This window comes from Callorhinus ursinus, unplaced genomic scaffold, assembly GCF_003265705.2.
Source record: "Callorhinus ursinus isolate GAN/ISIS: 27379988/994484 unplaced genomic scaffold, GSC_fseal_2.0 scaffold51, whole genome shotgun sequence".
NCBI classification, from domain to species: Eukaryota; Metazoa; Chordata; class Mammalia; order Carnivora; family Otariidae; genus Callorhinus; species Callorhinus ursinus.
In genome coordinates this window covers 8399910-8537998 of record NW_027397113.1, presented here as the reverse complement: position 1 = coordinate 8537998, position 138089 = coordinate 8399910, and the positions used below count along the sequence as shown (strand labels likewise).

At 54.6% G+C, this 138089-nt stretch overlaps 6 protein-coding genes across 20 annotated transcripts in view; 3 read left to right on the top strand and 3 right to left on the bottom strand.

Annotated features, from left to right (window-relative positions):
- The window catches only part of FEN1 (flap structure-specific endonuclease 1), a 74184-nt gene extending 69870 nt beyond the window's left edge, over positions 1–4314 (top strand). Inside the window, exons 3-4 of the transcript XR_012375497.1 lie at positions 3117–3232; positions 4300–4314. The gene's annotated coding sequence lies outside the window, so the exon portion shown is untranslated. The remainder of the gene's footprint in view (positions 1–3116; positions 3233–4299) is intronic.
- A 19102-nt stretch (positions 4315–23416) lies between these two features.
- FADS2 (fatty acid desaturase 2) lies at positions 23417–53984 on the top strand. Of its 2 annotated transcripts, none has more exons than XM_025878261.2 (12): positions 23417–23932; positions 31270–31380; positions 33065–33262; positions 33386–33487; positions 38352–38477; positions 45558–45618; positions 46009–46085; positions 50567–50664; positions 50838–50934; positions 51205–51284; positions 51738–51863; positions 52211–53984. In XM_025878261.2, the coding sequence occupies exons 1-12, from the start codon at positions 23726–23728 to the stop codon at positions 52260–52262; spliced, it is 1335 nt and encodes a 444-aa protein (XP_025734046.1). In that variant the 5' UTR covers positions 23417–23725; the 3' UTR covers positions 52263–53984. The 2 variants fall into 2 exon arrangements, with proteins under 2 accessions (XP_025734046.1, XP_025734045.1); XM_025878260.2 differs by lacking the exon at positions 23417–23932 and adding an exon at positions 24006–24247.
- A 4875-nt stretch (positions 53985–58859) lies between these two features.
- FADS3 (fatty acid desaturase 3) lies at positions 58860–72299 on the bottom strand. Its single transcript, XM_025878714.2, has 12 exons — positions 71916–72299; positions 64097–64207; positions 63428–63625; positions 62956–63057; positions 62704–62826; positions 62335–62395; positions 61681–61757; positions 61094–61191; positions 60613–60709; positions 60412–60491; positions 60079–60204; positions 58860–59202 (listed from the first exon to the last, which is right to left on the bottom strand). Exons 1-12 carry the CDS (start codon positions 72120–72122, stop codon positions 59151–59153), a joined length of 1332 nt encoding a protein of 443 aa, XP_025734499.1. The 5' UTR covers positions 72123–72299; the 3' UTR covers positions 58860–59150.
- A 4814-nt stretch (positions 72300–77113) lies between these two features.
- On the bottom strand, positions 77114–119998 carry RAB3IL1 (RAB3A interacting protein like 1). 11 transcript variants are annotated; one of them, XM_073883616.1, is made up of 12 exons: positions 119428–119998; positions 118578–118743; positions 86863–87100; positions 86340–86435; positions 86164–86259; positions 85670–85888; positions 84590–84736; positions 83973–84101; positions 83764–83876; positions 82148–82247; positions 79009–79075; positions 77114–78196 (listed from the first exon to the last, which is right to left on the bottom strand). In XM_073883616.1, the coding sequence occupies exons 2-12, from the start codon at positions 118730–118732 to the stop codon at positions 78114–78116; spliced, it is 1443 nt and encodes a 480-aa protein (XP_073739717.1). In that variant the 5' UTR covers positions 118733–118743; positions 119428–119998; the 3' UTR covers positions 77114–78113. The 11 variants fall into 11 exon arrangements, with proteins under 11 accessions (XP_073739717.1, XP_073739716.1, XP_073739718.1 ...); XM_073883615.1 differs by having other exon boundaries at positions 118578–118740; XM_073883617.1 differs by having other exon boundaries at positions 86164–86241; positions 118578–118740.
- An 87-nt stretch (positions 119999–120085) lies between these two features.
- BEST1 (bestrophin 1) lies at positions 120086–134047 on the top strand. Of its 4 annotated transcripts, none has more exons than XM_025878840.2 (11): positions 120086–120239; positions 124825–125012; positions 126235–126329; positions 126818–127051; positions 127664–127818; positions 128206–128283; positions 128831–128983; positions 129574–129654; positions 129952–130103; positions 132221–132841; positions 133809–134047. In XM_025878840.2, the coding sequence occupies exons 2-11, from the start codon at positions 124861–124863 to the stop codon at positions 133825–133827; spliced, it is 1740 nt and encodes a 579-aa protein (XP_025734625.1). In that variant the 5' UTR covers positions 120086–120239; positions 124825–124860; the 3' UTR covers positions 133828–134047. The 4 variants fall into 4 exon arrangements, with proteins under 4 accessions (XP_025734625.1, XP_073739714.1, XP_073739713.1 ...); XM_073883613.1 differs by lacking the exon at positions 120086–120239 and adding an exon at positions 123730–123800; XM_073883612.1 differs by lacking the exon at positions 120086–120239 and having other exon boundaries at positions 124959–125012; positions 126235–127051.
- Positions 134048–134283: 236 nt separating this feature from the next.
- FTH1 (ferritin heavy chain 1) lies at positions 134284–137382 on the bottom strand. The gene is made up of 5 exons (XM_025878741.1): positions 137071–137382; positions 136693–137007; positions 135143–135289; positions 134713–134838; positions 134284–134609 (listed from the first exon to the last, which is right to left on the bottom strand). The coding sequence occupies exons 1-5, from the start codon at positions 137380–137382 to the stop codon at positions 134445–134447; spliced, it is 1065 nt and encodes a 354-aa protein (XP_025734526.1). The 3' UTR covers positions 134284–134444.
- Positions 137383–138089: the final 707 nt, after the last annotated feature.

The following is a 138089-nucleotide window of genomic DNA, read 5'->3' as shown; positions in this document are numbered from 1 at the left end:
CCTTGGACCCTGTCTCTTACACTGTGTGGGGAAAAGAGCATAATGAACTCTCATGTTCATTGTTTTTATTCTCCCAGCACTCAGGAGGTGATGGGTGTCAGGTGCTCCTGTTGTCATTTTGCAGTTCTCAACTGCTTTCCTTTCCATCCTTCCCCCAGTCTTTTTATGACCTCGGTGCTTGGATTATAGACTGAGATTAGTTGTTATCAGAAAACACAGTCAAGAGTGTTCCCCTTTCTCCACAACCTCTCCAACATCTTTTGTTTCTTGCTTTGTCAATTTTTGCCATTCTAAGTGGTGTAAGGTGGTATCTCAATGTGGTTTTGATTTGAATTTCCCTGATGGCTAATGATGAGGAACATTGTTTCATGTGTCTGTTAGCCATTCGTATGCCTTCTTTGGAGAAGTGTCTGTTCATGTCTTCTGCCCTTTTTTTACTTGATTGTTTTTTGGGTGTTGAGTTTGAGAACTTCTTTTTTTTTTTTAATTTTATTATGTTATGTTAGTCACCATACAATACATCATTAGTTTTTGATGTGGTGATCCACGATCCATGGTTTTTGTATAACACCCAGTGCTCCATGCAGTATGTGCCCTCCTTAATACCCATCACCAGGCTAGCCCTTCCCCCCTCCCCTCTAAAACCCTGTTTGTTTCTCAGAGTCCATAGTCTCTCATCTCTCCCTCCAGTTCCCCCCCCATTTTTCCCTTCCTTCTCCTAATGTCCTCCATACTATTCCTCATGTTCCACAAATAAGTGAAGCTATATGATAATTGACTTTCTCTGCTTGACTTATTTCACTTAGCATAATCTCCTCCAGTCCCATCCATGTTGATGCAAAAGTTGGGTATTCATCCTTTCTGACGGCTGAGTAATATTCCATTGTATGTATGGACCACATCTTCTTTATCCATTCATCTGTTGAAGGGCATCTTGGCTCCTTCCCCAGTTTGGCTATTGCGGACATTGCTGCTATGAACACTGGGGAGCATATGGCCCTTCTTTTCACTACATCTGTGTCTTTGGGGTAAATACCCAGTAGTGCAATTGCTGGGTCCTAGGGTAGCTCTATTTTTAAATTTTTGAGGAAGCTCCACACTGTTTTCCAAAGTGGCTGTACCAACTTGCATTCCCACCAACAGTGCAAGAGGGTTCCCCTTTCTCCACAACCTCTCCAACATGTGTTGTTTCTTGCCTTGTCTATTTTTGCCATTCTAACTGGTGTAAGGTGGTATCTCAATGTGGTTTTGATTTGAATTTCCCTGATGGCTAATGATGATGAACATTTTTTCATGTGTCTGTTAGCCATTTGTATGTCTTCTTCAGAGAAGTGTCTTTTCATATCTTCTGCCCATGATTTTGATTTGATTGTTCTTTGGGTGTTGAGTTTGAAAAGTTCTTTATAGATCTTGGATACCAGCCCTTTATCTGTAGTGTCATTTGCAAATACCTTCTCCCATTCTCCCATTCTCCCATTCTACGGGCTGCCTCTTAGTTTTGTTGACTGTTTGCTTGACCCCTCCTACACTGTTGGTGGGAATGCAAGTTGGGGGATGGGTGAGTCCGGTGATGGGTATTAAGGAGGACACATACTGCCTGGAGCACTGGGTGTTATACGAAAACAATGAATCATGGAACACTACATCAAGAACTAATGATGTACTGTATGGTGAATAACATAAAAGAAAAAAGAAAAGACGATCAAATGTGTTGGAGGGAAAATGTGTCAGAGATTAGCATGTGGAGGAAGAGGGAAAGAAAAGTTCACCTTATTGTTTAGTGACAAAAAATGTCAAGCCTAGTAGTAGCCAGAAGTAGAGACAGTAAGATAATGAACCCTCTCGTAGGCCCATCCCCCACCTTCAACAGTTTTCACCCATAGCCAGCTTTGTTTCATCCCTCATATTTCTCTATTGTATTCTGAAGCAAAGTCCCAGACATCATAAAATGTCGTCATATATAAATATTTCATTACGTATCTCTCATAGATAAAAAATCAAGACCATTATCATGCACCTAAATAAATATTATCAGTAAGAGGTGGCAGTGTTTAAGTGGCTGGAACATAGAATAAGGTGGGTTTTCTTATTCTAATTTGCTTGCAAGACCTCAGACAAGACAGCTAACTTTCCCATACCTCAGTAGTTACTTACACATAGAAATAGGAGCATTTGCTTCAAATTAATAACATGGGTGTATTTATAGAAGGGCTTTCCTTGCTAAAAAAAAATTTTTAAGTAACTTTATACCCTAGGCTCTCAAAGTAACTTTATCTGGCATTTTCTTTATATAAATAAGGTAGGGAAAGATAAGCGTTATTTTTCAGTTAGAGAAACTGAGGGCTACATACTGTATGTTTGTGCTGATAGGAAATTCTATGAAAGATAAAACAGTGATAGAAAGCACATAGTTGTTGCCAAAGGCCAGAGGATAGGAGGGGAGGTTTGATGGCAAAAAGGCTAGGGAAACTTTTTGGGAAGATGTGGAAATGTTTCATAATATGATTATGGCAGTGGTTACATTACTATATATATTTGTCAAAACATAAAACTGTTCACTTAAAAATGGTGAACTTTATTGCACGTCAATTTTCCCTCAACAAAGCTGACACAGGAAATTGGCAAAAGGGGTTATCAAATGTGTTTAGTGTTTAGGGGGTATAGCTCAGGAGTAGAGCGTTTGACGGCAAATGTGTTTAGTGTTTACCCCCCAAGTCATATATTGAAACCTTAACCCCAATGCTACAGTATTTGTTATAAGGTCTTTGGGAGGTAATCAAGTCATGAGGGTGGGGACCTGAACTGATGGGATTTGTACCCTTCTATTTTTTTATTTTTATTTATTTTTTATTTTTTTATTTTTTAAAGATTTTATTTATTATTTGACAGAGAGAGATAGTGAGAGAGGGAACACAAGCAGGGGGAGTGGGAGAGGGAGAAGCAGGCTTCCCGCGGAGCAGGGAGCCCGACGCGGGGCTCGATCCCAGGAGCCTGGGATCATGACCTGAACCGAAGGCAGACGCTTAACCGACTGAGCCAGCCAGGTGTCCTGGGATTAGTGCCTTTATCAGAAGAGATGCCAGAGAGCTTGAACTACCCCCTCTCTCTGCACCCAGGAATTACCATGGAGGAGACAGCAAGAAGGAGGCCCCATGTGCAAGCCAGGAGGAAAGTCCTCACCAGAATCTCACCGTGCTGGCACCCTGAGCTCAGACTTCCAGTCTTCGGAACTGTGAGTAAATAAATTTCTGTTTAAGTTACGCAGTCTCTGGTATTTTGTTATGGCACCCTGAGCTAATATATTATGTATTCTGGAAGAAAATCTCAGTAGGAAAAACAAACAAAATTATCAGCAACCAAGAACATTCAACTGTAATTCCAGGCCAGGTCCTGTACAAAACAAGTTCCAAAGAGCAAGACAACTGGTGATCAAAGGGCCTGATGACCCACCCTGGCCTGCCACGGGGTAGTCCTGTAATCTTGGGCAAAACACTGTCACCTTGGCTTCTACCTTCACTCCTGCTCAAACCGGGAAGTTTGAACTATACAAGTTTCGTGAATATGTGCTACTATTATTTTAAAATGTAGAAGTAATTCATGTGCATTTAAAAACTTCAACCATCACAGAAATACATGGAGTAGAATGTGAACGTTCCCTGCGTCATTCTCTCTGCAGAGTTAACCACACTTACCCGGGGAGCATACATCCTCCCAGAGTTATTTTCTGCCACGGCCCTGCTCAAAGTTGCACCCCTTCATGCAGCCTTCCCACGTCCCAGGTCCCATATTGTCCTGCTAGTTTCCCTCTTGGCGCTTTATATGGGAAGACAGAAGCTAAAGGGACAGACAGGAGGCAAATGGAAGCAGTTGCTTCCGAGGGCTGGTCATGGAGGTGGCCGCTGAGAGCATCACGAGCTTCAGAGCAGAAAACCCCTGAAGAGCCATTTCTGGAACTGCCCAACCCAGCACCCCAGCTGACAAAGAAAGCAAGTATGGCTGGGATGCTTCCATTGGTGGGGAAAGAGCCAGAATGAACACTTTCAAGGACAAATTTTGAATGCATTTTATCATTTAATTGTTTTAATTGAGGTACACCATACATTCCATAAAACACGCATGTCTTAAGCATACAGTTTGAAGATTTTTACACACACACACACACACACACACACACACACACCCCTATGCAAGTACCACCCAGACAAGGACCATTTCTAAGACCTTGGAATTTCCCCAGGTTCCTTGGCGGGCAGTCCCCAATCCCAAGGTAACCACTACTCTGTCTGTTCATGTTGGCAGTTCTTGGATTCCATCTAAATGGACTCTCACATGCCTGCCTTCTTTTGATCATCATTGTGTCTCTGAAATTCCTCCAAGTGGCTGCACATAGCAGTGACTAATCTTCTGACTGTTGAGTAGTGTTCCACTGTGGGACTGTGTCACAATTTGTTGACACTTTCTACAATGGACCGACATTTGCTGTTTCCTGTTTGGGGCAATTATGAATAAAGCTGTCCTGCTTGCTCTTGTATGTGTTGTTTGTTTGTTTGTTTAGATTTTTTTGTTTGCGCTCATGCAGGTGCACACACAACAGAGAGAGAGAGAGAGAGCGCGCGCATGCACGCGCACACGAGTGGGGGGTGCAGGGGGTGAAGCAGACTCCCCGCTGAGCAGGGAGCCGGATGCAGGACTCGATCCCAGGACCCTGGGCCGAAGGCAGACGCTTAACAGACTGAGCCAGCCAGGTGCCCCTTGTAGGTGTTTTTTTGGTGGGCACACATGCTCGTTTCTCTGGTGGATCTCCCTAGACGTGGAATTGCTCCCCCGGGGTTTGTTCCTTAAGGAAATGTTCAGAAGGATTTGCGGGGACCTGCCCTGGCCGTGGATGCTGAGGCCTCAGAAGGAGCTGTAGGAAGACCGTGGAATGGGGAGACATGTGCCCAACAAGGTCATCCCCCTCTGGAAGGGGCAGCAGCCAGAGGCTGACCTAAAGAGCCCCAAGACGGCAGGGGGCTTATCTTGCCCCGCCGCCAGGAGCAAGGCTGAGTGGCCCATTCCAAGGCCAGCGCTTCTCTGACTTCCCGGGCTGTTTATCTGTTGTGCCTTGTGACTTGGCCCTGCGGCTTGGTGGGTGATTTGGGGGAGCGAGTTCACATCCTCGGGGCTGCAGGCAGGCTCGCTCAGTCACTTGGCTCGGGCCAGGGTCCGTTCCTGCCTCGAGAAGGACTTTGAGTTTTCAGGAATTAGCCCCGATCAGCAGGAAGCCCGGGGACAAATCAGCAGCCCCAGTCCCAGCGGGACCAGAGCTCCTGAGGCGTTCACCTTGTGGTACCACCAGGGCCAGCAAATCAGAGTCTGGAAGCGAAGGAGGCACTAATCTCCCGAGGAAGCGGATGGAACTAGCCTTCCACGCCCTGAACCTCCCAGCCGGCCGGGCTCGGTCAGGGCCACTCAGGGCCCCCAGGTGCAGGTGCAGCTCTTGTGGGCACTCTGTACAACCAGACACATGGTAGTGTCTTTGGAGCCTGCCTGGAAACGGATCTCAGAGACCATTCTACTTACTGTCATCGGTCTGAGAGCGCCCAGGGCAGCCTCCGGGCCTGCAGCACAGCCCCTGGGGTTCATACAATGGCAGCAGGAGGAAGGGGAGACAGCGTTGCCATCAGCCAGACCATGCAGCTTAAGCCCCAGCCCTACCAGCGACTGCCCTCTGGAACCACAGTTTGTTCAGGGCTATGATGGGCCTGTGTATGCCCGGAGTTAGTTTTGAGAATCACCTAATCATTGTTGTTCACCAGAAAGAGTAGATATGGCTCTATAAATATAAAATATGATATCAGTGATTGTTTGCGGTCAGAGTGAGGGAATACTCATTGATGTGGTGTCGGCCCGGGTCTCACTCCCAAGCCAGCCAGCCTTCTCTGCCTTCCAGGCCCTTTTCAAATGCTGCCACCGCCGAGAAGCCTTCCCTGATTGCCTCGGCAATTTGAATCACCCCTTTTCTGATCCCTTATAGTTTTTGTTTTGTGTTGTGTTTAAGGAAAAGACATGCGTCAGAGATTTATTTAACTCATTCATGAGGGAAGCAGCAGGACAGTCAAGATGACTCCCAGGAGAATTTGAAGAACAAGATTTTCATAGGCATTGTTAGAATATCTTTGGTGGGGTATTGGTATTGCCCTCCAGGGCAAAAGTCCTTAATCTCTGGAATGATCTTTTCTACCTGAGGGAAATCATTTGCACTCTGCCTGACCAGAGGTGACAAGTTAATACAGAACTTCATGGACCTAGAGCCTTCAATCAGTCCTCGACTGAAAGTCAGATACAGGCGAGGACTCCTAGATCAGGGGTCAGCAAATGACAGCCTGCGGGCCTCACCTGGCTCTCCACTTGTTTTTGTAAGTAAAGTTTTAACAGAACCCAGCCACGAACCCAGGTGCTTCTTCGGCACCAAATTGGCAGAGTTGAGCACTTTGTAGCTGTGACAGAAAAATTTTCAAATTTTTTTATTATGGTAAAATGCACATGATATAACATTCATTGTCGTAACCATTTTTAATTGTACAGTTCCATGGTATTAAATACAAATTGTTGTGTGTGACCATCAGCACCATCTGTCACCAGAACATTTTCATCTTCCCAAACGGAAACTCTGTCCCCATGAAACAGTGCCACCAACCCCCAGTCCCACCCTGCCCAGCCCCTGGCAGCCCCCTTCCTACTTTCTGTCTCTATGAACTTGACTATTCTAGTAGCCTCATATAAGTGGAACCACACAGTATTTATCTTTCTGTGACTAGTGCTTTTTTTTAAGATTTCTATTTATTTATTTGAGATAGAGAGGGAGAGAATGAGCGGAGGGAGGGGCAGAGGGGGAGGGAGAAGCAGGCTCCCTGCTGAGCAGGGAGCCCGATGCAGGACTTGATCCCAGGACCCCAAGATCATGACCTGAGCCGAATACAGAAGCCTAACCGGTTGAGTCACCCAGGTGACCCTGTGACGAGCTTATTTCACTTAGCATAATGTCCTCAAGGTTCGTCCACAATATAGAGTGGGTTAGGTTTTCCTCCCTTTGCAAGGCTGAGTAATATTCCATTGCGTGAACAGACTACATTGTGTTTATCTCTTCATCTGGCAGTGGGCACACACGTTGCTTCCATGTTTAGCCATCGTGAATAAGGCTGCTATGAACATGGCTATGAAGTATATATATATATCTCTGAGACCCTGCTTTTGGTTCTTTTGGATATTAACCCAGAAGTGGAATTGCTGGGTCATAAGGTATTCTATTTTTAGCTTTTTGAGAAACTGCTCTATGATCTTCCACAGGAGTGACACCGTTTTGCATTCCCACCACCAAGTGTTTCGGTTTCTCCAGCACTTGTGGTTTTCCGGTTTTGTTTTTGTTTTTTGTTTTTCTGATAGTAGTAGTCATCCTAACCTCCGAGGCGTTTGTGCCTACTACTCCCCTACCCCTGACACTCTGCCTCGTGAGTCACTTATGTCCTCAGGGCGAGAGGCCACATCCTCCGGGCAGAGACAATCATTTCTGTATCCCCTCCAGAGACCAGCACACTTGTCATCTGGAATGATCCCTGGGGTCCGGGAGCTTACACTCTACAGGAGGAAGTAAATTCCTCCTCAGAAAGCCGACCCCCGCGGCTCCGGGGCACTGTCTCCCTGCACCAGAATTGGCAGCATTTTACCTTCTCTACCAGCCTGTGGGGCCTGAGGAGCGCACTCCCCTCTTCCTCATCACCGCTGACAGCCCCGTGCTCCTGCTAGTTGTCTGCAGACAGGAGGAGGCGAAGTCGGGGGGATGAACACAAAAGAAGTACTGTGTCCAAGGGATGTTCAGGACATCCTGCTTCCCCTCCAGCTGCACGGTGTCCCAGGATGTAGCCTCACAGATCCCAGACCTAGTGCCCATGGCAACGGGATGACTTTTACTCCGCTCTCCCTGTGTCTCCTCTCCTGTTCTCTTGGATGAGGCCTTGGCCCTCCAGAAGCTCCTTCTCAGCCACACTCCTAGAGGCTCTAGGCGATGGTGGTGGCTGCATCCCGCGGCTCCTGCGGACACTTGGCCCTTGGAAAGGGGCCACGAAGCAGATCTGGGAGGTGAGGGGAAGAGACCTGCCAGTGGAGCTCCAAGGAGTGAGCTCATACCGGGATTAGTCCCCCCGCTCAAGAGGCTTTTGGACCCAGCATGGCCTCCTCCTCCCCTTGGGGGCAGGGGAGGCCAGGACCCACAGCTTGGATGACCATGCTGTGCCACCAGACATACAGGAAAACAGACAAAACGAAGCAGTCCGCCCCAGAAGGGTCCCAGGTTTTAGGAACAGGGGCGCAGAAGGGGCTGGGGCAATGTATCTCCAATGAAGTCACATTGGAGGGACTGGGTAAGTGGCAGTCAGGGCTGTGCCACAAGAGGGAGGCTGGGGCAGAATGGCAGACTTCAGCAGTCCCCCAAATCTGCCTGGGCCTCAGAACCACCTGGAGCCTTTTACTTGCCTTGTTAGGAGAGTAAATTTTCTTTCTGTAGAGTCCCAAATAAGAGATGGATAGTAACATCTAAAAAAAAAAGCCCCAACCCGATTGACAGGGTTAATCAGTCCACCTGAGGTCCTCCTGAGCGTGGAGCAGGCTGAGCATGGGCAGTACGGGCAGGAGCAATGGGTGAAAATGTGTTCAGGGAGGAGGACCCGGACTCTGGCAACTCAAGAGACCACCGCGTGTGTGATTCACGGGGGTGGGCAGCGAAAGACGTAAGACTCGACCACATGGGATGGAAGTCAACGCAGACATGAAGTCCCCACTGGTGATGGCCAAAGGTGGGGGCTGAGGAAAATATCGGGAGCCAGGTTCCAAGTCGTTGCGCAAGAAGAGGACAGAAGAGAAGCCTTTTGTTTGTTAGCTTGAACCATAGACTCCTATGCTCTTGAATCAGTGTCTCCAGGAGCAAGGTCCTTTCTTCCCAGGGTGGCCAGCCTGGCACGGGTCCGAGAATTGACCAGCCATTGGGATGGACAGAGAGCACTGACAGGAGTAAAGCGCTAAGCCATAGACCCAGAGCTACCAAGTAATACCTGTGTGATCTCAGGCTGCCGGGTTCCTGCTCCTCTTCATCTCCAGGTTTTTATTCGATCAAAATAAGAGACTGTAACACCTCCCCAACTACTCTGATGGAGGGATGAAATGAGATCATGTAGGTGGAGGTCTTTGTTGGCCCCACTTCACCTGGCAGCTGGACCCAGGGGCTAGAAACCCCTTGCCGGTGCTGATTATGAAGTCTCAGGAGGAGATCTGTGTGTAAATATGATTCATAGGGGGCATGATGGGGTGGGAGTGGGCTGGTGGCCCAAACCAGGTGGACTTGGCCAATGTCATCTCAGAGGGTGTGGGCATCTGGGACCAGAGTCCTGGCCAGGAACATGTCTACTCCCCTACCATGGTGGTTCTGCCTAGAAAAAGGCAGAAGTATGAATGCCCAGGCGTGGGCACACCGTTCCTTCAGGGTGCAGGTTGTTGACATATTTCCCAGTTCTATGAGCCTAGCGGATGGCCCAATGCTGACTTTTCCTGAAACACTGAGCTGCGGGATTCTTGAGGCAGTGAGGGTCTTGGGGACCTCATTGCTCAGATAGGACCCGGAGGTTCTCAGAAGGAAAGGCTTGCTTAAGGTCGCATGGGAAATTAATGTCAGAGCCTGGCTGCAAGAAACCACACTGAACTCAAGGCTGGCTGAGGATCAGCACAAGTTAGTGCATGGGGAGAGGTAAGCATTCCTCCCTGGAGGCCCCACAGCAAGGGGGATATGGGCCCAATATACCGAGGGTCTATACCCTCTCACCCAATGAAACCCTGATCTTTCATCTCTGATCCCTTTCACACCATAAGGTAAATGTAGGCAACATTCAGACACACAAAAGGTGGAGGTGGGTGGCACTCTTCCCTGACTGTCATTCTCTGTGCCCGGTAAGGGCGGGGAGGAAGGCCCAGCTGTCGAGTTCACTCCGAGGGATCTGAGCTAAGCCTGGGATATCTCAAGTCAAAGACCGTGTTTGCTTTAATGGCACCATTTTGGTGCCCTCTGCACTGGCTTCTGGGACCTCAGTGACCTTGGGAGAACCCCTTGCTTGCAGTTTTCAGTAGGAGCTGCAGGGAATGGTTCAGGTCTCTGCAGCAGCCCCCGGGGCCCTTCAGCAGAACCAAGCACCACTGGCCTTGTCAAGACCCTTGGTGGGCATGTTGGTGGCAGGAGCATTTCAGTTGGAGGCTAGAGGCAGCCCTGGCCACTGCCTGGCTGATGACTCAGAAAGAGTAGTTCTGGAAGCATCTGTGTGCAGAGGACTTTGACATCTTCTTTCCAAGGACAGCTTTGGTCATCCAGGAAACTCCCAGACCTGAAGATGTTAACTCCTCCTGCCTCTGCACCACCACCCTAGCATTAACGGAAAACACTCTTTGAAAGAGAGGGGGTTTTCCCTTTAGGGGGTCAGCAGGAAGCATCAGAGAACAGGCAACAGGAGAAAGATCTTGGAACCAGGGAGTCCGGACACCTGGGACCCAACCCTTGCCGGATGACCTTGAAATGAGTCAGTCTCGGGCTCATCTTGTAAAAGGAGAAGGAAGCCCACTGGCTTGGCTAACCCACAGGTGCTTGCAAAGTCAGTGGAAATGCATTACAAGGAGGAGCACTCTCCTCATGGCAGGGATACCCTCTGCCCTCATCTCTGGCTTGTTGCCAGTCATGGTCTACCCACCCCTGTCCTGGCACCTCTGCCAGCCTTCCTGGGCCTTAACGCCTGTTGACCCTCCATGTGGAGCACTGGACAACATTGTGAAAATAAGAAAGGGGTACAGGGGCTCTCAACTCTAATACGTCAAGCCTGAGCTCATGCTTTCTTCCCAATTCTGCTGCTTCTTGAGTCTTCTCCACCCGAGGAACAGAATCTCCCATCAAGGCAGCCACAGGAACCAGCAACCTGGACATCCATTCTAGTAGATTCTGAGACCATGGCTCACTTATCCCTCCACTGGGCCCGTCAGAAGTGAGCTAAGCAGAGAGTCACTGATTTTCAGAGCACCCCCCACACACACCAGGGGAAGGAACCCCAGCAACCGGGACTTCAGTGCTCCTCAGGAAAGGATGGAGCTCAGAGAGGAAGTGGGCAGAGCCTCCTTGTGCCCGACACTCTGCTAGGAGTTGAGTATACAACAGTGGGCAAATGGACCCCGGGCCCTCCCCTCAGGAAGATTCCAGTCTAGCGGGAAGAAAGACAATAAACCAGTCAACAAAGTGTGACAACGTGCTCTGAAGGAAAGAAAACTGAGCGCTAGAGAACAGTGTGGGAGGGAGTGGTAACAGAAAACATCTCTGAGCTATGTATGACCTTTGAACCAGATGAAGGCAGGGGAAGAGGAGGAACATTTTTTAGGCAAAGCCAGAAGTTTGGGCCAAGGCCATGACACAGGAAAAAACTTGACTTTTCCAAACCAGAAGGCAGTCACGGAATGAGGCTTTCAGGCTATTCTAAGTACCATGGGAAAGGTTTTTAAGCAAGGGGGTGCCAGGTTCCAATGAGTATTTTAAGATCGCTCTGGCTGAATGGGTCGGGAGAATCAGGAGCCTCTGTGCCTGGAGGGAGAGGAAGTTAGGAAATGGTGCTGTGCAGACTGTGGGGCAGGACACGGGGTGAGGAGGGAAAAGTTCCCCCATTTAGCTGACACGTCCAGAACGGCCCCAGGACTGCGTAACATTCCAGGAACTGGTATAGGAGCAGACACTTGACTCGTTAGAGCTAACCAGTTGGTACCATGCCTCCGAAGCTGGCAGCTTCTTGAGACAGTTGAGGAGAGACTTGTGGACAGATCAGGGCTTTGGAAGAGAGCAGCCCGATGCTGAAGAATGGCAGGTCCCTGTCTGCAGGGTGCTCAGGAGTTTGAGGTTTGTTGTTCTGAATAACACAACCTGGGGTATGAGTGGATTTCACCGTCTTATTGCATCTTTGCAATCTCAAACCCTTTCTTCATTATTGTACCCCTTAGGAACCAGTTTAGACATCACCCTTCCCCCAGTCATAACCCCTTTTAAAAGTTGAATCCCACAGATAGCTGATTACCTACTGTTTGTATATTTGTGTTTCTATATAGAAAGAGCAAGATTCAGCCCTCCCCCAAGAAGCAATTTTTGCCCCCTTGGGTGTGATCCTGCCCCACTGAGAATGCATGCTGGAAATCAGAGTCTCCCCCAGTTCTTACGGGACCCACAGAGGGTGTCTCATGTGACTTACCAATATGTCCCACCCCCTTTTTTTTTTTAGATTTTGTTTACTTATTTTAGAGAGAGAGTGAGTGAGCGAGCAAGGAGAGAACACATGAGCAGGGGCAGAGGGAGAGGGAGAAGTAGATTCTCCGCTGAGCAGGAAGCCCGACGGGGCGTTTGATCCCAGGACCCCAGGACCATGGCCTGAGCTGAAGGCAGACGCTTAACCAACTGAGCCACCCGGCATCCCATCAACATGTCCACTTTTGCTTCCTGGAGGAACGGGCTTTGCTGCCGCCGCCCCCGCTCACCAAAGGCTGCAGGAGAAACTCTGCGCTTGTCAAGGTCACCTTCCCAGACTCTTAGAGTAGCAGAAGCTTTGAGAGCTAAGCCCATGGGGTTCCCTGTGGACCTCACCATCGTCACAAACCCTTTCCCCAACTGCAGATCGGCAGATGCAGCTGAATCCAGCTTAGGCTCTGCTGGTCTTCCCCACACAGTGGAGAGTTTACAACATGCCCTTACTCACAAGTGTCACCGTATGGCCCTGACAGCACCCTGTTTTAGAAATGAGAAACCAGGAGCCGGAGAGGGTTGGGCTAGAAGCAAGGTCACAGAGTGAGTGGCTCCAAGGCCTCTTTACTTCGTTCTGCGTCCTTGATCCCCCGGGCGCCGCAGACCTCCTCAAATTGCCATCCCCATGTCAGCACCTGTGGGCAAATGCTTATCGGGCAGCGCTGAAGTCAGTACAGGAACTGAGAGCAAGCTTTTGGAAATGTTTATAGGAATCCCGTGGAGAAGTTTTATACCTACTAACTCTGATCATAAAGAAGTCCAGCCTTGGATGGTGTCTGATTGTTTTAGTGCTTTTTTTCCTAATGATTTTTTCTAATGATGCCGTGTGCCCATGGGCAAGCCTTTTCATTCTTTCATTCAGCATTTTGAGGCGTGGTGGTGGCTTTATCGTGTGTCGCCTTAGCCGAGCTGAACTACATTCCTCAGAATTCCCTCCTCTCTAGGGTCCTGGCCACGTTGGCATCGGCCACAGGAGAAATGTGTGCGAGATCTGGGAGGCGCAGGTTTGTTATACTCTGAAGGTGGTGCAGGGCAGGCCGGCCAGCACAGGAGCTCTCTGATCCAATCTTGCCGGATACTCTGGGACAGGCAACCGCCTAGGCATTGGAGACTGGAAAAATAAACAAATTCTCCTCCTTCCAGTTCTTGGATTCCCTGTCAGCAGGATGGGGGAGGAGGGGTAATTCAATGAGATAAGACACCCAACTGCCGAGGGCGCCTGGGTGGCTCAGTCTTTGGGCGTCTGCCTTTGGCTCAGGTCATGATCCCAGGGTCCTGGGATCGAGCCCTGCATCGGGCTCCCCGCTCCGCGGGAAGCCTGCTTCTCCCTCTCCTACTCCCCCTGCTTGTGTTCCCTCTCTTGCTGTGTCTCTCTCTGTCAAATAAATAAATAAAATCTTTAAAAATACATATATAAATAAATTTTTTTAAAAAGACTCCCAACTGCTCTGTCAAATGTCTGAGTGGACAAGCCCCCAGTCAAGGGCACATGGAGCCTCCTCCCATTGCTTTAGGGGTCCCTTCCCCTGGGATGGGCTCAGGGAGACCAGGAGCCCCCAGGAACTAGGTTTCGGTGACCTTGAGGTGTGTCTGCTCAGGGCTAAAAAGAGAGACCTTTGGGCTCAGTCCACCAGTTAGTCCAGACAAACAGCTCCATGTTAGTCTTCTTTCTTTCATCCTGAGGTCGAAGACCTTGCCGTGTGTGGGAGGCAGGAACAAGCAGCCTCTACCCTGTGTTTCTCAAACTATTGGTGGTGAAGGACCAGCTTCAAAAGAAAAAAAATTCCCATCCATCACAGATCGACACTTTAGTTAAAATATGATAAAAATGAGCCCTTGAGACACGAAGCTGGAAAGGGAGTGGTGGTCTTCTGGCCCAAAGGCAGGGCACCACGCTGACTTGCGCAGAGGACCTGGCCGCTTAGCTCCCTGAGGCGCGACACCCCGGCTGCGCGGCTCAGACTTCTTTCCCCGAAGCTCCCCCTTGGAGCTGGCACGAATGTGCCATGAGCCTGCGCCGTATGTGCCCCACGTCCCGGACTCAGCTCTGAGCCAGCGTCTGCCCCCGGGAGCCTACAGTTCTAAGATGTACACACGTACAGATGATGTTGGTCCTACTACATCTACGAGAAGCGTTTTGGGAGCCCAGAGCAGGGAACTTCTCACTTGGCCAGAGTGAAGGTGACTCAGAAACCGAATCCTGAAGCCCAGCGGGAGCTGCAGGCAGACAAGGGGAGGAAGGGCACTCGGGCCAGGCAAAGAGCGAAAGCCAGGAGGACTGAGAGAGGCCGAGGCTGCAGGGCAGGACGATTGGAGGAGAGCAAGGAGCCCAGGAGAGTGATGCGGGTGCCTGATCATGGGGGTCCCGACGTGCCATCTGTGGAACCCTGGCAGAGAGACACGGAGGGCTGAACTCGGACAGAATCTTCTGGAAGGAGAGGAAATAGGCGGCAGAGACCGTCAGAGCTGGGGCTCAGCTGACAGACGTGGGATCTCGTAGAGGGCAGGGGAGGGTGTAGGCTTGCATTGGAGGCTTAGGGCAGTAGCTGACCAGAGTGAGATAGCTCTCCCTGAGCCACATGCAGTGTCATAGCCTAGGGCAGGAGGTGAGCAGAGACTGGCAAATCCCTTTTGCTTCAGGTTTGGCTTCTTCTAGGTTTGCTCAAGTAGGCCCAGAGTGTTTGCTAGCCTACCAGGACCAGTCTAGACAGGGCTCCCAAATGACTCAGAAATCTGGCAGGCGGCTGGGCCCTGCTCGTACTGCCCAACTTCCTCCTCAACCCAGCTACCTTCAAACGAGGGAATGTGGGGCCCTTGAACTTGAAGCAACCGATTGCTCTTGGAGAAAGTAGAATGTAGGGATTATCTACTCAAAACCATGTTCTTTATAAGAAAGGAGAGGGCCAAGAGGAGCCAAGTGAGGGCAATGAACCTGGCTCTATTCTGCCCCCATTTGGGGTTCTTACTATAGCACCCCTATCATTTGGTTGTCCCCGGCCTGGCTTGACCTCCAGATAGAGGTGCCGAGGACCTTAAAAGGTGATGCCAGGGCAGGGTGTCATTTCCCTGGGGTCGTGACCCCACGTGAGGCATGCTGCTCTGTCAGCACAGGGACAGGTCATCCAAGGACTGACCAGCCTTTGTGTGGCAGAAGCCATCAGAGTTTTAGTGGATTTCATTGAGGGTGGAGCCAGGTGCCGAGACAACTCGTATTAGAAATAAGGACCTCTCAGATTTCCTCACTGCAGGGTGATTTTGGACAAGCCAGTCTCCGGGCCTTGGTTTCTCTGTCTCAAAGTGAGAACGGATCACTGCCAGACTCCCCTCCACCCCAAGTTATGGCATTCCTGCGACCCTGTCCCCTCCTGGCCCACGCCTTGAGCTGTGTACTCCAACGGGGTTCTGCCCGAGCACCCATGGCTGCACTCTCCGTGTGTCTCAGCTCTGCTCCTGGGGGACGCCCCCCCCCCCGCCTCCCCTTCCTGGCAATGCTCCCTCTGCTGCTCCCGAGCCTCTCAAAGTTGGTCATGCACAGGCTGAACTCTGAGGACACCTGTCCTGCCTGACAGTAAACGTGGGTGAAGAGCCACTGAAGCAGGGTGACCACATTTCAGTCCAGCTCCGCTCACTGCTGAAGGCCCCCTGGTATGAGAGCCCTGAGATAGAAACCAAAAGACAAACACTCCAGTCTTGGCTCCGCAAACAGCCATGGTGCCATCGCATGACTAGATTAGATGCTAAGTTGTCTCTGGCTCCAACGTTATAGATGTATGTAAATGTTATATCTATACATAGCCGTGCACCCGCATTATTTAACCTCTATCTATAACAATTTCCCCAAAGTGCTTTTCTATCCATTATATCAAGTGATTGTCGCGACAGCCTTTCGAGGTCAGCAGGGTGCGTGTGTATCTTCTTCACAAATTGGAAAATGGAGGATCAAAAGGGTTAAATGAGTTGCTTGAAGTAATGCTAGTTTGGAAAGAGTTCATACTTTGGAATTAGACCTGAAAGTCAAATCCCAGTTATACCAGTTACTTAACTTCACTGGGCTTTGATTTCCTCAATCATAAAAATGGGAATGGGAAGGTCACAGCCACTTGCCTGTGTGTGCCATCCTTTAAATCACCCGATGTTAGTGCACCGGCTGGCTGTAAGAGCCAGCTTTGCAGCAAGCCAAGGGCTGGGGACAGGGACTGGGGCTGGGGACTGGGGAGCCTGCTAAAGCCCCGCAAGTCCTCATGCCAAGAAGAGTGGCGCCTCCAACCCTGAGTCTCTGCAAGGTAAAGGGACAGAGCCCAGAGGCAGCAAAGGGTGAGGGCAGGAGGAACCTTCAGGGTCCAGGCTTGGACACTTCGGTGCTCCTGGACTCCACAAGGATCATGCTCAAATGCATGTACGTGTATGTGTACACAAATGCATGTACGATTTGTGGTGGTCAGTCAGGTCTTGCCATGTGTATTTGTCTTGGTTGTTGCTGATAAATAGATCATACATGAAAGGCACTGACTGTTGAGTCAGAAAACCTGAATTTCTAATCCTTGTTCGGCCACTAATCTGCTACGTGGCCTTGGTCAAGACCCTTGTCCTTTCTGGGCCTTAGCCATTTTGTTGGTATAATGAGGTCCTTCCAGCTCTAAAGACTATGACATGATGAAATGAGCAAACGCACTTGAACTTACGAACTTGAAAGCAGAACCTAAGGTCTCAAGTGCTGCTTTTCCTCCTGGTAGAGGACTATTCAGCCCTCGGACACTGCTTGCTTGCTCACTCTGAGCCTGGCAGGAGTGGGCCCTTAATAAATAGCTGTTGCATGAATGAATCAATGGTTTTAGGTTTTACTATTTACCGTTTGGACACTGCTCTCATCAAGCAGTGCAATTTGGTGCAAAGAGCAAGAGCCACAGAATCAGACAAATTCCATCTCTGTTTAGAAGCTGTGGGACCTTGGCCAAGTTACTTAAGCTTTTTGAGCCTTCTTGTCTTTGGGGTGTTTGCAGGATTGTTGGAGGATTAAAATAGATAATGGACTTAGGGGATTTAACACAGGGCTTAGTGCATAGTAAATGCTCAAGAAACATTAATTATCAGCGCTGATAGCCAGAGAAACAGATATTGACAGTGGCACCAAAAACCTGCCACTTCTGATAGAATAACAACAGCAATAAGAATAAATCCCTGGGGCACCTGGGTGGCTCAGTCAGTTAAGCGTCTGCCTTCGGCTCAGGTCATGATCCCAGGGTCCTGGGATCGAGCCCTGCGTCGGGCTCCCTGCTCCGTGGGGAGTCGGCTTCTCCCTCTGCCTCTGTGTGCTCTCTATCTCTCACATAAATAAATACAATCTTTTTTTTTTAAAGAATAAATCCCTTATATCAGGTATATTACTTCATAAACTGTCAAGTGTTTTTAGTTTTTATTGTGTTTATCTGATTTTTATTTTTATAATCCTGTGAGGTAGGTACTACCTCCGTTCAACAGATGAGGAGACGGAGGCTCAGAGAAATAGTGACTTGGTCAAGGAAGGTCACACAGCCAGTAAGGGCCAGAGCTTGGACCAGAATTCAGTCCTCCTTTTTTTTTTTTTTTTTAATTTTTTAATGAAGTCATCTCTATGCCCAATGTGGGGCTCGAACTCATGATCTCGAGATCAAGAGTCGCATGCTCCACCAACTGAACCAGCCGGGTGCCCCGAATCCAGGCCTTCTAATACCCGTATTCTCCGGGGTGGGGCTTGTGGCCCATCAAGCTACTGTCCTTCCCTGATAGGGACGCAGAGGGACACATTGTAAAAGTGCGCGTGATGATCCTCTCTGCTGTGAGAATCAGAGATTAGACACACCCCACCCAGCCTGGGTTCCCCAAGTAAGTATTCCAGAGCGGGCATCACCCGTTCGTTCTTACCCGGCTTTCCCGCTACATGAAGTAAGGCTTCTCTTTATATGTATCGTTGTGTTCATTTCTTCTCCGGTCTCAAGGAGGCACTCTTATTTTGGTATTCTAGGACTTAGTGAACAAGCCTGACTCCCCCTAATTTATCCTTCCTTATTTCTTCTTTCAGTCTGCCGACTAATGAGGAGCATCCTTCTGCATGAACAACATCCTCTCCTTAGTCAGTAGTTGGTTTCATGATCAGAACTACGTAGGACCTTCCTACAAGGATTTTGCAAAAAATAAGGTGATATCCCCCTAGTGTCCTCTCCTATACTTTTTTAGCCATTTGGGTTGGAGCTGCAGAAAAGGCCGCTACCTTCCGGGAAGATTATTAATATTTACATGCGTCCCTTCCTCACCCCACCCCTGCTTAATTCACTAGGCAATGAGAACCCTTGGATAGGAGTCTCACTCAGCAAGATGACACGGCGGTGGCGCGTGCGGAGGCCAAGTGTCGGACACCCTTCCCCCGGACAGTGGCAGTGGCAACGGAATTAAAGGGACAGATGGGAAACACTGTCGGAGGTAGAATCTGTTGAACACAACGACTTTTCTTTGCAAAGGTGGGAGGCAAGAGAAAGAGGAGGAAAAGACATTCTGAAATTCTGAGCCCGAGTGACAGGAAGCAAAGTGGTATCATTAATAGAAATGAGGAAGTTAAAAGGCAGGGCTGCCATTTGGAAGGGAAGATGCCAAATTCACTTTTGCATCAAAAACAGTAAAGGTGAGACCTGCGTAGGTCCAAAGGACACATCCGTTGAGACCTAATTCTTGACTCGGGGAGGTTATATTGAGTCTGTGATGCTAGCAGGACGTTCAGAGTTGGAAGTAAGTGGAAGTAAGTGGGTATAGATTTGAGATCCAGAGTCATCCCTGATGTGATCACGTCCCAAATGTGGGCCCTGAAGGAGAAAATACTGGGTGAGCCAAGGGCCAAGAACATTTAGAAGGGAGGAGAAGGAAGACAAGCAAATGGAGACAAAAAAGGCTGTGGTCCAACGGTAGAACTGGGATTCTGTATTGCCAAAGAACCAAGAGAGGGTGGCATGGCAAGAGAAAAGGATGTCAGCCTGCCAGAAGTCTCTGAGAGGTCTGAGAAAATGTGATTGGACTTGCTGGAGACCTTTCAGAGAGGGTTCTAGAAGGTTTGATGGGAGCAGGATCAGGGGTTTGTGTTCCAGGACTCAGTCTGCTATCTGCTGGTTGAGGGAGCCAGTGTCCGTGTCCACAGCAGCAAAGATGGAGTAAGAATACCCATTTTCGGCCTTGCTGTGAGGAATGAGATCCAGAGGAGGAAGGGTCAAGAGCCCCTTTGAATGCCTCCTTTGTCCTGGGCATTGTGCTAAGTGCTTTTGTCCACCGTATGAGAGTCCTTTGGACACCCTAACATGATAGGCCAACACGAGGGATGGTTACCACCACTATTAAAATCGGAGATTATAATGATCAGAGAAATGAATGGGAAACGGGAAGGAGACCCAGAGAGGATCGATTGTTCATTCACAAAACCTGACAACACATGGACTGTGAAAGATAAGAGCCATGGCTTGACAGAAAGTCACCTGTGAAGATGAAGGGCACCAGGGGGGACTCAGTGGGTTAAGCGTCTGGCTTCGGCTCAGGTCATGAACTCAGGGTCCTGGGATCGAGCCCCGCATCCATCGGGCTTCTTGCTCAGCAGAGAGCCTGCTTCTCCCTCTCCCTCTGCCTGCCACTCTGCCTACTTGTGATCACTCTCTCTCTTTGTCAAATAAATAAATAAAATCTTAAAAAGAAAAAGATTAGTGTTGCCTCGGCCATCTTTATGAACCAGGGGAAGGAAGAGCCAGAAGGGGCCAGGAGGAGCGTACTCCTTCGGCCACCGGCCCTCTGCCTCTGAGGGGCTCCATGTTAGAACCCTGTTCCCTCTCCTCACCCCCCTACGCTCCCCCCCCCCCCCCCCCCCTGCCGCTGCCTCCCGCACGCATTTTCCACATTCACTCTCCTGCTGATTAACCAGTCTCTTCACTCCCGTGACCCCACCCACCCACCTGCAGACCTCACAGAGCCCCTGTGAGCACAGACCGAAAGGCCACGGGGCCATCCTGTGGGGACTGGTTGCACAGGCTCTGCCCTCAGGCCCTGGCTCCTAAGGTACCCTTCCCCCAGACTTTCACCCACTTGGCTGGCAGGGAGGACCTGGGCTCCAAGCCACCGACGCTTTTCTCTTTTGTTCCTGATAAAGTACAGTGATCACGATGAGGTCCTGGCAGAATCCCCAGGAAGCTGCAGTCCTTGGGAGGAGAGATTCTGTGGGGCAGGAGGAAACCATGGGAACCTCGGCCCTCTCTGAGATCACCTCTTTTCCTGAGTGGCTCTGGGGTCAGCTGGGTACTATGGGGTTTTCTCTAAGGGAACAGTCTTATCAGGCCCCTCCGAGTAGTGACAGCAATAAGTAATAGAGCAGGAGAAGGGCAGATGAAGGCAAGGTGGTGTCTGCCTGCCTCGGACTCCCTCTGGCTTCAGCCCCTCCTCTACTCTCTTCTGGATTGCCACAAGGTCCCCCTTGGTGCCCGTCCAGCCCGAGCTTACCTCCTGAGGTCTCTCCTGGATCTGGGCATAGCCAACACTCCTGCTTTATGAGTCTCCCCACCTCCCCCCGGATAAAGTCCTCCATACTTCGCAAAGCATGCGAGGCTTTTCCCATTTTGAACTCTGCCCGTGGCAGGTCTGAGAGAATGGCTGGAGCCATTCCCTTCTGTTCTTTATTCATTCTTTCATTCATGCACTCATTCACGTCTTCAGCAAATGTCTTTCCGAGCCTACTCTGGGTGGCCTTATGCTGGGATCTGCTGGGCACCCCACACCTGGCTGGTCCCCACTTCGCGCCCATCCTCAGCTGCACTCACTGCCTTTTAGACCTTGATGCCTTCTCGTGGCCTGTTCTTAGCCTGTGAGGCTCCTCCACGAGAGAGTCCCCGGTTCTCCCGTTCAGATTGTCACTCATTCTGAGCTCCCCGACCTTTAAAATTTTTTCATTGAAGTTATTTATGTATTTGTGACAATCCCCCTTTTGAAAAAAATTACAGTCTTCCTTACTGTTTCAGTACATCTTTAACAGACATAAAAGTCAGTGTACTCTCCTGGTGTCGGGGGGCGGGGGGCTTGCTTCATCCTCTCTTATCCTGTGAGCCAGGCTTTTTGGTTCAGATGTCTAGTGCTACTCTTTAAAGTCAGAGCGGCCTCATTCTCTTCCTGTCGGAGTTTATGACATGAACGAAGCACACTCAGGACTGCTACCAGCCTGACACAGAGGAGGCTGACCACTGTGACAATGGCACGAAGGGGACCCTGTGTGGCCTCTACTGCCCTCCCCCCCCAGTTGGCTAGAGTGATTTTCCTACCTGCCCTGCATCAGGTTGCTCCACACCAAAGTTCTACAGTAGGTCCTTTCCACTGACCTCATCAGGAGACAGGCAGGGTGATGTCCGGAAGGTGCCCAGCTGTGCTAGTGGCCAGCCGCAAGTACCTGCCTAGTTCATCTTTCTTAAACCTCAGTCCCTCCAGGTTGTAGTTCAATATAACAACATGGGTCCTGTTTGTCATCAAACACAGGCCTGCTCTGCTTGCCCCACGAGAGGCCAGTAAGAGACAAGGTGCTGGAGCAACAAAAGCAACTTTATTTGAGAAACCAGTTAACCAAGAAGAGGGTGCGCTAATGTCCCAAAAAACCATCTTCCCATCTCAGTGCGTCGAGGGGTTTTTAAAGGGGGAGGGAAACAGGAAAAGAAACTGGCTAAGGTGCTACCGGGGTTTGAGCAATCAATCCGATGTCTTCTATAAACATGGGCCAGGTTCTTCATGTTCCTTAAGAAACTCTAAACAGAATTGATTACTATAAGCTTATCACTTGCTTAGGGGGTAACATGCAAGAACGTGCTGATTATTTTGTGCAATGTGTTCTGTCTTAATTCGGCGTTCTGATTTCAGCTAGTTCCTCCAGCTGGCTACGAGCACTCAAAGTCTAAAGTATGGAGGGAGAAGTGTTCGAGGCAAACTGAATTCAAGATCGAGTTAGTCCTGCTACACCTTCACCTCACAGGGTTGGGGTGAGAAGCTAATGAGGGGAGTGTGCCAGCACTCAGGGACCTAGAAATCACCCCACTGAAACATGAGGGCCGCTTATGAACTCCTGATTCCCAAGGCTGTCCTCACCCCCCACCTCCCTCTGTTCATCCTTACGTCCCACTTATATCCTCAGTCCACCTTCACGATCCAGGGCTCGGGGCATCGATCCCAAGCAAGCTCCAACCAGCTGGAGTCTGGGGGCCTGCCTCTCCACCTATCCTTTTGATGTCTCCATCTTTATTTCCTGGAGTCTGTCCGGCTCTACTGTCCAGTGCTTCGTGTGCGCTCCCTGTCCCGTCGCCCAGCTCGCCTGTGCGCTTCCTGAGTACAGGGCAAGGACCGTGTCCGGTTGGTCGCCGGGCCCCCCGCTCCCCCCACCACCATGGCGCCTTGCACAAAGAAGCAGAGCAGAGGTCCCCCAATTCTTTCCTGAGTGTCGGGGGGCGGGGGCTTGCTTCATCCTCTCTTATCCCCTGTACTGATTACAGGGTTCAGAGCCCTGCACGAGTCCGGGGCCGGCTCGTTTCTCCAGGGAGGCTGCAGGACGGCGCTAATGTGGAGAGCGCGGGCAACGCGGAGATAACGGACTCCCGAGTCCAGCGGGCCGGGGAAGGGCGTCGCCCAGACCCGGCCGAGCCGGGCCGGGAGTGTGCCCGCGTCAGGTGCAGAGCCCGGGAGCGCCGGGCGTGCGCGTACGCGCCCCGGAGCGCGCGGCGCCCAGCAACCGCCTGGTCTGCCCGCCCGGCTCCTCTGAGATCTCTCCTCCGGCGCCTGGGGCTGGAGCGCGGGGGGGGGGGGGGGGGGGGGGGGGGGGCGGACACGTAGCGGCCTTGCCGCTGGGCTCGACTCAGCGCGGGCGCGAGGGCGGGGGAGCCGGGGACCACCGCTCCAGCCCGCTGGCCTTCGAAAGATCCTCCTGGGCCAATGGCAGGCGGGGCGACGCGCCCGGATTGGTGCAGGCGCTCTGCTGATCACTGTGGAAACCAGGGCGGCGGGGAACGCGGGAGGATGCGGAGCCGCGGGCGGGGGGAGCCGGAGGGGCGGGCGGAAGAGGCGTCCAGGTCCTGAACGACCCCGGAGTTTTTCCTGGAGGCAAAAGTCCACTACGGGCTGGCGGGCGGAGGGCGGGGCGGAGCACAGACACCAGTTGGGGGCACTGGGTAGCCGGGGATAGTCAGAGGGAAGGCAGGGGTGACTCCCGAGCGCGGGCAAGGAGGCTGGGGGAAGGGCGCGGCGGGAGGAGGAGTAGGAGAAGACAAAAGCCGAAAGGGAGGAGGGCCCGGGCCGCACACTCGAGCTGCGGGCGTGGAGGCCACAGTGCACGGGGCATCCCGGTCAGCAGGCAGCATGGGGAAAGGGGGGAACCAGGGCGAGGGGGCCACCGAGCGCGAGGCGCCCATGCCCACCTTCAGCTGGGAGGAGATTCAGAAGCACACCTTGCGCACGGACAAGTGGCTTGTCATCGACCGCAAGGTCTACAACATCACCAAATGGTCCAGCCGGCACCCAGGGGGCCAGCGGGTCATCGGGCACTACGCGGGGGAGGACGCTACGGTAAGGGTGTGGGGGCTCTCCTGCCGCCTTTCTCTTCTGCAGGCGGGAGTCAGGAGCCAGGGATCCCAGGGCTCCAAACCAGACCTTCAGCGCTGAATGGAGCGTCCTGGAGGCAAGGAAAGTGTGCCTACTGCGCTCGTTCCCCGTCCCAAACCCTCATCCTTTAGGACAGCGGGGCCACCTGGCTATGGGGGTCGGATTTTGGAGCCCGGGAGGCAGCAGCGCGGTGGAGATCCAAGCGGTGGGGAACCGGGTCTACCGAGCACGCTAAGGACACAGGCCTCCCATCCTTCCGCCGGGTTCACACGGAGCCAGGTACTCCCCAAAGGGGGCCCTCGGGCCCTAGGTGTTTGGCATCCCCAGCTCGGAAGATGGCCGCTTCTGGGCGCCGAGGAGCGGAGCGGGAGAGGAGCCAGGTGTGGGATTCAGCGCACGTCCCTCACTCTCCAGCCAGAGTAGGGGGTGAGGAAGGAAAAGGCCTGTCTCCGCAGGGCTTGCTCCTGCTCTGAGAAGGTCCGCAATGGCTGCCACAGAGAGACCGCCCGGGAGCTCCTGTTCTCAGGCTTGCAAGGACTACCAGGACCCATCCCCTAAAGGGTCGGTTCTTGGGCACCGGGGTGGGGAATTGGAAGGAGAGTTTGCAAAGCCCAGGTCGAGAGGGGCCTGGAGCAGTGTGGATTTAGCAACCCTAGGCTGGTTTGGCAACAGGTCCAGCTGGGCCAGAGTTACTCAGACTTCTCAACTACTCAATGGTCCTCTGTTTCTAAATCCTGCCAGGAATGCCCTTCCCTCATCTGCACTCCTAAAGGTATTGGGAGCCCAAGGTATTGGGGCCAGAGCCAGAGCGGCCCATCTTACCCACACCAGGTGTGGCTCAGTCCCTTTGGCACCTCCTGATCCCGAGTCTGCAATCCTTGCATTTCTTTAGAGTGCTGCTGGAGCCCAGGGGAACTCCAATGGGAGAGAGGGAACCCAGGAGAGTCAAGGAGGGAAGAAAGGGGCCTCGGCGGCGGCAGCGAGTGGGAGGCTACTTGGGAAGGGTGAATAGGGGAGAGGCCACGGGAGAGATAGCTGGATCGGGAGAGATAGCTGGATCGGGAGAGATAGCTGGATCGGGAGAGATAGCTAGATCGTGGCACCTGGACGCCTAGCATGCTGACCATTTGGGGGCTTTTGCTGTCCTAGCTGTTTGGACCCTGTCAGTCTGTGCAACTTTTGATCTCCCTACCTTTTCCAAGTCTCCTTGGGATAGGCCTACCCAGGCAGTTATAATCTAGGCTGCGAATGGCTTATGGCTTTGGGGAGCAGGGTCTGGGCATATATGTGAGCTCAAGAAGACGGTCAACAAGAGATGGTGCCTACAGCTTTTGGGCCCATCCGGTTTTACCTGCTTGTCAACACTGCTTCAGCCCTGGGGGCTGTGCCGCTAATCATAACTTAGTGGGCGTAAGGTTTTCAGACCATCTGTGTTATGTCACGTGGCCCTTCCCGCCCCTGTTTGCAGGAGCTGGGTAAGGGCAATTCTCAAATAAAAGACCTGCCTCCTGGCCGAGCTCTTCCCACCAGTAACTATGCTCTCTTACGTGGAGAAATATATATTGTGCGGCGAAGCGCTTCATAAGCTGTGAGTAAGCACTAGAAACATTGCTTCTTGTCACTGGTCAGGCAAGTGAGAGAAGAAGGTGAGGATTATGGTAAAGTAAGCAACAAGGAATTAGGTGAAAAAAAATGTTGAAATCTACGCCCCCTTTATGTGTTGTGTTAACACATTGCGAAATCCTTATCCCCGAAGCTTACCACCTTCTAAGATGAGGCTTTCAGGGCCTGGCATGTGCTAAGTGGGGATATAGTGGTGTACCGTGGAGTGGGCAACTGGATTCTCCTCTCTTCGCTGTCTGGGACCGGGGTGGGGAAAGGCCGCGGGCAGCACGGGCGTGTAGGGAAAGGACAGAGGACCCTGGGAGGTAAGAATAGGCTAGGAATCAAGAGACCCTTGGTCTTGGGCCGTTGAGAGGTGGCTTTGCCTCTCAGAGCACAGACTTCTTCCTTAGAGCTTGGGACAGACAGAGTATTAGGGCCATGCAAGTTGGGGAGGGACCGGTCAGCAGATAAGAGTTCGGATCCCCCGGAGCACTCAGCGCACTGTTTTGAGCCGATCATGGTGCAGTAACATCCTCCGAAGAGGCCGAAAGTCCAAGAAGCCATTCTTGGGACAATTCAGGGCCTCTATAAGGGATTTTCCTGTTTCTGAAGAAAGGGCCTCAGAAGTCAAGATCACCTCTTCCCCAAAGGGTGACCTAGCCAAGCGCAGCTGTCATTTGGTGCTTCTGCAGAAGGAAGAATTTGGCCTTGCCTGTAAGAATACAGGTGCTTAATTTTTGCAATTCACAGAGCACGTGCGTGCATGTTAGTGCAGCTGGCCCTCGGATCAGACCTGTAGGTATCTCTCATTGCTCTTAGGTTTAAAAACCTTGCTCGAGTTTGAAAACCTTGCTCCAGTGGTAGCACTCAGCCCCTGAGCTCAGGATCTGTCATCACAGAGCCCTCTAGGCCCACCCCTCTCCCTCTCTCCCTTCCTATTCCACCTCCCCTGCCCTCTGGCACTCCTTTGCTCTCCACCTTGCTGTGGGAAAAGGAACGCTCCTCGTCCCAAGGATGTCTGCTCTTCAAGGCAGAGGCTCACCACCCACCACTGCAGAGCTTCCCCCACTTGGGGCTTTGAATCTTCAGCTGCGATTCATCACACAATTATTCGGTGTCTCCGCGGCTCTGAGCTGGGCCCCGGGCGTTAAGATGAACAATTCAGACAATGACCACATCTGGTGGGTTTGCTTCTCTCCCTTCCTCTCAAGCTGGGACTTGACACTGGATCCTCTCCTTCTAGGCGCCAGCTCCCCACCTCCTGCCTTGTCTCCAGCTTTTCCTGCCCCATCTGCATCGGTCGCCTACTAGAACCCGGGGAAGGCGAGAAGTGGTCAGGGTTCTTTCCATCGGTGAACCTGCTCCTATGTTGTTCTAATGAAAAGGCAACCGGTTGAAAATGGCACGATCTCTGACCTCCTTTAGACAGGGCAGGAGGGTCGTGGTATTCGGAGTCAGAGGACCTAGGCTTGCATCCCCGCTTTAGGAATTCCTAAGCGAGGCATTTCCTGTGAACTTTGCTTTCACACGTCTGTGAAATGGGAGGTTGTTGCCAGGCTCCAATGGGCTGTGCATAACTTCACTCTTTCACCCCCAGGACGCCCTACAGGTGTGAGGGATCGTTACTGGGTGTCCCTTAGCCTCCTGTGCCCCTATGTGCATGTCCCCAGCACCCAGAGTAGGTAGCTAAGTAGACCACAGAGTGTGAAGAAATGTTGAGTGTCCCCATTTTCACCAAAGGAAAAGGTGTTGACAGCGCATGAAATCGCTCCTCTGTTTTTGCCCAGAAGGCAGCTGTACCTTCTGAGCGGGATCCGGGCAGGGCAGGCTGGCCCCCCGCTGACTGCAGCCTCAGGCAAGCACCCAGCGAAGCATCCTCCCATTGCTTATCCTTTGTGAGAATCCTCTCAGGCCCCGTGGGTTTCCTCTGCTGTCACTTGCGCCTACCTTCTGTGTAGATGTGCCCTTCCCACCCCCGGGGCCTTGCGTGTGCCAGATACCAGCTGAGAGATGCTCTCATCGAGAACGCTCTGGTCACAGAGCTCGGCCCCCAGCCTCTTCCTTTCCGTGGGATGCGCCACGGTCCAGGGGCTCCACCATGGGAAGGGCGTCAAGTGACTCTGTCTCTAGCTGAGAACTCAGGGTACTTCCTCAGCTTCTCCCTCTTTAACCCCTTGTTCTGCGGAGTCCTGCTCCCCAGGGCTGCTACCTGAGACATGGAATGCCCTGAGTTTGCTCCTCCCATGTTTCCTGGGTCCAGGCTCAGTGCCCAGATGTATGAGGCTGGCCTGGAGACTAGCTCTGCTCTGCAGAGAAGGTGGGCACAGCCGGAAACAAATCATGGCTCCCAACCCTCGGTGTGGTAGGAGCCACCAGCTCTACCCTGAGTGGGGTTGGGCCAGGGAAGGTGTCTTCACGAAGAAGTTGGCTGGCGTTGGCGCTGGGGGTGGCGGAAACAGGAAGTGCAGCGTACGGGGTCTTCCATTTTGGGATCTCTGGTCCCTCCTCCAGCAGCCTGCCCTTCCCACCCTGCAGCCCACACACCTGCCCGCCTGAGGACAGGTCCAGTCTGCTCTCAAGCTGTTGCTGCTCCTTTCTCTTCACCCTTGTCTCAGGCCCTCCTGGAAAGCCGTTGGCTTCTCTTCCTGACAAGTGAGGACAGATTCTGGTTCCAATTCTTGTTCCCAAAGTCAACGTTTGGATTGGCCCCCTCTTGCCTTACCTGGTGACGTCCCTAGCACCAGCCAGACACTTCTATAACCCAACAGTTACTGGGAACCTTCTGTAGGAGTGTGAGGTCCCTCTGCGACGCTTTGAAGGGGAAGACACAAAAAGTGCTCAACTCTCAGCGGGGAGGAAGCTTGTTTTGATTGAGGCATGTGTATGAACATTGGGAAACTCTAGAAGTAGGCACACCTGCAATGTGCCTGCAGGCTAGCAACTTCGCCTCTCTCAGTCTCTTTTCTTGTCTCTAAAATAGGACCTGCCTTAGAGTTTGGTAAAGGTTAGCGCTTATGTACACCTAAGTGTAGCTCAGTGGCTAACCTACATGTCTCAACATGCGGCAACTCTGCAACCCCAGACTGCGGCGGGAGAGGGTGAAGAGTTCTGGTGTCTTAGAAGCATGAGCCAGTTGCACACAACAGCGCAAGAAGGGTCTGAACATGATTGCAGAGTGGGAGAGTTTCCTGGGGTTCGAGGCGGCAGATCTGTGGGATCCTGGGCCCTCACATTCACTTGTAAGCCCCTCTTAAGCATGGTCGTAAGCCTTGGGGTTGCAGTGGCCCTGCAACGGTTGCAGACGGCTGTGGCCCTTCCCTTGTGGAGCTCAGCATAGTCTAGCGGGGGTGGAGAATGACATACATGGAAGTAATACAGCCCGTGAATTTGTAACTGTTACGAAGAAGGCAAAACAGGGCAATGTCCAAGAGAGAGTGTGGGGCTGGGGGGTGGTTGGGAAAAGCTGGCCACGGGGCACCATGGGAGCAGGGCTCCCAGGCAGAAGGAAGCGCCGTGCTAAGGTCCTGGCATCAGCATGAGTTTGGTGGGTTCACAGGTGTTCTTCACCTGGTTTGCTCAGAAAGCCGTCAGATCTACCAGGGACGGCCAGACAATCTAACAGCACTTGGTTTCCTCAACGGGCAGGAGGGATGTGGTGCAGCAGTCCCTGAGTCAGGTGAAACTGGATTTGATCCTGGCTCTGCACTTGGAGCAGAGGATGTCCCCTTCCTGTGCTCCGGTGTCTTCATCTATACCACAGGGTGCTCAGCCTTCGGGGAGGGAGCGTAAACAAGGCTCCTGGCTCCCTCCCTGTCACATGGGGGGGTGAGAGGCCACCCGAGAGCCCTCTGGAAATGGCCAAGGAATGGCCTGGGTCAGGATGGGAGTCTGTCTGTCTGTCCCTCTGCTCCACCAAGTTCCCCAGCCCAGGCGGGGGCTTGAGGGCATGACCTAGACCTGGGGCTGGGGTGAGGTAGGGCAGCGGATGCTGGCTGAGAAATGAGCCACCTCGTCCCTCAATTCTTCACCACCTGCTCCTAAGAATGGGGACGTGGTCTAACATCATCACAATACCTTCTTTGCGATTAAGAGAATGAACAGTAAGTCCTTCCTATGACCAGATATGTGGTCCATATTCAAATTTTCTCCTTCAACCCCAAAAATGACCTGTGGAACGGCTGGGTCTTTATTTTTTTTCCCCCTCCAAATAGGAGACTTTCAAATCAAGCACTGCCTTTTTAATAATCTTTTTGTTTTATCTTTTTCAGCTTTTATTTATTTATTTATTTTTAAAGATTTTATTTATTCATTTGACAGAGAGAGACACAGCAAGAGAGGGAACACAAGCAGGGGGAGTGGGAGAGGGAGAAGCAGGCTTCCCGTGGAGCAGGGAGCCCGATGCGGGGCTCGATCCCAGGACCCTGGGACCATGACCTGAGCCGAAGGCAGACGCTTAACGACTGAGCCACCCAGGCGCCCCTTTTTTCAGCTTTTTAAAGGCTAAACACCCCCTCCCAACATACACACGCGCACACACACACACACACTTCCCACCCCCAGCTACGTTGATGTTTCTCATGGTGTCATTTGACTTCGTCCTCTGTCCTGCAATGTGTGAAAGTTTGGCTCACTGCTGGGTAAATGTTTGCCACTGGGTCATCGTATTGTAGCCCATGATGTCTGCTCATCCCTAATGGAAATGCCATGTTGGTTATGAGATGATTTATGTAATAATTTACATAATGCATATAGAAAAGAACCTAGAGGGAAACAAGCAAAAATATTAGCAATGGTGGTCGCTCTCTGGGTGGTATTTATTTTCCTCTTTATTCTTCTGTACATTCTCTAAATTTGCCCAAATCGAGCACATTATAACTTTGTAATTAGAATTACAATAATAATACTGTTTTTTTAAGATTTTTTATTTATTTATTTGACAGAGAGAGTGCAAACATGGGGAGCGGCAGGCTGAGGGAAAGGGAGAAGCAGACTCCCCGCCAAGCAGGGAGCCCCGACATGGGGTTCGATCTCAGGACCCTGGGATCATGACCTGAGCAGAAGGCAGACGCTTAACCGACTGAGCCACCCAGGCACCCCTACTTTTTAAATTTTAAAAGCAATAATACAGCAGTATTAGAGAAAGTTTGAGAATAAAATAAAGCAAGGCATAATGCCACTACCTTAACACATAACCGTTTAGGGCTTCATCGTTTTCATAATTATTTTCATGCTTTTTCTAATAATGCAAAAGCTTTTGTCAGACATGTTTTTTGCCTAGTTCTGTATTTGGTTTTGGCTTGACATGATCTCCCAAGCACATTTTCTGTGCTGTAGTGGGCTCCAGCCCTGTGCTTTTCGTTGTAAACCATGTGCTTGGGGTGGCGGGTGGTGTGGTTTCCTGGGTGCCCTGCCCAGTCCGTGCATCTCCCTGCAGGGGTACATTTTTCTGACTCGCCCGGAGGCATCCTGAATGTCTGCACACACCCTTGGTGAGCTGAGGGTGGAGACCCAGGGGTAGCGCCGGTTTGGCCGGGCACCACGGAATCCGCCGAGATGAGGCAGGAGAGAGCATTTGGGGCCAGGTCCCGGGAGGCCTCGCTCAGTGTCCCAAGTGGGGACGTGGAGAGCGGCTGCTGGTGAGCCCTGCCCTCCCTGGTTGAGGTCTCCCACTTACCACCTGCTTCCCTGCTCCCTAGGATGCCTTCCTCGCCTTCCACCGTGACCTTGATTTCGTGCGCAAGTTCATGAAGCCTCTGCTGATTGGAGAGCTGGCTCCGGAGGAGCCCAGCCAGGACCATGGCAAGAACGTGAGTGTGCCCAGACCAAGGAAGGAGGGGAGGGTTTGCAGGGAGAGGGGGTGCCCACCCAAAGACAGAGTGCCAGGTGTGGGCCAAGGGAATTTTATGCCAGTCCAAGGGAGCCACCGCACAATGCCTGGGGTTAGGCAGGACTCAGATTCTGCAGTGAGCCTCTTCCTCCTGCTGCCAGCCTAGGCTGGCCCCCTACCTTGGAGTGATTCTTTCCCAGGCTCTTCACGTCCGTGGTGTCAATAGAGTTAGGCTGGGCCCAGGGTCTTCTCTTCTGGTCCCGTCCTCCCACCGTTTTCTCTCTCTCCTTCCCGGGAAATCCAGCCCATTCCATGTGTCCCTTCCCCTGGCTCTCCCCGTCTCTGCCCCTCCCCTTTCTCCCCAAGGCTGATGGGGGGAGATTGTCTTCACCCCTCCCTGGAGCTGACCTGGGTTTCCATCCTGCTTCCTTCACCCATGGCTCCGCCCTCCGCCCTCCCCAGCCCCCCTGTAGGCAGGCAGCTTCTCGCCTCTCCTCGGTGTCCTGTGGGCTTCCGCCTTCCTGACGCTGCCTTCTTGGCCCCTACCTGGTTTCCCCGCTTTCCCGACTTAAACGGGTGTTAGCCACTCTTCAGATTCTTTGCCACTTATCACCCGGGCTCCCAAACCTGGCTTCCTCCCCCCACATGGCACCCTGTCTACCCTTTCAAAGCACCCTCTTCCCCCCACCTGCTTGACCCCTGCTCCTTCGCCCAGCCATGCTCATGTCTCCAGAGCTGCCCCCGACTCCACCTTGGCCTCCCCCGCTCCACATCCCCAAGGCCCACCCAGTGGTCCTGCCTCCCTGAACTCCCTAGGGGCAGGGATGTCGTCCGGCAGTCTTGTGTCCCCCACCACAACCCCCTCGACAGAGTGCCCAGAGCAAGTGGGGGCAGGGTTGGGTAGTGGAGAAGTGCGAGCTTGTGTGTGTGTGTGTGTGTGTGTGGTGTACATAGCACAAATTTTACCATTTTAGCCAGTTTTAGATGCACAGTTTGGTGGCTTGGGAGCACATTCACATTGTTATGCAAACTTTACCATCATCTACTTCCGGAACTTATTCATCACCCCAAATTATAACTGTCCCCATTAAACATTAACTCCCCATTAAACATCCCCCCTCCCTGCAGCCCCGGTGAACACTACTCCACTTCCTGTCTGTGATTCGCCTACTCTAGGTAGCTCAGGTACATGGGATCATTCAGTATTTGTCCTGTGGTGTCTGGCTTAATTTCACGGAGCAGGGGGTCTGCAAGGTTCATCCCTGCAGTAGCGGGTGTCGGACTCTCCCTCCTCTTTGAGGCTGAATACTATTCCATTGTGCGGATAGACCACGTTCTCTTTAGGCATGCATCCATTGATGGCTAGTTGGGTTGTTTCTGCCTCGTGCCTTGGGAGTAATGCCACCGTGAACGTGGTGTGCAAAACACTGGCTTTTGAGTCGAATCCTTTCTCTGCCGCCTACCTGGCTGGGGCCAAATGTGCAGTCCTCCGGGCTGTGGAGGCCCAGGCAGGTGTGGCGGGCGTGATGCGTGGTGGCTGGGCTCCCTCGGGTCACAGGCCTGTGGAGCGGCCCCTCTTGCCACCGCTTCTCCTGGCGAGAAGACATCGGTCCCCTCCAGCGCAGCTAGGTGGCCAACACCTTCCCTGTGCTCTTGCTCAACAGTCCCAGATCACCGAGGACTTCCGGGCCCTGAGGAAGGCCGCTGAGGACATGAACCTGTTCAAGAGTAACCACCTGTTCTTCCTCCTTCTCCTGGCCCACATCATCGTCATGGAGAGCATTGCCTGGTTCATCATCTTTTACTTTGGCAATGGCTGGATTCCAACCATCATCACAGCCTTTGTCCTTGCTACCTCTCAGGTGAGGTGGGGCACCCTCACCGGACGCCTACAGCCCCCACCCTAACCCCCACCCCCACCCCCTTAGCTCGCAGAGGCCGGGGACGCTTGAAGGCTGGCTCTGTGAAAGCATCTCTTTCCCCAGGCCCAAGCTGGATGGCTGCAACACGATTATGGCCACTTGTCTGTCTTCAAGAAGTCCGCATGGAACCACGTTGTCCACAAGTTCATCATTGGCCACTTAAAGGTAAATACCGGCAGCCCTGGGCGTCTGCCCATCAATCAGCAGCTGGCTCGGCCCTGGCTTACTTTGCCCGGGGCCAAGTCTCCTCCCGGGTCAGTGTCTGTGGCCTCAGGGTAACGCGCCGGGGAGCCAGGCCTTCCTGCTGGGGTTTTCGAATCCTCCCCTCCTCTGACCTTCCCAGCCCTGTCTCCGTATCAAATCGACCAGCAAAAGCAGCATGCTGGTTATGAGGACAGGCGCACACTGCCCTTGTACATTGACTCAGTTGATGATATTGATATTGTTTGCTCGTTATCTAAAAACTTTTCTAATAAGTCCCTCTTAGTCTGAAAGAGAGATATTGTCGCGGAAGTCTTTAGATAAGGGACATGAAAGAGCACAATGATCAGCTGGGCCACAGGACCAGAGTTGTATTTAAGGCTCGTGGGGAAATAGTTCCTGTCCTCCCCCCTGCCGCTGAGGAGGTCGCCCCACAAAGCGTTACAGCGAGGCAAGTTCATCAGAAGACAGGCTGGACTTGCCAGCGACCTTGGACTCATCCGATTGGCTTACCTCCTTGCCGGCTCGTTCTGAAACAGATCATCCCCTACTCGGCCCTTTCCCAGAAGCAGCCAGCTGCTTCCTAAGAAAGGCTGGGTCCTAAAGAATCCCACCACCCCGCCTCACTCTGGCTTGGGAAGAGCTAGCTGTCTGGGTTAAGCATATACCCCGCCTCTGACCTCTAACCTCTGGGCCCAAGTACCCCATCTTTGGAACAAAGCGCTCTACTATGCACACCCACTCCCTTCAACCCAGACCGCGGAGAGCCCATGGCTTGTCTTGTGGGCCCCGGATCTGGTTGGGGGCGAACCAGCGCTGAACTAGGAACCGGTTCCCTTGCAGCTTGCCTGGCCCTGAGCCTGAGGCAGCCTGAGAACCTGGTTTCTGTCCAGACATTCAGGGCTGAAGGGAGCGGGTGTGCATAGTAGAGCGCTTTGTTTCATTTCATACTCTTGTCTGCTGGACAAAACCCTCCTCGGTATTGGAAAGTAACATCTCACTCCCGACCTGCGTTATCCCCACCCGCTTAACAAAGATGGGCTGTGTCCTGTATCCAGATTCTGGGTGGAAGCCGGGAGGGCCTTTCCTGCCTCACATCCCGCAGTTTTCTTTTCTTTCTTTTTTTTTTTTTAAAGATTTTATTTATTTATTTGACAAAGAGAGACACAGCAAGAGCAGGAACATAAGCAGGGGGAGTAGAAGAGGGAGAAGCAGGCTTCCCGCCGAGCAGGGAGCCCGATGCGGGGCTCAATCCCAGGACCCTGGGATCATGACCTGAGCCGAAGGCAGACGCTTAACGACTGAGCCACCCAGGCGCCCACATCCCTCAGTTTTCGCAGGGCCTTGGAGCGCAGCTCTTGTGTCAGACGGAGGACGAGGCCAGGGCAGAGGACTGGCCTCCATGGAGAATGTGGGCTAATGACATCAGAACTCTGGGATAGGGGGAAGACGGGGTACTTGGGCCCAGAGGTTAGAGGTCAGATTCAGGGGCTGCACTCATGGCTGGTCAGTTCTCTGCTTTGCTGTGTCCTTCTTGCCATGTGTAGGCCGGGGGGCACAGTTATGCAGCTCACCCTAGGGTGCCCCAGAGCCTGGAGCCTCACAGCTTGGCTGAAACCAGTCTGGCACCCCATAGTCACACAGCTGCAGACAAGCCTTGTAGATCTATCTGCTCTCCTGGCTTCCCTTTGCTGGGAAAAAAGGGGGCTGGCTGCAGGGAGGTCCCCAGGTGCCCTGCCACCTCGAGTGTCCTAGCACAAGCTGGTAGGGGAGCAGAGAATGGGGTGCCAGGCGCCTTGAGGGGCTGGGACCTGCTTCCTACTGGCAGCCTGAGCCGCTGCGGGATTCCAGAGTGGGCTCTCCCCATCCCGACTTGCGGGCTCTTCCTGCAGACAGGTTTTTCAGAGGATGGTCTTGTACAAAGAGTCCTGAGTCATCACACCTCTGTTAAAAACCCTTTAATTGTTCGGCATTGCACTTAGGATAAAAGGCACACTGCAAGGCCAGCACCCTCCAGACTCCGCATCTGGAGATGGAGACCAGGGGACCGCCAACTTTTTCAATACATCATCTCGGGCCACCGGGGCCAGGACGAGGGCGAGGCAAGTGGGGCACTTGCCTTGGGCACAAAATTCAAGGGGACACTAAAGGACTCAGTAATCAGGATGAAGAACATTTTGATGTATGTTTTAAAAAACAAAATTAATGCCAAGGAAAATCTACAGTGAACAAAATAGCAACATTTTAAATAAAGATCAGGACTGTGCTGGGCCATATTGGAACCTGAGGCAAAAGGAAACAATCTGTGACCCTATATGCGTGTTTGTATGTATTCTTTTTTTAATGGTTAGTTGGTCTTTTTCCTCAGAACAATTAAAGTAGTTGAGAAATATTTAAGAGTTGGGAACTTGGACGTATTAAAGGTCCCAACATTAAGGGAAAGCATATTATTTGTACCATAACAGAATTTATTATTATTTTACTTTGGTTTAAGTTAGTTAAAAATGATTTAAGGGGCGCCTGGGTGGCTCAGTCGGTTAAGCGTCTGACTCTTGGTTTCAGCTCGGGTCATGATCTCAGGGTCGGGAGATTGAGTCCTGTGTCGGGCTCCGTGCTGGGTGGGGAGTCGGCTTGAGAGTCTCTCTCTCTCCCTCTCCCCCTGCCCCTCCCACCCTAAAAAAAAATTTTTTTTTTAATTTTTAAATTAAGATTGTCACTCGGTGGAGAAAAGTCATCCAACTTGGCAATTCTCTCATTTGAAAATGAGACCAACCAAAAAGTCGATTCGGAAAACGTTGTTGATGCCTTTGTGACCATTCAAGCCAGGAGTACACATTTTTCGATTTCCCTCAGGGTCTGATAGGGTTTAGCTCAGGATTTTGGCTGCGATCCTGGGTCTTCGGCTCAACCAAGGGGCCTTTGGCTTCTGGAGCAGTCCACACTGCCCCTTCCCCGGCCCCTGAGGCCCTCGCCCGGCCTCTTCCCTCTGTCAGGAAGGCACCGCTCACTCTCACTCTGCCTGGCCCCCTCTCCTCCCCCAGGTTTGCTTGTCTTTCCCGGCCCCATCTCAGGGTGCTGGGGTGCCCTACTCTCCCTTGCCAGGCCACGGGCTTGCCTCTGGATCACCGCTTCATCCCCAGGGCTGCTCCTCATCCCAGGGCAGGCAGGGCTTCTGGGTGGGAAGACCAAGTAGGGCTCTGCCTAGTGAAGAATGGAAGAGAACCCCCCCGGAGGACTAGCTCTGTCCAGAGAGAGCAAAACGGCCTCCCTTCGCTGACTCATCCCCGGGGCGTTCACAGCTCATCTCTCTTTCCTTCCTTCATTTATTCCACAAACATCCCTGGATCGGTGTATTCTAAATATCTGCCCACTCTTAACATGACTTGCTCCTCAGTTTCTTTGTGTTGGGGACTTTCCATGTGACCTTTCCCAGGAGTGGGGTTCCTTCCGGCTAGAAAGGTGAATGTGTCAGCTGAGTCCTCAGTCCTCCGAGCCCTCACTCACTGACATTTTTTTTTCCCCGCTTTGATGGGTTTTGAGACCCACGTGCTACAGGCAAGGGCCACACCTGTGCCTGCCCAGGCCTCTCCGTGTCCAGAGACCTTGTTTGTGCTAAAAGGATCTTCCAAGCAAAGTGTTTGTTTTAGCAGTTAGTTCTTTTTGTGGATGGCCAGACCCTGGGCCCAAGGGTTGATTGATCCAGCAGTAGTTCACCAGTAAAGAGTGAAGAGTCGGAAGGGTCCCATTTCCTTCTATGTGCCACAGGGCAACTTTGGGGAGAGACATGCCTCCAAACTGTGTCGAGAGCTTGAGTTGGTGAGACAGATCTTTGTGACTTTGAAATAAAGACTCAGGCAATGCTTCCTGTCTCCTAGAATCATGGTTTTATATTTTCATGTTAGAACCTGGGAGCTCGTCCCTGTTCCTGTTAGCGATGGCTTATTAAGCCTTCCTTTGGCCTTCCGGGTGGGACCTCACTGAGTCCTCACGGCTCAGGGCAGCAACTGATCTGGCTGTTGGGTTGTCTCTTGCCAACTGCTTATAGAATATTCACAGATTTATGCAACCATCATCACAATCGACTTGGGAGCATCTTCATCATCCCCAAAAGAAACCTCACACCTCTTAGCTGCCACCTCCCAACCCCCTCATCCCTCCCATGTGTCTCCAACCCTAACCCTGGGCAGCCACTAACCTTTCCATCTCTAGATTCTCTAGTCTGGACATTTCCTATAAATGGAATCACATATGTGGTCCTTTTGTGTCTGGCTTCGTTCACGCAGCAGGAGGTTTTCAAGTTTCGTCCACGTTGTAGCAGGTGCTTCCCACCTTTCTGTGGCATGGCCACACAGTTTCCACCTGTTGGTCATTTTGAGTAATGAGAATGTTGGTGTACGATTTTGTGTGGCCATGTTTTCATTTCTCTTGCGTACACACCTAGGAGTAGAGTCCTGGGCCATGTAGTAGAGACCCTCTCTTACCGTTCCTGAAAGAGAAGTGTTTCTCCTTGTATAACACAGCGCTCGGGGGACGTGCGGAGACTGAGGGGTGTGGGGGCTCACACCTGGTGCTGGCAGAGGGCAGAGGCCACCCCACACCAGCCAAGGTGCTCGCCATGCGCTCTGGCACCAGCCGGCCTCGCCGCCATTGCTGTGGGGGATGGGGAAACATGGAGGGCTGGCCTGGCTTGGCTCCATTCACAAGTCCTGGCCTCTGGACTCAGTACTGGCCGGGCTGCTTTCGGAGGCTCGGGGGCCCGAGGCCCCGGGTGTGATGGAGAAGTTGGTTCTGAGTCTTGGCGCTGCTCACCCCATTCCCCCCCACCCAGGGTGCCTCCGCCAACTGGTGGAACCATCGCCACTTCCAGCATCACGCCAAGCCCAACATCTTCAACAAGGATCCCGATGTGAACATGCTGCACCTGCTCGTCCTGGGCGAATCGCAGCCCATTGAGGTATGATGAAGGGTCAGTGTTGACGTGGGGAGTGTTTGACCTGAGCTGGAACCAGGGAAGGAATCCTGGAGGTTGGATAGTCATCCAAACACATCTGCCTCTGATGTTTACCTGGAAACCCTTCCTGGACGCCCTGAATTGCTCAAGCTGGAATTTCGATGGAATGGCCTCACGTATGAATAATGAACCAGCTCCTTATCAGCATTAGAGGCCTCTCTCCCTCCCATGGGCTGGGGAAGAACATTTCCCGGCTTGTTTCTTTCTGGGGGCCAGGGAACTCTGGTCCCGGTTCAGCAGGCAGGCACAGGTCCGGGGCTCGAGTGTGGTCCCCAAACACCAGCTCAAGGAAATCTTATTGGGAGAGTCACAGTCCTCGATGCTGAGAGGGACCTCAGCGTAGTCTGGTCCAACCTGCTTCACCAGATGTGACAAAGGGAGGCTCCGGGGAAGGAGGGGATGTGTTCAGGATCCTGAACTAATTTAGCGGCTAGTCTAGGATGAAGCCCCGGATGTGAGAGTGAGGTCATTTCCTTCTGCTCTAGCACACTGCCTTATTTTTATGTTAGTTCAATTTTTAGTATAAATATAGAATTTACCTGTGACAAGCAATTAAATATTACTAGAAATACACAAAATCACAAAGTGAATCTCCTATTACCTCCATCATTCCCCTTTGCCCCAAAGATCATACCCCTGAGGGTAGCCACTGATGAAAACATGGTACGTAAACCCTTCCAGATTTCTTTTATGTGCATATTCATATGCACATTCATTTTGTATTTATTTATTTTTAAAGATTTTATTTATTTGAGAGAGAGAGGGAGAATGAGCCGGGGGGAGGGGCCGAGTGAGAAGGAGGAGCAGACCCCCCCGCTGAGCAGGAAGCCCAACGGGGGCTCGATCCCAGGACCCTGAGATCATGACCTGGCTGAAGGCAGACGCTTAACCGACTGAGCCACCCAGGCGCCCCAGCACATACTCATTTTAAAAACCAAAATTAAAACTTAGGCATTCTGTCCTGCGACTTGCCGCCTTACCAAACACAGGCCTCTTTCTGGGCGTCCAGGTGATTTGGCCTTTGCCTGGGTCTGTGTGGTGCTCCGTTGTATTTCTGTAGCATCATGTAACCCATGCTGTTTTGTAAGATAGGAAACTTGTTGCTAATTCTTAATTTCTTTTTAATAAAATCACCCCCAGTGCCTTTAAAGAATGCCCTCATTTAAACACTTTTTTTTTTTTTTTTTTTTAGAAAGTAGAGCCCTCATGGGACAGCCTTTATGTTAGGGTTTAATTTACCAAAAAATCTACCTATGCTTTGCCTTTTGGAAGTTCAGTGATGAGGTAAGCCCAAGTTTAGAAGATCCTGTTGCTTTTGTACAGCTCGTAAGCATCCCAGGGCCGGTCACAGAGGAGGGGCTCAGTAAGCATCTGTCAAGCAAGGCCCACTGAGGAAGGAGCAGGGTCCCGGATTCCCACCAGTGGTGTGTTCCTGACAATGTTGGCATCCGAGGCTTGGAACAAGGAGAGGAGAGAGGGTGTCCCTCCAGTTCTAGTTTGTACCCTGTCTTTCCCATCTCAGTTCCACCCAAGAGAATATCTGAGCAGAAACATGGGTTTTCTGCAACATGGCCAATAGCAGAGGAAATTAGCCAACATTCAGTACTTGGGAAGCCAGGCAGGGATTATATTCCCTTCCAAAGTACATGCTGCTTGCCTCTTTCTTCTAGGAAGTAGTTTGCTAGCTTTGATTAGAGGTGTCCAGATAATGCTGCTGATTAACTTGGGGCCTTCTGCTGAGTGAAATCAAAGGCTTCCCTTTCTGCGTGAGGTTTCCTGTTGGAGAGCTGGTGGCTGTCCTGCCAGTTGTTCTCTGTGTCCCTAACACCAGAAATCTAGTCTCACCAGCTCTGCTGGTAGGAAGGCTTCTTTCTGCTCTGTGCCATGGCCAGTGAAGCCTCTTCCAACACCTCCTCTCCCTAGACACCTCTTCAGTGCCAGCTTTGGGGCCGGGGCCGGGTGGGAGGTTTCGGAAACCTGGTTACCCCATTGCTAGTAGCATTTGAAAGACCACCCTGTGGAAATCCTCAACTCTTAACACCTGTGTGGGTGAAAAGGCCAGATATTTGCTGGGCTCCTGGTCGAGCTGTGCCCTGGTGTCCACGAGAGCATGCTGCGGCCCTGGGAGGGACCCCGGCAACAGTGGGTCCGACGGCCTTGTCTCCTGCCAGGCCCGCATATCACACACCACACCAGGGCCACCCACCTGGCCCCATGTGGCCAGGCCTTGGGGTTGTTGAGCCAGCCTCTGGCCTCCAGAGCAAGGAGGCCAGGCCTCTTATCTCCAGGCCCAGGTAAACAAACGAGCTCCAAAGAGCTAAGCAGAAATTAAGTAGAGGAATCTGAACAGTGAAATCCCTTTCCTCATGAGTTCTCTGCCTTTTGGTCTTATTTATGACTTCTGGGAGGATTCTGTTTGTTTTATGTAGAAAGAGGTATTCACTTTTCTCCCCCCTCCTGCAGATTCCTTTAATTTCTTTCATGCTTAGAAATTCTTTTTTTTTTTTTTAAGATTTTATTTTAAGTAGTCTCTATACCCATCGTGGGGCTCGAACTCACAACCTCGAGATCGAGAGTCATGTGCTCTACCAAGTGAGCCAGCCAGACGCTCCAAGAAAGTTCTCCATTTGTATTATTTTCCGTGTTTTGTGGCTTCATTTTTGAAGTATTTAACTTTGGCCACACGTGCTATGGGTAGGCTTCTAATCCTTCTCATTTGTCTGGAGTCAGCCAGGTTCCCCAGCACCCCCATCAGGATGCACGGCCCCATCTGTGCGGGGCAGTGTGCCCCCTTGAGCCCCGCACCCGAGCTGGGTGGTCAGCCTCATGGCGGGGGGCGTCTTCTGCGAGACTCGGGCGGCCCCCCACCCACCCCTGGCCCTTCATCACTGGCCGGCAGCCCTCTTAGCAAAAGTCACCATCTTCACACTCTGTCTTTCCATCCTGCAGTAAGGCCTGTTTCTCCAGTTCCTCAAGCCTTTTTTTTTTTTCTCTTAAAATTCTGTTTTATACTTTTCTTTATACGTCTCGCGGGTGTTTCTTTTCCGGTTCAATCCTGGATCTTTCCTACTTTGGCTATTGGGATCAGTGTTCCTCCAATGTTCCGGGAAGCTGTTGATACTTGGTGGGTAGCTTAGGTCCAGCTGGCGTCTGCCCAGGCCTCTCTGCGATCCTAAGTTGTCTTTCAGTTGGTTCTCTTTTGAGTTTCCTGGGTAGACAGTTATATCCTTGAAAATAATAAAAGGCACTCTTTCTCATAGTTCCACCCTCTTACTTCTGGAGCTTCTGGAACAGCATTAAATAGAGGTGAAGTCAGCGGCAGGCTTCGCCCCTCCCTTTATGGGTCTGCCACATCCCAGAGGGCGACGGGGAGGCCATTATCCCTGTGGTACTGAGGCAGGCTTTCGGAAGCCGCGGGTGTCTGCACCTCCTCCCCGGAGATCCTGCCTTTCCACCTATCTGGGACGCTCTCCCTGCCCCACCGCCTGGCTGCAGCCAACCCTCCAGGCTTCTTTGTGAACCGGCCAAGGGACCAGTCCTCCCTTGGAACAACCAGGGCCCTCCTGTCAGGGCCCGTGGACCGGGGCCTTGCCATTCTGCGCATGCCCGGCCTGGCCATGTAGCTCATTTCTCTCCGGGAGTTTGCGGGTTCCCAGAGGTGGGGACTGGGCTTTGCGACAGCTCCCCTCCCCCAACCCTGAAGGGACAAGGAAGGCCCTTGTCATTCTCAGACATTTTGTTCCAAAGCTGAAAAGTCCCCTGCACATGCCCCTGGCATGCACTCAGCCTGCGATCCAAGCCTGGCCCGGGGTCTGTGGAGCGGGTGAGCACAGGAGAGCCAGCCCAGCCTGGGCAAAGGGGCAGGGACCTCCGGGAAACCAGGCCACCAGGGTTGGCAGGGCTCCCCCTCCCTCCGCCCTGATTTGCGTCCCCTCTGAGCCACCGCTTGGGAATGCGTCAAAGGGAGCCCTTGGTCTGCTACCATTTTCATCTCTCAACCACAACAAGCCGCCTTGCCTGAGTGAAAGCACCCTCTGTCTTCCCCAAGCCTCACCTATGACAGCCATCTGAGCTTTCTCCCTGTGTGTGATGAGGACTCTCCCGGACGGGAGGAGGTGCGGGGAGGAGGGCAGACTCTCACCGAGTCCGCGCACCCAGCACCGCGCCAGGCCCGGCACGCAGGACGTCACTTCACCTTTGCTTAACCATGAGGCAGGGGCTCTCATCACGCCCATTTCAAGGATGGAAGGGCTAAGGCCAAGAGACGTGAAGTAACTTGCTTGAGGTTCTAGCAGGAAAAGGCAGTGCTACCACCCAAACCCAGGCTGTCTTGCTCCCAGCCAGGGCTTCTGGGTCCCACAGGAACCTGCCCAGGGCCACCACCTGCTGGACCCCAGGGAACTGGCTTGTTGGGTCCCTCCAGCTTTCTGATGAATTGAGATGCCTGGAGCCCTCCCCCCAGCTCGGTACGTTCTAAAGCCCTCTTCCAGCCCTCCCTGCACCCATGACTTACGGGGCTAGACACTGGCAGAGAGCCGAGCCAGCAAGGTAGTCATGCATCGTCAGAGTGAGCTTGTGCTCTCTGGTTTTCCGAGGAAAGTGGGTGCTGTGGGCAAGCCATACCCTGACAGGTGGCCTTGCAGTTAGTTGCCCCACCTGAGGTCACCGAGCTGGGAACAGACGTGCAGTGACGGTTCGGTGTGTCACCACACACAGCCGTGCCCGTCGCTGGGACTGCAGCTCGCCGTTCTGTTCCTGAAGGACCGTGTTGCCCGCCTCATCGGCCGGTCCCTCAGTAGCCCCGGGAAGTGCCCATCGGACCCCCACTGGATGAGGCGGGGACCCACGGCTCATGGCGGGGCAGAGGAGGGTGTGTGTGGAGCAATTTGCTCAAATGCTGAATTGTGTCTGAATCCTGAGGCCCTGCCTCCCTGAGCCCGGGAACCCCCAGGGTCTGACAGAGAGGTCGGGGACCGGGCAGCTGCTGCAGGACAGTCTGCAGCATTGAAGGGGCCCACGTGGGGGCCAGGAGTGCCCACGGGCCAGGGGCAGCTGGGGGAGCATCAGCGTGTGGGACCTGTCGCTCCCCAGAGTTCACCATAAATCAATGGGAACAGCATGCTTACTACGGAAACGCAACTTCAAATGAATCCCCTGGTGCCCCTCCCCCCCCACCCCAGCAGCTTAGCTGCCCCTGGGTCGTTCTGTGGGAACTCTCTGGTCCGCCCACCTGTCTGGGCTGCCCTTAGTGTTCACTTCCCAGGAGTCTAACCAGCCTGAGAGGGTCCATGGGGCCTGGGGCCACCTCCTGGGATGACCCATGGGCAGAGCTGTGGCAGGGAGGGCTCCTGTTCAGGGCCAAGAAGCCTGCACACAGAGGCTGGGCCTGTGGGTCTGTTTCCTGGCTTCTGGGAGGAGGTTAGAGCAGGATCCAGGGGCCATATGCTCCCTGGAACCCCGACAGGCCACTGAGTGGGTGCCTCTCTACTCCCTCCTCTGAGAAATCTTCCAAGGCTGCCTTTGAAGCCTCCTTGGCTAGGACCTCTCCAAGGCCAGCCTCAGCCCCGGCCTTAGTGACCGTCCTTGTGCCAATGGCCACACTTTCTGGGGATGAGTGAGACCCCTGTCAAGGCACAGGAGGCCACACAGGACAAAGGGGTCGGTTCTAGTGGTGCTTCGGCCAGATGGGCCATGACCATGGCTGCTGGTGCCAAGGCGCCGGTCCTGGGGGCAAGCTGGGCTTCTTTCCCATGCAGGGCTCCAACTTTCAGGCGTCGTGGGCCCTCCCTGCGATTTTGACGGTCGTTACCCTCTCCGCTCCCACCTGCAGACAGCGGCGTTGGCTTAGCCAACATCCGGGGTCTCTGCATCCATAACGTGTCTCCATCTCCTGAGTACAATAAGTAGGAATGAGCACCTGCAAAGGGCTGGATCTGGGGAAGGGCGAGTGAGGGGCAGTGTCCCAGGTGCCAGCCCCCCGGCGTTTTTGCCTGTGTTCTCCTTGGCTCCTCTTAACCACCAGTGATTTGGGTGCCAAATGGGGTGGGGGTGCAGGGGCTAAGTGACCTGTACCGGTGATCTTGGCAGATCTTGGCACCGAAAGCAAGAGCGGAGGTCACTCTCTGAGCAACATCTTATGGTCTCAGTCCCCAAGGAGCAAGGTGGGCTGGTCTGCAGAAGGCTGGACCCTAGCATTGAAGGGCTCCAGGGACCCCGTGGGGCAGTGACTCCCCTACAGGCTCGTGCTCAGCGTGGCCTGAGCGGCTTGGTGCAGTGAGGATGCCCAGGCCCCAACGCGGCCTTCCTCGCTGTGACTTTCTGGGCACCAGGGTACCCTGGGTGGGTCCCTGGCCTGCCAGCATCCTCGACTAAAAGGTATCTGCCTGGGAGAAGTGATTAGCCTTGGAAAGTTGCAGGGGGCTCTAGGGAGGTAGATGCTCCCAGCCCGGTTGACTATTAACAATTCCCCAGGCCCTTATCTGTGTTCCCCCAGCTGCTGCGGGCTCTGGGGAGCTCCCCAGCGTGCCCCGGGAGCTTTTCTCACTCTCAAAGGGGTGGAGACTGGCCAAGGAGCTCCCTCGGTGGGACCCCGTATGAGTTGTTCAGTTGTGCATTCACTCCACAAACACTTATTTATTTGGTGCCTGCCATGTGGACTCTGAGTCAGCTTTCTTGGGTTCAGATCCCAGCTGGGCCCATTTCTCGTGTGGCCTTGAGCAGTGATTTGACCCTGAGCCTCAGCTTCAAAAGCCCCAGGCTCTTGGGCTGGCGGAGGAGGGCGTGAGCTGAGGCCTGGATGGGACAAAGCTCGGGGTCGGTGCCCTCAGCTGGGGCCGAGGAAGTGGTGGCCGGTGTTGGCCGGAGCAGCTAGGGGCCAGAGGGCCAGAGGGGCCCAGCCTTGAGGGCCCAGGGTGTGGGCTGACAGGATAGAAACAGTGACTGCAGGGTGGGCGGGGCGGGGGGGGGCGGGCTGCTGGAGCCTGCGGGGCGCCAGGTGCTCACCTTCTCTTCCTCTCTCCTCAGTACGGCAAGAAGAAGCTCAAATACCTGCCTTACAACCACCAGCACGAGTACTTCTTCCTGAGTGAGTGTTGGGGGCTGCCCTCCAACCACACCCCAGAATGGCCATCTGTCCCCTCCCCCAACCACCTGCCACCTCTTTAGACCGAGGAATCGCCCCTGAGCCTGTCTGAGCAGGAAGGGCCATCCATCCCGAGTAAGCTGCTCCTGGCACATGGTGCAGACGGGACCCAGAGGCCCAGGGTCCCACACTCGGGGGCCCCTGGGTAGGGAAAGGGGGCGGCGGGGGGGGAGGGGGACACGTGCTCCCAGCCCCTCCTCAGGCACATGTCGCTGCCTCTGCCTGGGAGCTGCGGAGCTGGGCCCCCACTTCAGCGCTTGCCGGGCTCCCCCTGACTGACCAGCCCGGTGCGGTGGGACGGGATGCCTCTAAGGACCCCTGCTCTCCCCGCAGTCGGGCCGCCGATGCTCATCCCCACGTACTTCCAGTACCAGATCATCACAACCATGATCAGACGCCGAGACTGGGTGGTGAGTCAAGGGGCACAGGTGGGCCCCGGGGGCCTGCACGTTGCCCCCGGTCCCTGCCCCCGGGAGGTGGGGGGGCGGCCTCGTCACTCTCAGGAAGGCACCTGCTCTGGCGCTGCCAGGAGCCAGGCAGGCCACATCCCTACACGATCCCCTGCTACCCACACCCCGCGGGGCCAGTGGGGGGCCACGGCCTTTGCAGAGCTGCCTCAGAAAGCTCCTGAAGGCGACATGATGAGAGCCAAATTGGGCCCGCCTGTCCGCCACTCTGGCCGTTGCCTCCCGTGTGCCCGCGGCCCTGCGCAGCCCTGAGACCCCGTGGGCCGGGGCACACCACGCTCCCCGTGGTAAAGGGAGAGCAGCCGGGCAGTGGCTGAGCTGAGAGGTGGATTCGTTTGCTCAGGCTGCACAACAAGGCCGCTCTGTTCCACGGCACAGATGCGGCATCAGAGTTCTGGAGGCCAGAAGTCCGAGACGAGGTGTTGTCCGCGTAGGTCCTTCTGTGGGCAGTTAGGCACGACCTGGTCTGGGCCAGTGTCCTTGGCTGCTGGGCGCTGGGTCTTCTGCCTGGGTCTCGGCATCGTTGTCCTTGTATTCATCTGTGTCTGTGTCCAGAGTCCCCTTTCTTAAGAACACCGGTCGCAGTGAACTAGAGCCCACCCTATTGACCCCATCGGCCATGACCCTATCTCCAAATAAAGCCATGCGAGGCCCTGGGATGAAGGCTTCAACATGTGCATTTTAGGGGACACGATCCAGCCTGTAACACCAGGCTTGGTGGAAGCTCCAGATTCTGTGTCCAGAGAGAGAGAGAGGGTGCGTGTGGTACACGCCCCCGTCGTTGGCTTTATGTGCATGTGCAGGCGGGATTCGGCATAAAAAGGTGATCAGAATGACCTGGATGGAGTAGTCACCAATAGGCAGAGTCTGCGGCAAAGCGGGGTTCGCGGGGTCAGGGACAGGGCCCCCTGCCCTGGACACCAAGTGGAGGGTCACTTAGGCTCACGGGTTTTTTGTTTTTGTTTTTTTTTCTTAGTCCAGTTTCATAAATGAAAGTATTGGGACTCTGAGAGTTTGGGGACTTGCCCAGGGTGACACCAAGGGGTGGGTCAGGCCCTTAGAACCCAGGCCGTGTCCTGTACTGTCCCCCCACTACAGCTACCAGTCTCTCTCAAGTAACAGTCCCTCATATTTCTATAGCGTTTGCAGGGCTTCAAAGTCCTCTGCCTTGTCCTGTCTCATTGAAACTGTGGGCAAAGGGGCCACGCCTGTTGATTCTGCTGATGTCCAGGACTGGGACCCAGGAGCCCCGGGTGGGGGGCCGGGGGTGAGCGAGGCAGCAGGACTCTGGAAGTCTCTGCCAGTCCTGTGTCGGTAGAACCTGTACCACCCACTTCTAGGACACGATATTTTTCCAGAAGTGAGCCTTTCATCCGTACTTACTATGTCCCAGCACGGCCACCCTCGTTATGTCGTTTGACCCTGGCTTAATGAGTGAAGTGACACGGGCCGGAGGGACGGACTTTCTGGGTCAGTTGCACGATGGGAATTTGAGCCCAGATCTCTCGCCTATGGTAACTACTGCTTCCACTGGGCTCCCTGGGGCCTGGAAGGAGTCACTCAAGCTGAAGAGGAGTTTGAGCCCTGCTGTGTGGGGTTTCGTGGTGTGCTGCTGGGCGTATTTAATGAACTTTTATGGCAGATGACTCCTGCCTGAATATATACTTTTCTTTTTACCGTGTTTGTTCCCCAAGGGACAAAGTGCTCAATAAGGGCAACAGGAAAGGAAATAAGACTGTGCCTGGATGGGATCAGATGGCAGACCCAGGGAAATTTGATAGGGCCCCTCAGGTCTTTTGGGGCCCTCCGCTCGGTGGTGGGGAGCCTGGGGGCAGCCCTGCCCTTGACCCTACTGGGGAGTAGGGCTCCAGCTGGGTGGGAGGGACAGGCCTCCAGCCTTAGGCTCCTTCTCTGAAGCAGCTGACTTCAGTCAGTGCTCGGTGCTGAGGATTCAGGGAAGATAAGATCCGGTGTCCCCCACCCCCAGGGGTCCGTGACTGCGTGGGGCAGAGGTGAGTCCTGCGCTGCGCTTTTCTGATTTATGGTAACAGCGAGCTTAGGTGCCAAGTGCAACCCTGGCTTGGGGCTGTGGTCCTCAACAGGAGCAATTCTCTTGGGCCAGTTGGCAATATCTGGAGACCTTTTTGACTGTCACAGCGCAAGGGAGATTGGGTGCTACTGGCATCAGGCATCTGGCGGGCATCCAGCCGGGGATGCTGCTGAGCATCGTGTCAGGTACGGCACAGCCCCCCACACTGAGGGCTTATCCAGGCCCAGACGCCAGTCATGTGGAGGAGAGGGCTTGATGCACTCGGAGAGCCTCAAGGAGGGAGGTGTTTGCCCCCTGGCAGTGTTGGTGGTGACCATATCCTGGAGATGCTTCTCGGCCTCCCTCCCTGGAGGTCCTGCATCCGACACCACAAACCACTCTCTCCTAAAATTCTCCCTGTCAGCTTCCAAGTCCCACCTCTGCTGGCTCTCCTCCACCTCTCTATTCCCCCCACATATGCGTCACACCCTATCCCTGAAACCAGTGGTTCCGGGGTCGTGGGTCGCTCTGCACAAAAGGAAATAAGGTCGGCCCCATGGATATACATGTGTTTCCTACTGTACTACATACACACATGAAAGAAACAAAGTTGAATGTGATGAAATGTAGGAGCAGAACTTGTAATGCTTGCTTCTCCCACCCCCTTAAAGACCCCTCGCTGGATCCCAGGTCATACCCGGGGCCCACTGCCGCCCATCCAGACTCTCCCTTCCCCCAGACCTCCCAGCTGCTCCCCTCTGCTCCCCTCCTCAGCTGATGACACCCATGCGGGGACCAGCCTGGATTCCTCACGACTAAGCAGTCCCCAAACGCAACTGCCCAGGCCTCCTAGATCATTCTGGAATCTGTATCTCCTCCTTGGGGCTGTGGGCCTTGCTCTGGGTCTCCCATCATTTCGTGTCCATCTCCCGATGGAGGCCTTTCGTAAATTTGAGCGTCATGTCAGGACCACCCCCATGCTCCCCTTGCTTCTGTCACCTTCCAAACGGTATTGAAGGGATCTCTTTATAAGCCTGTCCTTCCAGACACAGGGCTCCCGAAGGCCCTCCTTTGGCTCCCAGCACCCAACTCCGCCCTCGAATAGAGAGGAGGCATTCACAGAGTTTGTGGAGCTTAACTGCACGCAGACTTGAGGATGAGTTTGCCAAGCAGACAAGGTGGGGGCAGGAGGCCCAGATGGAAGAGACCCTGCAGTGTGACAGAGCTTGGCCTGGCCGGCTGCACGTGGGTCGGGAGACTGGCTGCACAGGGCCAGGTCAGTGGGCTGGCATGCGGAGGGCCCATGCACCCTACCCAGGGGCTGGATCTCATCCTGTATCCCCTAGTGGGGAAGAGGGCGAGTGGGACTTTGAGGATGGCAGCGTCACCACCACGAGGGGAAGATCTCCATGGCGACAGAGCGCAAAGGGACTGGGTTAGAGTCGTTCAGAGCTTTTCCTTGCAGGCCACACTCACTGTTGCAATACACGGCCAACCCATGGACAACTTCAGTGGGAGGTCTCTCCCCGGCCTGCAGATGGGGGCACGGAGGCCCAGCGGAATACATCACCTGCAATCACACAGAGTCAGCGGGGGGAGCCGGGTTCTGCTTGGGGCTAAGAAGGTGGCTCTGGTTGCCATGGTACCCGAGGGAGAGCAGGAGGCCAACGGGAGGCTCCCGCTATGGCCCAGTGGAGGCATGCAGCCTCGGGTCGCAGAGAGATGGTGGGGAGAGAGGGACCCCCTCCACAGAGCACCTGGCCGGGAGGTTCGCCGTGGAGGGTGGGGCAGTCAGGGCAGCCAAGGGAAGCGCTTGTCCAGGTGAGGAGAGACCTGAGAGCTCAGGATCCCGTGGCCACCCCAGCGAGGGGCAGGAAGGGAAGAGGGGACAGGAGGGGAACTGGGCACGGGGGTGAGGGACGACTATAGCATGTGAGAGGTAGCTGGGGTGGGAGGGCATATGGAGAGGATGGACAGTATCATCGACCTTTGCCTGGCCAGGAAAGAGATCCCAGGTGCTGATGGGTCAGGAGGACATGGCCAAAGGGCAGTTGGTGGTGGTGGTGGGGTCTGTGTACCTTCAGAATCCCCGGGACCATGAAAGGGCTGCTCCTGGCTGACATCTCCTGGTCCCTGCCCTGTTTCCCTGAAGCAGAGCACCCAGCCCCCTCCTGCTGCTCACTCCGCATTTCCCTGGAAACAAAGACAGTCACCAACCCTGTGCAAGCAAGCATCACATCCTCCGTGGGCCTGGTGCCCAACTTCCTCGAGGCCTGTTGGGGGTTCTTGGACCCCTTTGCCTCGCGGGGCGTAGGAGGGCTGTGTGCACACCCGTGATCAGGACGTGGTGCCGGGGTGGGTGGTGGTCCGGTATCTAATCTCGTTCTCTCTGCAGGACTTGGCCTGGGCTGTGAGCTACTATGCCCGGTTCTTCATCACCTACGTCCCTTTCTATGGCATCCTGGGGGCCGTCGTTTTCCTCAACTTCATCAGGTACCCGCGCTTGGTCTTGACAGGGCTTTGACGGGAGGGCCTGTGCGGGAGGGCTCCGAGCTCCCCACTCCCTGCCCAGGCCGTCTGGGGCGGAGGGAGAGCGTCTGTTCCCCCCAGGTCCGGGCCCCGTGGCAACTGCCGTGGCTCCCGCGCTGAGCTGTGCTCTCTTCCAGGTTCCTGGAGAGCCACTGGTTTGTGTGGGTCACACAGATGAACCACCTCGTCATGGAGATTGACCATGAGCCCTACCGAGACTGGTTCAGCAGCCAGGTGAGAGCAGCCAGAGCTGGTCACCGGGGCCCTGTGGAGCCTGTGGGTCCATCTCCCCGGCCTCCAGCACTTGGCTGCTCAGTGGGCCCAGGGCTGTACTGGGCTTCCCTGCGGCTGCCTGTGGCCTTCTGCTGGGAGGGACCGGCGGGGAATCTGGGCGGGCCGAGGTCTCTAGGTGGGGCGGGATGTTAGGGAGGGGTGGGCCTCATGGAAAGGAGACGAAGCCTTTCATCCTCCCTTCTCCTGGCCTCTCACCCCTCCCCTCCTCAGCTGGTAGCCACCTGCAACGTGGAGCAGTCCTTTTTCAATGACTGGTTCAGCGGGCACCTCAACTTCCAGATCGAGCACCAGTGAGCGCGGGTGGGCGGGCAGGCTGGGAAGGTGGGTGGCACCGGGGGAGGGAGGAGGTCACCGGCCCCATCTGGGCACGGGCAGCACATGGGGGCTACCTCCCTCTCCACCCTGGCCAGGCCCCGAGCGTGGCTCTGCAGCCAGCCCACTGAGGTCAGGGGGAGGGGCTCACACGGCCCTATGACAGCCACCCCTCCCGAGTGGCCCAAGCTTTGTAATTACAGAGGTCTCCCTTGATCCTGCAAGCCTAGCAGGGCCGGGGGATTGATCCCTTTATGGACAGGGAAACAGAGGCCCAGCGCCCCCAACCCCTGTGTACCGGTCTCCTGGGGAGGGGCGGGGGGCCGCCCAGGGAGAGCTGTGGACAGGGTCTCCCCGGCCCTGACCACTGCTGTCTGTGCGGGCTGTGAGCAGAGGCGGGGGCGCCCTCACCCTGTCTCCGCTCTCCCCAGCCTCTTCCCCACCATGCCTCGGCACAACTTCCACAAAGTCGCACCACTGGTGAAGTCTCTGTGCGCCAAGCACGGCATCAAGTACCAGGAGAAGCCGCTGCTGAGGGCCATGCTGGACATCATCAGGTAAGCGGTGGCGGGCGGGGAGGGGGGCGGCGCGGGGTTCCTGGGGCCCAAGGAAGAGACCGAGAGGCATGCAGCTGGGACTGCCCATGTTGGGGACTGACAGCCACCAGAGGGGATGAGCCCTCCCAGTGTCCCCACCAGGCCACCCCCCCTTACTAGGAATGACCTGGCTTCGCCCTGGGCTGGATGGGGACCCTCCCTTTGTCCTTCCTCAAGGGGTTCCCTGGGGCGCCCTGAGCAGGCAACGCTGCAGCCCCGCTGAGGGCTGAGAAGCACCGCACGCCCAGCGCAGCCTCTGCAGTCACCGTCTCCCTAGGGCCCCCCCGACGGTCCCCTCCTCTTCCCAGGTGTCTGAAGAAGTCCGGGGAGCTGTGGCTGGACGCCTACCTCCACAAATGAAGCAACAGCCCTGGGGGCACCCACGGGGAAGGGGGAGCAGGTGGGAGTGCTGGCCACAGGGAGGGGTGGGCTTTTGTTCTGAGGGGTGTCCACGAGGTTGGGGTACATGCTGGCTTGGGGATCCCATTTTTGGTCTTTCTCCTGTTTTTCTGTCCGCTTTCACTTTGCTTCTCTCTCTGACACCCTCCCTCATGGGACCACCCTCTATCAGGTGGCCCCTCACCTTCTCCCAGCTCCCACCCCCAGGAACAGAGAGAGGTGCTCTGTCCCAGCCCCCAACTTCTGCCAGGCCAGAGGTCCACAGATACGGCCTGTAACACCCCCTCTTGCTGCCTGGCCTTTAGGCCTCACACCGCCTTGTCTTCCTCCGATACTCCTGAGGTCCGTGGGGGACCTGGGGTCCTAGCTGGGCACCACGGCACCCTGGTCTGCAGGCCTGGCCCCGCCCTCTGACATGGCCCCACTGGCCCCGGCCCCGGCCCCGTGCTTGGCGTTAGGGAATGTGTGCTTGATGCACCCGGCCCCCTCCCGGCCCACACTGAGACCGGGGCTCGGGGCCTCCCTGCTGGCACCCCCTCTCTTCGGATGTCCGGGGTCCTGGCCCTGACCCCGGCTCCCTTTGCCTGCAGTGCTGCCAGCTCAGACCTCGGGGCCCAGGCAAGTGTCCTCGCCCCAGGGGAGCCCTCTGACCCGAGGCTTGTGCTGTTCCATCCCACCATCTGCCATGTCTCCCTAGCTCCACAGCCTGGGACCTGGGGGCCAAGGCGGCCATCCTGAAGGTGGGCTTGGCCAAGGCCATGGCCCGGTCAGAGGATCAGCCGGCCTGTTGGCTCAGCCCTGCCCCACCCACCACATCCCCTTCAGATGTTTGACGGGGCTGGGAGACCTAAGATTCTGGAGCGATCGGACCCTTCTCCAAAGTGCTCCGTTACCTGCCAGGCAGCGCCAGCCAGTCTCTAGCTGCTTGGCCGAGTGGCCTTGAGCCCTTCAAGCTGCAGGAGGGCGCCTCACACAGCCCCTCCCCATGCTGGGACTGCCAGTGTGGACGTGCTCACACTGTCTTCTGCTCTCTCCTGTCCTCTTGTTTTTTTTAACCTTTTGTTATAGATACATTCTGACAGGGCGAGCGACAACAGGGCTGGGCCTTGTCAGCACCTTTTACCACCTGCCTCTCCGGGCCCCGCCGTGGGCTGAGCACCCCCCCCGGCTCACTCACAGAGGCCACAGGGACCCCGACTGTGAGGGCAGCAGGGGCCCAGGGGGAGGCAGTGCCAGAAGAGATGACCCTGAGGATCTGGGGGTTTGGGAGAGAGATATGCCGAGGGCCCAGTGAAAACTGCAACAAGAAGTTTGAGGGCTGGAGGCCAGGCAGCGGAGGAGATGGGAGTGAGTGGGAGGGAGGGACCCGGGGCTGCTACATTCGGAAATCTAACCCACTAACCAATATTTAGCTTCAGGGGAGGGGAGCTCAAAGTGGGGGCCTATGGGGGAGGGCTGTCATCCCCCAGCTCTGGCCAGCCACGGGGGACGCATCCTGTGTGACAGACCTGTGGGTTGCCATGGCAACGTGCCCCCCCCCCCAGGCCCTCACACCAAGAACACAGGCCCTAAGAGCTGTCCTTCCCTAGAGACAGAATGGATCCATAGGGAACTGATGTTAATTTTTACCATGTCACTTCCCCACCCCTACATTTTTTGGAAATAAAAGTAATTTTATTCTCATTTATTGCGTGTTAATGCTGGGCGGGCTGTCGGGACCGAGGAAGGGGCTTTGTAGCCAGGGCACCAGGGAGGAGACCCATGCTGGTAGAAGGCAGGCTTTTTGCTGTCCCCTCTGCAACTGCAGTCACCCTACCCCCATCCCTTGCTGCCTCTGCTCAGGAGAGAACTTCTCTCCCCTTCCCCTTCCCTGAAGTGCATTCACACAAACCCAACCACACATGGCCACTGGAGCCAAAGGAGGCTTTCTGGAAGGTCTCTGCAGGGCAACAAGGAGGAGCACATTCCTGACCTCCCCATTCCCCATCTCTGTTCCTAGTTCCTCCTGGGACCAGCTGTCTGCTCACAATTTTCTGGTCAGTGCACAGAGCGCTGGGGGGGCGAAGAGACTCTCAGAAGGGGCTTTGGAAAGTCCTGGAGACCTATGCTTCCGTCCTGTGGCCCCTGGGTCCAGCTCAGGGGCTCATTTGGTCCCCACAACCTGGGGAGATGCCCGAGCCGTCTCAGCCCAGGGCCGCCAGGTTCACAGGCAGCGGCAGACACTGAATCCTGGGTCTGTCCTACCGCCAAGCCTGGGCAAAGCCCACAGGGCTGTGCCAGGAGCACTGGTACTGTTTGCCTTCCACTGTACCAGAAGCCCACATGCTGCTCTGCTCCCCTGCCCCCGGGCTGGCTCGGCCAGCAGGTGAAGCCAGGTGTGCCAGCGAAGGGCCAAGGGGTTTGGCATAGCCAGCGCCTGGCCTTGTGTTTCCTCCCAGCAGGGCTGCGGAGGGCTCCGGGGTAGACCCTCGTGCCCCTCTTGCTTTCCCCGTGACCGCAGTATCGCGGGCAGGGACGGCCAGCTCTCCCAGGTAGGGTGGAGGTGGTTCCCCAGTGGGTGCAGGGACTCGGCAGTAGGACCCAGGTTTGCTGAGGGAGCCCTGAGCCAGGAGGCAGAGACCCACTGAGTGGCCTTGGGTGAGCCCCGTGCCCTGGCTCTCTGGGCCAGTCCCGCCATTCGTACAGCGAAGGTACTGGGCTGCCGTGAGGCTGAGGCTGTCACTCTCTACACCTGTGAGCCCTTGGCCCGGCCCTTCCAGGAGAGAGGTCTTCGAGGCTAGAAGACCACGAGGGACACACCTTCCATCCTTCTTAACCTGTGCCTGTGTTCTGCCTCCTACCCGGGCAGGGCATGGTGCCTGGTCCCCCCAGGATGGGACATTACAGGCCGCGCCACCCCACCAGCTTTAAGTTCATCCCCTGTGCCAAGCAGGCTCCTGGGGACAGGGAGAGTGGTGGGGAGGACCAATGGGCTTGGTGGACACTGTGGCTCTGAAGGCACCTGCTAAATCTTGGATCAGGTCAGTGGGCACTTGGATCTTCGCTGTGGCTTTTTGTGGTTTTTTGTTGTTGTTGTTTTAAGATTTTATTTATTTATTTGACAAGGCGAGAGAGCACAAGCAGGGGTAACAGTAGAGGGAGAGGGAGAAACAGGCTCCCCAGGGAGCCCGATGTGGGGACCCTGGGATCACGACCTAAACTGAAGGCAGACGCGTAACCATCTGAGCCACCCAGGCGCCCCTCGCTGTGGCTTTGTGCTCAAGTATTATTACCCTGGCAGCACGAAGCTGGGGACACCCATAAAATGCTCTCTGCTTGTTTCTCCTGTCCCCAAACTCTGTGGAGGCTCTTGCCCAACACAGAATCATGGGTTTCCCCACCCTCGCACCCCCTCCCAAAGTCGTGAGTCCCTGACATGGGAGGTCCTGAGTGATCACAAGACCCGAAGCTTCCATTCTCGGTGGAGGCTGGGACCAGATAGGCAAGGACTGGCCAGAGGCCACACGGTGGCAGCAGCTGGATCCCTGCTCCTCACCCGGCACTCTGCCTGGCCATCTCCTCCACTCCCTCAAGGCAAGGGCTGTTTCCCAGAACAAGACGTCCCCTGGCACCATCGTGTCAAATGTCAGGCCACTCCCAAGAGGCCCAGCAGATGGCCAGAGGGGGCAGAGATGGTGGAAGGAGTCCCTGGGAGGCTGAGAGCCCGCTCAGCTTGGTGGGTGGCCTGGGCACGTGCAGGGCGCTGGGCCTCGAGGAGGGGTTGGCCCAGCAGTCTGGGCTGTACGTGGACCTGGAGCCACAGCGGTGGTCAGTGCCCTGGCAAGTTCCTTAGGCGTCCAGTGGGCCACTCTGAAACCCTCTCGGTCCATTGGGAGGAGAGAGGAGGCCTTTGGTGACAAGGGGCAGGGTGGAGGTGGCAGCCCTCGGCTCCAGTTGCCTCTGGGAGTCACCAATCACTGCTCAGGAGATAGTGCCTTGGGCCAATCAGGACTCTTCAGCTGTCCCAGCTGCACCGTCCCTGGAGAGGTGCGTCCCTCTGGACAGGATGCAGCTTCTCACAAAGCCCCTGGTCTGACACCTGACATGGGAATGAGAAATTTGTGGATCCCAGGAGTGCCTACAAGCACATCTGAAAAGACTGAGGCCCGAGGGAAGGCGTGGCCCGGGTCCAGGAACTTGGGGTTCTCTGAGCTGCATTTGACATTTCGAATCAGACTGGCCCAAGCATACACAACCGGCGGCCACCGAGCATGCTAGACCAAGTCTCCACTGCTCTCTGCCCTCATAAATATGTTTCTTTGGATGTTGAAGGCGTTTAGTTCTTTCTTCCAAATCACCTGGTTCAAGAATCCAGGAGAATTAGGGACAGGTCCCGAGAGCTTGGAAAGGGCCAAGCAGAATAGGCAGCCAGGTGCTCCCGGACCTGCCGCGGGTGGGGGTGGGGGGACCCTGTGAAAGATCTATGACCTGTCCTGTCACATAGGAGTTCATTCATAACCCGGACCAGCCACTTCCAACATCACGGGCAGGTCTGGTTCTTGTGAACGTCCCTTCCCACCATCTGCCCGGACTGCCCACGGGAGACTCTGTACGTGCTGGTTGACTGAAGGAACAAATCAGCAAGTCCTGGCTGCCCACAGCCGTTCTGCTTTTCCTCTGTGCCCAAGACTACGTGCAGACCAGCAAGCAGAGATCGCGGGTTTCTTGGAGGCTCCGCCAAGGCCCTTCCTTCTTTCCTTTTACACTCCTGGCCCACACTCCCTAGGTTTTTGTTCTGGGACTCCGGAAGAGACCTCCTGATAGAGAAGGGGAGCTCAGCTCAGGAGAGGGGTGATGACCTGTCCGCATGGGGGCCAGATGGGACAAGGGCAAAGACGACCCGCCAGTGAAGGAGACTTCCCCAAGTGTCCTCTGCGCAAGTCGCGAGGCAACCACCGATTTGCAGAGGAAGAGCGCACTCCCCGAGGCCACCATCAGGGGCAGCACGGAGCGTGGCCCGCCCCACCGCGGTTGCAGATGCTCTGGACGCCCCTAGGTGGCGTCGCAGGCTCAGCATTCCCTACCACGGGGATGTGCTGCCCCTACGTACAGGGTGTTAACATTTCCGGTAAGTGCCTGTGCATCAGAGCCACTGCAGGAAATGCACCGACTGCACAGGAGATAGAGGGACTGCTGTCAGGGCCCACATGGCACCCGGAGTCAGCGGGGTTTCCACAGGTGGCCACAGGAAGGGGGGGTCTCCCAGCAGAGGGAACAGCCTGGGCAGGGGCCCTGAATGTGGGATCTGCTCTGGACATGTGGTCAGAGACAGCCACGGGCTTGTCCCAGGTCAGGGCAGGTGGGGCCCCAGGGTGTTGAAGTGTGTGCATGAAGTTTTAAAAAATTCTGAGCCCTGGGGCACCTGGGTGGCTCAGTCATTAAGCATCTGCCTTCGGCTCAGGTCATGATCTCAGGGTCCTGGGATCGAGCCCCGCATCGGGCTCCCTGCTTGGTGGGAAGCCTGCTTCTCCCTCTCCCACTCCCCCTGCTTGTGTTCCCACTCTCACTGTGTCTCTCTCTGTCATATAAATAAATAAAATCTTAAAAAAAAAAAAATTCTGAGCCCTGTTGTTAAGCCCTATGCAAAGAACCTTCCACACAGCACCCCCTTTTTACCTTCCACCACCCTAGGAGGTCATACTACTGCTCAGAGAGGTTAAATAACTTCCCACAAGGTGATACAGCCATGAGTCCCCGCGGAGGCAGGACCCCCATCCCCCCACCCCGGTTTTCCCGACCAGAGAAGAGTGGGTGGGAGCCGCATGGAGGGGCTCGGGGTGGGGCGGGGTGGTCCTGGGAAAGGACTGGATAAGACCTCCAGGATGTGTGCCCCTTCTACTTCCTGAAGAGAACCCAGCCCCCGGCAATGGCAGCCCTGACAAAGTGAGGGGCAATCCTGTGGCGGATGGGGGGACTTCGGCTCCCCCTCCAGAAAGGCCCTGAGAGAAATCCTAGCTCGGTGCTTCATTTTCTTTAAGCTGCTGACACCACGCAGGCACCAGGTCCCAGGAAGGCGTGCGAGAAGGCCCGTGTCCCCCTTCTTGGGGGCCACTGAGCGCAGTCAAGCTGCACTCCCACCAGCCTGATGCCAAGTGCAGGACCGGCAGGTGGCCCGAGGAGGCCGCTCATCACGGAGGCTGTGGGAGGCCAGTGCAGGTCCGGGTCATACTGACTTCGCTTCCTGTGCTCACGGGGCCCCTGTGGACATGACCTTCCGCCCTGAGCCCTGGTCTGCTGGGCCAGCCCCCCTCCCACTGTGTAGAGGACTCAGGTGAGGGGAGCCCAATGTGACCACCCAAAGTTGCTGGTGAGTGGGTAAGGAACAGGAAGGCCCAGGCCCACAGAGAGAGCTGAGCCTGGGGCAGCTGCTGGCTCCCCGACCCAGGGCAGAGGGGACCTCTGAAAGTCACCATTTATCCCCCTCGCCCCCATCTCCCAGCACCCAAGGGCCCGAACTCCTCTCATGAAGTCTGCGGCAGACTCCAGCCCCAAGATTCTTGCAGATTCAATACTCCATCACAGATCTGGGTTTGTTTTTATATAAAAATAACAGTTTTCCCTAAATTTTTGCTCTAGGAAAACATGCCATGCTGTGTGGCTTTATGTACCATCCCCCAGCCCTGGTCCTGTTTGGCCAAGAGCCATGGCCTTAGGGCTGCCAAGCAGACAGGTGAGGGGGCTGAGGTGAAGACAGCAGATCCAGAAGGGTGGGCAGGGCCCCCTAGGCCAGGTGGGGAGGGGGGCAGGGGGGCGGAGGGGTCAAGCCTGCCTGGGCCAGCTTGGTGGCAGCCGGGGCCCTGCATGCTGCCCTCACTGGTGGAGGTAGGCTTCCAGCCAGACGTCGCCAGACTTCTTCAGGGATCTAGGAGGCAGAGATGGGGTGCATGTGTCGACTGCAAGATACTACCTCCTTCCCCCCAAGACAGTGAGGGTGGGTGGACTTGTCCCCATTCCTCTAGGGCAGGAGGCTGGCGTGGGGGTGGGGGTGGTGCAGAAGGGTCACTGGGAGAGGCCTTCGCACTGTTCCCTTGCCCCAGGTAGTCGCCCCCCCGCACACATGTCCCCATCTCTGCTCACATGGCGCCTTCTCAATACCACCTACCCTGCCACCCTATTAAAAACGCAAGTCCTGCCTGGCTCTCCCATCCCCTTGCCCGCTCCCATTCTTAGGTTTCATGGTTTTGTTTTGCCAAAGCGTTAACTTCTCTTCCCACATTTTCTGTACTTATTTTAACTGCGTTCTTTTTCCCCTACTAGGATGTCAGCTCCAGGAAGGCAGGGATCTCGGCCTGTTCTGCTCATAGCAACTGATGCATCGACAGCCCTCAGGACAGGGCCTGGGCCCCCGACAGGTGCTCCCTAAACCCGGCGGAATGAGAGAACCCTGGGAAAGGAGGGAGGGCACAGGCTGAAGACAGAAAGTTTGATCAGAAAGGCCTCGAGGGCGCCTGGGTGGCTCAGTTGGTTAAGCGACTGCCTTCGGCTCAGGTCATGATCCTGGAGTCCCGGGATCGAGTCCCACATCGGGCTCCCTGCTCGGCAGGGAGTCTGCTTCTCCCTCTGACCCTCTTCCCTCTCGTGCTCTCTCTCATTCTCTCTCTCTCAAATAAATAAATAAAATCTTAAAAAAAAGAAAGGCCTCGAGTGCCAGCTCTTGGAGAGGGACCCGTGTGGGCTCAGAGAGCCAGGTGCCCAGGAAGGGGCCCCAGGGGAGCCACCGTGCATGGAGGGCCCTTACCCAATGATGTCCACCAGGGCGGTGAGGAAGGGCTTCACCTCGTACTTGAGGCCATGCTTGGCACACAGTGCCTTGACCAGTGGGGCCACCCTGCGGTAGTTGTGCCTTGGCATCGTGGGGAAGAGGCTGGGGGGGGGGAGAGTGTGGGCTGGCACCTGAGGTGAGGGGGTGCCGGAGGGAGCCCCCACCCACCCATCACCTCCCAGGCCTCCAGGGAGTCCGGGGCTTATGTCTTGGCCTCCCCGGGGAAAGACTGGACACAGGGGCCCCTCGTCAGCCCCTGGGCTCAGGACTCACTCCCACCCCCATGGGGCCTCCAGGGCCCGCGCTCACTGGTGCTCAATCTGAAAGTTGAGGTGCCCGCTGAACCAGTCAGTGAAGAGCGAGGGCTCCACGTTGCAGGTGGCTGCCAGCTGCCAGGAACGGGTGGGGCACTGGTGAGACAGGTGGGCAAGGGGCCCGGACCTGGCAGCCCTGCCAGGGCCCCCATTCCCCCTAGCGGGGACATGGCCCGGCGGCACCCCAGCGGCCCACCTGAGAGCTGGCCCAGTCCCGGTGCTTCTCGTGGCCGATCTCCTTGGGGATGTGGTTCATCTGCGTGATCCACACGAACCAGTGGCTCTCCAGGACCCTGTGAGGGGAGGCTCAGGCACTGCCCGTGTCCAGCTCACCACTTGGATCAGACTGGGCCTCGGTTTCCTCATCTACGCCACGGGATTGCAGTAGCCCCTCCCCCGCTGGGCAAAGCAGGGGCCATTGCTCGGCGGAGCCCAGAGCAGCCCTGCTCGTGAGGGTGGCCATCCACGGGGCCGCTTGTAAGCCAGGCCACGTCCCCCAGACCCACTGTCCCTGGGATCCTGCCACTCATGTTCCTCAGCCACCCAGGGAGGCAGCCCTGCTGCCCCCATACTGCAGATGGGGACGTGGAGGCTCTGAGAGCGGAGGGCTGTGGTCGGGGTCCGTGCTGCCTGTGTGTGGCCTCTCCAGCTCGCTGCCATTCCAAACCCGGCCGTACCTGACGGCAACGAAGAGGAGCAGGGCCCCAGGGAGGCCATAGAAGGGACTGTAGCACAGGAAGAAGCGCGAGTAGAAGCTGGCGGCCCAGAGCAAGTCCTGCGGAGGAGGGGAGAGGAGCACAGAGGCCCCGAGGCAGCCGGGAGCGGGAGCTGGGGTCATCCACCCCTCCTGCTGGCTGTGCCTCGGAGCCCTGCACGGGTCCCTGTCTGCCTCCGGGCCTCGGTTTTTCTCAGCAAGGTAAAGGGACAGGGTCCTTGCCTTGCCAGCCTCATGGGACTGACTCTGGAGGGGAAGTGCCATGGGGGGACCCCTCTGTGGGAGACAAATGCCTGGCAGAGTCGGCCCAGGGGATCCCCACCCCGCGGGAGGACACCCCGACTGGGAGAGACCCCCAACACACCCCGTGCACACTCATGCGCACGTGCGTGCGCGCGCGCGCGTACACACACACACACACACACACACGTGTATCACAGCGTCCCGTGCACACCTGTTTGCATTCGTGGGCAGGGCTGCCCCCTCGTGCCCCACCTCCTGCTGCCACAGCTGGCTTCCCTAGGAGACCCGAGCAGAGCCCCCACTCACCGTCCACCGCATGCACACCAGCATGTAGGCCAGATTTTCCACTTCAAAGTTCACCAGGGTGAGCAGCGGCGGGCCGACTGCAAGGGGGCACAAGGGGGCTCAGGAGGAGCAGGGCTGGGGTGCCAAGCAGGACAGGCTGAGGGTGGACATCCATGGGGCTTAGGGAGTTGGGGAGCGAGGAGCTGTTTTCCCGGGAACACCTGTGGGACCTGGTGCCGGTCCCCTCCAGCTGGGTGACCTCACATCACCCACAAGGCCTAGTCCACGAGGAGGACTTGTCACCTTCCCTTGGCATCTGAGCCTTCTGCAGGCTGGGGCCAGCTTCCCACGTCCTGACCCTTAAACCCTCACCCTGGCCGCCCCAATGACTGCCCTAATGCTGTAGGGCTCCGGAGCCCCCTGGTGTGAGTGCAGGAAGGAACTCTGAACGCTTCGGGCAGGGCAGGGCCGTGGCGGCCTCTGGCGAGGGGACAGTCAGGCCTGGCTGCAGGCTGGGGTGACGGGGGCTGGGAGAGGCCTCCAGGTGCCGTATGGAGGGAGGTTTAACAAGTGGGCCCCTGTCTCGGGAGGCGGTGGCAACCCCTGTCCAGGGTTGGCAGGCACGGTCCCAGGCCCCACTGTGCCCCCACCTCCGAAGGACGCACGGACACTCACTCAGGAAGAAGTATAGGTGCTGGTGGTTGTAGGGTAAGTACCGGCGCTTCTTCTTGCCGTACTGTGGAGACAGCCGGGACTGGAGAGAGCAGCCCGCCAGGCCCTGCTCCTCCCAGGTCGGTGCAGGGGTCTGGCTGGGGGCAAGGCAACCCTGGGTTCTGGCCATTGGGCCCATCCCCATCCCCCCAACAGGTTGGCAAGGAGGGAAGGGGAGCCCCTCGGGCGGGGGGCTAGGCCTGGAGTCAGGGGCGGGGGGAGCTGGGTCAAGGGCCAGGTCTGGGCTACAGCGAGGGACTCAGTGGCCACAGTCCCCCACCGCCCAATGAGCTGCATGCCCAGCCGAGTGAGTCCATATTCTCCCCCACACACCTCAATGGACGACTCCCCCAGGAGGAAGACGGGTGCCACGGTCACATCTGGGTCCTTGTGGAAGATGTTGGGCTTGGCGTGGTGCTGGAAATGGCGGAAGTTCCACCAGTGGGCTGAGAAGCCCTGTAGGGGTGAGAGGGGCTCTCAGGGCAGGGGCCGGGTCCGCCACCCCATGCCTGCACACTTGCACAGACCCGGCGAGACACCCCCCAGCTCAGCCCCTGGCTCCCGACCACCCGCCTCCACCCTCACCTTCAGCTGCCCCATCACAAACTGCTGGGCCACGTGGTTCCACTGGGACTTCTTGAAGACCGAGATATGGCCCAGGTCATGCTGCAGACACCAGCACTGGGCCTGGGGGCAGGAGCAGGGTTAGGAGCCGGCGGGAGGGAACCCCGGGGGGCCCAGCACTGGAGCCCCAAGGAGACCTCCCAGGTCCCAGGGCACCCCCACAGCTAATGTTGTGTTTTAAGACCCTGTGTGCCATCTTCCTCTTTTTAACAGATGAGGACAACTGAGTTTCGGGAGGCCTAGGGGCTTGCAAGTCTGTCATGGAGCTCGTTTAAAATGCAGCTTGACCTACAGATACACGCCTTTTGGGAACCTCTGCTGCTCATTCATTCATTCGTTCATTCACCCAGCAAATATGTCCAGAGTGTCCTGGTGTGCCAGGCCCCGTATCTACTAGATAGTTCAGGTGGCGGCAAAACAGTGCTGGAGTCACCTGGGAGGTGGCCAAGACAAGGGCAGCAAGGGTGCTGGGCACCCAGCCTGGGCCGAAGAGGTAGATGAGGAGCCAAGCGAGCACCTCCATGGCCAGGATATGGCCCAGCAGGAGAGCGAAGAAGGCGGGCTTCGCCTCAAACAGCTCCATGTCCTCAGCCACCCGGCGCAGGGCGCGGAAGTCCTCGACCAGCTGGGCCTGCCACGGTGGAAGGGCTGGTCGGCTACAGAAGCAAGCTCCCAGTGGTCCCCAGGAGCCCCCAACAGCGACCCATGCCTCAGCCAGTCCCAGTGTGAGACCCCGGGGGTGCAGCTGGAGGGACGGAGGGGCGAGAGCACCAGCCGGGGAGCTGGCCGGTGGCAAAGCCTCGCCCCACAAAAGGTATGGGGCACATGAGAAGCAGAGAAAGCCAGAGCGGGGCGAACCCTTACAGCCCAGTGCGTCCAAACTCTCAGTGTAGATGGGGATACTGGGCCCAGAGCAGGAAACACCAGCAAATGCTGGCTCAGCCAGCCCCGCAGCCCCGGGTTCCTGCAGGTGTCCCCCTAGCTCCACCTTCAGCTACCTGCCCAGGGAGGGATGGTAAACCCAGCCTGGGCCCCTGGGGGCGATGTGGACGGAGTTGCTCCTGGCGATGCCCCCCCCAGCTCCCCCCTCCCCCCAGCTCACGTCCTGGGCTCCATCCTGACTAGGCTCCTCCGGGGCCAGCTCTCCAATCAGCAGGGGCTGCAGGAACCTGCGCACGAAATTGAGGTCCTGGTGGAAGGCGTGGAAGGCATCCTGAAGGAGAGCCAACAGTCAGGGGGACAGACAGACAGACAGCCGCGGCGGCCCCCAGAGGCAGCAGGCAGACAAGGCAGGGGGAGGACCGTGGATGGCAGTGCGGGGCTCCAATGGATGGAGACGCAGCTGTTTTGTGGTCACATAAATAGGGCCAAACGGGTTGACCTTGCCCACTGGCCTGGCTGGGTCCTCCCCAGGCCCTGGGCGTCCTGCTGGAAACGCCTCACCTGCCAGGCCCCAGCTGCTTCCGCCAGCGGGCGGCGGGGGCAGGGGGTGGGGTTTCCAAAAATCAGGCAAGGGCCACACAGACTGAGTTCTTAGGCTTGCAAGGGAGACACTGAAAAGTTAAACATTTGATTTTAAAAACAGAGGGGGAAAATACCACTTTTTTTAAAAAAGCAAATGAAGTAAGTATTGCACATTCCCGTGATTCTGTAACAGCTGGGGGTGGGGTGCAAGGCAACAGGGGTTAGAGGGCCAAAGCCAAAGTGCTAGGGCCCAGGACCAGTGAGGAAGCCGGCCCAGGCAGCTCTGAAATGTGAGCAAACTGGGCTCCCTTAGTCTTGCTGATCAAGTCCTGGTGCCACGGGCTCGTTGTTCTTCCCAGTTCTTCACTGGATCTTTGTCCCTGGACTTTCAGAGGCTCTCTCTGAAGAAACTAGCCCTCGCCACCCAGCTGCCCTGACCAGGGACTGCGGTGAGAGGCTGTCCCGGAGGGCCTGGGGAAGGGGACCGCTGGCTGCCAAAGGAAACAGCTTTGAAGAAGGCTGAGAACACACCCGGCCTCCTATTGTTCCCTTGCTAACAAGCCTTCCAGCTTCTGGGGGATGTTCAAACGGACAGCTGGGCCCCTATACTTGCTACTGGACATCCCACGCGGTCCTGGGGGGAGGAAGCACTGCAGGCCCCTCCAGCCCCCACTTAGAGGCCACACCTGCAGGATCCCCCCAAGGGGTCCCTTTTCCTTTTGTGTGCTCTCTTGCTGGCCCGGAGCAGCCTAGAGACGGGATCGGGGCGGGGGGGGGGGGGGTGGGGGGGGGAAGCTTCTGCAATAACCTAGGCCCTGGGGAAGGTGATGTGGGGGCCCTTTCCTGAGCTCCTAAGATGGGAGAGAGAAGGTGGAGGGGAGACTGGCCCCACAGGAAGCTGCCTGGCCCGGGCCTCCTGGGGAGCCGGGAGGGAAGACAGCTCTGGGGCTCCGGCTGACCCCACTTGCTGTGACCTTGAGCGAGTCTGTCCTCCTGCTGGGACCAGGCAGAAGAGGGCAAGACTCCAGCCCCTTTCTGGCTCTGGACTCAGAGCATTAACTTTTTTTGTTTTCTTAATTTACTCTTTTAACCATTTTGAAGTATTCAGTTCAGTGGCATCAAGTGCATTCACACTGCTGGGCGACCACCGCCACAACCCACCTCCGCAACTTTTTCAATCTCTGCCCCCACGAAACACTGACTGCCCCCCCTCCCCAGCCCCCGGCAACCACCACTCTACTGTCTCTAGGAATTCGACTACTCTAGGGGCCTGTGATAAGAGGAATCAAACATATTTGTCCTTTTGTGACTAACTTGTCACTCAGCATCTTGTCCTCAAACTTCAGCCATGTTGTAGCAGGTGGTAGGATTTCCCTCCTTTCGAAGGCTGATGAGCACTGACTCTGATTCCTGCTTGCTTCCTCTAAAACTCCCCTGGCAGCACAGAGCTCCCCGGCCCCAGGATTTCTTCCCTCCTCTTCCAGCCCTTCTCCCCCAGCCTCTGTGTTCTGGGGCCACCCTGGCGCCCAGCAGACCCCCAGATGCTCCAGGGCCGTGCTCCGGAGCCGGGCTGCTGCAGGAGCAGGCCAGCCTCCTGGACTCTTTCCCTGGGTCCCGATTCCCCCAGGCCAGGCCTGGGGATGCACCGAGGCAGAGGGCCACCTGAGGGACTTCCGGCCAGGTTTATCCCCTGGCGTGACAAGGGGAAGTGCGAGTCCCCAAAGGGCCGGTGAGAAAATCCCACAGCTCACAGACAAGGCGCCGGCTGATGAGAGGGGATGGGCAGGGCTGTGGCAGGTCCTTGGAAAGTAGGTGGGCACCGCTGAGCCTGTTCTTCTTCTTTTTTAAGATTTTATTTATTTATTTGCGAGAGAGAGAGGAGAAAGAATCTGAAGCCAACTCCAAACTGAGTGTGGAGCCCGATGCCGGGCTCAGTCCCACAACCATGAGATCATGACCTGAGCCGAAACCAAGAGTCGGACGCCCAACAGACTGAGCTGCCCAGGTGCCCCGAGCCTGTTCTTTTCATGCTCTCAGTCCCAACAAGGTGCATTGCTGGCCTCAGACCAAAACCTGATGCACCAGCAAACAGCTTTTGCTGGAAAACTCGCCAGGGCCACGTGACCAGATCCTCTCTGGGCCACTGCTTAAGAACCCAGGGGCTGGGCAGAAGACTCAGGGAGGTTAAGCCACTGACCAAGGTCACACAGCTCCATTTGATGGAGATTAGACCAGAACCCAGTCTGACTGTAAAACTGTGCTCGGGGCGCACTCAGCCGTAGCCCCAGGGTGACCACTCCTGGGCCAGAGAGGAGGCAGTGGGTCTCCTGGGCAGGGGGTGGAACGTGGCCCTCACCACGAAGCTGGCCACCATCCCACAGAGCCAAGGACCTGGCTGCTCGGAGCCTGGACTGTGAGGCACAGGAGGGGGGTCCTGGCGTTTCTCGGGCTGCACTGCCTGAGGAGACCCCACCCTCACCTACCCCTGGTGCACCTGGAAACATCCTACGGTCCTCCCCCACCTAATGTGCCAAGGGTGTCACTCCAGGTCTCTCCCGCGGGCCTGGAACAGAGCTGGGCGAGGCTGCTAGCGGCAGTGACAGGCTCCGTCCGCAGGGCTGTCCCCAAGGGCCTGGCAGAGCCGGGGCTGGAGAGCAGTTGTAAGAGGACAAGAGCCAGCCCTCCACAGCCCGCAAGGCAGGGTTACGTAAGAACCATTTTACTGGGCCGGAGGCTCAGCGTGGTAGGGGCACCCGCCCAGGCCACAGTTCGTCATGGCAGGGCGGGGGTTTGAACCCAAGTAGCTCTGGGATGTCCATGCCCTCCCAGCCCTGCCTGGGCTCCCGGAGGGGCTCCTGCCCTGCCCCACCGCCCCTCGTGAGCCCCGAGTAGCAGCCAGCTAAGGGGCGGGAGTGGGGGGCTCTGCGCCAGCCTGCTGGGGACGGCCTCCGAGCAGCAGGACGAGCCGAGCCGGGGAGGACAAGGTCGCACGCCCCTCCACTTCGTATCTCCTCAGTAGGACGGCAGAAACCACCGGCGCCCGTCTCTCGGGGCTGCCGGGAGGACGGAGTCAGCGCAGGCCCTTACGGGGGCCTGGCGTTCGGCTCTGGCCGAGCACCCCGCTGGCCCAACGTGCCCCTCTCCCGAGTCCGCTGGGGTTTAGTGGCCTCCAAGGGCGGGCCTGTGGGCGTCGAGGTAGGAGAGTGGCGTGCACCCTGCCAGCTGGAAGCTGGGGAACAGGGACACAGTGGGGAGGGGCAAGCATTCCTGGTCACTCCCCGAAGGATCGGGGATGTTCCAGATCAGGAAGGGAATGGAGCAGGGCTGCTGGGGGCTCAGGTGGTCTGGGTCTGTCCTTGCGGCCTCCTTAAGCCTCTCTTGAGTTGTGACAATGGGGGGGGTAAGCCTCAGGGGGTACCCCGGCAATCCCTCCGCCTGTCCCTCTCCCGGGTGGGAAGGTAAAGGAGGCCCTCATGCCCAGCACGCATGCTCCTTCCCATCCCCCGGCCCCAGCACTCCTTATCGGAGCCTGTGGGGAAGTAGTAGCAGGGTCCCCGTTTTACAGACGAGGACACGAAGACACAGAGGCCAAAGGGCGCCGAACTCTGAACACGGCCCATCCACCTCCCACCTGTGCAGGCCAGCCCAGCGCAAGGACAGACCCTCCCAGAGAGACGCTCCCGGTGCCCCTGGTGATGGGCCGGTACCCACATTAGGGTTCCACCCAGCACCCTTGGCTTCACAAGTGTCAGGCACCCCAAAGGGGCCAGGCCGTCTGACACGTGGCCCTTTCTCCACCACCACCACTCTCCCACTCTGGCTCTTCCTAGCTGTTTCGTGGGAAACCACAACGCTTGGGTGCCCTCGGCAAGAAAAGCAGAGGGCCGCCAGGGTGCGGGGGCCACCAGCGTCCCTACATCTGCACTGTGTTCCTGCCCAGCACTCCCCCAGGGCAGGAGCCTGGCACTACAACTACCCTGGGAAGGAGCCTGAGGGGGTGGGGACCCTGCAGAAACCACCCACGGAGCCCAGGGAGGTCACACTCCATGGAGAGTGCTGTCAGGCAGCCGGGTTATGCGGGCAGCCAGCGTGGTGGGTGGGAAGAACGTGGGCTCTGGAACCAGGTCCCCTGCGTTCCTGGCCAGCCCCCTCTGACCAGCCCCCCTCCCTCCAGAGCCTCCCATCTGCCCCACCTCCCCCCAGCTCCGACCTAGACACAAACCCCACTCTCCAAGCCCAAGGACGAAGGCCCTGCCCTTTGAGGGCCCCAAGAAAGTCCCTTCATGTCACCCACATTCAGCCTGTCTCCTCATTTGCAAAATGGGCCAACACTCATACCTGCCTTCAGTGCGTTGTTGTCTGAACACCCCCTGAAGCTAACTCCTAATACCACCCCCCTGGTGCACCTGGGCCCCGAGCAGCTCCTGCCTTCTGCCCTGGCCATGCCTGCCCTTCAGAGCCCAGGTGAATGGTCACCTCTTCTGAGTGACCTCACCTGGGAGACGGTAGGTCCCCACCGTCTCCTTCCTTAGCCTCCTGCCCTTCTCCTGGAGGGCTCTGCCTTCCCCTTCACATTAAGGATCCTTTCAAAGGTATCTCAGATTGCCCTGGCTTCCCTGCTCTGCCCTCCAAGATCCCCTTAGAATAAAACCAAAGTTCTGCTTTCAGGGACACGGAAGCCCAGTGGGAGCCAGCTCCCCGTGACCTCTGGACCTCACTGCCTGCCCCTCTCCCCACTACTGCACTCCAGCCCCGCCGATGTCCTTGCTGTTTCTTGAGTACCTTCCCACCTCTGAGTCTCTGCTCTAGCTCAACCCTCTGCCAAGGAACTTTGTCCTTGCAATGTTTTGTTCGCGGCTGTATCTTCAGAGGTTAGAACAGAGTTTGGTGGATACGGTATGCTCACTGAATATCTATCTGCTGGTGGGTTTAATGATTCAGTAAGTGAAGAATGAATGAATGGAAAAAACCCAGTTAAGCCACAGGGCAGCATGTTTAAGAGGATGGGCTATGGATTCACATCTCAGACCCTGCCACTTAATTTCAAGTCACTTTCCTTTTTTGAGCTTCAGTTTTCCCATCTGTAAAGTGGGAAAATCACTAGTAGTACCCGCCTCATAGGGGTATCCTGAGGATTAGAAGAGTATCTATAAATCAAACGTTGAATTTGGAGCCCAGCACATAGTAGGTACTCAGTGCCCAGCCCTGGTATACTTCTGACCAGCCAACAGCCGGGCCTCGCCCTTCCCTGGCTGGCTCAGCTAGTCTCAAGCCGGGTTATGCGGGCAGCCAGCATAGGCAAACCTGGCTCAGGGCCCAGAGCACTCTCCCCAGGGTACCCAGCTTTGTATCCCAGGATGGCCACAGGCTGACTTCATGGCACAGGAACTCTGGGAATTTCCTGGCAGGAAGGCTTCTGTTGCCTGGACATGAGAACAGCTGATGGGCGGCTGGGGCTAAATGAGCGTTGGGGAGGGAAGACAGCTCTAGCACAACAGCTGCCCCACCCCTACCTGTGCTCCGGGGCCTGGACTCGACCACGCACACCATCTGTCATCTGTGCTGTGGGCCTATCAGAGACAAACGTTGGGGTCCCCCACCCCCCAGCCACCTCAGAACCCCTTTGGCCCGAACAGACCAGGTATCTCTGGCAACTCCGGCCCAGTGTTTGCAGCCCTGAGGAAGCTCAGACGGCCCCAGTGCAACTCCTTCCCATTCCAGACCGGGATAGAACGAGACAAGGCCACCCAGCCCAGGGGCGGCTATGCCCTGGCTAGTCCACTGCCCTGTGTGGTTTGCAGGGCACAACTCATGCTTACCAGCCAGCCACACGTACCAACCAGGAGCCACTGTGTGGCAGCCCCAGGGCCACAAAGTTGAGAAGGCACGGTCCTGCCCGCAGGCAGCTGACGGTCTGGCTCAGCTCTCCCCACTTTACAGATGAAGAAACTGAGGCTCAGAGGAGTAACACCTGGTTCAAGGTCACTCAAAGTCTCCAGTGGCAGAGCCAGGACCCAGCCCCAAGGAGCAGACAGACTGCTTTTTGGAAATGGGAAACAGAGCTTACTGGCGATGAACCAATGTGAAATCTGTCAGACGGAGGTCTCGGGGTCAAGTGCTAACTGTATGATGGGGTTCCCATGTGGGAGGCCCCCAGCACCGGCCTGGGCACCAAGCAGGAGCAAGTAATTGAGAAATGCTCTATGTCATCCTTCCCCTCTCCTGCCTCCATCCTGCCCCTCAGCTCCAAGGTTGGGGTGGCCTTGAGGGTGGTCAGGGTCGTGGCACCTCACCCCCCCAACCCCCAAGCAGAAATGCACACACGTACAACCACGCACACAAATGTGTGCAGCGCACACGCATACAGGCCTGTGTGTGGTCACACACTTATTAGCCCCCAGTCATCTTCAACTCCACGGCCACCACCTGGCCCATGGACAAGGCTTTCTGTCACGTTCTAGACTTTCAGGAGGCTTCTGACTCTAAACCCTCAGCTTCTTAGGGTAGAAATGGGGAAGAAAGACCTTTTCCCTTAAGAGTTCATGGAGATGGCCCAACCCAGCAGCCCTGGTGAACAGGGACACTGACCTCCTGGGACAGAACACGACTTCTGCTGCTGCTTAAAGTTCTGCCAGTTAGGGATTCATCTCCTCATATCTTGAAGACTCCTGGTACTCAGGGTGGCCAACCCAGAATTTTAGACGGTCAAGGCAGAGCATCGTGGCCTCAACTTGTCGTCTCCAGATGGGGGACTGCTGGACTCCAGCCAGACAGTCCCAGGGGACCAGGCCACATCTCTCCTTGGCAAGACATGTCTAGACATGGGCTGGGAAGGGGAAGTCGGGGTCCCCCAGCGCCAGCCTATCCCTGGGGTGACCATGCTTCCCGAGGAGGCCCACCCAGCCTGGCTGGCAAAGTTCTCCCACGTGTAGCTGCCAGCCCAGGAGAGGTGAGTCACTGCCCCTCAGAGCAGTTTACAGTGGCTCTTGCGAAAGCCACAGACCTCTGGGCCCTGCCCAAGCTTTGCTGCCCAGACTCCAGCGTCTGGTGGCACATCCCTGCCAGTCTCCCGGGGGGACCCCACCCTACCCCTGGCACTCAGCAAAAGGAACCTGGCCTGGGGGACCCAGAACTGAGAGGAGAAGCTCAGGACACAAGGAGGGCTCCTTGAGCATGACACACCCACCTCTGAGAGCCCCTTACTCCTGCACAGACCCGCTCTAGCCCGGCCCGGCCCTGTGGCCCGTTGTGCAGGTCCTCCATGCAGAGACCTGGCCTCCTTACTCCACATCGGGGCCCTGGCTTGTCCATCCCAATCCTGGGTCCCGGACCAGGAGATCAAAGGTCAGCGAAGAGTAGAAAGGATGCCAGACCCCACAAGTAGAGAGGGTCCCAGTGCCCATGACCAGGCCCCAGCCAGCGCCAGGCTCCACCCGGCCAGCGGTGGGCTTCCTTACCGTGGCGTCCTCCGCGCCGTGGTGGCCAATAAGGCGGCTGCCCCCCGGGTGCCGCTGTGCCCAGCGGCTGATGTCGTAGACGCGACGCTCGATGACCAGCCACTTGTCGCCCGGCAGGTTGTGCTGGCGGATCTGCTCCCAGCGGAAGGTGGGCAGCGGCGCCCCCGGCTGCGCGGGCGCCTCGCCGGGCTCCCCGACGCCGCCCATGGCTGCGTGCGAAAGCCCTCGGGCCGCCGGTACCTTGGCGAGGTCCGCCAGAGACCCCAAGGGCAGCGAGTCGCGGCCCCGGGGGCGTCCTCCGCCGCCACCGGCTCCTCCGCGGCCCCGCCCTGCCGCTGCGGCCGCCGTATGAGCGTGCGCCTCCCCAGCTCCCGGCGCAGGGAACTTTTCCCTCCCTTATAACAGCGCTGACAGCGCCCGCCTCGCCTCCTCCCCTCGCCCGGCCGCGCCGGCCCGCCCCGCGCCCGCTCCAATCCCCGCACGGCGCCTCGGCCTCCATTGGCTGCGCCGCGCTCGGGCCGGCGAGGGCGGTGTCCGGGCGGGCCCACCCCGCCCGCGGGGGCCGCGGCCACCAAGCCGGGCGCTGCCGGCTCCCGGCTCCCGGCTCCCGGCTCCCGGCTCGCGGCGCCCGGCGGGCGGGGTGGGGGGTACGGGGGAGGGACGGGGACTTTACACCCTTGACCGGTGCGGCCTTGCCCTCGGGGCCCAGGTCTGCGCCAGCGGGGCTTGGAACCACAGTCTGCGCACACGGGGCTTCCAGCCACGCGTCCAGGAACGTTCAGTCTTGAGCGCACGGAGGTGGGAACGCTGCCTCGGGGTGACTGTAAACAGCTTTCAAACAATCGGCCCCGAGCGTCTGCGCAGCGAGGCCGCCGTCGGGGCTGAGCGACCGGCCGCGCCAACCGGCCCGGCGCGGGGCGGTCTGCGGGGAGGAGGTGGGGGGGGGGGGGCGTGGTCTTCCTGCCGCTGGGGCTGCAGGGTGGGGATGTGGAAGGGGTTCAGGAGCACCGGCATCGGTAGCGGGGCGCTGTCATTCACTGGCTGCTCTGCCTGTTACAGCACCTCCCCATTTTTACTTAAATAAATTCATCCCTTTTGAGAGTGTAAGGTACTCCCCAAACTACTTTTTGTGTGTTTTTGAGATAGACACCTGTTCCTAGAAGCGAGGCGTTCACACTCGACATGAAATGCAATCAGGCCAAGGTTATGCTGCGGGCCAGCGGGGGTATGAAACTCGAGCACAGCAGGATCCCCGGAGAGCCTGTTAAGGCAGGACCGCTGCGCTCCCCACCCGGGTGGGATTCAGCAGCGGTGGTTTGGGGGCGGAGTATTGCATTTGGAACAGGTTCGCAGGGGGGTGATGCTGCTGCGCTGGTTCAGGGAATGCACTTGGAGAACACGAAGTATATTTCTCCGATATGCTAACCTTTTATCTTGGTTTAACAATTTGTAGGAAATCACTAAAGCTAGTATTTGTGGGGCAGGAGGGCCAGGGCGCCAGGAAGGGCTGAAGGGGCTTCTGGGTTCTCCTTGGTACCAAGAGACCTCTATTTGGTTGCCAAGACAACCGTTAAGGCCTTGCCGCACCATGGCCCTGGGCTGCCTGAGCACTGAGGTGTCCTTGAACCCCCAGCCTGAGCGTGTGTGTTGGGGGGGTGGGGGGCAGCAGAGGTGTGTGTGGCTGGCGGCTGAGGTGGGCGGTGACTGCAGATACCCCTGCTGCCACCATGTTTGCAGGTGAGCTCAAGGAGAGGGGGCAGGCTCTTACAGGAACTGAACCTCCTGCCCCAATCTCCAGCCCCTCCACAAGGGGCGTGGCCTCCACCCCAGCTTCAAGCAGCCCTCAGGGTTCAGATGCTGACCCCTGCGGCCTTCCCTGGGCCCCGACCTGGTCTCAGCCACACGCAAGGCCGCTGGGGGACTGGAGTGGGTCAGAGCCTCCACTTGCCCCAGCTGCTCCCAGACAGATGAGGAAAATGAAGGCCTGCACAGGGTTCCCCCAGGCCATAAAGCAAGGACAGGGCTCTGGGCGGTGCCGCCCCTCCAGCCACTTGATCCTGGCAAGGAGAGAGTGGTGGTCAAGGTCTCCTGACGCCTGTCATCGTGTTCCTGTTAAGTCCTGAACTGTGTGTCTCTTTCTCAGAGTGGAACCAACAGCTGCCCACACGATTTCTCTGCAGGCCTCGGGGCCTTCCGTAGGTGGCTTTACCCCTCCAGGCTTCAACCCAGTGGACCTTGCAACTCTCCTAAAATCACGGGCTCCGGGAGAACTTGAGACTCTATTATCCCCCTCCCCGCACCTCCCTGTCAGGGAGAGGCTCCACTTGACATTCCTGAGCTGCCATTGGGCCACCGCCAGGAATGGGGCTTAGGCAGGGGGAGGGGAGAACTAGCCAAAAGGCACGGGAGGGTCTGGCCAGCTGGAGCATTTTGGGGGGAGGGTGCCTGCTTGAGGTTGAGCCCCTCCAACCCGTGGCTGGCCCCTGGCCCAGAGCTTCTCCTGGCCGTGAGCTGACACGTCTCTCGTGGGACACACTCAAGTCTCCAGCCCCCATGGAACCAGTAGCCACGGTCAGGGAGCTGAGTGATACTTGTGCAGACCAGCGGGGGCTGGGGCAAGCGGCAGAGGTGTGGCGGTGGCCCAGTTGGGGGGACGTGGGGAAGCTCTGGACCTACCAGAAAGAGCAGTCCTAAAGCCCAGGCACTGTGTGTTCTCAGCAGACGCACAAAGTGGACTCAAGTCAGAGCTTTGCCACTTGGCTTTGAGCTAAAGCTCGCCACACTGTGGGTTTGGTTATTAGGCCCTGGACACAACTCGTTGCGATGTGAGGGGGGCCGGGGGCCACAGAATGACAGAAGAGCTGTCCGACCAGCCACGAAAGTCTCACCCCGGAGGCATCGCTCTGGTGCGCAGTAGGGCTCCTCAGGATGTCCAAGGCCAACAAGCATATGAAAAGATGAGGTCGAGGGCATTAAGCACCGAAGAAATGCACATCAAAACCACAGTGAGCTATCACCTCACAGGCAATTATCAAAAAAACACCAACGTGACACGGGTTGGCAAGGATGTGGAGAAACCGGAACCCCTGTGCGCTGTTGGCAGGATCATAAATTGGTACGACTTCTGCGGAAGACGGTCTGGAGGTTCCTCAGAAAACTGAGGACAGAACGGGGGCATATCACTGAGCCAACCCGCCTCTCGGTAAATATCCAAAGGAACTGAAAGCAAGGCCTCGAAGAAATCACGGCTCTCCCGCATCCCTGGCAGCATCATTCACATTAGCTTGTAGGTGGGAGCAACCCACATGTCCATCAAGGGATGGAAGGGCAAAGAAAGTGTGGCACGTACAGACGATGACAGGAAGTTAAGATGGTAAACTGTGCTTTTTACCCCAGTGAAATGAAAAAGGGGGGGAGGGGCTGCAAAGGTCACGTGGTCCAATCTTCCCAACCCATGGAGGAGCAAACTGAGGCCCAGACAAGAGCCCCGTGGCCCAGGTACACAGTCCCGGCAGCATCCAGTCGGGGCAGGCTTTGTGGATGGTAAAACGTGACACAGCAGAGCAATGTGGAAGGCCCGCTCGCGCGGGCTCAGGCTCGTGGCCACCGTTGGAGCTAGCTTTTAAGAGGTGACCACAGATGCCGGGAGCACTTAGAGAGTTGTCTAGAAAATTCACTTAAGAGGAACAACTCCTGTCCGGCTGATGTCAGTTAAACCTCTCCCAACTCCAAGAGCCAAAGCCCTAAGCCCCTCCCTCCATAGGGCCCCCAGTCACCCCCAGAAGCCTGAAGAGCAGGGGTGGGGGAGCAGCTGTAACCCGGTAAAAATGTGGGAAACAAGCCTAATGAAAATGCAGCTCTGCCTCTGCCTGAGACTCAGTTTCTACATCTCTGAAAAACAAAGAAGGGCCTCATCCAGCGTCAGGCACAAGGCAGGTGTCTAATGCAAGGAGTCCTGGGTGCTGGCTCTGGAGCTGGGCTCAGGCATCCCTGTCCTGGGGTCACCCTCGACTATGTGTCCTCTCAGTACCTCAGGGGATTTATCTGCAAAATGGGGAAACAGTAGTACCTCATGGGGATTTCTCTGAGGGTTAAGTGCACCGGTTCGTTTAAAGGGCGTGGAGCCAGCCCTGGGGCTGATGTTAGTGCTCAGATACTAAGCTACTGTTGGGAGGTCCTGAGGCCAGATTGTGTGTCCCTGGGTCCCTCACAAGCACCCCACCCACTGTTGTTTGCCCACCACAGCCCCGCCTTGGCCTGACAGGAAGTCCTGTGCTGGGGGCGGGCCGAGCGAGTCTGGGCTGTGGGACCCTCTGCCAGGGCTCTGAAACGTGGCCTGGTGTCTCCTTGGCCCTGGGGGTGGCTCGTCCAGGGGCACAGAAGCTTCAGGGCCCAGACGTTCTTTCTCTTTCTCCCCCAGCTGACCCAGGACTGACCGAGGGGAAGGCAGAAAGAGGCGGGTATGCAGGAGAGGATGTTGGGATCAGCCCGTGAGGAAGTGGGGGGAAGGAAGGGGGAATCTGCAAGGCAGGAGACCAAGAGCGAAAAGGCTCCTGGCTAGAGAGGGTGATAGGGTTGGGTGGCCTTGACAGAGTCCTGGCTGGCCCACAGCCGGCCTGAGGCCTCGGGCCAGTAGGGACCCCCTCACCAGCCCCAGTACACACTGACCAGAAGCTGCTATGCTCCCCCCCTCCCCCCGGGAGCCCCACGGGCCTGGACCCACACCCCTACAGGTGGGCAGGGGATCTGGAATCACAAGAAAGCTCCCCAGGTCCACACCTTGCTAAGAACCTAGCGGCCTTATCCCTGCCTGCGCTGCTGGCAGACATCACCAATCGATCCCGCCACTGTCCAGCTCTCGCCAGGCAGCCTCGAACTCTAACCTCCCGTTAGACAGACACAGGGAGACCAGAGGGTGATCTGCCCCAACGAGACAGCGCGAGGGACAGCCTCAGCACCGCTGCTCTCCCCACAGCAGGCCCCTCGGCAGAAAGCCGGGCTCGGCCCTGATAACCCACAGCCCCACGGACCGCTGGAGAGGCCTTGAGTGGTACTCCCCACAGCAATCCCTTCAGGATTTGGGCCTAATCCCAAGCACGAGGGCGGGCTAGGGAAGGATTTGGTTTCATTCCTTCAGATGCCCAAGCCTTGGCCCGAACCCCAGGGCGCAGGAGTGAAGGCACGTGGCACCCAGCCTCTACCAACAAAGCCTTCCTTTATTAAATAGAGATCGTGTTACATTCCATTCAAAGGAGGAAATCAGCTGTGGTGAGGGATGTGTTCAGGTTGGACCCCAGTCCCAAGTGGGCTGTGAGGGGTGAGGAGGGGCCTGGGGCCTGCCCATCCTACCCCAGTCCTGCGTGCAGGGCTTGGCGGCCTCAGCCCCCATTGTCTGAAAGGCCACCCACAGCTGAACACAGACACGGGTGTCCTGAGGCCCTGTCTGTGTTTTACTTTGGGAGAAAAGTATCCTAATCCTTCCAGCGGTGGTGGGGGCAAGGCCCCCCTGAGCACAGAGCTCAGATGCGGGAGGGGGAAGGTCAAGTGCAAGGAGGAGGGGCCCTGATCCATCTTAAGAACAGTTTGGGGGCAGTTCTCAAGCAGATCCAGGTTGGTGTGCAAGTCCTTGACAGCCCCTTGTGGCCCCACCGCCCCGCGGACACTGGAGAAGGGGGGGGGGTGGCAGCTGGGGGCAGTCTGACAGGGAGGCCACCTGGGAATGGATGAGGGATGGCCACCAGGGGGTGCTGGTGGCCCAGGACTTGGGACCAGAGGTTGGGGGGGGGATACCCTGGAGGTCAGGCCACCCAGCACGGCCCCTTTCTGAGGACATGGCAGCAACAAGGCACCTGCAAGCAGCAGCTCCCAGGCCCGTAAAGGGGGTGCTGCCCCAGGTACCCCCTCCTAAGGGCTGAGCCCCTGAGTATGGGTCCAAGCTCCTTGGTCTTTGGCGCTTTCTTGAAAGTCCGCTGGTGGCTGTGTGCCACTGATGAAGGGAGAAGCGTCGGCTCATGAGGTCCTGTCCGTCCTGGGACAAAGGTTTGGTACCAGCTCAGCAAGGCGTCCGCAGCCTGGCCATCTGTCCATCTGCTCAGCTTCTGGCTCAGGGCCGGCTCCAGGACCCTGTCTTCCTGTCTGTCTGTGCTGGGGCAGGGGTCAGCTGCTGCTGAGAGCCCCCCTCTAGGCCCGGGCCATGCCCTAGGCCTCCTGGGGGAAGAAGCCGAGCTTCGCCAGCGACATCTCCTTCCGCAGCCTCGTGATCTCCCAAAACATCGGCTCCGCTGCAGGCGGAACGAAGGTGGACAGCTCAGGGACAGGGTCACCTCAGGCAGATGGCCAGGCCCCTCTCCCCTGGCTTTGGGCAAGGCAGCTGGTAGGCACCTAGGGCTCCCCCAGCCCCCCAGCACAGATGACCTCAGTGAGTGGCCTGACCTCTCTGAGGCTCCACACTGAGGCCTTGCAAACTGTTGAGTGCTGAACAAACTCTGCACCACCATGCATCGCCCCCACAGCCCAGCACCGACATGCATGAGCGCACTGCCACGCCTTTGGCGGGCCACAAATGCTTCCCAACCCCATCTCCCTGGGGTCTCAGAGACCCTGAGCCGTCAGCAGAGCCACGGGGTCAGTCCAAGTTCCCCTCCAAGGCCAAAGCTTGATGCCCAAGCTGGGGAGGAGAGGCTCAGACTTCGAACTGACAAGCTTGGTGGAGCGGGATGCTAGGCCTTGCAGAACAGGGGTAGAGGGGACAACAGGTGGATGGAGGACCCGCTAGGCGGGCAAGGGTAAAGTGGGAGGCGGCAGCTGGTGTCAAATGACCATGAGGAGGCCACCCCGAGTGGGGAAGAGATCCACAAGGGACACCCCATCGTGCAGGGCTTCCAATGCCAGGCCGGTAACAGGGAGCAGTCCCCACAAGCCCCGGGGCCTGGGAGAAGTTTCTGGCTGGGAGAAGGCAGCGGGACCTGGCAGAGCCTGGCAGAGTCTTCCCCTCTGTTCAGGTAACAAAGCGCATAGGTTGACCCCTCCGCTGCTGCGGACCCGCCCGCTCCCTCCCACGGGCCAGCCCCGCCGGCCACCAGGGGGCGCTCACCTTCCTGCCGCACCAGGCCTTGCTGGATGTAGCGGATGTACGTGAAGAAGTTGCACACTGCGGTGATCTGGGGGCAGAAGCGGGGAGGCTGTGACAAGCCAGCCCTCACACTTGGGGTCTCCCCAAAAGCCAGGGCAGATCAGAGACCAGAGTGGGAAACCCCATGTCCCATCAGAGCCAGACAATGCTCCCTCAATTGAACAGGGCTGGGCTCTAAAATTTAATTCCCCGGGCGTCTGGGTGGCTCAGTCGGTTAAGCGTCTGCCTTCGGCTCGGGCCATGATCTCAGGGTCCTGGGATCGAGCCCCGAGTCGGGCTCCCCGCTCAACGGGAGAGTCTGCTTCTCCCTCTGCCTCTGCCCCTTCCTCCTACTCCTGCCCTCTCTCTCTCTCCCCCTCATTCTCTAATAAAATCTTTAAAATATATATATAAATAAAATAAAATTTAATTACCAACGGTAGTATTAGTACTACTCCCAATAAAAACAGCAGCAGCAACTAACATTTGATCCAGCACATGCATCCAGTGAGGCAGACATGCTTATTATTCCCATTTTACACATGGGGAAAACAGAGACTCCAAGAACAAAGCTACCAGACAACAATTACCGAGCCCACAGAGACAGTAAGTGGCTGAACTGGAAGGTGAAACCAGGCGGCCTGCCCTTGAATCCACGCTCATCCTGAGGGGCCTGCCTGCTCTGCATGCTGGAGGCCCTGGCCAACCAGGCCTTGGCCCAGTGCTCTTGGTAATGCCAGGATAGGCAGGGGGATCAGAAGCTGCTCACTGGGGCTGCCCTGGATCCCCGGGCCTGAAGCCCTCAGCCTGGCCTGAGGCCTGCTCCATGCCCTACGCTGGGCACCGCGGACCCCAAGTTGGCTCAGACGTGGGCCCTTCTACGAAGACTCTCCTACTGCAGAAGAGGGTGCTGCTGGCACCCTGCCCAGGCCCCTTCCCCAGGCTGGGGCCCCTCTCCCCATGGCTGAGAGTGTTGGCCACTAAGGGCTCATGGGTGCCCCCTGTACCCCCTAGCCCGGCATACCACAGCCAGGGGGGTATGGCTGGGGGCTGGCTGGCAGGCGGTGTAAAAAAGGCCAGCCCCTGGCCTCTGGGTGGAACCCACCCTGGGCTCCAGAGCCCCCATGGATCAGGTTGCAGCCAGATTCCAGCTGAGGCTACACCCCCCCGTCTGCTTTCCTCAGTCCTCCTAAGAATGGCATAAAATCCTCATCTGAGGCTCCGCTTTTAGGGAACCCGGCCAGAGACAGGGCAGAAGGTGGCCGGCAGCCGTGCCCCAAAAGCACCTACTCAATGTCCAGCGCCCCGGGGGGAGGGACGCTAAGTGTGTGGGGGCCCACAGGGTCCAGAGTTCCGGGGGGGGCGGCTCAAACACATAGAAATCCTTGCCAGCCAGGAGGACAAAGTGGGTGCAGGGGGGTGGTGGCCCGGGCAAGCGTGAGACAGGGGTGCCCCAGAGGGGACTAAGCTGGTGCGGCTCAGGAGGGACTGTGGTGAGGTGGCCAGTGGGCCCCCATGGGAGGCTGGCGAGCAAGGAGAGGCAGGGAGCAGTGGGGTTCTCTCCCCAGGGCTGTCCTTTGGGGACGGAAACCTCTTCTCCCTACGGATGCCACATTCCTTGGTCTCTTCAGGGTGGGGACCACCTCCCAAACCTTCACACCATTCTCGTCTCCCATCCCAGCTCTGCCCAACGCGGGGACATGCAGGCCTTTGGAAGAAACAAAGTTCTACAGTGTTTTTTCGTTTTTATATCTATCGATATGGTTTTGCTGGGCACAGAATGTCTGGTGAGGCTCCTTCTGTTGAGCCCTGGTGGGGATCGGACAAAGGCCCCTGGAGAGGGCTCTGGGCACAGAGGCACGGGGCAGAGGCTGCAGGGAAGGCGGACTGGGCTCAGGATGGGGAGGCCCCAGGTCCAGGTCACACACCCCCCCCTTTCTAAGGCACAGACTCTCCATCTGCAAATGGAGCTCAGCTCGCTGCTGTGGAATGTTTCGGGACAATACACTGGACACCCTGTGGAAGCTTGTCGGGACCAGACAAGCTGCCTAGCAGCGGGGCCATCTGTCCACCTTAGTCTCTATGAGCAGCCTCTAGTAGGTCAAGGGCAGGAGATGGCTCCTACAAAAGGGCCCAATTAGCAGTGTGCACCAAGCTTCAGAATCCTCTAACGCATTTTCTTTGGTTCCTTACAATCCTATGCACAGTCTGTGAGGGGACCGAGGAACGGGGCCACCCCGCCCTTATCCCCCAACTTGGGGAGGTCCACTGACCCAGCCTGGGCCACTCGGCAGCTGAGGATGGAAGCTGGGATTCCCGGAGGCCTCGTGGCATCCACCACTACCGTCAGGCCTCAGAACCTTCTCAAAAGCCCGGGGCCAGAGCCTGAGCTGGGAGGCAGGAGCCTGGAATTTTAACCTGAATTCTTTTTTTTTTTTAAAGGACTTTTTTTTTTTTTTAATTTTATTTATTTATTTGAGAGAGAGAATGAGGTAGAGAGAGAGCACGAGAGGGAAGAAGGTCAGAAGGAGAAGCAGACTCGCTGCTGAGCAGGGAGCCCGATGTGGGACTCGATCCCGGGACTCCAGGATCATGACCTGAGCCGAAGGCAGTCGCTTAACCAACTGAGCCACCCAGGCGCCCCTTTAACCTGAATTCTAATGTCACTCCCATGATTAGGTTTCGGCAAGCAAACAGGTAGAGCCTCAGTCCTTCACGCCCCCACCATCCCCCTCCCCCGCCCGGAGGGACTGAGTCCTGCCAACAGCCAGGTGAGCTCAGAAGAGGACCACTATCTCCAGAAAGCAGGCGGTCAGCCTACTCCTTGACTGCAGCTCCTGAGCCCCTGAGCAGAAGATCCAGCTAAGCTGTGCCCACTCCTGCCCCAGGGAGAGCATGAGAATAAATGGGGCTTGTTTTAAGCCACTAAGTTTATGGTAATTGGTTCTGCAGGAATGACAAACTAATTCACCAGACTTGGCTGTGTGGCCTGAGTCAGTCTCCGTACCTCTCTGAGCCTGTGCCCTGTTCTGCAGATCAAGGTTGAGCTCCTAGGCTGGCCTAGGGTCCCAGCCCAGGGGGCCCCTAAGAAGCCCAGTGACCCTCCCACTGGATGACTCACCCTGGCCCGGGAGGACGGCGAGATGTAGTAGTGGCTCTCAGAGTCCCCAAGCCGGATTCGGTGGTGACAGGCACGAGCCAGCCCGCTCAGGGCACAGGTACTAGAGGAAGGCAGAGGGGGCCGTGGGGGCTGGCGGGGGCTCGCCCACCCAGCTCATGCAGGGAGGATGCAGCAGGCAGAAGAATACACCAAGGGAGGGAGAGGCAAGCGGACTTGGGGGTGGGGCCTGGCACCCTCTCCCTCAACCACCTTCCCCAGGAGCCGGGGGCCAGGCCAAGGAGAGGTCCCAGTCCCTGGGACAGACCTTTGACCTAAGCTGGATCTCACCCCTACACCCCTCACCTTGCCCCTAGTGGGCAGGAGAGCCCAGTGCACCTCATGCCAGGTATCTTACCAAAGCTCCCCTCTCTGCAGGCCCTAAAAACGTACCCCCTACTTTACCGGGGCTCTCAGGCTCAGTCACGCCTTCCCCAACTACACAGGAGTCCACTCCCTCCTCCACTTGGTCACCGAGTCCTCAGGCTAGGTCATGCCAGCAGGGCCTCTTGCTTGAATCCCCTTAGCTCTTCCAACTAGCCCTCTGCCTCATGTCTCCCCTTCGCCACATGGAGGAGCCAGGGGCTCCTCCAAAAGCCCACATGTAGTCCATCATCTTTCCCTGCTGCTTTCCTACTGCCCAGGAAGCCATTATGGAGACTCCGGAGCAGAGGAAGGTTAAGTAGGCTCCTGGGTTGCAGGACTTATCAGTGCCTTTGCTGCCTCCAGATTCACTGTGACTCTGATTGGACTTGGCAACCCTCTTTTTAGGAAACATCTCTTGATGATTTGGCCTCGTGGGTCAAAGCCCAAACCTCATTCAAGACCCTTTACACTCTGGCCCCAAACATCCTCTGTGGCCTCGGCCCTATCTCCCTAACCACCCCACCGCTCTGCCCACAAACCCAGTGATGTTTCCATTAATACCCCGGCTTCTCATACCTTCACTCATTTTGTTCCCTCTGCCTGAAAGGCCCTTCCCTACTAGGCAAACCGCTATTCATCCTTCAAAACCTAGCTCAAATGTGCCCCTCTGTGCCAAGGCTCCCCCTGTGGGGCTTCCCTGGCAGGTCAAATCCTGGGCTGCCGAGGGAAAGTGCTCCCCACCTCTGCCCCTTGTTCCACCCTGGCTATCTGGTTGTGCTGCGAGCCCTGCTCGATGGCAGCTGAGTCGCAGGGACAAGATGCCAGGGCTGACTGGTCATTTATTAGCACAAGGACAGCCAACAGCTGACATCACTTACGTGTCAGTCGGGGTCCAGAACCCACTGTGGGAGAGGATGGGGGGTGGGAGAAGGGCTACCCGGCAGGCCAGCCAGGACGAGGGAGACTCCAGCTCCCAGACTCCTGGTAGGGCCTGGGGACCTATGACTAGAGGCAGGAATTTGTGCCAAAGATGCCTCCTTGCCCTGCCTGATGTCAGCCACTGCGCCTCTGCACCCCTCCCCAGCCAGGCCTGTGTGCCCCACTCCCGCCCCCCTGCTTGGGTCCCGGGTCCCTGGCTACTGCCTGGGCAAGAGCGCAGGGCTAGGGGTGGCTTTCCCAAGCGGGCAGCAAAGGATGAAGGGCGCTAAGCTTACTTGGTGCTGCCACACTCAACTGTGGCCACCTTCACAGTGGGCAACGACTGCGAAGCCACCGGCTCAATGGTGAGCGTGTTGTCCTCCACCGCGGCCCGGACCAGTGCTGAGAGCTGCGACAAAGCAGGGCGGCAGGCCGGGGCAGTGAGGGGCTGGCCTCCGGCTGAGGGGCTATGCCCCGGGGCCGGCCGCCCTCTGCCCCGCCTCACCTCCTGCATGGTGAAGTCCAGACAGGGGCCCACGTCCTCCCGGTACACCCTTTCGAGGAAGGGGCAGGTCTTGTCCAGGGTGGGCGATTCTCGCCAGGCCTGGAACTCTGCGAACAGAGTTGTATCCACCTGTAGGGGAGGGTGAGCTGGATGGAGTGGTCAAGGCGCCAGGGGCGGCAGTGGGGGGAGCTGAAGATGGTGGGGAGCCAGGGAGGTTGTGGGGCAGGCCCAAGCCTGCCAGCGGGTCTGTCCCCAGTGGCCGAGCAGGGGACAGAGCTCCAAGGAAGAACTGCCTCCTTCTCTTTCTACCAAGGGCCTCAGAACTCAAACTTTCATAGCCAGGTGTGCTTTTAGCTTCCCGGCTCTACAAGGTTGCAGACTTGGGTCCAGGGTCTCGTCCTGAAGCCCCTCTCTGCCTCCTGGAGGAAGAAAAGCTGAAGATGGGCCCTGCAGGTACCCACCCCCCCACCACCACCACACACACAGACATGCACACAGATGGAACACACACGGGGCTGCCTACTCGGGAGAGACGACTGGCTGGCCGCCCTGGGGCACATGCAGTGTGAGTGAGGCTGGGCGGGGGCAGAGGGGCGGCCCCTCTCCCCAACCATTACCTGTCGGGAAAAGGAGAAAGAGGTAGCGGAGGTGGGGGCCGTGAGCGGCTCCCCAGACAGGAGCTGCCAGGCCGGCTCGTAGGTGAGGTGAACAGCTTTGCTGGGGACCACGCAGAGGAGCAGGGAGAGGAGGGGGGGCAGCCCAGGCTGGGGGGTGGGGCGGGGCAGACAGACAGATGACAGGTGCACAGAGACAGGAGGAAGGAGATGTTAGTATTCGGTCAGAAGCTGAGAACTCGGAAGTAGGGGGTGAGGCCTGGCCTGCGTCCCCTCTCTGGAAGCCCCAGAGACACAGGGCGGGACGGAGCTGGGGGCTCAGAGACCACAGGACCCCGAGTCCCATGTAGCCCTTGTAGGGCTCGCTGGGTGCAGCCCTGAGCTGAACTTCTGACACCCAGGTCTTATCAGTCCCCATGGGCAGTGGGGGGGCCCTTCTTGTATGAGGAAGCTGAGGCTCTGGCAGGCGCCCTCTCTTGCCCAAGGACCCACGGTCAAGGACATCACAGCCCGCTGCCCAGCCTGGACCAAATACCCTATATACCCAAGGTGGGGGGGAGGGAGACAGCCCCCAAAGGCTCTGCGTGTCTACGTACCAAGGCAGAAGGCGCTGAGGACCCTCGAATCCAGGGATGTCACGAGCTGGTCCTGGACCTCAGGGCTGCGGGCATGCAGGGCCCAAGCAGCCTGTCCCCAGAGGCCCGGTAGTAGCCTCCTTAGGCCCAGGGAAGGTGTCTTCCCGAAGAGCTCCCCCATGCCCCCCACCCAGGCCAGGCCCTCAGGCCCCAGGCCAGCCTCAGGTGCCAGAACACCACCTACTGCTTGGAGGGGCACGGAGGGGCGAACAGGCCCTCACGGGACCCATGAGGTGTACACAGGGTACACGCAGAGGCTGAGGGCCAAAGCTCATTATCACAAAAAGGCTGCCCAGCCCTCCCAGACAGATACAGAGGCCCGGGGATGGCAGGCCAGGCTCCAGGTCACACTGCGAGGTGTTAGGCCTCCCCACTGGGCCCCACTGCCTGGACGATGCTGGACATCGTCTCCCTTTCCCGTGCCCACTGCCTACCCGCCACCCCTCACCTCTTTGCCCTCCTTGTCCGGGGTGAGGGTATGTCCAGCCGCGGGGCACACCGCGGGGCAGAGGGTGCTGCTGGTGCTCTTATGACGCAAGTGGCCCTTGCGGGGTCCGGCCTTGGTGGGGCTCAGCAGCTGTGGGTGGAGCTCACGGTTGGGAGAGGCTGGTGTGGATGTGAGGACCAGTGTCTTCAAGGCGCTCACCTCTGCCTGCAGCATGTCGATCTGGCCGGGATGAGGTGGCCATCAACCTCAGTCCAAGGCTAACGTTGCCGTGGCTGTCAACCGCCGGCCACCCCAGCTCAGGACAGCCCGTCCCGGTGGTGACTGGCACCTAACCCCCCCTGCTACCCCTGGAACAGCCTTTGAGGTGGGGACTGAGACACCCATGTTACAGATGGGGAAACTGAGGCTCAGAGCGGACCCATGGCCTGCCTGGCGTCACACTGTACACCCGGGCTCTGTTGGATGCACCTGTCTGGGAGCTGGCCGGGCCTCACCTTGCCCCGCGCCTCCTTCAGCTGTTTTTCCGACGCTGCCTGCTTCATGTTGGCTTCCCGCACCATCTTGTGGGCTTCCTGGGGAGAAGGCAGGCTCTGCATGAGCGGTGAGGAGCCAGCGCGAACCCCAGCGGACCCACTGCCCAGCCGGTCCCCCAGCTGGCCGGCCCTGGTACCTCGAACAGGCTGGCCGTCAGCTCCTCTAGCTCCCGTTCTAGCTGCTCCCGCACCTTGGACAGCCGCTCACACTCCTCGTCCTTCAGCTTCAGCTCCTGGAGGGTTCCGGGGGGGGGGGGGGGGGCGCTGTCAGCCCCACGGGGCCCCAGGCCTGGCACGGGGGCCGGGGCGGGGGCACCGGGCCCACTGATGGGGCTCCACTGCTGGGGCCCTCTTCCGCGGGCCTCTGAGCCCCCACCTCCCTTCCTCCGTCGCCCTACGGCTTAGGATGCATTTCCCACTTAGCGTGTAGCATGATGTCGAAACCCCAACTGTCAGCCTATTAGAGCTTAGAAGGGGCGTTCAGAGAAGTCAAGACTTCTAAAAATCCTTCCAGAGTCACAAGAACTGGTTTCCCCTCCATGCTTCCCTTGCGCCCAGCCCCGGCCTCCGTGCGGGTGCTGGGGGGGGAGCCCACAGCGCCCCCAGGTGGGTCCCTTATCCCTGCTGTCCGCCCCCAACCCGCCGCCCTCCGAGCCCCACCTTCTGGGCTTTGTGCAGCTCCTCCTTCAGGAACTCCGAGCCCTTCTCCCGGATCTCCATGGAAGAGCTTCGCAGGCGCAACACGTCCAGTTGGGCGGCTGCAGGGCCCTCCTCCCCTCCAGGGGTCTCCGCCAGGCCTCTTGGCGACTCCCTGTGGCTTTTGCTGGGGCCCACACTCTTCCAGGGGACCGGGACAGCTTCGAGGGGCGGCGGGTGGCCCTCGTCTGGGTGGGGCTGGCTGCAGGGCAAACAGCAAATCCAGGGTGGGGTCCTGAGACCCAGATCTGAGCTGAGGGACCCACCCTGGGCCACATGTCTGCCACTCTGGGCCTGGTCGGGGCCCATCTGCAAGACAGGGACACTACCCGTGAGGCTATCACTGGGTTGTCCCAAGGGCAGAAGGACCAAACACGGGGTCTCCTGGGGGCCAGGACAGGACGCATTCATCTTTGTCAGCCACCCTCTCCAGCCCAGGGCCTAGGGCTGGGCTTGGCACACAGTAGGTGCTCAGTTTGGGCTTGTCCAGCAGGTGACTGTAAACACGTCAGTGCTGAGAATCTGAGTCTCCCTTTCTACAAAGCGGGGACATCCCCTTGGCCCTACCTCTAGGGTCACCGAATGGATCTGACGTACATAAAACCTTGGCACACAGGGGGCACCTGGGTGGCTCAGAGGGTTGAGCACCTGCCTTCGACTCAGATCATGATCCTGGGGTCCTGGGATCAAGCCCCGCATGGGGCTCCCTGCTCAGCAGGGAGTCTGCTTCTCCCTCTGACCCTCTTCCCGCTTGCTCGTGCTCTCTATCTCTCATTCTCTCTCTCTCAAATAAATAAATAAAATCTTTAAAAAAAACAAAACAGCAAAAACCTTTGCACACAGGAAGTGCTTAAATGGGAACTGCCTTCTAGGCTACTGTTAATGCAACTGTTATGCAAATTAAAACCCACTTAGGGTGGGCAGGAGAGGGAGGACCCAGCCAGGGCCCCACAGAGCTGAGGCAGGAAGATTCTGCCAAACAGCCCAGGTAGGGCAGACTGTCTTCCTGCTCCCTGAGCCTTGTGGGGAGCAGTCCCGGCTCTCCGCTGGTCTGCCCTGTGACCTCAGGCAAACAGCCCTCTGTGGGCCTCAGGACCCTTCTCTCCCTGAAGCTGAAGACCCTAGAGGTAGTGCCGCGGCCAGCAGCCAACTCCGTTCCCCACCTTGCCCCACCCAGCACTGTCCATCCACACCCCCCCACTTTGCAAGAGACCCTGCGGAGGGAGGGAGGCAGGAAGGGAGAAGGCTCGGCGGCCAGCAGTGGTTTGTGCCAAGACAGCACCTCTGGACTCGCTCACTCAGCAAAAGCTGGTGCTCCTGAGCCAGCAGCTTCGGAGCCGCGGTGGCTGGGCTGAGGGTGACGGGCTGGGCCTGGCCACTGATAACGGTGGGGAAGTGGAGGGGAGGGGGCTCCAAGGGGCCCACACAGGAGGGAGGAAAGACAAGGCCAAGGGGTCCCGGGACTCAGGCTTACTGAGGGGAAAGTGTGAAAGGCAAGACTGGGGATCAGTCCCTCCTCCCTTGTCATCTGGACCCTGAGACGGTCACCAAGCAGCCTCTGAGCTTCGGTTCCCCCCCAACCCCCGCCAGGTAACACAAAGGGACTGGGTACCCCGGGGAAGCCCAGCAATGAGCCCATTCCCAACCCTTCCCATGGCCCTGTCCCTGCGCCCAGCCCAGCCTGCCCTCTGCTTTGGAATTGGCCCCGAGTGGGCCTCATGGGTCCTTGGCTGGGTCCTGCCTGGCAGGGACCCAGGGCTCTGACAGACGAAGTGGGAAAACACATCTGTCACTCCATCAGCAGTGATTATGCCAGACAGGGATCCTTCCTAATACCTTTGGGGGTGGGGGTCGTTGGCAAGGCGTCCCTGAGGTGTGAGCAGAGGCTGTGGCAGTGCCACGGCAGCCCTGGGCTGGGGTCTGCACCCAGGGGCCTCACACTGGCCAGATACCACCTGGGCTGCTCTCTGCATGTCCTCTCATTTATGGCTCTCAACAGCATTCGTGGGACTGTCTCTGTCCTACAGATGAGGGACGGGGGTCTCAGAGGAGGGCAGAACTTGCCCAGGCCCGCCCACACGGCTGCTCGCTGGGTGGCAGTGCCGGATGGGCAGCCAGGGCTTGGGTCCAGGCCCGAAGCGCCCCGCTTCCGGCCAGTATGTGGGGGTGTGAGTGTGGAAATCAGTGCATCTGCTTCAGGATCAAGGGCTGCGAGGCCCTGGGGAGACTCCTCCAGGCCGACTGGGGAGACTCCTTCTTGGCTGCAGCAGGGAAATCGGACCCAATTCTGGCCCGACTGACTTCTCAGCTTCTGCTCGGGCCCAGAGACTGCCTCCCAGGCGGGCAGGCCAGGGCTGGGGGAGCTGTGGCTGAGAGCAGAGGCCAGAATCAGGCCAGGCCAGGGCCCACGCCAGGCTCCGAGCTGGGGTATGCACCAGCCCCTGGGAACGTCACTACAATTCTCTGAAGCTGCTTCCCACCTCCGGGATGGGGGTAAAACCCTGGAGGAGGTGTCCTAAGAACCAGGTGAAGAAGTCACGGGATACAGCATCAGGTAAAGACCGTGCCGTCTGCGGCCACGTTGGCAAACACCCGCACTGCCTGCCCAGGCTCTGGGTCCCACAGCCGAAACCACAGGCCTCAGGGAGGTCTTCTGGCGGACAGTCTGGAGGCTTGAGGCCCAGGGCCATTTCCTCAGGTGAGAAAGGATGGTCCTTGTCACTCAGGCTTGACAGGGGCAACAGACCCCAACTCAGGGGCTGCAGGCCTCAAGAGGATGAGCAAGAACTGTGGGCCAAGGAGGGAGGTGACCAGCAGGGACGGCATGGGACACAGGGCAGGATCCCAGGTTTTAGACACCCGGCGCCGGGGGTCTCTTCCTCTGTAAGGACCACCCCAGACATCACCCACGCCCCTGTCGAGGAGAAAAAGACCTCCAGCCCCTCCCACGAGGGCCACCAGTGAGGTCACTAATTCTCCTGTTGGTCCCAAGGGCATGGGCTGGGGTTACGGCTGGACTGTCCCCCATCATTTTCCCAACAGGCTCTCACTTCAGCCCACTGCTGGGAAGGATGGGGCCCAATTCTGCAGCCAGAGGAAACGGTGGCCCTCCACGTCCCGTCCCCTCCAGTGTAAAAGCCCAACTCAGAAACCCTGTGGCAGAAAGTGTGGGAAGAGCAGGGCCGCCTGGTAGTTACCAACTGCCCAACACCTGGGCCAGGGGTTCAGGAAAGACGGGGTCTCCCTGTCCTGGGAGAGAAGCTTGAATCTGCAGGTCCTCCCCTCACACTTCAGGGCTGTGAGGCAACTCAGAAATTTCAGAGGAAGGAGGGATGCGAGGGACCCCAGACCCCACAGGTCCAGCCCAAGCCAGAATCCTCTATCTTCACAGACTTCAGCATCCCAGACCAGGAGCGGGAAAGCCTGGATGTGAATGCCCATGGGGCTGGGGAACTCACTCCTTGGACAAGCATGGGCTACCATTTAAGTTCTTCTGCACCACACCCCCTCCCTGCCCCTCAGTCCAGGTCCAAGGCCCTCAGCTTAAACCTTTTCAGCCCCCATTCCCTGCAGAAACAGAGTCCAGAGTACAGGGAAGGCCTGTAGCAGGACCCAGGGCCACTGGGAAGAGGTTAGAGGCAGGAGACAGTAAGAGTCAAGGTCAGAGGAAAGTGGGAGCATCCGACATCCCCCATCCTGAAGCCGGCTTCGCTGTCTAGAGCCCACGACAGTTTAGACAGGAAAGGCCCCACTGGCTCACTTCCTCAGGAAACACACGGGGTTGGGGGGGCAGAGCAGAAACCGCAATGCTCACCCCCCAGGCCTGTCCTGGGGGGCCGGCAGGGCTTTCGTCCCCATCCATAAAAAAATGGCAAAATGAGAATGAGGACCCGTGGATTCTATGGGCCCCAGTCACCCAGCAACCCCCACTGGGCCAGAAGGGCCCGGCCGGGATCCACGCTCTTCCCATTTCCAGCCCAACCCGCCTGCCTTGAGGTCTCTCTGCCCTTCGATCTCTCCCCCTCCACTGACCAGCGCCCCGGTCACCTCTTTGAACTGAAGATCCCGGTGCCAAGGGGCATGATGGGATCCTTGGAGAAGATGGAAGGGACTAGCTAGGGAAGCTCTGAAACAGGGGGAAGGAGAGGCGGGGAGGGCACACTGGGAGCGCTCACCCTCCGCCCGGGGGGCCAACGGGGTGGCTGCAGCTGATCCGGTCTGCAGGGCAGTGCCACACACAAGGGCCCTGTTCAGACTCACGCCCCTGCACCCACAGGCCTTCTGGTAAGCCAGGAGAGCAGGGAGGCCGATGGCCAAGTGACTCCTCCCATCCAGGGGCCCCGGGGGCCCCAGGAAAGGTTTCCCCGCATCGGCTCCCCGCCAGGCCTGCAAGCCCAGCCAGGCGAAGCTGACAGAGAGGGGTTGCGGCGCCAGCTCCAAACCCTCAGGATGCCGCTGCAGGGAGATACGCTCCCCAGCCTGGTCGGCACAAGGAGGCGCCTGGTGTTCAGAGAGGGCCGGCGACCTGACCAGAACACACAGCAAAGCGGTGGCAGGGTGGGAACAGAACCCAGAGTCCCAGCTCTATTGCATCATGTGACCTGTCACCCAGAGAAATCCAGACGGGAGGCAAGGGGATGAATGGTGGTTTTGGAGAAGTGAGGCAGGATGCAGATGGGGTTTGAGGAAGTTGGAGCCAAGTGCCTGAGGGGGTGGCGGGGAGGGGTGGTGGCGGGGATGGTGGGGCTTCCATCCAAGGTTGTTGCATAGGCCAGGCAGGTCCTGGCCTCGGAAGGGATGTGCAGAGGGGACAGAGACACAAGACTCTGAGGGGGGAATTGTGGCAGGAACCGGGGGCTAGAGAGGGTGACAGAGGGGAAAAAAAAAAAAAAAAAGCAACAAAACTACAGTAATTAACTAACATAATGAAATGGTGCCCAGGACGGGAATAAGGAACTGGGAGGGGGTCTGTCGGGGAAGAGAAAAAGGGTCGCTGAGGTGTCTGGGGAGCGGCATGTCCTATATGGGTCTACAGGTGGCTGAGGGGAGGTACCGGGCCAGAGGGAGCGGCTGCAGGCTGAGCGTGCTCTGGGGGAGGGTAACAGAGGAGTCTAGCACCACAGAGCCAGCCTGGAGGTCTGAGGAGCAGCCATCACCAGGGTTGGAAGGGAGGGTTCCAGTACGGGGCAACAGTGTCATATATGTCACACATGGGAACAGAGTATCAGGCATGCGAGCCGAGCAGGACCCTGGGGGGAGGGGGGTTGGAAGCAGATGACTCTGGACCACTGCAGCAAGGGGGACGCAGGTGTGTGCCTTGTAGAACATGGAGGAGGAGGCGGAGAAGGTCAGGAACAGCCGTAGGAGGCAGGACAGAAGGCAGGGAGGTTGGAACACCTGAATCAGGTGGATTGGGCCAAGCAAGCCTCTCCTCACCATAGCCCCAGGGCCGCCAGTCCAGCCCAGCCCTGCCAGGGAATCCAGCCCTGCGTCTCCCCGGGGGAGCCAGCACAAGGCCCGGGACGGTGGGGGCTCACTCTGTGCTGGGGCGGAGCAGGGCGTACAGCACCTGCCTCACATCCGCCTGCTCAGTCCTAGAAGGATCTGACACCTCGAAAAGCCAACACATACAGAGTGAGCACCTATCATGTGCTACGCACCCCATCCGCCCCCAATCCACCCAATCTGCATGACTGCACAGATTTTGGCAGCAACATCCCTGAGCTCCCTTCTGACCACATTCTAATTCATTCTGCTCCCCATCCCTCACCACCCTATTGGGCACAAATCTTGGGCAGACGGGCAGAGAGTCTACAACAAGCAGGATTCTAATGAGTCTGAGCTCCTCACACATGTGCAGAGTAAGGAACAGCAGGAGGTATATGTATCTCCACCTGCTGAGGGGGCAGGGTAGGTAGGTAGATCAAGGAAGGCTTCCAGAAAGCAGCAGCTGGGAAAGGTGCACAACCGCTTCCCAGGCAGGAGGCCCACCTTTCTTCCATATTTTAGATGAAGTCTGAGCCTACAGACCCCTATGACTTAGGCCCAACAGGCAGGAGCTTGCAAATCCAAGCCCCTTCCGGTAATTAAAACCCAGAGCAGTTAGGTGACCCGCTCCAAGATCACACAGCCCGTCTGCAGCCCTGGGGCTCCCCAGCATCTTGCTTGTTCAAAAGACACAGTCCTCCATCCCTGGGAGGGTGGGGGAATCTCATTTCATTCCTGGGCAGTCCATCAGAGCCTGGCCCTCCCTAGAAATAGGTAATATTAGCCCCATCTATCAGACAGGGAAACTGAGACCAGGGGAGAAAACTCGCCCAGAACTCAATTTTTGGCCTTTGCTGACCAAGCCCCAAGTGCCCAGCATGGTGTCAGTTGCAGATACCCGACCGAGATGCCACCATCACCCCATCTCAGAGCAAGCTTGGCACCCAAGACTATGGACATGAGAAACTATGGGGGATGGGGAGGGGAGCATCCCAATTTTGGGGGAGCTGCCTCTGGGTTCAGAGTTCAGGGCTCCTGCTCAAGGAGTCCCAAGGAAGAGGGCCCCCCTGAGCTCCTGCAGAGTCCTGCCACTGCCACCCACCCCAGGGGAGCAGCCCTGGGGCCAGGGCCAAGGGGGTGAACTGGCACCAGGGCCTAGCCATTAACCGCAACCATCCCTCACCTACAGATGAGGAAAGAAACCCCAGAGACCCTGACAACTTAGCCAGGGCCACTGATCCCAGAGTCTTCATACTCTAGAATAAAGGGCCCAAATATACACCTACCCAGACTGTCCTGAGCCCCTGGCGGCCGCAAGCCCAAGCAGCTCAGTTAGACTTACATGGACAAGTGTGACCCCAAGCAGGGTCCCTTCTGGCTCCTGCTGGGGTCCTAGGACACCAGGCCCCCAGTGGATTCTGGCAGCTTGGCCCCTGATCTTTCAATCCCTGCCTCTAATACCCGAGTTGGGGGGATCCATAAAAATGCAGTGCTCAAGGTAACCCCCAGACTCTGCCTCTCACTCCCAGGTGTCCAGCTCCCCCTTCTGTCCCTCACGCTTTCCATCTGCATTTATAAAGCACCTGCTAGGTGCTCTGTACCTAGCTAGGCCCTGGGGTTAGGCTAGGCCTTGGGGGTCTAAATGTACATGCAAGAAGTGAGTTATAGGGCACCTGGGTGGCTCAGTTGGTTAAGCGTCTGTCTTCGGCTCAGGTCATGGTCCCAGGATCATAGGATCGAGCCCCGGCATCGGCATGGAGTTCCCTGCCCAGCGGGGAGTCTGCTTAGCTCCCTGCCCAGTGGGGAGTCTGCTTCTCTCTCTCCCTCTACTCTCTGCTTATGCTATCTCTCTCTCTCAAATAAATAAATGAAATCTTAAAAAAAGAAAGAAAGAAAAAGAAAGAAAAAGAAAGAAAGAAAGAAAGAAAGAAAAAGAAAGAAAGAAAGAAAGAAAAAGAAAGAAAGAAAGAAAGAAAGAAAGAAAGAAAGAAAGAAAGAAAGAAAGAAAGAAAGAAAGAGAAATGAGTTATGCTGAGGATCATGTGGGGGTCAGCTTGGCAGCCCAGTTTACCCAGAAGCCTCTTGGGAATATGGCAGGGAGGTTGGACTGGGTGGGGGGCGGGGGTCTTCTCCAGGACCCTGAGTCTTTTTGACACTGTCCTTAAAGAGAGCATCTATCTACTGATGGCTCCCAGCCCTGTCTGGCTCTGGCCTAGATGCCTCCAGGGAAGGGCACTCTGGGCACGGATCAGCCTGCAGCTCTCCACCCCACAACCTGCTCATTCCGCCCAGAGACCCAGAGAAATGAGGCCATACTCTCAAGATCACATAGTAACTCAATGACTGTTTTGCCTGGGTGCCCCCAACATATGGGGTCACAAGCTTCTTCCAGACTGGGATGCCTCTTAAACACAGCCCCAGGCAGGATTGTGCTAACCCCACCAGGTCCCACACAACACTTTCTCCCTGAACTCATTCATCTTCAGGGGTGGGGGTGGGGGGTGGAGGAGGGTACTTTTCCAAAGAACACGTGCTCTGCTTCACCTTTCCACCCTTTAAGAGGCATGCCTCTCCACACCTCACCCCTACCAGGAGCCCTTTCTCTCAGCACCCCCTGCTGGGGACAAAGCCCCACTACCCCCTAGCATCTCAGCCCAAGCTTTGCTAGGAGCCATGGAGTCAAGTGGACCCAGCCTGCATCAGAAACCCCTCCAGCCTGCCAGCCCCCCCAGAGGCTGTCCCTCACTCCCCAGCTCTGGCTAGGAAAGAGTCCTGTCCGGGGGCCCCCCCAGGTGGTCCAGGTCTTTACAGGACTACAACCCACCCCACTCTGGCCACAGCTCTTCCAGGACCTGGCCTTCCCAGGCCGTGGGGAGGAGGAAGTGTTTGCCCAAGTCCCTGAGAAGACCACAGCCTTCCTGCACGAACATGGCAGGGAACCCACACCAGGTCGGCCAAGGGACAGGGATCACCCCTGAGGGCCAATAAACATTTATAGGGACTGGGGCCAGGACGCCAGGACCCAGGGCTCTACTGCCCTCCTTCAGACTGCAGGGAGGTCCCACCCCACACCTCTGAGCCGGGCTGGATCCAGGAGCCCCACATAGAGGTTCATCAACTTACTAGCGACCTTGGCAGAGACCCAGCCCCCTTTCCCAAATGCACTGCTTTCCAAGGGTTCATCCAGGTTGGGGGGGGCGCTCCTCCAGGTGCGTACCCCAGACTTACTCTGGCTTGCAAGCGCCGCCCGCCCCCTTCTCACTCGCGCTCCAGATGAGCTAGGAGTCGGCGCCGTCCTGCCGGGAAGGTCCCCACCCACGGAGAACCCCCGACCCCTCCCCGCGGGGCGTCCTTCCACCTACGCCGCGAGTTGGCTCGCGCGTCCCGGCGCTGCGGGGCGTCCCTTCGCCGCGGGCCGGGTGCACACGCGGCAGGGACCCTCAGCCCCGGAGGCCGCCGCGGCCCGAGCCCGCGGGGTGCGGCGAGCGCGCACGGACCTACCCGCTCCACATCCCGGCGCCGCGGCGAGCTCCCTGCACCGGCCCGCGCCGCGTCCCCGCCCGCCGCCTGTCAGTCCCTCCGCGGCCCCCCCCCCCCCTCCGCGGCCACCCCCCGCCCCGGCGGGTCACGTGGCCGAGGGGGTGGTCCGAGGACACGTGCCCGGCCCCGCCCCTCCGCCGCCCGCCAGCCCCGGGATCGTGCGCCGGCGGGAGCTGGGGAGGAGCCGGCGGCCGGCGCGTCCTGCGGTCAGCGCCGCGCTCCGCCGCCCGCGGCTGACTCGTCTCGGATTCCCCGGCGCGGCGCGGGCCCTCGGCCACCGCTGCTCGAGAACCTTGGCGGACGGTCTCTTGGAGCCCGCCGACACCCACCCGCTGGCCAGCACCCCCCTTCCCTGGGCTCCCTGCTCTGTGCCCGTTCTTGGGCAACGTCCTGCTGGTTGGGAAAGGGGCTAGACCCCAAAACAAGTTTTCTCGGGTTTAACTCTGAGCGCTTATCCCAAGGGAAGACCCCTCCCTTTGGCCCAAGTCTTCAACCCCAGCCGTCCCCCAGCCCCACACCACCCCCACCCCGCAAAGGGGCCTTCCCCTCTAGTTTGGAACACCCCCTGACCATCTCTTCCCTTCTTTTGCCCAGCATCTACTGTCTGGGGGAATGCACCCCCACCCTGCACACCTGTCTGGATTTAGGTCCTCTGCAAAACCTTTTCCTGCATCCCAGACCACTGGTCTTCCTGTCCCTCTGTCCTTCCGCCCCTTTGTCACCGGTCCTGAGCCCTGACTACTGGCCTCAACTTCAGCCTGCAGCTGGATCCAGTGAGAGTATAGTTCTTCTCTCCTGCCAGGGACCCTGGCTCCCACCCTCTGTGTCTAGAGAGGCCTAGGAGGCCAGGAGGAAGGAGGTGCTTCCCTTCCAGATGCTATCAGAACTCAGGACACTACTCTTCTGAGCCCACAGAGCTAGGACCCCAGGCTTGAATTTGTCAGATCTTCACTGGGGACACACATTTCTTTCATTCATCCTTTCGTTCATTCGTTCGTTCATTCATTCATTCATCCATCCATCCATCCCTTCTGAGCACTAACTGTGAACCATACAAGGGCTGAGATCCAAAGGGAAACTGCATAGACACATGCTCTGTCATCCCGGGGCTCCAATATGGTAGGGAGACATACTCACAAGCACCTCCACTTCCAGGGCCGCTGCCCAGGGCACACTCTACTAAGTGCACGGTGTCTTTGTCACAAATAGAAAATGGTACTGCCTTCCTAGATGGGGACAGCCCATGTCAAGGTACAGGACTGGGTGAGTGGAGGGCAGGCTGGATTTCATGCCTTGCTTGCTCACTCCCTTGGCTGGCGTCTTGTGCAGTAAACAACCTGGGCAGCCCACTGTGACATCCCTTCTGACTTACCAGAATCATTCTGCCCAGACCTCCAATGCCCTTCACTCTGCAGGGTAACTCTTTCTAAGACTGTGGTTTCCCAAGGGCAGAAACCATCTCCTTCTCAGTGCAGTGTTTCTATGCCTACCCCAGCCTAGTCCAGGGTCTGGCCCAAAGCAGATGTCACCATGTTTGTTGACTTGAATCCTACACCAAGTAAATCTTGAGCAACTGCTGTCTTCCTGGCCCTTGCTCTGTTCATTATTTAGGAGAAGGGGGAAAAGACACAAAAGGGGCTCAGGACAGGGCCCTTACCCTCCAAGACTTCACAAGCCTGGGCAGGAGATAAGACTGGTCCAAGTCATGGTAACCCAGACTGGTGGGAGATAAGGCATGGAGGTGGTGTCAGCCCAGGCTAAGGCCCCAGAGCAAGAGCCCTTAGCAGGACAGGGTAGCACCAGTGGGCTTAAGTGAGGCCTCCAAGGACAAATGTGGGGTCACCACTCTGCGAGCACTGATACCCGAATTACTACCTAAAAATACCACATCATCCATGCATCCAGTGACCTTCGATTGCCAAGCCTCACTAGCTTCTTCCACAGTACAGTGAGCTCTGCTCCTCAGCCAAAAAGGATTGGGCTCAGAGAAGTTCAGGAACCTACCTGATGTCACACAGCCAGGGGTGGTGGGGGTGTGACCCCTTACATCAGTTTTCTGAAAAGACAGCCCAGAAACTAGAGAACTCACTAGAAGCCGCAACTATGTGCAGTCAGGCAAAAAGGGGAGCCTGCTAGGGGTCTGGCCAGCAGGTGTGGAGGAAGAAGTAAAAGGTCAAGACCTCAAACGACTGCCCTTCGCCCGTCTCCCCGCCTGGCAGCCTTGACCACAGAGCCTCGGCTGGAAGCAGATGAGGAGCAGCACACGGCCAGCCTGGTTGATCCAGGCCCCAGTTCTGACTTAGGTCTCTCCTCCCATCCGAGTACTAACCAGGCCTAACCTTGCTTAGCTTCCGAGATCAGACGAGACCGGGCGCGTTCAGGGTGGTGTGGCCGCAGACTGACAGGTCTCTCCTCAGCTCTCTGCGTGACCCACGATGTTTGTCTTGCCCTCTCTGAGCCTCAGATTCTATGTCTATCCAACCACCAAGTTAGACAATCAGGGAGACGCATTGGCACTGACCTTGTAAGAGGCTCATGAAATTCCTCAGAGTTCCATGCCAGTCCCCTGTCAGGAGCCTGGCTTCTGCCTCCCTCCTCCCCCTACAGAATGGCAAGATTTCCCTCCCTCCCCTTCGTGACCGTGACCGAGGTCACTGGCTCACCTGTCTGTGTCCCAGGGCTCCTTTCCCAGGTTCCTCTCGAGTGCAGGGCCCAGAACTGATGGAGCGTAGCGGACAGCCCCTGAGCTCAGCGCCAGGAACACAGGGCATGTTCCTCGGGCAGGACACCTGGTGTGCTCCTTGGGGTCATCCATGCCAGGGCCAGCCTGAGGGTCCCTCTGGAGACTGCCAGGCAGGCAGGTGGCAGAAGCCTTCTCCCTCCCCTCCTCCCGCCCTCCCCAGGCTGAGCCTCACGCTAACCTTTGCTATCTCTGAAGAGCAGGGCCTGGGACGAAGGGCCCTCCCAGCAGGCCTCTATCTCTTGAAACCCCATAATTATTAACTCCTGTGGCTCAGCGGGCAGCAGAAGGCACTGGGGGCCCTGCTTCCTGGGCTCTGGGCCAGGAAAGGTGAGACTCCCTGAAGGGTCGTGGGAGTTGTCCTCTGCATGCCCAAGGCCCAGCTTCCACTACGGCCCAAAGGAGGAGCCACCTAAGCCCTCCCTGCCCAGGTTGGCAAGTTGGAAAGACCCGTCCAGCCCAGGCTCTATCACTAGTTGGTTGTGTGGCTTTGGGCAAGCACCCCCGCCTGCCCCACATCCCATCCTTGGTCTCAATATCCCTTTTAAAACTTGTAACCACCAACAAAAAAGCACAACTCAGTGCAGCAGTTAAGAACCCAGGCCCGGTGTCCGAGAGGCTGGACTCAACCCCATCCCAGACTATGAGCCTTTGGGCATGTTAGTCTCTCTGTGCCTCTGTTTCCCCAGCCATAATACGGAATCTCACTGTCTAAGGCACACCAGGCCAGCTGCTACTGCCCAGACATGCTCTACACCACCCCTTTGCCACACAATGCCCTTGGCAGCACATCCTACCTCCTGCTGATAATTCCTCTTTTGCTGCTTACCTCCCCCTCCACCAGGAAGCCTTCCCCCGTGGATTGCTTTCCTGAGGGTGAAGCCCTCGGGCACGTGTCCACCTTGTGTCATGACAAGTAGAACCGTCGGACACCCCCACAAGAACCGAGTGACCCCGTGGGCAGAGGCTGGCCCGCGCTTACCCCCAAGTCCTCAGTACCCCCTTGTCCGGGACATGGTCAGCCTCGGCCCAGTGGAATGGTTTGAAGGTTCCACCCTATCTCATTTGGCTTGAAGTCTAATCCTAGTTCTGGTCCCTGGCTGTGTGACCTTGGCAAGTCACTTCACCTCTCTCGGACTCATTTCCCTCATCTGTAAAATGGGAACAGTTGTCCCCAGGGCAGCTGTGAACATCACAGCAGGCGACATCTGTGAAGGGTCTGCCACACTCGAAATGAGAGTGTCCTCCGCCTTTCTCCCTCGCCTCCCCTCTTCTTTCCTGTCAGCCTCTGACTGCCCGCGGGGGAGAAGCTTCCAGTTCCTGACTAGCAGGCACACCCCGCCAGCCCTGCCCTGCGGATAACAATATCTCCCACTCAGGCTTTGGGCTTCGAAACTCTCAGCTTAATGCAAACCAGATGCTGGCCTTGCCTTTCCTGGCAGTGAATTTTCCATGGCCTGCTCCCACCCCCTTCCTGTTTTTGCTCCTCATTGATACCCTGCTCAATTCTCCCGTGCCCCCACCTTCCTCTGCGGGGCAACCTCTGGGCCCACCTGGAAACAATTAATGGAAAACAGGAAGTATGAAAAGGGGAGAGGGCCCCCCCATCACCCCAACATGGCAGGAGGGGAAGGAGCTCAGCCCGGCTGACAACAGGGTGTATGAGAGCGAGCTCCACCCCCCACCCCCCCCACCCCCCCCCCGCCAAGCACCAGCCTTCCCTCGGGGAGGAAACTGAGTCAGAGTTGCTCTGGGGACTGTACAGAAAAAAATTGCTACTCTCTGGACATTTAGGCAGAGCTGGGGTTTCATGGGGAGCTATAAGGGTCTTCTGTCCTTGGCTGTGACTTAGAAAAATCAGAGCCAGAAGAGGCCCAAGTCCCTCCTGCTGCAGAGGAAGAAACTGAGCCTTGGAAGCTCGTCCAGGGTCACCAGTGAGTCACAGCCAAGAGGCAGCCAGGCCTGGGACTGCTTGCCAGTAACCGCGGCTCCCCGAAGTCACTTCCGGGGCTTGCTGTCCCGGCGGCATTCCCACTGCCCATCCCCCACAGCACGGCCGCGGGGCACTGGGCGCCGTCAGTCACGAGGATGCTCACAAGGCCACCCGCAGCACCTGGCCAGGCCGACCTGGATCTTCCCCCGTGGGGCGGGCCCTGGGAAGGGAGGCCTGGGGCAAGCCCAGGAGTGTGGCTGTTGTGCGCTCTTCCTTTATCCTCAGCCCCCTGAACCCCCTCAGGGCATCCTTGTGGGGACGCCCCCATCCCCGTGAAAACAACAGCGCAAGGGCTCCCTGAGAAGGGAGGCCGCCCCTCCCTCCGCCAGCTGTGCCGAGTGTTTGGACAACTGGGTGGAATGTTTTGCAGCTACAGTCCTCCCTGGATCCCTGAGCTCGGATTTCAAGAGGGGCGGGGCAAGGACGCTGGCTCCAGGGAGAGGGAAAAGAGGCTTGAGAGGTCAAATATGAGTCTGGAGCCCATGTTCCCCCCCCCGCCCCGCCCCAATGCCCCCCTGCCCCCCACAACTCCCTGCCCAGGGCCTGAGGAAGACCACTGGCCGCCCAGCCCCGGGGTGGTGGGGAGCGGGAATCCGGCTCGGGCCCCTGGGAGGACAGGACAGAGGGTGGAGGCAGCCAGATGGCGTCAGAGATTTGGTGGGGCCACCCTGGTGAAGTCAGGCCCTGGAGACAGTCTGGGCTCGGGGAGGGGCGGGGCCCAGGACTGCACTCTGAGAACATTAAGATTGCTAGCTAAGATTCCACAGCGGAGATCCGTCCATCTACCACCATCTCCATTTTACAGATAGAACAACTGGGGTCCAGAGGGAGTGGGAGAGCACCCCAGGTGACACAGCATGCTGGCTGTAGAGCTGGGCTAGAACCCAGGGCTCCAGATCCTAAGCTCGTTCTTCTCATTATTCAGGCTGATCACGCGCCCCAGCCAGTGAATCATCATCCTTGCTCTTCCTCAGAAGACATAGACAAAATAACCTATGTAGGTGGGGTACTCCGGCTTCACAAAGAGAATGCCAGACACTAAGCTCGCTGCCAGCCTCTAAGAGCGCTAACCCACTTGTGGACAAGGGTTCCGGAAGCCCCGATAGCCAGGATTTCTGCACCGTCTCTGAGTCTGGGGCCAGAGCTCACCCAGATTCCCCCACACAGCTGCTCAGGTCTCCCAGAGCCCCTTGAATAAGGCTGAGTAGACACACACGTTCTACACCCAACTGTATGGAAGACAGTTTGAGCCTCAGTTTACCCACCTTAAAATTGAGAGGATTGTCTTTGCCCTACTTGACTCACCACCATATTGTGGGGGCTGAAGGCAAGGAATGGAAGGTTCCAGTGGACACCTTCGGAGACTTACATATTCATTTCCTAGCAATAAAACCATTGGAGCTCACTTATGAAGAAAGGAGGGGGGTGGGATTCCTTTGAGCCCAAATGGGTGTAGGAGTCCCATCAAGGTGCCTGGGGGCCTGGATTCCTTGAGGTGGAACCTGTTTGGCCACTCCCCCTCCTGAGGAGGAAAGTTCAGAAACCTAAGGGAATTTGAGAACCAGCCAAACCTTCAGAGGCAAATATGACTAGAGGGCGGTGGGTGTGCCCTCACCCCACAGCTGGTGACTCCCTTCCAAAATGGCAGGGTGAGATGGGGACTGTGCTGGGATTTTTTTTTTTTTTTAATTTTTATGTATTTATTTTTAGTAACCTTTACACCCATCATGGGGCTCAAACTCACAAACCAAGAGTCACATGCTCCTCTCACTGAGCCAGCCAGGTGCCCCTGTGCTAGGATCTCTACATTTGATTGATTTAGTTCACCCTCAAACCACCCAGTGTGGTCCTTCCTTGCTTTCTGTTCCCATTTTAATGATGAAAGAATGGAGACTAAGAAAAAGTGAAAGGATTTGGCAACTGGGAACAAGTTGAAGGAATTAGGATTTTAATCCACATTGTCTGACTCCAAAAGCTCATGTTATTATCCCTTCACCACTCACCCTCTCAAAGGGTAAGGTGAGGCTTTTTGAGAAAAGAGGGCTTGAGGACTAAGCAGGACTTAAATATACAGAATGGAGGATGGGCATTCTATGCCAAGGGACACCAGGACCAAAGCCTTGGAGGTGGGAAAGAGCAGAAGCACAGAGAGAAGCAAACTCTTCACTTTGGCTGGAGCTGAAGCTGATTTGGGGGACACTAGAGAAAAGACTGGACAGGCAGGCTTGGGATGAATCATGACGAGCATTAGAGGCCAAGTTAAAGAGTTTGGACTTTATTCTGAAGGCTCCAAGGAGACAGTTAAACATTTTTGAGCAGGAGAGTGATGTGATCAGAGCCCTGCTATGGGAAGATTAAACTGACAGCAGTGTGCATAGAAAATAGAAATGAACCCTTATCAAATATCCAGAGAAGTAAAGGTTTTCTAAATTTAGACGCATTTGAAGAGACCTCAAAAGAAAAAAGATCAATAGATCTGTTTACATTAAAATTTAAAACTTCTCCATCTTCCTCCTTCCACCAAAAAATAACCAAAATTAAAAGGCAAATAGCCTAGGGAAAATATTCCCAGCAAATGGCAAAGTGTTGACCTCTTTTATATATAAAGAATTCATAAAAATCAATAAGAAAAAAACCCAGGAGCCCAATAAACATGTTCGTTCCCTCATTCATTCATTTATTCAAGCAACATGTAACGAGCACCTGTGCCAGGTGCTGAGAAGATATTTGTGGACAAGACATAATTTATTTTAAAAAATACTTAGAAATCTGAGAATAAAAGGGAATTTCATTAAACTGATACAGAGTATCCACCAAAACCTCACAGCAAATGTCATTCTTAATGGTGAAATGCTAGAAACATTATTTTAAAATCAGGAATGAGCTTCTATACTGTATTGGTGATTTTAGCTAGTGCAATAAGACTAGAAAAAGAATTTTAAGACATAGGGGCACCTGAGTGGCTCAGTTGGTTAAGTATCTGCCTTGGGCTGAGGTCATGATCTCAGGGTCCGGGGATTGATTCCCACATTGGGCTCCTTGCTGAGCAGGGAGTCTGCTTCTCCCTCTCCCTCTGTCCTTCTGTCTGCCTGTGCTCTCCCTCTCTGTCTCTCTCAAATAAATAAAATCTTTAAAAAAAAAAAAAGAAATTTAAGACCGATAAGGATTGGAAAAGAAAAACCAGAACTCGTTTTTCACAGATGATTGTCTACATTTCAAATCCAAAGGATTCTATAGAGAAATTATTATAATAAGAAGGCTTGGAAAAAATGTTGGCTATAATATCAATATAAAAATTATTTGCAGTTCTGTACAATGGTAAAAATTAGCAAAACAGAATTTATAAAAATACATTACTTATTATAGCAATGATGACAAGCACCTATAATAAAGCTAACAAAATATGTACAAGATTTATTATAGAGAAAGTTTTAACTTTGGATACAAATTAGAAAATTATAATCATAGTATGAATTATTATAATCTAAATTATTTTAATAACAAAAATATCAAAATGATACAAATTATAAAACTAGATCTTTCACAAAAATGTCCATTTTCTCCCATTTGATCTATGGATTCAATGCAATTGCAATCAAAATTCTAACAGGGATTTTCTTAAATATGACATGCTGATTTTAAAACTTATTTTAAAGAAGAGTAAAAATATCTAAGACATCCCTGAAAAAGAAGAATGAGGCAGTTGCTTAGCCCCCAGCTATCAGGACTTATAAAACTCTAGTAATGGGCACCTGCGTGGCTCAGTTGGTTAAGCGACTGCCTTCGGCTCAGGTCATGATCCTGGAGTCCCGGGATCGAGTCCCGCATCAGGCTCCCCGCTCAGCGGGCAGTCTGCTTCTCCCTCTGACCCTCCCCCCTCTCATGCTCTCTCATTCTCTCTCTCAAATAAATAAATAAATAAAATCTTTTTTAAAAAGTAAATAAATAAAAATAAAACTCTAGTAATAAGAACAGTATGATATTAGCTAAGGAATGAAGATATATAGACTGATGAAATCAAATAGAGAAAGGAGAAAAAGACCCACACTTATCTGGAGCTCTGATGTTCAGGTACAGTCTTGCTGATCAGTGGGGAAAGAAAGGGACCAATTAATATATTGCATAGGAGCAAACTGATCAGGCCTATGTGGATAAAATAATTGAAACCCTATCTCACACTATGCAGAAAAATTAATTCCAGATAGATTAACAATTTAAATACAGAAGGCAAAACTCTTAGAATAAATTGTAGAATATTTTTTTTACTTCAGAGAAAGGAAGGGTTTTTAAGTAATCTCTACACCCAACGTGGGGCTCAAACCCACAACCCCAAGATCAAGAGTCACATGCTCTACTGACTGAGTCAGACAGATGCCCTATGAAAGGAAGGATTAAAAAAAAAAAAAGACATTAAAAAAAGTGCTAGGGGCGCCTGGGTGGCTCAGTTGTTAAGCGTCTGCCTTTGGCTCAGGTCATGATCCCAGGGTCCTGGGATCGAGCCCCGCATCGGGCTCCCTGCTCAGCGGGAAGCCTGCTTCTCCCTCTCCCACTCCCCCTGCTTGTGTTCCGTCTCTCGCTGTGTCTCTCTCTGTCAAATAAATAAAATCTTTAAAAATAAATAAATAAATCAAATAGAGTGCTAACCATAAAAGAAAAGACTGATAAATCCTACTACATTAAAATTGAGAACTTCTTTTCATTAACTGACACCATAAAACCAAGTCAAAAGTTGAGCCATAACCAATGAAGTTTTAGTATCTAGAATATAAAAGGAACTCCTCCAAGTCAATAAAAATATATAAAATAATTAGAAAAATGGGCAAAAGACATGAACATGCATTTCACGATGGCCAGTAAGAGTATGAAAAGATGCTCAAACCTAATCACATTGGATGTCAGGGAAATTCAAATAAAATCACAATGAGACACCATCTTACATTTGCTAGGATTGGCAAAAGTTAAGAAATCTGATAATACCAAGTGATGAACAAAATGTGTATCCACAGGAACTGTAATGTTGATAGAAGTGTAAATCGGTAACCACTTTGGCAAACAATTTGGCATTACCTTGTAGAATTGAACATTTGCATATGCTATGACCAAGCAATTCCACTCCCAGGTCTGTGTGCTAGAGCAAATCTAGCATTTTTGCACCAGGAAACATGTACAATTCATAACAGCAATCCAAATGTCTAATGAGCAGGGACTGGATAAATGCATTGTGTTATTGTATTAGTTTCTTATAGAAAATGGTATCAAATTACCATAAACTAGGAGGTTTAAAATAACAGAAATTTATTTTCCCACCATTCTGGAAGCACAAGTCCAAAATGAGGACCTAAAGGAAGATGTCAGTTGGTCCATGTTCCCTCTGGAGGCTCTAGGGGAGAGTTTGTTGTCTCTTCTGGTGTCTGGTGGTAGCTGGTATTCCTTGGCTTGTAGCCATACCATTTCTCCATTATCTTCACATTGCCTTCTCCTCTAGCTCCCTCTTATAAGGACACTTGTGATTGCATTTAGCGCCCACCCTGAAAATTCTGGATAATCACTACCTGTCAAGATGCTTAAATTTTTTTTTAGAGCCACAAGTTCTCACATTTATTACTGAGGCATAGTCACAGAGAAAAATCATTTCCATGATAAGACAAGTCTATGGCCAGGTAGGAAGGATGTTTACAGAATGATAGAACAGATGATCTTCATGCAGCTTAAAATTAAATATGTGTGTCAATTAAGTGTGTCATCTCATGATGTGTGATGGCTTATAGACCCAGCTTGGTTCTTCTCCAGTGCCTCCTCTTGGAATTGTACCTGATTTTATTACCAGTTTTCATCCGAATCCACTGGGGAATGGGACAATTCTGCTTTTGTTTCTTGGCCATGAATCACTTGATTCTGAAAATCTTGTGAGAAGTCATGGTGAGAAGCAGTCAGCCATGCAGAGCAGGGTGGCGGCGAAAAAGAGCAAGGTGCTTAACTTAATCACATTTCCAAAGACCCTGTTTTTATATAAGGCAGGATTTACAGGATTTATATATGATCAGGGATTAGAATCGATATCTTGGGGGGGGAATTTTTTTTTTTCAGTTTTCTAGAGTCTGCCATCAGTCTGTCACACACACAAAATACATTCATCCCCTCCCAACATCTCCAAAAGTCTTAACCCATTGTAATATCAACTCAAGCCCAAAATCTCATCTAAATATAATCAGCTCAAAACCCCAAATCTCATCATCTAAACCAGGCTTGGTAAGACTCTGGATATGATCCATCCTGGGGAAAAAATTCCTCTCCATCTCTGGAACTATGAAATTAGTAACAAGTTATCTGTTCCCCAAATACAATGGTGGGATAGGCATAGTGTAATAGTTATAGACATTCCCACTCCAGAAGGGAGAAAATGGAAGAGAGAAAGGGGTCATGGTCCCAAGTAATTTTAAAACCCAGCAGGACAAATTCCTCTACTTTTCAAGGTCTGGGACTAATCCTCTGTCACCCAAGAGTTCCAGCCTCCGTATCTGTGGTTCTGACTTCCAGGTCCAAGGCTCTGCCCTCTGGGCCTGAGGCTATTCCCTTTTGTCATGCTTCCTTTTTCTCAACAGTGGGTACATGTTTGAAGTTGAGTCGTTTTATAAGCCTATTTCCTGCCTCTAGAATGGTGGGAGTCCAACAGCCTTCTTTCATTCCATTCTGTCTCTGTCCCTTTCCATTCAAGATGGCAGTGTTTCTGCTGGTATATATAACTCTGGAAAGCCTTGTGTGTCTCCCGTGTATGTCACAGAGACTGACATCATTAAACAAGAGAGTCCTCCACAGATCTTTCCTGGATAATTCTATCTCTATCACTGGCTTCTGCTGAGATGATTGAGTGGATCCATGAGTCACACACCTAATATCCTCAACACTAGCAAAAGGCTGTTCAACCACACCCGTGGACTTCTCTCCAGAGCACATTTTTTCTAACAGTAAATCGCCTAATTTTAGCATATTTCACAATGTGGATAGGCTGCAAATTTCCCCCATCATCATGTGTTGGTTCCTTTTGGTGTAACAGTTCTTTCCCCAGTATATCTTTTTCTTCTCCCATTTTACGATAATCAGCAAGAAGAAACCAGGGCACCTCTTTAACATTTTGCTAGGAAATGACCTCAGCTAATAGCCAAGTTCATCACATATAAGTGCTTCTATTGTGTTTCTCAAAATTCTTCCAGCATCTACCCATTACCCAATTCCAAAACCATCTCCACATTTTTAGGTGTTTGTTACAGCAGCACACCACTCTTGGTTCCAAAATTTGTGTTAGTTTGCTATGGTAACTGTAACAGATTACCACAATCTAGATGGCTTTAAGAACAGAAACTTACTTCATACCATACTGGATGCCAAAAGTCCAAAATTACTATCACTGTGCCCAAATCAAGATGTTGGTAGGTCTGGGGCGCCTGGGTGGCTCAGTCAGTTAGACATCTGCCTTCTGCTCAGGTCATGAGCTCAGGGACCTGGGATTGAGCCCCATGTTGTCAGGCTCCCTGCTCAGTGGGGAGTCTGCATCCCTCTACTTCTGCCCCCCCCCCCGCCTGCTCATGCTCTCTCTCTCTCAAATAAATAAATCTTAAAAAAAAAAAAGATGTTCATAGGTCCATGTTCCCTCTGGAGGCTCTAGGGGAGACTCTATTCCTTGCTTCTCTCAGCTTCGGGCAGCTCCTGGCATTCCTTAGCTTCACTCCAATTTCTGCTCCCATTGTCACATTGCCTTTTCCTCTTCTGTCCATGTCAAATCTCCTTCTTCCTTCCTCTTATATGGAGGCATGTGATTGAACTTGGGGCCCACCCTGATAATCCAGGATAATATCCACACACCACAAGATCCTTAACTTAATCACAGCTGCAAGCATCCTGTATTCACATAAGGTAACATCTACAGGTTTCCAGGATTGGGATCTGATATTTTGGGGGGCCATTTTTCATCCTATCATAGTTGTGTCCTTATGATGGAACATTAAACAGCAGCAGTAACAATGAATGAATATTTATATGTCACTTCCTTCTCTCCCTACTCCAATGTAAGCTCCATGAGGGCAGGGCCTTGTTTCACTCATTACTGTATACTCAGTCCCTGGAAGAGTGACCACCAGGTAATAAATATTTGCTGAATGAACTACTAAAATGGATATTTATATGACGAATAATATAGGTAAATACAACATTTTATGGTATAACATCAAGTGAAAAAATAGTATATAAATGTTTCATTTATTTATTTATTTTAAAGATTTTATTTATTCATTTGGCAGAGAGAGAGCAGGAGAGCACAAGCAGTGGGAGTGGCAGAGGGAGAGGGAGAAGCAGACCCCCGGCAAGTAGGGAGCCCGACGCAGGGCTCGACTCAAGCCCAGGACCCTGGGATCATGACCTGAGCCAAAGGCAGTTGCTTAGCCAACTGAGTCACCCAGGCGCCCCTATATAAATGTTTTAATATCAGATCATTGTGGGGGCACCTGGGTGGCTCATTCGGTTAAGCATCTAACTCTTGATCTCAGCTCAGGTCTTGATCTCAGGGTTGTGGGTTCAAGCCCCACATTGTGCTCCATGCTGGGTATAGAGCCTACTTTAAAAAATTTTTCAAGGGCGCCTGGGTGGCTCAGTTGGTTAAGCGACTGCCTTCGGCTCAGGTCATGATCGTGGAGTCCCGGGATCGAGTCCCACATTGGGCTCCCTGCTCGGCGAGGGGCCTGCTTCTCCCTCTAACCCTCCCCGCTCTCATGTACTCTCTCTCTCTTTCTCACTCTCTCAAAAATAAATAAATAAATCTTAAAAAAAATTTTTTAAATAAAAAATTTAAATATCAAATAATTTTTACATTAAAAATTCTATGCTAAAAAAAACTGGGGATATCAGTGAAAATGGAGTAGGGAATTCCAAGAGTCTATCTCATCACAAAGGCAGCTAATGAACTGGCAAAACTGTCAGAATCAGCTATATCAGAACTCTGGAAACAACTCAAAGTTTACATCAACCAGGTGAACACTCAATCAAGAAATGAACCACTGGGGGGCGCCTGGGTGGCTCAGTTGGTTGAGCGACTGCCTTCGGCTCGGGTCATGATCCTGGAGTCCCGGAATCGAGTACGCATCGGGCTCCCTGCTCAGCGGTGAGTCTGCTTCTCCCTCGGGCCCTCCTCCTCTCGTGCTCTCTCTCTATCTCATTCTCTCTCAAAAATAAATAAAATCTTTAAAAAAAAAGAAAAGAAATGAACCACTGGGGGTGCTTGGGGGTGCTTGGGTGGCTCAGTCGTTAAGCGTCTGCCTTCAGCTCAGGTCATGATCCCAGGGTCCTGGGATCGAGCCTGGCATCAGGCTCCCTGCTCAGTGGGAAGCCTGCTTCTCCCTCTCCCACTCCCCCTGCTTGTGTTCCCTCTCTTGCTGTGTCTCTCTCTGTCAAATAAATAAACTCTTAAAAAAAAAAAAAAAGAAAGGAACCACTGAATCTCAGTAAGAAAACTTCATGATAATTTCACTTATCTTGGCCATCCCTCACTGTCCAGCTCTGTGGCAGCCTTGAAGACAATGTTCTTGGTAAAAGTTCCTAGTATTGGAGGGTGCAGAACAGCCTGCTACTGAACACATTGTGGCTGTTTGTTTTGACCTGTTTGGTGGCTCTCTGAATGTCTGGCTCAATGAGCTTGCCTTTATTTTGCCTAATTCAGAACTCTCCCAAGGCTGAGGTGGCTACCTGTGGGGCATTTGTTGAAAATATATAAAGGCAATTATATTAGCTGCTGCCATCTGGAACAAGGGATCACATTTGGAGAAAACAACAAATTGAATAAAAAAGCTTAGGAAGAAAAGCTGGGGGATGAAATAGTTTAGGAAACAAGGACTTTTGAAAAGTTCCTACATATTCCTGGGAATAGAGGTCTACCTGCATGCCCAGGGCTAGATACATGCTCAGAAAAGATCCGAGAAGGCTCTAAGATCTTACCTCTAGCTGATCACCAGGCTCTGTGCAAGCAGAAAATGAGGGCTAAAGCAGAGTTGTAAATTGCATGACTGAGTGTTGAAGGAATTTCCCAACACACATACAGAGCTCATCTGCAAAGACTGGGAGGTTTTTGTTGTTGCTGTTCTAGGCTTTTAAGGAAATCTCTGTCAAAGGACTAGCTGACCACCAAGCTAATGAAACCGAGACTTCAGTGGCCACAGACTACAAAAAATAGACTTTACAAAATTAGTTCCAGAAAGGTCACTAAACTAACAATTTCTACTACAAGCAGCAACAAGTCCAAGCATGGTAGGAAATCCTATTTCTGGAGTTGTTGTATTATAATACTCAAAATGTCCAGTTTAGAAAAAAAATTATGATGCATACAAAGGGAGCCTATACATGGGGAAAAAAACTGTCCTTGAGGAAGCACAGATATTGGATATAGTAGACAAGACTTTAAATCAACTATTTAAAATATACTCAAAGACCTAAAGGAAACCATGCACAAAGTACTAAAGGAAAACATGATAATCATATCCCACCAGACAGAAACTGTCAGTTAGGAGACAGAAGCTATAACACAGAAACAGAAATTCTGGATTTGAAGAGAATTATTGAAATGAAAAATTCACTAGAAGAGTTCAACAGCAGACTTGAGCAGGTAGAAGAAAGAATCAGCATACTGAAGATAAGTCAATTCAGATTCCCCAGTCTGTGGAGCAGAGAGATAAAAAGGATAAAGAAAAATAAACATAACCTAAGAGATTTATAAGACACCATCATGCATACTAACATGTATAGTGGAAGTCCCAGAAGGAGAGGTGGGAGAGAAATAAGAATATTTGAAGATACAATGGCTGAAAACTTCTAAATTTGATGTAAGACATACTCTACACATCCAGGAAGCTTAATTAGCTTCAAGTAAGATAAACTCAAAGAGATCCATACCAAAACATAATCAAACTGCAGAATGCTATAAACAAAAAGAGAATCCTTAAAGCAGGAAGAGAAAAGTGACTAATCATGTACAAGAGAACCTCAATAAGATTAACAGCTGATTTCTCATCAGAAACCTTGGAGGCCAGAAGGCAGTGGGATAATATATTGGAAGTTTGGAAAGGAAAAAAAAAAGGAACCAGGATTTGTATATCTGGCAAAACTATCCTTCAGGAATGAAGGAGAAATCAAGACATTTCCAGATTAGCAATAACTGAGTTTGTTCCTAGTAGACCTTCCTTACCAGAAATGTTAAATAGAGTGCTTTAGGCTGATATGAAAGACATTTAGATAGTAACTCAAATCCACATGAAAAAATGAACACTGATAACATGGATACACGTAAATTTAAAAGTCAGTAATGATGTATTTTTAGAACATAATTCTTCTTTTTTTCTTATATGATTTAAAGGACAACTACAATAATTATAAATCTATACTGATAGAAACCTAATGTATAAAGATGTAATTTATGATGCTAACAACATAAAGGGCAGGGAATGGAGCTGTAGAAGAGCAAAGTTTTTGTATACTATTGAAACTAAATTGATATTAATTTGAACTAGATTGTTATAAATTAAGATGTTAATTGTAATCTCCAGGACAACAACTAAGAAAATAAAAAAGAAGGGAATCAAAATGTACGTTAGAAAACACCTAACACAAAAGAAGGAGAAATTGAGAAACAACAATAACAAGAGATACAAGACATATAGCAAACAAATAAAGGGGCAGAAGTAAGTTCTTATTAGTAATTGCAGTTAAATATAAATAGATTAAATTCCCTAATTAAAAGACAGAGATTGATAGAATGGATTAAAAAGGATACATGATGCAACTATATGCTGTCTACATGAGTCTTTCTTTTGGCTCAAAAACTCAAATAGGTTAAAAGTGAAGGGATGGAAAAGATAATCCATGCCAAAAATTAACAAAAAAGAGAAATCAAGTGGCCATACTAATATTTAAAAAATAGACTTTAAGGCAAAAATTATTTAAAAAGACAAAGAGAGACATTATATAATGATAAATGGCTCAATTCATCAAGAAGATATAACAATAATAGACATATATTGAAGGGAGAAACAAACAGTTCAACAATAATAAGGACTTCGATACTTCACTTTCAATAATGGATAGAACTACTACACAAAAGATAAACAAAGAAATAGAAGCATTGAACAACACTATAAACCAACTAGACCTAACTCCACTCAACCACAGCAGAATACACATTCTTCTCAAGTGAGCATGGAATATTCCCCAGGATAGACCATGTTTATACCACAAAACAAGTCTCAATACATTTAAAAATACAGAATGCATATGAAGTATCTTCTCTGACCACAATGACACGAAACTAGAAATTAATAAAAGAAGGAAAACTGAAAATTCTGCTATTATACGTGAAAACTGAACAACACACTTTTAAGTGCCCCATGGATTAAAAAGAAATCACAGGGGAAATTAGATGAGATGAATGAAAATAGAAACTGAGCATACCCAAACTTACAGAATGCAATAAAAGCGGTTACCAGAGGAAAATTTATAGCTGTAAACACCTATATTAAACAGGAAAAGGATCTCAAATCAATAACTAAACTTTCAACTTTTTTTAATGGGCCCAAAGAAGATTATTGAATCATGTAACTGATTGCCCAGAAGCAGGACTTGCTGTAAACATGGATTGTTTCAGGGGCTCGAGTACTGTCCTCAAGATCCAGTGTCTCTCTTGTCCTCTTCCTGGCTTGACTGTATTCTCAGACTGGTGCTTCCTTTTGGTAGCAAGATGGTTACAGTCTCCAACCTCATACGGTCACTCAAGACCAGCCCTAAACTTCAACTTTAAGGAACTTAGGAAAAGAAGAACAAACTAAACTGAAAGTGAACAGAAGGAAGGAAATAATAAAGATGAGAGTGGAAATAAATGAAATACAGAATTGAAAAACAACAAAGAGGGATGCCTGGGTGGCTCAGTTGGTTAAGTAAGTGTCTGCCTGTGGCTTGGGTCATAATCTCAGGGTCCTGGGATGGAGTCCCACGTCGGGCTCCTTGCTCAGCGAGAAGCCTGCTTCTCCTTCTGCCTGCCACTCCCCCTGCTTGTGCTCTCTCCAATAAATAAATAAAATTTAAAAAAAGAAAAACAACAAAGAGAATCAATGAAAACAAAAGTTGCTTCTTTGAAAAGAGTAACAAAATTGATGTATTTTTAGTTAGAATGACAAAAAAAAGAGAGAGATAAAAGACTCAAATTACTAAAATCAGGATGAAAGTAAGGACATTACTATCAACCTTATAGATACAAAAAGGATTACAAGAGAATATGATGAGTAATTGTAGATCAACAAACCAGATAACCTAGATGAAAAGAAAATTTCCTAGAAACACACAAACTACCAAGACTGACCCAAGAAGAAACAGAAACTTGACTAGACCCATAACAAGAGATTAAATAAGTACAAAATTTCCAATAAAGAAAAGGCTAGGACCAGATTGTTTCACTGGTAAATTCTCTCAAACATTTAAAGAAGAATTAATACTAATCTTTCTCAAACTCTTCCAAAAAATAGAGTGTGCTTCCTAATTCATTCCATGATGCCAGGATTACCTTGATATTAAAGCCAGACAAAGATAGCATAAGGAAAGAAATCTATAGACCAATATTCCTTAAATATAGATGCAAAAATTCTCAACAGATTATTGAGAAATTTGAATCCAGCAACATATTAAAATGATCATACTGCATGGGCAAGTGGGATTTATCCCAAGAATGCAAAGGTGGTTCAACACATGAAAATTAACCAATGTAGGGGCGCCTGGGTGGCTCAGTCGTTAGGCGTCTGCCTTCGGCTCAGGTCATGATCCCAGGGTCCTGGGATCGAGCCCCGCATCGGGCTCCCTGCTCCACGGGAAGCCTGTTTCTCCTTCTCCCACTCCTCCTGCTTGTGTTCCCTCTCTTGCTGTGTCTCTGTCAAATAAATAAATAAAATCTTTAAAAAAAAAAAAAAAGAAAATTAACCAATGTAATATACAATATTAATGGAATGGAGGAAGGTAACCATGTGACCATCTCAACTGATGCAGAAAAATAATTTTATAAAACCCAACACCCTTACTGATGAAGCTTGAAAATATTATGCTAAGTGAAATAAGCCAGTCACAAAAAGACAAATACTGTATGATTCCACTTACATGAGATACTTAGAGTAGCCAAAACCATACAGACAAAAAAGTAGAATGGTGGTTACCAGGGACTGTATATAGAGTTTCAGTTTTACAAGATGAAAGGATTATGGGGATAGAAGGTGGTGATGGTTGTAAACATCATGAATACATTTAATACCATTGAACTGTATGCTTAGAAATGGTTAAAATGGTAAACTTTATGTTATGTATATTTTACTACAATAAAAAAAGTTGGGGATAAAAAACCCACTGAACACCCTTGCATGATAAAAACACTCATAAAAGTAGGAATAGAAGGGAACTTCCTTAGTCTCATAAAGGAGATCTGTGAAAATCCACAGCTGGGGCGCCTGGGTGGCTCAGTCAGTTAAGTGTCTGCCTTCAGCTCAGGTCATGATCCCAGGGCCCTGGGATCGAACCCCATGTCAGGCCCCTGCTCAATGGGGAGCCTGCTTCTCTCTCTCCTTCTGCCCTTTCCCCACTTGTGCTCTCTCTCACTCACTCTCTCTCAAATAAAAATAAATAAAATCTTCAAAAAAAGAAAAAGAAAATCCACAGTTAATATCATACTCAATGGTGAAAGACTGAAAGCTTTCCTCCTAAGATCAGAAACAATATAAGGCTGTCTGGTCTTGCCACTTTTATTCAACATTTTACTGGAAGTTTTAACCATGGCAAGAAAGTAAGTAAAAGTCATCCAAATTGGAAGGGAAGTAGTAAAACTATCTCTATTTGTAGTTGGTGTAATCTAATATATAGAAAATCCTAAAGAACCCACACAGAAACCATCATAGTTAATAAATGAATTCAGCAAATTTGCAGAATATAAGATCAATAAGCAAATGAAATGCAATAAGCAAAATCAGTTGTATTTCTATACACTAGAAGTGAATTATCTGAAAATGAAATTTAGAAAAACAATTTCATTTACATTACCAAAAATAACAAAATGTTTAGGAATAAACTTAACAAAGGGGTATAAGACTTGTACACTGCAAACTACAAAACATTGTTGAAAGAAATTTAAACAGACCTAAGTAAATGAAAAGACATCCTATGTTCATGGATTGTAAAGAAACAATATTGTAAAGAAAGCAAAGTAATCTATAGATTCAATGCAATCTCCAACAAAATTCCAACTATCTTTTTTGCAGAAATGAGCAAGTTGATCCTCAAATTCATATGGAATTGTAAGGGACCATACATAGCCAAAACAATCTTGAAAGGGAAGAACAAAATTGGAGAACACTTCCCGATTTCAAAACTTGTAAAAAGCTACACAACCCAAATAGTGTGGTACTGGCATAAGGATAGACATATAGATTAATGGAATAAAATTGAGAGTCCAGAAATAAACCCACACATCTATTGTCAATTGATTTTCAATAATAGTGCCAAGACCACTCAATGGGGAAAGAATGATCTTTTCAAATAATAGTGCTTGGAAAACTAGGTATCTGAGTGCAAAAGAATGAAGTTGGACCTTTACCTCACACCACATACAAAAATTATCTCAAAATAGGTCAAAGACCTACATGTAAAACCTGGAGCTAGAAAACTTAACAGTAAATCTTTATGACCTTGGATTTGGTAATGATTTCTCAGATATGACGTTAAAGAACAAACAACAAAAGAAAAAAACTGGGCGCTTGGGTGGCTCAGTTGGTTAAGCAACTGCCTTCGGCTCAGGTCATGATCCTGGGGTCCTGGGATCGAGTCCCACATCGGGCTCCCGGCTCAGCGGGGACCCTGCTTCTCCCTCTGACCCTCTCCCCTCTCATGCTGTTTCTCTCTCTCTCTCTCTCAAATAAATAAATAAAATCTTTTTAAAAAAGAGAAAAAATAAACTGAACTTCATCAAAATAAAAAAACACTTCTGTGTATCAAAGGACATTCTGAAGAAGGTAAAAAGATGACCCAAAGAATGAGGAAAAAATATTTGTAAATCATATATTTCTTATAAATCTAATGTCCAGAATATACAAAGAACTCTTAAAACTCAACAATAAGAATATATGGGTGAAGGATAACGGGCAAAGGACTTGAATAGACATTTCTCCAATGAAGACAAGCAGAAACCAACAGGCACACGAGAGGTTCAACATTATTTGTCATTAGGGAAATGCAAATCAAAACCACAATGTGATACCACTGCACATCGGGTGGCTTTTTGCGGGGTGGGGGTATAACAAGCACTGGCAAGGAGGTGGAGAAACTGGAATCCCTCGTGCAGTGCTGGTGGGAGTATAAAATTGTACAACCACTGTGGAAAACAGGTAGTTCCTCACAAAGTTAACCACAGAATGACCCTATGACCCAGCAACCCCACTCCTAGGTATATACCTGAAAGAATTGAAGACACGTTTACAGATAACCTTGCCCAGATATATACATAGCAGATAAAAAAAAAAAAAAAGGGAACAATCCAGATGTCCATCACCTGGGGAATGAATAAACAAACTGTGGTCTATCCATACAATGGAATATTATTCAACCCAGAAAGGAAAGAAGCACTGTCGCTCTGCTACAACGTGGATGACCCTTGAAAACATGACGATTCCTAGTGAAAGAAGCCAGACATAAAAGGACAAGTAGCGTATGATTCCATTTCTACGAAGTGTCAAGAAAGGGCAAATCCACAGAGATAGAAGAAGCAGACTGACGGTGACCAGGGCTGGGAGAAAAGCGTGAACGGGGAGCGACTGTGTGATGGGTACTGAGTTTCCATTTGGGTGACAAGAATGTACTAGAATGAGTGGTGATAGTTGAATGAAGTTAAAGTCACTGAACTGTACACTCACAACGGTTAAAAGGGTGAGTTTTATGGTATGTGACTGTTGCCTCAATATTTTAAAAAAAGAAAGGAAGGAAATACATTTGAATGATAACCTCTGGTGATGCTGTTATTTCACTGCTGTTATTTTCCTGTCTACAAAGCACTGAAATCTCTCTTGTCACTGTGTGAAGCAAGCCTCTCAAAACTGTGTGTGCACACAGATCTCCTGGGGATCTTGTGCAGATGCGGATTCTGACTGAGCGAGGCAGGGTGGGGCCCGAGAGGCTGCATTGCCTGCAAGCCTCCCCAGACCTCCCTTTGAGCAGCCAGGCTCTAAAAGTCAGCAGCAGCCCAAGGGGGTGGACAGATGGAGCAGTTCACCAAATCTGCGAGGCCGACCCCGAAAAGACTCTTGCTTCTGGATGCCCTCCCCCAGGGGCCTTCGTAGTGTAGGACAGACTTACCCTAAAACAAGTATTTATTATCTGAAGTTCAGATTTCCCTGACTGCCCCCTATTTTTATTTGCTAACTCTGAAACCCCAGCCTGGGGTGGAGAAGGGTTGGAGCTGTGGTTGTCCAGGCGACCTGTGCCCAAGGGGCTCAAAGCCACTAAGGGCAGCTGGCTTGGTGGTCCTGTGGACTAAGGGAGAGTCACCAACACGGCTCACTCCACAGCTGGCCTGCGCTGGGGCCAGCCTCGCCCACTGCCCTTGGGTCTGTTCCGCTCACCTGGCCACCTCCTGGCAAAGAGACTCTCAGAGCTGGCGACCTGGTCCAACCGCACACGGAGTAGAAGAATCCCCTCCAGGACATCGCTGCCGGGCAGCCCTCCCAGCTGACCAACCCATGGTCAGGAACTAAGGGCCAGGGGGCAGTGTGCACAGTCGCGACTGCAAGGAATTTGCACCAGGCAGACTGAGATTTGAGTGGAGGCTTGGGCGAGTTATTTACCTTCTCTCTGGGCCTTGACACCTACCTGTAAAGGTAGATAACACCTTCTATTCCCCAGTTCTGATGACGAGATGAAATCCTATCTAAAAAGCGCTCAGGGGCGCCTGGGTGGCTCAGTTGGTTAAGCGACTGCCTTCGGCTCAGGTCATGATCCTGGAGTCCCGGGATCGAGTCCCACATCAGGCTCCCTGCTGATCAGGGAGTCTGCTTCTCCCTCTGAACCTCTTCCCTCTCATGCTCTCTATCTCTCATTCTCTCTCTCTCTCAAATAAATAAATAAAATCTTAAAAAAAAAAGGCGCTCAGAGCCTGGCACCCATAAATGCTCAAGATATTGGGGAAACCATTGTTTCTTCTCTTTCCCTCCCATGATGCCCAGCACGGTGCTGAGCACAGCAGGCATCGCTTCTCGGCCTTTTGGCTAAGATCAAGTGTGAGCACAGCAGGCATCAACACGTGTTTGTGGGGTTGAACAGCAGGAACATTCTGGAACAGTGAAGAGTCATATGCTCTGACCGAGACAGGGGACCTACGTACACCTTCCAGCTCTGACCCTCATTCTTTGTGACTTGAGGTTAAGTCCATTTCTTTCTCTATGCCCCGGTATCTTTGTCTGCAAGATGAGCAGTGGGGTGAGCAACCATCTGCATAGTCTCTCACAGTGTGTCAAGCTGCTAAGCTACCCATTCCACAGATGAGGAAGCCCGAGGCTACTGACTTGTAGTAAAGGCATGACAGCACCTAGGCCTTCTTACACCCGGTGCAGTTCTCCAGGAGAAGCCTGGCCTGTGATGCTCCTCCTCCTCCTCAACTGCCCATTAGCCCCAGTTCTGAGCTGGAAGCGGAGGGGGATTGTGGATGGGGTCTGTGCCTCACCTGGCTGGCCTCAGTGGGGCGGAGTCCATGGGGACAGGGCAGCTCGGAGATCCCAGTGTTCTCCCCAAGGCTGTGGTGAATCCTCTTGCCTTTTGTCTCTGGTTGGGCCGGTTCTGGACTATTCCATGCTATTCCGTTGTCACTGGCAGGACAGGGCTCGGTGAAGCTGGACCCAGTGTGTCCCAGCCCCTCCCAGTCCCTGTTATCTTTCTGCAGGAGCCAGAGCTTATGTGTTCATCTCTTGGGATGTTGAGTCTACCCAGCCTTTTAGGGATCAGGGCTGCCGGCCCCAGTAGAGAGGTGCTGTTGTCTGTGCTGCTTCCAGGCCCCAGGCTGGCGGTGACCCTCCCCTCCCTTGGCCAGATATCCCAAGCCTCCTCCTTTTCTCTCTTGGCTTCTGCCTTGTTCTTTCTGTGATTGGCCCAAGAGGGGGGTGAGGGCTGGCAGGTACCCTACATAGAGGCTGGAGGCAGCATCCAGGGCTGGTTGGCCCACCCGAGGGCCCCCTGCCCACTGCCCCCAGCCAAGCTGGGTCCTCTTCTTCCTGCCCAGCTGAGGCAGGGCCTGGAAGGGCACAGTGGCAGGTCCTCTGTGATGCTCCTGTTGCCATGGTGATCCCAGATGAGAAGGCCGTCGCATTCTGTCCCGGGAACCCCCACCCATCTTCCCAGCTCTGTTTTGCCTGTCTCTAAGAGATGGCTCTCTGCTGGTGGCCTCAAGAGCATGGGTTCTGCTGCAGTCAATGTGTCTTCTGTGCACCCCCTATCCCTTGGACCTCCCTTTAACCCTAACAGAAACCACTACCCTAACAGGTAAGCCTCCACCCCTCAGAAACTGACCTGCACTGGGGAGGTGTTGGTGAGTCATGGAAAAGCCACAGGATTCAAAATGAGAAGACCCAGATTTCAGTCCCAGCCTGGCCTTTTAGAGCTGTGTGACCTTGGACAAGAGAGGCCTTGAGCTTCAGCGTCCTCCTCTGGAAAATGTAGATGATGAAACCTTACTGAACTGTCCCTCAGGAAAACCTATGTGACTTTGCGTGGGCTTTCCCTTCTATGTAATACCCTTCCATCCTCCTCAGCTCAGGCAAACTCCTACCCATGCCTCAAGACCCAGCTGAAATGCTCCCTTCTCTGTAAACGCTTCTCTGAGCTCTGTGGCCTTGACACAGATATTAGGACTTGCCATTTTGTGTTAAAGTTACATGTTTCCTTTATTTTTATTTAACTAGGAATTTCTGGACGCAGGAATCAGATTAGGCTTAGTTCTGGCATCAGAAATGGTTTGTTGGGTGACTGGGTTGGACCCCATCCTTGCAGGGTTCAATCCTGGGGCTTTTTGTCCAAGCATGGCTTCGGCTGGTCAGTGCCTGCTGCAGCCTGCCTGAGACGCACCTGGCTGGCTGGGGACATTTTCATGGCCGAGACCCAGTGGAAGAGACCCTGGCTTATGCCTGGGGTCTACTTGTCTTAGCACTGGGGTGCGGCCAGGAGCACCTTCTTATGAAGTGTCTCTGTGGATGCCCTGGGGCACCTGGGAAGGGAAAGGGGCTGGTACAGTGCGGTCAGTGGGTCCTGGTGGGACTTTTGGGACACTGACGAGAAACCTGCGGTTCAGGGAAAAGAGCAGGAGGACTTCAGCTGCCACCGCGTCTTACAACTCCCTCTTATAGCTCTACAGCTGCTGGTCAGGGTCAAGGAGATGAGGGAAAGACATCCAGTGTCAGCTCCAGGGTCCCTATGGACTCCGACCGGCTAACAAGGCTTCCAGGGCCAGAGCCAGCTAGGCAAGGGCGCCCTCCAGTGGTCACCATGGGGGAGGCAGGAACCTGATGGCACAGAAAGAGAGGCGTTTCGTCCATTCCTTCAACTGACATGGAGTGGGCATCCCCGTGCCAGACGTGGTGCCAGGCACACGTTTCAATTTTAATTAAAAACATATTAATCATCTGCTAAGTGGAAAGCTCTCTCTTGAGTGTTGATATGTTTTGGTGGGGGAAAAGGAAATACAGGGTAGGGCATTATCCCTTACAGCAGTGATTCTCCACCCATGCTGTCCTTTGGACTTGCCTGGGGAACTTGAGAAAATGGCCACGTCTGGGACCTGCCAGCCCAACCGAATCTGGAGGGGTCGGGCAGAGGTGCCAGGGCCAGGCAGCCAGGCATGAGAACCACCGGTTTGGAGAACTGACGAAATTGTTACCCATCATTCTCATTGCTGACGTAGGTGTTATTGTCCCATTTTCCGGATGAGGAGACCGAGGCTCAAGTTAAGGACAGCGATGGGAAAGGTGTTTCCCACAGGCAGCAGCGGGGTAGCAAATCCTCCTAAAAGGCCGTTGCTGATCTCTGAAGACTCCCTCATAACTGCGATGCCATTATTTTAGCTGTGATTAGAAAAGTATCCAAAGTTGTTGTGAAATAATCCTTTGCCCCAGGCAGACAATTATAAAGGCAAAAGTGGTGTGCACAAAAGTCACCTGCAGGGGCGCCTGGGTGGCTCAGTCGGTTGGGAGTCGGCCTTTGGCTCCGATCATGATCCCTGGTAGGGAGCCCCCCCCATCAGGCTCCCTGCTCAGCTTGGGGGGGGCAGTTACTTCTCTCTCTTCCTCTGTCTGCTGCTCCCCCTGCTGTGCTCTCTCTCCTTCTCTGTTAAATAAATAGGTGAAAAATCTTAAAAAAAAAAAAGTCACCTGCAATCTCAGCATTGTTAACACTTAGGAGTATGTCAGGGAGAGGGAAAAAGCGAGGTGACGGAGGAAGAGTGGGAGAGAGGAGGGAGGGGGAGGGGAGGGAAGGAGTGGATTTATTTTAAGGCTTGAGGTCATATTGTAAATCAGGGGTTCAGAAAGTCCGATCTGAAGACCACTGGCATTATAATCCTCCTCCCCGCCCCCCGCCGTGCTCATTAGAGATGTAGCGCGGGCGCGTGCGCGCGCGCGCGCGCGCACACACACACACACACACACACACCCCGCCGTGGCAGAATCAGACTCTGGAGAAAGATCCCGAGAAGGTGCACGTTTCCTATACATTCCAGACCATTCTCACGGCCACTCACTGAAGACCAAGAGCCACTGCGGCTTCAAACTTTCACAAGAGGAGCCCGTTCTGGACACCCATCACTTCCAGTGGCTTAGGAGGGCCCTCGTGTATAGATTGATGGATTAAAATGTTTGGAACCAGGTGCTGAGCTATTAACCGGCTGCCCTTGGGGACCTGGGTACATACTCCCATTTTGCATAAACACCAGGGCTGCTGTGTCATCCCGCACCCGGCCCAGCCCCCACACGGCAGCCTCCTACCCCCGCACCCCACCCCCTCTTTCCATAGCTGTGAACCAACCTACCAACTGGATTCTACCAGCCAATCACAGCCTGAATGACCTATGATGTCACCACCAGCCAATCAGGGCTCCTCACCAGCAGGGGCGGCCCGCTGTCGCCCTGAGAAAGGTGATGAGGTCTAAAGCAGTACCATCCTTTTTGGATAGGGATACTGAGGCCTAGGAAGGGGCAGAGGACCACTAGGGTCACCACACACACAGGTGGCAGAGCCAGGACCAGAGCCAGGGCTTCTGACTGTGGTCCAGTGTTCTTTCCAGTGCCCTCAGAACTGCCAAAGCCCCATTGGCTGACCCGCGGCTCCCGCTGTGTAGCTCCAGACAGGGCCTGGCCCCATTCCCCACAGCTCTCCTCGCAAGACCTCAGTGGTCAGAAACAGATCCTTCCAGGGGCGCCTGGGTGGCTCAGTCGTTAAGCGTCTGCCTTCAGCTCAGGTCATGATCCCAGGTCCTGGGATCGAGCCCCACATCGAGCCCCACATCGAGCCCCACATCGGGCTCCCCGCTCAGCGGGAAGCCTGCTTCTCCCTCTCCCACTCCCCCTGCTTGTGTTCCCTCTCTCGCTGTCTCTCTTTCTCTCTCTCTCTCTCTGTCAAATAAATAAAATATTTTAAAAAACGGCATCATACAATATATGGCCTTTAAAAAAAAGAGAAGAAAAGAAAAAGGAAACAGGTCCTTCGATCTCCGTATTTGAGGGCCCAGAGAAAATGGCAGGATTGGGCCCATGGTGGAGGGGAGCTGCCCCAAATTCTAGCCCTCAGCTCAGCACCTTCCCCCCCAGCACCGGCAGGAATTAGAGGGGCCCTGGCCAGGCGGCGCCGGCCGCTGCTTAGGTGCAGATTATGAGAGGGGCCCAAACAAGGCTCCTTTGTGGAAGCCCTGGCTGAGGGAGTCAAGTGACCGCTTAACACACGCATGTGCAGGGCCAGCCCCTAAGAGCGGGCACTGGCCACAGAACCCCCAAGAGTCCCACGGGTCCAGTGGCCAGAACTATTGTGGGACTGCCTGAGAAGACTGGAGCCCTTCTTGTGAGTAGTGGTCGGCGGAAGCAGGCTGGGCCGGGGCTTTGAGGGCCTACGGGGTGGACGGTGGCCCCTGCATTGGTGCGTGGGATGTCCACCCACGGGCAGCATGTGTGCGCGTGGCGGGGGGGCACCTGTGCAAAGTCTCCGAGGTGGGAATGAGCTTGGTGTGCACGGGGCACAAAGGCACAGCTATGGAGCCCCATCTGAGCAAGCAGGGAGAGGGCGGGTGTCCGTCATTGCTTCGAGAAGCTCTGATGGAGCACCTCCTACGAGAGCGCAGCAGAAGCTTCCATGCGCGGGAGGGAATGGTCAGTAAACCAGCAGACGTCCTGCAAAATAGCATTTCAAGCAGAACAAGATACATGCTGTGGACAGAAATCGACAAGATGAGGGGTCAGAGAGTACCAGTGGCACTGGGACGTTATCTGCAGGGACCGTAGTTGGGAACACCCTTTCTGGGCAGACAGCCTGACGTGGGAATGAGCCATACATTAGATGAGAAAGAGCATCCTCCAGGCAGAAGGATTAGCAAGTGGAAAGGCCCTGGGGTCACTGTTCAGTAAACATTATTTGAGCATCTCTACCAGCCAGCCTCTGTTCTGGGCATTGGAGACAGGGCAGTGGACAAGACTGACCAGGCCCCTTACCAGTCTTGCTCCAAGGTGGTCGTGGGTGCTTAGGGAGCTAATGAAGAAGATAGGCTCAGAATGCTGCCTGGCTCAGGGGACCATGCCCAGCGTGTGGACTTTGCTATTGCTGTTGTCGTTGCCTTCGTCATACAACTTAAGGGCGCCGACCTGTCTGTCCTCCCTGTCAAGGCTGTGGGCAGCTTGGGGCTCTCTTCCCTGGCTTCCCATGTCCCACAGGCAGGAAGAGCCGAAAGGGCCCTTGAGGCCCTCATCCCCCTCCCAGTGTCCAGACAGGAAAGCTGAGGCCCAGAGCAGGGAAGGGTCCCGGCTAAGATCACTCATGGGGCCCAGACAAGCCCCGAACAAGCCCCCCATAAGTGTCTCTCCCTGTCTACTAGGACCCAAGCCCACTTGCTGCAGTCCAGTGCCTGGCCATGACCGTCACCTACTCAAGCCAAGTGGCGAATGCCCGCTTAGGCTCCTTCTCTCGCCTGCTGCTGTGCTGGCGAGGCAGCATCTACAAGCTGCTCTATGGCGAGTTCCTCATCTTCCTGCTCAGCTACTACACCATCCGTTTCATTTACAGGTGCAGGGGGAAAGGCTGGGGCTGGGGCCCGGGAGGCGTACAGCTGGGGCTTGGAACAACTAGCCAGCCATGCAGGGGGCCAATGTACCAGAGCCGGCTAAGGCTGACCTGAGCTCCTGGCCAAGCCCTGGGGGTGGGGGTGGGGGGGCCGGAGGTTGGGGGCTGGGGAGGAGGTAACAGGAGGCAACCTGCAGGCTGGGAGTGTCTTTCCTCCAACCCAGGGAGAGGCCTCTGGAATCCAAGCCTCATCTGGTCCAACTCCGCCAGCCTGTTTTCCTGAGTCCTGCACAAGCTCACAGGCCCAGACTGTATTTTCCCCCCAATAAAAATGTTTACTTAAATAAAATATAGGAGAGATATAATCACAGAATATATGAAAGCATTCTGAATGGAAAAAGCATTAATGACTGAAATGGATTGAAAAACTATTAAATACAGAAAATTCTTGATTCGTAATTACAATACCAATAGTAAAGCATATTGGTTTTCTTTGGTTGTTACTCGGGCACCAATATACTTTAAAAAAAACTTAGACTTCATTTTTTAGAGTTTTAAGTTGATAGTAAAATTGAGCAGAAGGTAGAGAGCGTCCATATACCCCCTCGAACACACACAACCGCCCCCACTACCAATATGCCACAGCCAAGTGGCACATTTGTCATAATAGAGGAACCCACATGGACACACCATTATCACCCAAAGTCCACAGTTTACACTAGGGTCCACTCTTGATGCTGTACATTTCTATGGGTTTGGACAAATGGCATTATCTACCATTCTAGTATCATACAGACTAGTTTCACTGCCCTGAGAACCCTCTGTGCTCACCTATTCATCTCTCCCCACCGTATGTTTTTTTAAAGATCAAACACTTCTTGAACCTGCTTTCAAACTGTCCTTTGGATCCTTTAAAAGGATCAGTGGTGCCTAAAAGTAACTCCTTGGGCAGGACCTTCCTCCTATACCTCACAGAAAACCTCCTGAGGGGCCTCTTGCAGCCGTGGAGCAGATGCGCCCTTGGGGTTTGGGGTTGCCAGAGAAGGAAGTGGGATCTGGCTCAGGCCAGAGGAGGGGGCCCCAGGCAGGGCCAGTGAAAGGGACAGGGAAGTGGTTCGGTGGCAAAGAGGCAGCCACACTCCTACCCTAGGCCTGGCTGGAGTCCGTACCGATCTCAGCCATGTCCTCCCAGTGTCTACACACCCCCCCACCCCCCACCCCCCAGGATGGCCCTCACCGAGGAACAGCAGGTGATGTTTGAGAAGCTGACTCTGTATTGCGACAGCTACATCCAGCTCATCCCCATTTCCTTCGTGCTGGGTGAGCTCCCCTTTTGGCGTGTCGGGATCCCAGTGGCTGCTCCAGGCTCCACACAGGTGGACTACGAGGAACTAGCTGGGGAAGGCCAGTGGCGTGTCAGTGCCTCTCGGCAGTTCAGGGAAATGGGGAGATGCAGCCAGACGGACTGATGTTAGACATTAGGAAGGACATCCTGAGGTTAGCACTGAAGACCCCAGCTTCTGAGGGCAAAGGTGACATAGTCCCTGGAGCCTCTGAGCAGGAGGGGAGGGGTCTGGCAGATTCCTGGGATAGGCAGTGGGCCCCCGGGGGAGAGAACTCAGGCTCTTGCGCCTTCATGCGGGGCTTTGATGGTCTTCCCCTCCTCAGAGCCTTCCAGGAGGGTCGGGGCTGGGCCTGCTCCCCATCAGAAAGATGGAGAAACCGAGGCACCGACCTCGCTTGGCTCTGGCCGCAGCCCGGGCCCTCGGCCCCCCTCCTCCCGCCCCCCCCCCGCCTCTCCTGCCCAGGCTTCTACGTGACGCTGGTCGTGACCCGCTGGTGGAACCAGTACGAGAACCTGCCGTGGCCCGACCGCCTCATGAACCTGGTGTCAGGCTTGGTGGAGGGCAAGGACGAGCAAGGCCGGCTGCTGCGGCGCACGCTCATCCGCTACGCCAACCTGGGCAACGTGCTCATCCTGCGCAGCGTCAGCGCCGCGGTCTACAAGCGCTTTCCCAGCTCCCAGCACCTGGTGAAAGCAGGTGGGCGGGGCCGGCGGGGCCCGGGGCGGGGCCAGGAGCGGGGCCAGGAGCGGGGCCAGGAGCGGGGGCCAGGAGCGGGCCCGGGCGGGGCCGGAGCAGATGGGTGGAGCCCGAGGCCTCCGGGCTGAAGATTGGGTGGGGCCAGGAGCGGGGTGGGGTCGAGACCTCGCCGAATTGGGCGGGGCGGAGTCGGGGGCCTGAAGATGGGTGGGAGCGAGGCCCGGAACCTCGCGAGAGCATAGGGGTTTGAGATAGGGTTAAGGGCCCTTGAGGGATGAGGGAAGAGTGGGTACGGAGGGCCGGGGGCGGGGCCTTGGGAACTAGAGAGAAAGTACCGGTCTGCCTCCCTCTGCCTTTTCCCGTCCAGTTCTACAGTTTTCAGTCTGCATTTCTGTGACCTCCGTCTCTGACCTTTCCTGACCTGGTCCTGATTAATAAGACAGGTCCTTCTCACGTTCTCAGGCCAGAACAGCACGGAGGATGGCAAAGGAGCTCCGTGGTCCCAGTGAGCTTGGGCCTAAATCCTGGGCTTCGGCAAAGGCCTGGCCACCCCTGCCAGCCATCCGTTCCGCGGGCTCCCCCACCCACTGCCTTCTTCACTCCACCCCGCAGGCTTTATGACCCCCGCGGAACGCAAGCACTTGGAAAAGTTGAGCTTGCCTCACAACACGTTCTGGGTGCCCTGGGTGTGGTTTGCCAACCTGGCAATGAAGGCATGGATTGGAGGTCGAATCCGGGACCCTGTCCTGCTCCAGAGCCTGCTAGACGTGAGCTCACTACACAGATGGGGCTGATGCAGAGTGGGGACAGTTGTGGCCCAGATGGAACAGTTTCCTACAAAGACGGGGCTTGAGGCTCTTCCTAGAACCTGCCTTGGGATTGTAGGATTTTGACCCACAGGATTCCACAACCCACGGTAGCCCCTCCCCCAAATTCCCCTCCCACTTCCTCTCTAAAGGGAGCCTCTGAGATGCTGGCTCCTCCTTTTTGATAGATGAGGAGGCTGAGGTGCAGAGAGGTTAAGTGAGCTCCCCCTGACTACATAGTCAGGGCTGGACCATGAGCGCCAGACCCTGGCACCTGGGGAAGAGCTGAAGTTGAGCCTGGGAGAGCAGATGGTGGTCAGAAAGCCAACCCTCCATTCTGCTCCCCAGGAGATGAACATCTTGCGTACTCAGTGTGGACACCTGTTTGCCTACGACTGGATCAGTATCCCGCTGGTGTACACGCAGGTGAGGACCAGGCCAGGGAAGCTGCCCCTTGGGAAAATGGGGGTACTGGGAGGACTCAGGAAACAGCCTGCGATGGGAAGGGCTCACTTAGGGGCTTAGAGGCTCACCCTGGGATTTAGGTCTGGACTTTGCAGATTCTCTCTAGTGACAAGTTTGAAGAGTCCAGGCTTCTGCCTTGTTCAGCCCAGTGGAGGGAATGTGAATATCCCCATTTTATTTATTTTTATTTATTTTTTAAAGATTTTATTTATTTATTTGCCAGAGAGAGAAGGAGAGTACAAGCAGGGGGAGTGGCAGGCAGAGGGAGAAGCGGGCTCCTTGCTGTGGGACTCGATCCCAGGACCCTGAGATCATGACCTGAGCCGAAGGCAGACGCTTAACCATCTGAGCCACCCAGGCCCCCCGAATATCCCCATTTTAAAGAGATCGCGGAGACCCAAAGTCATAGGACTGTGCGAATCAGAGCAAGGCCTCCCAGCCTAGGGAGCTTCCTGACTCCAGGACCCCAGCCAGCCCATTTCTGCCGCCACCCTCCTTTCCCGCCCAGGTGGTGACCGTGGCTGTGTACAGCTTCTTCCTGGCTTGCCTGATTGGGCGGCAGTTCCTGGACCCAGCCAAAGCCTACCCTGGCCACGAGCTGGACCTTGTTGTACCTGTTTTCACATTCCTGCAGTTCTTCTTCTACGCCGGCTGGCTGAAGGTGAGAGTCTCTGCGGCCAGACCGGCTGTGGTCGTGGCTTGTGGCTAGAAGGGTCATGGCCGGGGCGCCTGGGTGGCTCAGTCGTTAAGCATCTGCCTTCGGCTCATGTTGTGATCCCAGGGTCCTGGGATCGAGCCCCGCATCGGGCTCCCTGCTCTGTGGGAAGCCTGCTTCTCCCTCTCCCACTCCCCCTGCTAGTGTTCCCTCTCTCGCTGTGTCTCTCTCTGTCAAATAAATAAATAAAATCTTAAAAAAAAAAAAAAAGAATTATGGAACTCCAGGGAAGATACAGTGAGGGGAGGGACCAGTGGTGACTGTGTGAGTGACAGACTCAAGGACAGCTCTGGGTGTACAGGGAGCAACGGGCTCGGGAGAGGGGCTTGGGCTCAGTGTCCTGAAGGCAAGGGGACTGTGTGCGGGTGCCTATGAGTGTGGGTGGCTGGAGCCCTTACATACTGGCTTTGGAGATGGTGGTCAGGCAGGAGGGGCATCTTGGGGGGCATGGAAAGAGCAGGAGCTGAAGTTCAAGGGCAGGGAGCAAGGCTGCAGGGAATCTACCTGACGACTTCAGAGCCTCACCTCTCCACAAGGTGGCAGAACAGCTCATCAACCCATTTGGAGAGGATGATGATGACTTTGAGACCAACTGGATTGTCGACAGGAGCTTGCAGGTATTTGGGAGCCTGTCCTGTGGACCTTCCCTGAACTGGACCCAAGGAGGGGACCCCACAGTTCTGTAGGGAGACCTTACAGTGAGTTGCCACCCCCACCTCCCAGCCAACCATTCACTCACGGGATTCTCACCCCAACTTCTGAGGTTGCAGATAGGCATCAGTCTCTCCGTTTCACAAGTACGGAAACCGAGACCCAGAGAGAGGGAAGTGACCTTTCCAGGTCATCTAGCAAGATCACGGTCCCGCTTGGGCTGTCCTGTCTCTTGGACTTCTCCTTCTGTACCTGGCAACCAGGTGTCCCTGCTGGCTGTGGACGAGATGCACCAGGACCTGCCCCCGATGGAGCGGGATATGTACTGGAATGAGCCAGAACCACAACCCCCCTACACAGCTGCTTCCGCCCAGTCTCGTCGAGCCTCCTTTTTAGGCTCCACCTTCAACATCAGGTGAGCAGTGCCAGGGAACCACTTTGGTGCATAGAAAAGCCTACGCACAAGAACTTGGAAGGAAAAGCACTAGTCAATAAATATTTATTTATTTATTTATTTTTAAAGATTTTATTTATTTATTCATGAGAGACAGAGGGAGAGAGAGAGAGAAGCAGAGGGAGAAGCAGGCTCCCAAGGAGCAGGGAGCCCGATGTGGGACTCGATCCCAGGACCCTGGGATCATGACCTGAGCCGAAGGCAGACGCTTAACCATCTGAGCCACCCAGGCGCCCTAGTTAATAAATATTGACGCATGCTAGGTGCTGGGAACTCCGCTAAGCTCTTTATATAAACTCTCTTTTTCTTCCCAATAACCCTGGTTTGATATCTCCAGTTTTCAGATGATTAAGTCCAAGTTCAGAGAGGTTAAATAGGTTGCCCAGCCCAGGATCACATAGTTAACAAGCAGTGTATGCGGACCAGGTACGTCTGCTTCTACCTCCACACCCTTAATCCTTACCTTGTACTGCTTAGTAACTCCTAAAGCTATAAGGGCTTTTAGGTACCTCCAGCCGAAGCCCCCCATGTCCAGAGTTGGAAACTGAGGCCCAGAGAAAGAAGAGACTTACTCAAGGGCTGACAGTGATCAGTGATGCAGTTGGAATGTTAAAGCCTGGTCCAGAACTACGTTTTCTGATAGACCAGGGTGTTTAGATGGAGAGTGAAAGTGGGCGGGGGGGGGTCCCCTGGGATGAGGGTGGGGCAAGCATGTGCCAGCAAGAGGATGATTCATCACAGGTACCTTCTGGGTAGATTCTGGGCTAGAGTATAGGCCTCAGGTCACCCACAGAGGCCAAACTTTCCTGCCCATGGGCCCCGTTTCCCTGATTTGGTCTGATTCCCTTGTGAGTTGGAGCTGGGCCACCGTGGCCCGAAGGGCCATCCCAGAGAGCCCTTGCTCCCCTGTAGGGCAGTGGAGGGGACTTTGGAGAGTCCTCTGTGTGTCAGGGTCCATACCATCCAGGTTTTCTTCCACAGATTTAAGCAGTTTTCTTTTAAAAATGAAATACCCTACTAAGCCATAATTTGAATTAGCTAGAGTCCCTAATGGGTGTGAGGAAGGTTTGAAAAAGTGATCAAATGAAGGATGGAGGCTTGCTTAGGTCAGAAACATTTCTGGAAGTTGCTTTTATTTTTATTTTATTTTTAAAAGATTTTTATTTATTTGAGAGAGAGAGAGTGAACAAAGAGGGAGAGCACAAGGGCTGGGGAAGGGAGGCAGAGGGCGAAGCAGACTCTCTGCCGAGCAGGGACCCTGATGTGCGGGGCTCCATCCCAGGACCCCGGGATCATGACCTGAGCCGAAGGCAGATGCTTAACCGACTGAGCCACCCAGGCGCCCCTGGAAGTTGCTTTTGAATTCCCTATGGTCTGTGCTCTAGCCGCTGAGGGTTGGGTGGGAACAGAGGACACTAATACATAGACCTTGTCTCCAAGGAACAATTTAGTGAGGGGGCTCAAACCCAAGGTCCAAACTCTGATAGACGGTACAAGGTACTAGATGCCTGGGAAAGAGCCACAGCATAGAACAGAGACCACCTCTGGCCTGGGAGGTGGCCTCTAGCTGGACCCGGAGCTGGGCCTCGAAGCATGGGGAGAATGTGGACACAGGCAAGGACAGGCCACATTCTGGGCTAATGGGCTTTCTCCTGCCGAGTAAAGGCTTTGGGCTCCCAGGAAGCCACACTTCTTTGTGGATGCTGCTCCCCAGCTGGAACCGCAAACCCCTGGCCCACCCAGAGTCACTCCTGGGCCTCATCTGACCCACCACACCCGGGACCAGTAGTTCAGGCCGCTTGGAGGGAGAGACGTGAAAGAGAAGATGCGCCCGGCTAGGGAGTTTAGTGAACTTGGGCGAGAGGGGGCCACAGAACAGTGAGGTGAGCCGGGCTGGGAAGGAGTAAGAAGGCAGTGCAGTACAGGATGGGTCGGGAGAGAGGGGAGTCCAGGCACTGTGAGGAACAGTGTGTCCTTGGCTTTGGGCCAAGAGGAGGGAAAAGGGGGTAAAAGAGAAGTCAAGTCCGGCTTTGGTCCTTTGTCCCCTACTTAACCCCGAGTCTCATGCCTCTTTCCAGTCTGCATAAGGAAGACATGGAGGAGGAAGGCCCTCACACTGGCATCATTGGCCGCTTCCTAGGGCTGCAGTCCCATGACCACCATCCCCCCAAGGCAAACTCAAAGACCAAACTACTGTGGTCCAAGAAAGAAGGCCTCCTCCATGAGGGCCAGCCCATGAAATTCGGGGGTGCCAGGCAGCACTCTAGGGACCAAGAAGACAGCAAGGCCTGGAAGATTAAGGAGGATGCTTTCGAGACTGCTGCACTGTACGGGAGGTCAGGCTACCACAGTGCCCCACAGACACCCCTCAGCCACACACCTATGATCTTCCCACCTGGACAGTCTGCACCCTCAAGCCTTCGCAGAGTCTTGGGCATAGACAGCGCTGTCAAAGACCAAAGCCTACAGCCCGTGACTCCAGGGACAAAGACCAGTTTTGAATTGCTCTCAGATAGTATCGGGTCCTCAGCAGAGGACCCAGAATCGGGTCACACGAAGAGGAAAACTGTCGAGTTTAACCTGACGGGCATGTTGGAGACCCCTGAACATCATCTTGGAGAATCACATTTGGACCAGTCAACTAACCTACACACTGTACTCAGAGGTCACGAGGATCCCTATTGGGCCTTGGAAAACAGGTCTGTCTTCCACCTTAACCAGGGTCACTTCACCTTCCCCCCTCCCATATGGGTGGGAAATACCACCACCTTCCCTTGCTGTGATTCTGCCCTTCTTCCACCTTCCTGGGAGCCCATTTTCCTATGGTCCCGTCACTGCCAGAGCATGCTGGACTTACACCCAGCATTGGCTTGGGGCACACACCTGGCCACCTCAGCAAGGGCCCAAGTTTGAGGGCTTTAGCTCATTTCACTGGAGCCTGACATCATCACTAGGAAAGAGCTCCCTGGGTCCCACGTGAAGGTGATTGCTCTGACGGGGACCATGCCTGGTGGCCACTAGGCCACACTTTTAAGTAGTCACATGTTATTCCTGGACCCAGCTCAGAGGAGCAGATGCAAAACCATGAGGAAGAACTGGGCGCTCTGGGCTGTACCCCAAGAACTCCACTCACTGCCCAGGCAAAGCTGAGAGAGAGCATATGAACACTCCCCCGTAACTTCTCAGTACTTCTGGAAAGCGTTAGACCCCTGGGAACTGGCAGATGGTTAAGGTGAGGGCATCCAGGGTCCCTTGGGGTATCTCACTGCTTTGGGGTACTCAAAGACTTCTGAACATAAATTTTCTTCGTGCTTCCTTGGGGTCAATCCACAGGGGTCACAAAACCATTTCCCTACATTCTGGATTTCACCCAGTTAGATCCACCGTACCTCCCCCGCCCCACCCCCCATCATGTAAGAACTGGAACTAGAACTTCCTGTTTTCTATTCTCAAGCAGTCCCTTCTGTGGTCAAAAGTTCTTAGATACAGAAACTTATACAAATCTGCAGTTTGTCCGGGAAAGGACGTTAATATGTAGTTGTTAGCAAGTAGAGATGGCTCTTCAGTCTCCTGACACTACTCACTGATTTTAGGGGCCCTAACTCCCGACTATTGAAATGATTATCTTCCATACTCACATTGAAAACTTTCTCCAATTCTCTCTAGGGATGAAGCACATTCCTAGCCTGTTTCCCAAGGCGGGGAACACTTCACCGGCCTGGTCCTACCTGCATGTACACCAGCAGGACACTGATCCAGTCTGTCATGCAGCTGTCCACACTGAAGAATGTGTTTGTAGGACAGCTTTAAATGGTTAGCTTAATGGATAAGAAGATCCATATAGTTTCAGGACTACTTAAGCCTCTAAATGCCTTTTGTACATTAAAAAATTATGAGAAGCTGGAGTGGACTACTGGAAACATGTAATTCAAAACATCCAATTGAGAATTCAGAATCAGGAGTCCGTAAGTCCCAACACACCCAGCCTTGATACGTTTTCCAAACTAAGGACTTTTTACAAACCCTCCCAGATATTTCATTTTTTTTTTTTTTACTGTGGCTCAACTATAGCACTTGAACAGATTGCAAAGACAACCTAAATGCATTTCTAGCCCATCCCACAAACTCAGAAGACAACAGCTGGGTACCAAATTACTTTATTTGAAGAATGGTACAAATGAAAGAAGTTAAGTAGATGTTTTGGTACAACTTATAGAAAAGGTAAAGGTAACCCCAACATGCATGCACTGCCTCGGTGACCAGGGAAGTCACCCTTGTGGCTATGGGAAGACAGCCTAAGGCTTAGCTTTCACTATCACTGTTTCCCAAGGTGTGCTTGTCAAAGAGATACTCTGCCATGCCAGATTCGGGAGCCCCCATCTTGCGCAGGTTGGTTACGTGGTCACCCAATTCTTTGATGGATTTCACCTGCTCATTCAGATAATGAGTCTCAATGAAGTCACACAACTGGAAAACAGAATGGGGAAGAACGTTAATGGTTGGTTAAGTTTTCCCAGCCCCTAAGAGGCAAATGACTTCCTCCATTCACTCCCACATTGCCAATACTTACATGGGGGTCACTTTTATCAGTGGCCAGTTTGTGCAGTTCCAGTAGTGACTGATTCACGCTCTTTTCCAAATGTAATGCACACTCCATTGCATTCAGCCCGTTCTCCCAATCATCACGGTCTGGTTTCTGAATGAGAAGAGGTCACATCAATGCATCTGCAGCCTCTACCAATTAATCCACAAGTTAGCAAGCACCTAACATGTAACCACTGCGCTTTGGCCAAGGGACATCCAAGTTTCTCCAAAGGTTTCAAATTTAACATCCTTGCCCATTACTGTCCGCCTCTTTTAGCTGAGATGGTAGGCCCCAAAAAAAGCACAGAAGCCAAAAGTACCCTCATTTTATAAGGGCAACTGCTAGGTTGAGTGGTTTCTGACACCTGAAGACTGCTAGATCATGAAGCAGGGGATTTCTAGGATCTTTTGTTCACCTTGATATCCTGAAGGAAGATTCGGCCACCTCGTTGGTTCTGCAGCTTCATCAGTTTCTCAGCATGTTCCCTCTCCTCATGAGATTGGTGAAGAAAATATTTGGCAAAGTTCTTCAAAGCCACATCATCGCGGTCAAAGTAGTAAGACTGAAAGAAGAACACGAACATGTTCTGTTAAAAGGCACTCTGCCACCTAGCCTTTCTAAAGGGGTCTGCGCTGAAGGAGACCAGACGGGGCAGACTGTGTTCCTGGACTGAACACTAGTCAGTCTGTACTCTAAAACGCAAAAGCAAAACTTGGTCCTTGAAACAACTGGAAGTTTACTACAAGGAACCTTTAGGATTATCATGGGGAACTGCCCCCAGCATGGAATTTCTTAAGGCTCTGTATTAGTGCAAAGTTCTTCCAGCCAGTTGTCAAATTTGATTGGAGAGGATGTGGGAGTATTTACCCTTTACAAATAATGCCTTCTCTCCCTACTGACTAACCCATGTTAAAATATGAGCTTGCCAGTTTACAGCTTTAATTTCTAAAATTAACCCGTTAGGCAAGGGGACAAATGTCGGCAACGCTAATGTTATGAAAAAATTTCCAGAAGGCAAAAAACCCGATTCAGTTTTAGGCACTTGCTGTATGTATTCAGGTGTTCCTGAAATGGAAGGGCAGTCGGGGAAATCCAGGCCTGTTTTCAAATCCATCTGGAACTTGTCTATTCTTGGATAATTTGCACAATCATAAGACAATTCTAAGAAACTCCCACCACACCGCCTAAAAATAGCATTTTGGAAAAGGGATTCCATCGATCAGTGCATGGAAAAATTCTTTGCCCAGTAACCGCTGGTGTAGTTTATCCAAAAACCAAGGGTGCAATTAGCGGGCCACAACTCTCAGGCACAAAAAGTATAAAGAATTAAGTGCCGGAGGCAAAAAGACGGATGACTAAGACAACTGTGTCCCGCAGAAGGGGAGATTTCCATGTGGAACTCAAGAGATAAGCAAACAGAGGGGTGGCGACGGCTGCTCGGAGAGTGGTCGGCCCGTGGGAGATAAGCCACTTAGCACCAGCTCCCCCCACCACCCCAGTTGCTATTCGATACCATTTCCCAGCAGGCTCCGCCATACCCGGGGGGGAGGAGGGAGGGGGGAGGGGGGACGGGGCCTGGACCACTTCGCCCCCATTACCCCAGCAAACGGAGGGCCCCAGGATCACGTGATTGACGCAGAGGAAGGGATGGAAACGCAAAAACCCACTTTCCTAATGGCAGGACTGTACAGGTTGCAACCGCTCGAAATCGGGGATTTTAAGAAACTAGGCTCTCTTTAAATATAGAGCGGTGCGCAGAGGCGGCCCTCGCCTAAAAGGGCACCCTCCCAGGGGACAGTGGGAACGGGCGAGTGGGCCAGAATTTCTGCGCAAGCCCTGGGAGACCTCGAGCAGCGTCCATTTTCCAGCAGGACGCGCGGAGGCGGGAGAGCCCGCGCGTTAGCCACACCCCCGCCCCGCCCCGCCGCCCCGGGAGGCCGCCCCCGCCCGCGGGCCGGCGCTCACCATGGACAGGTAGACGTAGGAGGCGTAGAGCTCCAGGTTGATCTGGCGGTTGATGGCGGCCTCAGAGTCCTGGTGGTAGTTCTGGCGCACCTGCGAGGGGGACGCGGTCGTCATGGCGGCGGCTGAGAAAAGGCGGCGGCGAGCGGCGGCGGGGGCCTGGGAGCGGTCCGAGGGCGCGACGAAGAGATGGCGGAGGGCTGGCTCTGAACGGCCGGCCCGGGTGGGGGACGAGCGCCGGGTTCCGTCCAAGCACTGTTGAAGCAGGAAACCGCGGCGACTCTCGGCGGAGACTGTGGCGCAGACGGCTGCGGCCCCCTACTTATAGCGGGATCGGGCGTCAGGCTCCCTCCGGCCAATCAAGCCGCCTGCCCTCCGTGCCGAGCCCCGCCTCTTCCGGTGGGCGCGCGGCCCCCGCCTCCGGGGCGGTGGGGGAGGGGCGGCGCCGCCCGGGAGGCCGCGCGTGTCCGGCCGCGCGTGTCCCGCCGCGCGTGGGGTCCAGTGGGCGTCCTTGCGCGCCCTGGCGGTGGGGCCGTAGGGAAGACGTGGGGACGGGCGCGAAGCCCAGCGCCGAGCCCTGGGCCCAGGGCGTCCTGGGTCGCGGAACCGACGGAAAGCGCCCCTGGCCCCGGGGGGCGTCGGGGCGAGTCTGAGCCCCCGGGCGGGCTCCGTGAGACTCTTGGCCAAGGGCATGTTAACAATCCGAGCGGTAGGCCAACAGTTCGCACCCCCGAGGTGATTTCCTCGTCTCGCAAATTGTTAAGTGGAAACCTGGGCCCTGGGAGGTCGTGTGAGTCAGAGGTGGAGCTGGGAAAGGGTTCACTTTCTCCTCCTCATGGTCTATCTAGGAGCAAAACGCGGGCGCAGTGACCGCCCCCCCCACCCCTCGTCCCCGTTGTCCCCCGCCCCTCCGACTCTGGCGACCCCGTCCGCCTTTGGCTGAAAGCAAATATGGCTCCTTGTGCAGATTATACAACAAAGGCTGGGCGGGCCGTGTTTCCCGAGAGACACGGAGAGCGCCTTCCCGGAGGGAGTCTTGGGGGTGAGCCACCTGGGCTTCAGAGAAAATCGGGAGAACGGGGGTTAGAAAAGAAAGGAGAAGCCACTTGGATCTGGAGACAAAGCCATGAGGCCATTTTGAAATGGCCTCTTTTACCGGCCCCAGTAACGGGAGACTCAAGCTTGAGGAGCCACCTCCTGGGGTTACCCTTGGAGAGAAGTTGATGGGGCTGAATGTGCCACAGACGTCACAGGTGCAGGAAACCCTGGAAGGGCAGGGCCACTGAGTGTGGCTTGCAGCTGCGTCCCAAGCACGGAGTGGGTGTGAATTCGAGGGTGGCGGAATTGGAGCTAGGTTTGGACTCCTTTCTTCCAGTCCGCCAGTCGGCTGGCTTCGAGGT

Bases quoted from the DNA above. Each gene is read 5' to 3' on its own strand.
- FADS2 (XM_025878260.2), top strand. From the start codon at position 24,029: ATGGAGCGTCCTGGAGGCAAGGAAAGTGTGCCTACTGCGCTCGTTCCC. The intron at 50,665-50,837 runs GTACCCGCGCTT...GCTCTCTTCCAG, and splicing joins GTTTTCCTCAACTTCATCAG to GTTCCTGGAGAGCCACTGGT. The intron at 51,285-51,737 runs GTGAGCGCGGGT...CGCTCTCCCCAG, and splicing joins AACTTCCAGATCGAGCACCA to CCTCTTCCCCACCATGCCTC.
- FADS3 (XM_025878714.2), bottom strand. From the start codon at position 72,122: ATGGGCGGCGTCGGGGAGCCCGGCGAGGCGCCCGCGCAGCCGGGGGCG. The intron at 61,192-61,680 runs GTGAGTGGGGGC...CCTCCTCCGCAG, and splicing joins TGGTGTGCATGCGGTGGACG to GACTTGCTCTGGGCCGCCAG. The intron at 60,710-61,093 runs GTACGGCCGGGT...CTCCCCTCACAG, and splicing joins CTCCTCTTCGTTGCCGTCAG to GGTCCTGGAGAGCCACTGGT.
- RAB3IL1 (XM_073883616.1), bottom strand. From the start codon at position 118,732: ATGTGGGACTCGATCCCGGGACTCCAGGATCATGACCTGAGCCGAAGG. The intron at 84,737-85,669 runs GTGAGGGGTGGC...CCCACCCCCCAG, and splicing joins CGGACAAGGAGGGCAAAGAG to CCTGGGCTGCCCCCCCTCCT. The intron at 78,197-79,008 runs GTGAGCGCCCCC...TTCCGCCTGCAG, and splicing joins AGGCCTGGTGCGGCAGGAAG to CGGAGCCGATGTTTTGGGAG.
- BEST1 (XM_073883612.1), top strand. From the start codon at position 126,460: ATGCAGCCAGACGGACTGATGTTAGACATTAGGAAGGACATCCTGAGG. The intron at 127,052-127,663 runs GTGGGCGGGGCC...TCCACCCCGCAG, and splicing joins CCAGCACCTGGTGAAAGCAG to GCTTTATGACCCCCGCGGAA. The intron at 128,984-129,573 runs GTGAGAGTCTCT...CCTCTCCACAAG, and splicing joins TCTACGCCGGCTGGCTGAAG to GTGGCAGAACAGCTCATCAA.
- FTH1 (XM_025878741.1), bottom strand. From the start codon at position 137,382: ATGCCCTTGGCCAAGAGTCTCACGGAGCCCGCCCGGGGGCTCAGACTC. The intron at 137,008-137,070 runs GCACGGAGGGCA...CGCTATAAGTAG, and splicing joins ACCGGAAGAGGCGGGGCTCG to GGGGCCGCAGCCGTCTGCGC. The intron at 134,610-134,712 runs GTAAGTATTGGC...TCTGTTTTCCAG, and splicing joins CTGATAAAAGTGACCCCCAT to TTGTGTGACTTCATTGAGAC.